This window comes from Canis lupus, chromosome 36 (genome assembly GCF_003254725.2).
Source record: "Canis lupus dingo isolate Sandy chromosome 36, ASM325472v2, whole genome shotgun sequence".
NCBI lineage: Eukaryota > Metazoa > Chordata > Mammalia > Carnivora > Canidae > Canis > Canis lupus.
Window position 1 is genome coordinate 24387032 of NC_064278.1, and position 144179 is coordinate 24531210.

At 40.3% G+C, this 144179-nt stretch overlaps 1 protein-coding gene and 1 long non-coding RNA gene across 3 annotated transcripts; one reads left to right on the plus strand and one right to left on the minus strand.

The window, feature by feature from the left end:
- Positions 1-10899: 10899 nt before the first annotated feature.
- On the minus strand, positions 10900-14506 carry LOC118350105 (uncharacterized). The gene is made up of 2 exons (XR_004803332.2): positions 14363-14506; positions 10900-12909 (listed from the first exon to the last, which is right to left on the minus strand). It is a non-coding gene; the product is annotated as an uncharacterized LOC118350105 (long non-coding RNA).
- UBE2E3 (ubiquitin conjugating enzyme E2 E3) lies at positions 14507-100744 on the plus strand. 2 transcript variants are annotated; one of them, XM_025460381.3, is made up of 6 exons: positions 14507-14697; positions 15825-16043; positions 17940-17990; positions 95055-95187; positions 98752-98899; positions 100107-100744. In XM_025460381.3, the coding sequence occupies exons 2-6, from the start codon at positions 15850-15852 to the stop codon at positions 100202-100204; spliced, it is 624 nt and encodes a 207-aa protein (XP_025316166.1). In that variant the 5' UTR covers positions 14507-14697; positions 15825-15849; the 3' UTR covers positions 100205-100744. The 2 variants fall into 2 exon arrangements, with proteins under 2 accessions (XP_025316166.1, XP_035552318.1); XM_035696425.2 differs by lacking the exon at positions 14507-14697 and adding an exon at positions 15221-15315.
- Positions 100745-144179: the final 43435 nt, after the last annotated feature.

The following is a 144179-nucleotide window of genomic DNA, read 5'->3' on the forward strand; positions in this document are numbered from 1 at the left end:
TTTAGCGCCTGCCTTTGGCCCAGGGTGCAATCCTGGAGTCCTGGGATCGAGTCCCACGTCGGGCTCCAGGCATGGAGCCTGCTTCTCCCTCCTCCTGTGTCTCTGCCTCTCTTTCTCTCTCTATGTCTATCATAAATAAATAAATAAATCTTAAGAAAAAAAAAAAGAATTTTCTTAAACTTACTTGGCCTTGGGTATTTATTCTGCATCATTGTCATGATGCACGAAGAGCTACAGCCAAGCTCGCGCAGTCACAGGAAGTGCCAACTATGTCAGAAGTGCTGCCTGACTGGGAAGGATTTAAGACACCATTGACTGAATGGTACATTTTAATTTCAGAGATGTTAAAACATGCATGTTGGAATCAGTGAAATGCAATATAGATCTATAGATAGATACCTATCTATAGATATTTATCTTATAATGTAAGGATTTAACATTCTTGATGCCCACTTTTTAGTAGTAACTGAGATAGCTCATGATGGGAGATGATTGCAGCTTTGCAGAGACGTGTATTGCACGTTTCCTGTTTGGTCACAGACACAGTACTTCAATCTGTGAATGAGTGTGGTGAGTTACGCGCACCCCACGCTCATAGCCGTAACCCATGCAGCAGCTCTCATTCTGCTTGCCGCTCTGCACCTAAATTTAAGAATATGCAAAGATTTCCTGTAACCTTCAGAATGTCAAGTATGTGGTGGGCAGTTAAGAAAAACAGCATTTATTACTCAGGGGGAAAATAGGCCTTCAAAAAAACCTGCTTCAATAATTAAAAAATAACTACTGTTTACTCAAGGCTTATGTTCAAGGTACTGTGCTTAGGGCTCTGTCAATATTTCTCCATTTAATCTCTCGCAACTAACAGCCTTGCACAGAAGATATAAATACGCCCCTTTTATAGCTGAAAAAAGTGAGTCCGGGACTAGGTAAATGGTATGTTCCAGGAAACATGGCCAGGAGGGCAGAGCTGGGTTTTGAAGCCTGGTTTATTTGAATCCAATCACTGTACTACACTGCCTTCGATATTCATTATATTGATTGTTTCTAGGCAAATAAATCACTGCTCCCAACTTACTGAAATTACATTAAAGTTGGGGAGATTTTTCTGTCTCTACTGTGATTCATCATTCTTATAGGATAATGCTTTTAAGATAACACAGGAAAACATAGTTTATGAAAATGAGCAAACTTCAAGGAGTAACATCTCAAAATACGGATTTATTGTTTTTTCCCTTCGCTGAACATGGCTAAAATCTACTTCCCAAGGACGTCCCTGCTACCTCCAAGTACCATTTGGAAAACATTCCTTCTACATCATGACACAACAGTAGGTATATTGTCAAGTTTTTTAATTGATAGAATATTTTTGCTAAGTATCTTTTCAAAACCACTTCTTTGAAAAAGAACTCCACGAATTAGGAATAATTATTATATATTGAAATGTAGGGGAAACTTATGTCAGTGGTGTATTTCAATCTTAATAAATAGGTGAACACTGCTAAACTCTAGAAATTTACCCTCTCATATAATAAACAGACCTGAAATTATGATTTTGGAAGAAATATGAAAAAAATGCCTAATAGTCTCTTTCTATGTATCATTGGGGTGCAGCAATTTGAACCATCACTGACATTTACTCTCTAATTTAGCAGGTAGGCTTTCTTGTTGTCTCTCCACCTCACCAGTTCTCAGCATCCTTAACACTAAGGAGTTCTCCACCTTGACCGTACATTGAAATCACATGGGGGAACTTTAAAAAACTGCTAATGTCTGGGTCTCACCCCTGGAGCTTGTGATTTAAGTAATCGGGAGTATGGCCTGTGCATCAGGATTTTTAACAGCTCCCCAACCATCACAAGATGATTCTAATGTGCAGCCTAAGTTGAGAACCACTAATAAAAGGGTTAGATAATAGAAAACACATCTTTGAGCGTGCGAAAGAAGGCTGATTCTAATGGCTTAATAGTGATACTTCTGAATTGGTTACAGATTTTGACATATATATTACATCTGTTCCCAACACCATAGATAATTGAGATTTAGTTATGTTGCTAAATACTGTAGGCAGGTCATGGACCAAGAAATATAACCAGATCATTATCTCATTGTAACTCTTCTCCTAAAATTATCTTATTCGTTTCTGGAATTCTGTAACAAATCGTGTTTGGATTATAGCCCCAGGAAATTCAATGGTACTACTTGTCTTAGGGGAGGGGAGTGGGAGTGTATAGTAATAAGATTTAAAATTTATAACTTATCATCTTGGGCAGAAATCATGGCCAATTTCCTTAAAGGACAATTTGACACACTAATAAAACTTCTGCCAAAATAATCTTTTGCAGGGCCAAAGTAACTTTAGGTACGATAAACTGGCCCCAATTCCTGAATTTTTGAAACAAACGATTGTAATAAGCTATCTGTCGCTTCTGATATTGTTGTTTTCCCTAAAAACACACATAGGGGAAAGCAAGATTTTGCATAGCAAGCAAGTGGTAGAGATGCGGCTAGGCCCCAAATAATAATAATTTCCATTGATACAGAATTTTATGATTTTTTTTTAAAGCTTCTTCACAATGAAGTTCTTTATTTGGTTTCTATGGTGATTTAAAGTCACCTCACTTCATAGCAATGTTCTTTCCTAAATAAATGTTTTTACAACTCAAGCAGTGTACTAATGAGGTAATTTAAAAAAAAATTCATGATTGGTTGATTAGAAGCTATCCTGATGCTGTCGAGAAGGATAAGGTAAGTCCCTATGATGTTTATATCTGGTGTTATCACTGTTTCTAATTAGCATATTTACCTTTGGTTCAGACTCTACATCATTATACATCAATACTCCACTTTACACAGCTCCTTAGTGTTATGTCTTCTAAATAGACAATTGGCAACCGCAATAGCAAACACTCCGTAAGAGGAAAATATGACCTCTTAAGAGGAAAGTGTCATCTACTGGGATTTGATGTCAGCGAATGAATATTCATTCAAATAAACATCTGTTACTTCCACAAGCCACTGCAGTAAATCAGTTTTAAGAAGCTATACAGAGATGAATATCACATCACCTTCCCTCACCCCAAATCAATCTCTTTAAAATGGGATCTCTTTTGTTTGGATTTTACATCACACACACCGCACTAAAACACCGTAGCTACTTAGCTTAGGCATACAGAACCCTTGCCTGTGCTCCTGCCCTTGGTCCCTGACACTGGTTTTTACTTATTCTGTATTTGCAGCACCTAAGTAATGTGGTTTATAGAGTTATGGAGTTGTGAAATTTGCAGTGTTGATCCTTATGTGTAGTCTTTAACAAGCAAGTGCTTGCTCTTGTGGCAAATTGACTGTGTGCACATGCTCTCTATATATGCATGTATATTTGCACTGTTTTGCCAATTAGACTAAGTACGTTCAGATTAAATCATTAATTTGTACCAGACTAGGCACAAATTGCCTGCTGATAGTGAGAATTTTCTCTAGACAACTCCCGTTAATGACTCACTATTATTTTTATACATGCATAGAGTTAAATGCACAAATATAATTTATTAATGTTTTAGTGTTTTTTTCAGAAACGGAGAAACTTCAGTGTTCTATAAACAATCCCTTTGCTGTTAGGCACAAGCGAACGGACACTCTCCTAAAGTGAAGAGTCTAATTAATGTTAAAATGTTCCTACATCTAAATTTGGAAATATATTTTTTTAATTTAATAGAAAATGTTCAATTTCAACATGAAATGCTTTGTATTTAAGATTTGGCAATCCCTTCTAATATTGAATTGATGGAGTGCCAGGATTTATTTTCGCAATCTCTTACTCTTTAAGAATTAGTCCACTTTGGGAGACTTTTCTTCTATTAAGAATCATTGACCTGCATTTACCACACTAATAAGGACCAATTTTGAAATAACCTCAGTTCTTTTCTTTCCATGGAAGTGCAGAGAGGGAGTGGGATGATATATACATTTGATTTAGTAAATACAATAATTTAAAATGTAGGTCAACATTATAGCAGGCTAAAAGGGATAGGAGGGGGAAAGAGGGGGACAAAGGAGGAGAATGACATGAAGGAAGGTGAACTAGGGGAAGACTGGCAGGAGAAAAAAATGCCCGGAAGGACCGCAAATAATTTCTGATTTTTGCAGGAGCTTCGTACATGTCTCTTTCTCATTGGGCAGTCTCTGTCAACCCCACAATGCAAAGACTGTCCAAAAGCCACCCCCACGGGTTGCCTAAAATCATAGCACTTCTCCATCTTTGCTGGCTATCAACATCTCCAGCCTGGCCCAGAGGTGCCAATTCTTACCCTTCTCACTGTGGGGCCAATGATGCTATTGGTTCCTCCTCTCCTCCCTCCCATCTCAGCACTTGGAATGCCACTTGGTTATTTAGAAATAGCATAGCACAGTAGTCAAGAGCATGGGTCTCCTGGCCAGGGTCCATCATTTATAGTCAGATGACCTTGGGCAAGTTACTTTCATCTCCCCATGCCTCAGTTTCCTCACCTGTAACATTAATATATAATCATAATACCTGCCTCGTTGAGGCTATTGAGACTATTAAATGAATCAGTGTATGTAAAATACAGGGTAAAAGACAGTAAATATTACAGAAGTGTTTATTGTTCAGTGAATTTTTATTGAGCTCCCCAAGAGTGCTAGGCACTGTGGATACAGTCGTGATGACAGGGAGTGAAAGAGACTGGTGTCTTAAGTACCTTAGCTGGATGGTTGAACTCTGAACTCTGTTCTCCTAAAAAAATAAATAAGCAAATAAGAATAACTTGCTACAGTGCAAAAAATAATTCAACTGCTGTTTTTTTAGCCGTGTAATTATCCTAAGATAGAACTTATTTTCCATCTACTCAAGCAGTGCCTACTTGTTCAGCAACTGCTTCATGCATGTGTACGTGTGCACGTTGAAGGACATCCTACCCACGTTCAAAAATACAGTTTTCTTATTCATCAAATAGGTACAGAATGTTTGTTGAGTGTGCATATAAATCCCTCTTTTACGTCCTCTGGCTTCTCCTCTAATGTATTTGAAGGCAGTGAAAGCACAATTCTAAGGCATTGTTTATTACCTGAAGAGTAGGTGAATGAACTTCTGCCATTGTTTTTTGGGCAGGAGACTCCTGTTTTTGGACTTTGAAACACACTCCCCCCCCTCACCCCCCCCACCCCCGCCCCTTAAACCATCCTGCTAGATTATAAACTTTACGGCAGAGACAGTATCATGTCTTGTTTGATACGTATCTTCTAGCATTGTGCTTTGTCCTTCAAAAGGCATTTGTTACATTTGTTAAATGAGTAAATAAAGTTTCAGCTATGCAAATAATTCTACTTCCCAACTTCAATTTTGTGAGGGCTTTTGCGTTGTGTGGCAAAAATGGCCCTAGGTAAGTTATGGACTTTTTTTTTTTTTTTTTTCTAGGGGCAAGAAAAAAATTAAGTTTAGAATTAATGTGACCAAGAAGTGGCCATCTCACCTGGTATAAACAGCCTTATTAAAAATAACATTGATTATTTTCTTTATAAAACTTCAAACAACTAGAATTTCTGGTATATATTTTCCCCCACTTAAATTAATAGCTGGTTTGGATGCATATACATTCATACAGCCAAAATAACTGGGGGTGTGGTGGGGGTGGACGTGGAGCAGGGTTGCTGGTTACGGTAGCCTTTATTTAAGAAAGACATTCACATTTTTAAAAGCCAAATTGCACTTTAGCAGTTAATCAACTCGTGTGGATACATATGGCTTTAAATCATTGCTGGCGTAAGTCTTGACATGAAGCACTGTTAGTGTTTTTAAAAGCACTACCAGGCATGTTAGTTAATTCAGTTTGTTCAACAGCACTTACTTATACGATAGCATAAATCATACAGATTCCAGAATTGGAAAGAATCTCTGGACTCTCTCGTTTTGCTGATGAGGAAACTGGCATCCAGAAGGGTTGAAGCAATGTAGTCAGAACTAAAACCCCAAGATGCCAGGTTTCTGGATCAATGACCGTGATGTTCTGCTTAAGAGCTAGAGAAAGTTGAACCAAATACTTAACAGTTTTATTTTTCCATCAGTCCTTTTAAATATCTCTGCCAATGGGTCTGAGATTGAGGTCAATTGATTTTAATCTTCGTTGCTAACATTTAGCTTTAGAGAGCACATAACTTGATCTCTTCCATGTAGACCATGTAGACGTTGTATAAACAGGGGAAAAAATTTGCTGCCCTACTGTATTTTCAGAAAGGAATATAAGCCAGTATTCATTCTCTGACTAAGGTTCTATTAGAAGTTTGGTGAGAAAAATGTGGTCATTGTTCCCCGACATGTATTTCAGAGATTGGGGTCACGTGCAAAACACCCTTGATTTATCTGCATGTATGATCCTACCGTCCTTTAATTTATCTAAATACTTTTGGACTCCTGTATCGTTGGCCTATACTACTTTTCATAAAAATTAGGTCCATAAGAATACCAGGCAGTGTAAAAAGATTGTTTCTTGTGGTGGTTGTTGTTGTTCTATAACATTTCCTTCAATTGACATTGAGTGTGAAGGGAACTTGGCCATCCATCCATTCGTTCGTTCAGGAGTTATTTACTATGTATTATATGCGAGGCTCTGTATTGAACATAAAAATCAGATATGGTTCCTGCCTCACTCTAGTAGGGAGAGAAAAATATTAAAGAAATAATCACACAAGTATTTATTTGGAAACTGCGATTCAGTATTTTACTATAGGGTATTAGGAGTGATTAAAATAGTATTACCAAATTTATATCAGTGTATCAGAGAAGATCATTCTCATGCTCCCAAGGGTGAGAAAAGACTGTTACACTGAAAAGAACTTTCTGATGACATCATTTTGGTATCTCTACAAGAGCTGGTGGTTTGGGGAATGGGACTATATGCCCTGGTGGATATGACGGTATAATAGTAGAACGGGGATAAAATTCTAACGTTCTGTTTCCAATTCTGTCAAGAGCTACCTTTAAGACTTTAGGGAGGGAAGTCATTTAGTGTCTCCGAGTCCACCACACAATGAGTGTATATATTCTTACTGAAAATTATTTACCACTTTTTTTACCCACTCATCTCACTTTGTGATGTCTATTTTATCTGAGCTATTTTTGGGACATTATACTCCAGAGAGGTTAAACTATGCACTCTAACATTTTACTAGGCTTACCTTCGAGATCTCTTACAAACTATCACAAACTTCCAGAATTCGAACCGGAAAAAAACTGAAGTATAACTCTCAACATAGTTAGCTAATATCCCCATTTGAAATATATTGTTTTATGTCTTTAGTATAAGGACATTCAACTAAAATGTAAACTTGCTCATTCTGTCAAATTAAACCACTTTCTCTGCAGCCCCACATCGAAGCACATCGTTTCTTAATAAATCTCTTCCAAGTTGATAACCACTTCTGTGATATAGAAAAGGCAGCCAGAATCACAAGTAAACAGGCCCTTATCCTAAATGACTGTTTTCCTGTTTCTTCCAAATCTCTTTTATACATTTTCCAATCATATCGTGCATTTTGTTTTCTGAAGCATAAAGCATACACTTAACCTGGTTTTACAGTTGAGGTACTGTAAAGCATATCAGAAAAATTTAAGTGACATAATGTTAAGTAAAAACATCAGTTAAAAAGTTGATGCACGACGTCTTTTGTTAGTCTTATTAACTAAGCAGGACATGAGCTGATCTCATAGAGAGGGATTACCGTGAGATGGCAATGAAGGCCAAAATGATAGTTATAATACTCGCTATTTTATATTCATGTATATTCCATTGAGTGAATGGACCATAATTTACTAAAGCATAGCCTTATGTTGGACAGTTTGAGTGGTTTCCATTTTTATATAGTATAAATTACACTGGGATAAACATTGTCAGGCATATGGCATTTTTTAATATTTTGGATTATTTCCTTAGGATAGATTCCCAGAAGTAGAATTACTAGGTTAAAGGGTATGAACGTTTTTATGACTCTTGAAATACATTGCCAAATTGCTTTCCAAAAAGAGGTTGTATCAATTTACAATGCCACCAGCAATATAGGAAAGTGCTCTTCTCATAATATTCTCACAGGTATTTGGCATCACAGAATCTCTAGTTTTGCAAATTTTGTGGACAAGAACGTAGTACCTCACTTTCATATACATTACTTAGTGGGTTTTTTGGGTTTGCTTTTGGTTCTCTTAAGGCAACATACCGTTGAATAACTTTGAATTTCTGACATGTTCTTTAACTGTCTATGCTGATTTGGTCATTTTTATAAGCCTGTACAGAATTATATGTGATTACATTAAACCTTCTCCATAGTACAAACTTTTGTCTATTTTGTTGCTACAAATCGCGGCATGTATGTGTATGTACGGCAGGAAGCATATTGAGGATGCAATTTTTGTACCTGCTCAAATTCTTGCTTTCTTCTGTGATTTTCTTTTTGCCTGTTGGTTTACAGCATATCGTAACTCCCCTCTCGCTACGTTAAGTATGTGAGTTATTCTAATTTTTCTAGGGAGTGACTTTTTATTTTTTTTTATTTTTTATTTTTATTATTATTATTTTTTTAAATTTATTTATGATAGTCACAGAGAGAGAGAGAGAGAGAGAGAGAGAGAGAGGCAGAGACACAGGCAGAGGGAGAAGCAGGCTCCATGCAGGGAGCCCGACGTGGGATTCGATCCCGGGTCTCCAGGATCGCGCCCTGGGCCAAAGGCAGGCGCCAAACCGCTGCGCCACCCAGGGATCCCTAGGGAGTGACTTTTTAAAAACAACTCTTGAATTCATCTGTAATTTATGTTGATGTATGAGACAAGGCATGGATTCCAAGTGATCCTTTTTCCATATGGGTAACTAGTTATCTCAATATCATTAGTTAAATAAGTCTTCATTTTTCTGTGTTTTAGGTGAAGTCTCACTTATTATATATTCATCGAATTCTTATTTCCTTCTTCAGTCTAGTGATCTATCTATCCTTGAGCCAGTGTTTATTTAATGTAGAGTTCCCTCAAATGGCTTTCTAAGGATTTAAAAAAATGGTCTTGCCTTAAAAAAAAAAAAACAAACCTGAAAATTTTGACAAATTCCAACAGTCTGCTTGAATTTTCATTTCTTTGAATTTATAAATAAAAATTTAAACAAAACAGCTTATAAACTTTTTTTTAAATAAAAAAACGGTTCAAACAGAATTTTTTACCAAATGCATGCCTCTGCAATTATTCACATCTTTTTTTTTTTATTATTATGAAAGGAGTACCTGCCTATTTAAAAATGCTTAGCAAAATACTGAATATAGATTGAAAAAGGTCATTCATAGTTGCTTTCTTTTATTTTAAAGGTTTTATCTATTTATTTGACAGAGAGAGAAACAGCACGAGCGGGGTGGGTGTGAGGGGCAGAAGGAGAAGGAGAAGGAGAAGGAGAAGCAGGCTCTCCGCGGAGCAAGGAGCCCAAAGCAGGGCTCAATCCCAGGACCCTAGGATCATGACCTGAGCCAAAGGCAGACAAGCAACAGAGCCACCCAGGTGCCCCTCATAGTTGCTTTGAAATATAAGCTTAGGGGATCCCTGGGTGGCTCAGCGGTTTGGTGCCTGCCTTTGTTTGGCCCAGGGCGTGATCCTGGAGCCCCGGGATCGAGTCCTGCGTGGGGCTCCCGGCATAGAGCCTGCTTCTCCCTCCTCCTGTGTCTCTGCCTCTCTCTCTCTATCATAAATAAATAAATAAATCTTAAAAAAAAAAGAAATATAAGCATAGTTAACCTCTAGAGTGTGCTCCTTTCAGATAGTTTTGCTAGTTGTGAGGATGTGGTGCATAGTTCCTTGACAGATATCTATTGAGCACTTACTTTGTCCCAGATCCCTTACTAGGCATCGAGTCAGGTTCCGACTTCACAAAATAGACAACTCCTGCCCTCGTTAGCATTTTATCTTAATCCGTTCTTGTATTTTGCATACTCTTCATAGATTTTAATACCTGCAGATTTCATTGTGTTGTATGAATCCATTTGAGTAATAATTTTCCTAGAATTGGACATTTCTGATTTTTCGATTTTTTTTCCCCCACATTTAGAATGTTTCCTTAAGATGCATTTCTTGAAATGGAGAAAGTTGGTTAAAGGATGTGAACTCATTTAAGGTTCTTGACCCAGACTTCCAAATTGCTTTGTAAAAGTTACTAACTTTGACTGCCACTGGACGTGGACAAAGGGAAACTTTTTTAATCAATTTGCCAGCAATGATTATCATCACTAAACATTGTTTTTGTTGTTGATGAGTTTTAATTTTCCTTTTTTGATAACTAGCAAGGTTTCAGGTTTTTGTTTTTTTTTTTAATACAGTCAAGCAAATGAAGTTCTTTGAAAATTTTTCTGATCATGCGCTTGCTCTATTCAAGATGCTTCCGTTTTATTTTCATGTGTATGAGCTCTTTATAGATAAAGACATGAGCCTTTTTGGCATTTACCCTCCTTCGGAGTTATCACAAAAGAGAAAAGCAGGAAATGATCACTGAGTTTTGGGTCCTGACGTACTTGAAGTCAAACTGAGGCTTAGGCACCTGTCCATTTCCAGGGCCTAACCTAGGGTGGGCACACAGCGGGCTCTCCATCCAGGACGTGGTGGACGAGCACACAGGTGTCAAGCCGTGCATTGGGTTCTGGGGGTCCAGGGACACGGAGACTGACAAGGGCAAAAACGTGGCTTCCTAAATTCAGCCTGGGCCAAGGAATGACTTTCTGGGAAACCCATCCATGTTTATGGGTAGGAAGAAAAAAATATCATAGCCAGAGGGCAAAAGGATACAAGCAACTGGGTAGCATCGGAGAGAACCTGAGAGAAGGAAAGGGGTAAAATGAAAAGCTAGTGAGAGGAGAGAAACCAAAGCATTCAGAGATCAATAAGCAAATTTATTCTGCATCCATCCATCCATCCATCCATAGGACATGCACAGGGTGTCCTATGTTGGGAGGTATGTTGCTATGGTGGGCGATTAGAAACGATCGGCGGCCTCACCAAAGCTTATCTAACTCCTCAATTCAGAAACGTCTTAGGCAACTGAAAAGATCTATTCCTGTAAAATTCTTGGTTATACACGCATATGCTTAAGTACATGTGTAACGCTAAGACTCGTTGGAAGGTTCAGGAGAGAGCGTCTCCCCAGCTACAGATTTCGGGGGCCTGCCTTCTCTGCCCTTACAACGATAGGTCCCTCTTGGTCACAAAATCTGGGGGGGAAAAAGAGGAGAGAAGGTAATAATTATGGCACCATCTGTTGCCATTGGATAGAGGATCTTCTCACCCCTGCCTCTCTTGGGGTTGTGAGTGAGAAGCTGGCAAGGCCCCAGGCCAACAAGAAAAAAACAGGGGACTGAGAGGGGACAACCTGCCGCGGTAGCCGGTGTCCGCTTTGTGGTACTCTTTTGAGGGTCATCTGGGAAAACTTTTATTATATGCTTTATGGAATAATTTGCATTAGGTCAAATTTATATTCCTTCCGGAGAGCCTATGAAACATGATCCCTAATCTCAAGGGTAGACGTGGCAAAAACAAGAAAGAGAGTAATTAGCAAAAAAGGGTGTCCTGTGGGAAAGAACTCTGAGTGAGGAACCGTTCAGAATTTACAAGTTGCCCCTGGTCGAGATGGTGATGTGATCTGACCTTGGAGATCTGTGCGCTGGAAAGGATCACCCGAAGGATACCTTTAGTCAGGTGAATGAAGGCAGCTGAGTACCCAAGATTTTGGGGGCAGGTCACCTCTCTCCCTAACCTTAAGGAGCCGTTCATTCTCTTTATGGTGGCTTTGGTCATCCCCTAAGTACTGGCTATTGAGCAACTATTATGTGCCAGCTACTGTGCCAAGAACATCATCTATATTATCACCTATTCATTCCTCCAGGCCTAGCTCACTGTTCTTTTTAACCCACCCATGACTTATGTCCCCAAGCCGAATTAATAATGCCACTACCGGTGGACTGGTCATTAAAACACTCTACTCATTCTGTTCACTCCTTGAATGCAGCTCTTCTCCCACAGCCCACGCTTCTACCTGTCCCCCTCAGTTCCTCAGTCCTCCTGAGCTGGACAGGACCAGCACCCACGCTTTATTCCAACTTCCCAGCATCTGGTAGTCCCCACGTGCCACATTCCGTTGAGTGGAACCACATGACTTCAAACTCTTGGAAGAATCCCGTAATTGTTGAGCAGGAGGGCGCCTGGAACCTCCGCTGGCTACAAGCTCCTTTCACACAGGAGGAAATTTAGGTTCGCACAAGTAACTTGCCTGAGGTCACGTAAACCTGATAGGACGAAATCAGAATCCAGTTCCCTTGCTTTTCAGCCCAGTGTAGATGCGACCGAGACACAACTAAGTATCTGTATTTCCCAATCTCCTGGCCCCACCCGAATCCTATCAGCAACTGGCCTTTGGACCTTCAGGCTATTTCTGTGATAATCTATTTTCTAGAAGAGCCCACTTCCATACACAGCTTTTCTTTCAAAGCTCCGCATTCCAAACAGGAAAGTCCAAACTCCAAATGGGCTGGCTTGAGCCCTTGAGCCGCAGCATCGGTGTAAAAGTTGGGGGTGGTGGGGTGGTGGTGGTGGTGGGGTGTGGTGGGGGGGCCCTTCTGTGTATATTTTTACCAAGTTCTGTCCACATGCAGCCTTTGATCCCCACAAATCAAAACGCTTGTCAACACACAGAGCAGGCTCCCTCTTCCCCATCTCTTGAGACCTGGCGGTTGTGCTGACTCGAGGATCCTTCCTCCTCACCAACCTGGCGAACCCCAAGGATCTGTTCCCCTCCTGGACAGCGAGCTGGCTTGGCCCTCGCACCGTCCCAAAGGTGGACTGTGTGTGCAGCACCGAGCAGCAGGGTGCACCGCGTGCCTCTGCATCTGGAAAATTACAGAAATGTGACTTACTCCTCGCAGCTGTACGCAACCCTTAGCCCAAACTTTCCTACTTGTTGGAGAAAGTAAGTAAAATATGTTGGTGCATTCGGTTCCCCCCCCCCCCGCCCCCCCCGCAGATTTCTTCTCTTTCTTGCTTTGAGTCCGGTTGCTCTGTTATGGCTGCTGGTCCCGCCGCCTCCGGGAGCTGCACAGGCTCCAGCACCCCTGGCCCTGGCCCTGCCCCTGGCCCCGGCGGGACAGGGATCCGCAGCTTCCCGCGGGGCTGCATCCCTGGAGCACGTTCCCAGGAGCTGGAGGACATCTGGGCGGCCCACAGGAAGTTCTGGTACTTCGGACCCCAGAGCAGAGAAGGTGCTGGAAGGGGACAAGACCGGCCCGGAGGACGCCCCTCCGAGGCTGCCCCTGCGCGCACGCTCCGACCCGGCGTGGCCCAGCGCTCCCCGCTCCGCTCCGCTCCAGGACGGTTGCCCGGCGTGCACATGGGGCCAGGCCGGCGGGGGAGGCGGCCTCGGAGAGCCCCGCGAGCTCAGGCTGGGGCAGGACGTTTAACACCCCCCCTCCCCGCCCCGATTGGGGTTATTTTTTAAGTTGTGAAAGCCTCCGAAGGGCTGGCTGCCCCCTGGGCGCGCGGAGGGCCAGAGCCAGGCAGAGCGCGGGGCCCTGGGCTGCCAACCCTTCCTTCCTCCTCCTTCGATGCCCTCGACCTCGTGTTGGCCTTGGGGCTCCGGGGCGGGCCAGGAGCAGCGCGTCCCCGCCTCCGCCCTCCCGGGCCCGCTCCACGACCCCCGCAGGCTCGCGGCCTCCCAGGGCGGGGGCTCCTCGGGGCGCGCCCTCCCCCCCGGGGCGTGCACGGAGGCGCGGCGGGCGGGGGTGCGGGGTGCGGGGTGCGCGGTGCGGGGTGCGCGGTGCGCGCGGGGGCGGGTAGCCCAATGGGCAGCCTCGCTCGGGAGGCGGGCTCAGGCCGGAAGCCGTCCCCGCGCCCCCGCCCTCCCCGGCCGAGGGCGGCAGGGTCCCCGCCCGCGCTCTTTGTCCGGGGCCCGCGTGCGCCCCCGCATCGCCGCGTCCCCCGCGCGTCCTCCGCGGAGCTCCCGGCCCGGGGGCGCGGGGCGCGGGGGGCGCGCGGGCGCGCGGGCGGGAGGCGCTCGTGCCCGGCGGCCCCGGGAGCGCGCGCCCCTCCGCCCTCCGCCCTCCGCCCTCCGCCGCCGCCGCCGCGCCCGCCCCTCCCCCTCCCCCTCCCCGCCCCTCCCCTCCCCCTCCCCGCGGCCGCCGCGGAACTTGCTGACTGCGCGGCCGGGAGGAGCCGAGCCGGGCGGCGGCGGCGGGAGGCCACAGCGCGCGGGGTGCCCGCGTCCCCGGGAGCGCGCCCTCCCCCGCAGCCCGCGCCCGCCGCCCTCGCCCGCACGCTCTATTTATTATTTATTTATTTATTTCTCACTATTTATTATTTATTTCCTATCGCCTCGGCATCCTCGTCCTCCTCCTCCTCCTGCGCCTGTCCGCCTCCGCGGCCCTCCCCGGCCTCCGCGGCCCTCCCCGGCCTTCCCCGCGCGGGCCGGGCGGCGCCACCCTCCGGCCGGAGCGCGGTACTGCACGGCCCCCGCCGACTCTCGATGTTCCACGCTCCCCGGCCGGAGCCTCCGCGGCTTCTTTTTTCCCTCCCCCCCCTCCCGCCCCCCCCGCGGCTGCCTCCATTTCCTCAAGGAAGGGTTTTTTTCGCTCTCCCTCCCCCACAGCGTAGCGGCGCGCGAGCGGGCCGGGCGGGCGGCCGAGGTGAGGCGGCGGGGCCGGGGGCGGCGGGGGGCGCGGGCGGGGGCGGGGCGGGGGCGGCAGCTTTGTTCGCGGGCGGCGGGCGGGGGCGCGGGCGCGGGCGGGGCGGGGCGGGGGCGCATCCTCGGCGGCCCCCGGGCGCCCTCCCCACAAAGGCCGCGGGGCTGCGGGGCGGCCGCGGCTCGCCGGCGCGGGGAGGTGCTGCACTTCTTGCGGCTTTTGTTTGTTTGTGTTTGCCTCCTCTTTCCCCCTTTTTTTTTTTTTTTTTTTTTTTTTTGGTTATTTCTGGACAAAATGTCGGTCCGCGATGCGAGCGCGGAGCGGGGGGCCGGGGCGGCGCGGGGAGCTCGGCGGGCGGTGCAGCCGGGCGCCCGCTGCGCCCGCGGGGCCGCTCGGGGGAGCTCGGGGAGCTCGGGGGGAGCCCGCCCGGGGCACCGGCCGCCGCCGCCCCCCCCGCCCCCCGCCCCCCGCCCCCCGTCCGCGCCGCGAGGGCCGGCGTGCACCGAGCGGGAACCGCCACCCCGAATGCGCGCGGGGGCCATCGGCGGGGTCCGCTCTCCTGCTGCAGCAGGGGGATTGCACGGTCTGCCTGGACCCTTGTCAGCGCCTAAATATTGAGACGTTAGTGACTCCTCTCTCCTCTCTCTCTTTTTTCTTTTTTTTTGCACATTTTTCAGCCCCAGCTCTGTTATGCACAAGGTGTCCTCAATGCTCGTCGCCTAAGTTCCCTGGCAAATCTGTCTCATGCCTTCTGAGAAACTACACAATTGATAGATTGTCCAAGGGATGGTGGGGGGGGGGGCGGGGGAAGGACAAAAAAAAAAAAAAAAAAAGAAAAAAATGTGAGTGGGGTGTTTTGTTTGTTTGTTTGTTTTTCTTTTTCTTTCTTTTCTTTTTTTTTTTTTTTCTCCGAACTTGAGTTCGGCCAAGGCTTGAACGTGGTGAGACACACCACCTCCCCGTGTAACCTTGCTGGGTGATGATGAGATCAGTGTGAGCACTGGCAAGTGTTTCTCATTAAAATGCGAATGTAGGGGAACCTTGGGAGGAGAACGTGCTGTTGTTGGTTGATCCCTCAGGCTTAATATTTCCTTTCTCTCTCTTTTTTTCTCCCCCCCTCTCTTTAAAAGTTTTCTAAGAAATAAGTTCACCAAGATGTCCAGTGATAGGCAAAGGTCCGATGATGAGAGCCCCAGCACCAGCAGTGGGAGTTCAGATGCAGACCAGCGGGACCCCGCCGCCCCAGAGCCCGAAGAGCAAGAGGAAAGAAAACCTTCTGCCACCCAGCAGAAGAAAAACACCAAACTCTCTAGCAAAACCACTGCTAAGTTATCCACTAGTGCTAAAAGGTAACGTGTCAAAAAAGGACGAAAGCACATGATTCCGGTTGTCTTCCAGACAACTCACTGTTGGTATTTTTTTTTTTTACATCACTAGCCAGGGTTCGGAGATATTTACTTGGTGATCACTTCTATTTGCACTTGAATAGCTTGTCATTCTTTAGGTGGGACGTAAGGCACCTCCCTAGAACTGTACTTCTAAGGGAACTTAACTCTGTACTTTGGTTAACTTCAGGGAGAGTGTCCTTGAGTAGAGAGAGCTTGGACTCCCGTTCTGACAGATTGTTTGAGGAGCTGGCAAGGGAAATTTGGTGCGCCCAAATTAGCTGGTACATTGAGGATGTTCCTTTTTATGAGTCATACTCTTCTTCTTCTTCTTCTTCATTGAAATTGACACTTCTGGAGGATCAGCAGCGCCTCTCCATGAAGCCTGATGATTAGAAAGGGGAGTGTGTTTGCTAGGAAATTTGTCAGTTCAAGGCCTGGACTATACTGGAGAGCAGATTTAAAATTTGGGCTCCCCGTTTGCTTTCAGTTTTGCAGATAAGGACTTTAAGTCACGCATCCCAGGTAACTGCTCTTCTGTAGTTAACGGTTGGTTATGCCTCTCTCTCTATTCTCGTGAGCGCGCATAAAACTGCAGAGGAGCCATTTACCATTTTGGATGGCACCTGGCTGTCGAAAACTTTCGTTGTGTTTGTGGCCCTTCCCTCTGAAACTTGTGGATCTGCTTGACGTGTTAATACCCCACAGGAGAAGAAACCTGTTTTGTTGGGTATATACGAAAGGCCGTTTGTTTCCTGTTGATTTATATTATCTTTGATGGCAAAAAAGAGAGAGAGAGAGAGAGAAAAAAAAAAAAAAAGGATTCTGTCGAGGGGACTCCATTGGTGGCACTAGGGGAATATCCATGAATTCTATTAATTCTACGTCAGATATGTCTATAGCGTTAGCTCATATTGACATTTTGTCGGTTTCTAGTGATCACAACTAAAGGGAGAAGAAAATATAAAAACTGTTCAAATACTGCGTTCTGTAGTGATTTCGAAGTACTCTTATTTTTCTGTGGACTTTCACCTCTATCAGTAATCCCGTATTAATAACTTGAGAATGTTTTATTAAATAACAGCAGTCTCTTAAATAATTTAGAGTCCCCCTCAATTTGCTGTGATCTTGTTGAGGAACGTGTTAAACACATCTTAAGTTTTGAAAGCATTTTAAATTTGAATAAAATGAGAGAACTGCTTCCCCTGCTCTCCCCCCCTCCCACCCCCCCGCCCCCATCTCAAGGCTATATATCCTGGTATTTCTTTCCTCCCCACTTTACTCAGTCTTAGTCCTGTACTGAAATTAAGGTCAAGGAAAACAGAATTGGTTAAGTAAGAATGTCAGAGTCCTTTAGAAGTTTTTCACTGGTAAAGATGTTTGTGAATTTTAAACTTTTTTTGGCCCCAGATATCGTCAAAACTGTTAACGTACTCGTGTGATAGCTTGCTGACGCTTACCTCTATAAAAGTGACTTGAAGTCATTGTCAAAAATTCTAGTGCTTTCCCTCCTCCCTTCTTGTCTCATTTGCATATAAGCTTGAAAAGAGAATTTCTTTGGTAAAAAGTGTTTTAAAATAGATCTTCTATCCTTTATTGAGTACTAGTGGAGGACTACTTCTCAAATCAGGTGTGCATGTCATACTTATTTACAGTAGCGAGTGAGAAAAAAAGCTGCAAAGTTTCTGTTAAGGGATTTGGGTTATGCCTCTGAGAACAAAGAGGAAGCAGCCATGTTAGCATTACTGAAGGCAAAGCCAGCCTTGCATTTAACTGCATGGTGGTAGAGGGCAGTGTAATTCCCCGGTTATTCTGTAGACTACCTCAAATCCTTTTTGTCTGTTCTCATTTCACTAACAGAATTCAGAAGGAGCTAGCCGAAATAACTCTTGATCCTCCTCCTAACTGCAGGTAAGACACACATTTTGTTGTTCTGATTTTTTTTTTTGAAATGTGGAAAAATATCAGGAGGTTAACGTATCGGCTCTGGGTACGTGTGCTGCAGAAAAGCAGCTACTGTTTGCTTCTCTTCAGTTCTTGCAAGTGGAGCAAATAAAAATTATCCGAGGTGAATTAAACCGGTTTGGGGGGGAAAATACTCTTCAGCGTGTATCGTACCTCTTAGATTTAGGAACAGACCGATTTCTGGGCTTCTTACTGACATGGGTGTGAGTGGTGCTGATTTTTGTTCCGTTGTAACATCTCTGTAGGGTGCTTATTCAGAAGTATATTGCAGAAACTTCTAAAATTTTGCTAAGCTTTAAAGTTACTGCTCGTGTGCAATCTGAACTGACCTTCCAAATTTAGAAATCGCTGAATGTGGTGTTACAGAATGTAAATGCAGTAAACAAGAGTATAGTTTCTGTTTGATTTATTCAGTAATGTGCCTTAAGGACAAATTTTATGTGCTAAGCTAATGCTTTTAGTTGTTTTCTAGAGAATGCATTGGTGGAATTACTTACTTGTTAATCAAATGTCTTAATTACTTGGGAAAATCCTTAGGAGTCTTGGTCCTTATAATATGTGTATGGAAAGCAGTAAATGAATTGGAATTTGTAGGAAGAATTCATTACAGTGACATCCTGTGGGATAATTTAAAACGGTTGGTTGCTATAAGGTGCTTTAAAAGTAAGTGGTTGACAGTTCTGTTTGTGAACTTTTTTTTTTTTTTTTTTTCAGTTTGTCTTAGTGCTCTGTTTTCAGCTGTGACTATGTGGCTTCCAAAATTCATCAGACTTAGGAAAAAAAAAAGTGTTGTAGAGAATTTGCATACAGATATGTGCTCAAGAGCAAGAGTGGCAGCTAGAAACAAGGCAGGGTTACAGTTGGATAGGAAAATGATTTTCTTGTCCTAACCTGTATTTTTGATGTAAGTTGTGTTCACATGAGATGATCAGACCTAGCCCTGAAGTCTTCTTGAGATGTAATTGGGTGTAACTCCATTGCTTCTTGCTTGTGTGTATTAATCAGATCCTTGGATAAGGTGATCTGATCCTGATTTATTCAGTGAATTAACAGTTTTGCTGATATTCGTAATCAGCTATTTCAGTTCAGAAGGCAAACGTGAATGTAAACTAATTTAAACAGGTAGTGGGTATGTTAGATCTCGAAGTTCTAAGAGCTGTGCTGTCCACTGATGCAGCCACTAGCCACTTGTGGCTCTTGACCACTTCAGTTGTTGTCCAAAATGAGATGTGCTCTAAATGTAAAATACACATCAGATTTTGAAAACTTAGTACGAAGAAAAGAATGTACAGTACCTTAGTGATTTTTAAAACTATCTGTGACGTGTTTAAATGAGAAGTCGGGTATGTTGAGTCACATAGAATGTTTTAAAATTTTACCTTTTTACCATCTTAATGCCGTTATTAGAAAATTTGAAGATACGTTATGTGGCTTGTATTACATTTCTAGTGAGCAGTGCTGCTGCTTTAGAGAATAAATACATCAAAGTATTCCTTCCAGCCTTCTGGATTGGTGCGTCTAATCTGTAGCCATTTAGTGAGGTCAAGTTAGATTTGCTCTTGGAAGAATCACTTAACTTGCAGAGTATATTCTGATATTTCCCTTTGTAAAAGATGTAAAGATCTATCAGTTCAAAACCTAAATTGCACGTGAGGTCAAACATTGGTTTCTGTTGATTTTCTGCAAGTGGCACAAACTAGCGTACGTGCATAAATCTAAAGAGTCTAGTAGGCGAAGTGTTGAATGCCCTTGGAGCAGTAGTGTAGTGTTGCAGTTACTGAAGAAGTGTGCTTTACGTGTTTAACCCAGGAATGGTTCCCCAAGGTCACTGAGGATATTTTAGAGGAAGTTGAATGTTTCTGGGAGGCAGAAAGTTTGTTTATTTTTCTGTTTATATGCCATGTTTCATTTTAGTCTGAAATTACGCTTCACATTTAGTGATCATTGAAGTAGCGAACCTGTGGGCTTGGGGACGGTGACATGGACTACATCATCTGTGCTTTCCCTGGTCACAATTTGTGATGATTGTAAACTATTGCAAATTATGTATTTCGGTTCTCTAGTTCTTTTAATATTTCAGGGTGGTGTTTTTTTTGTTTTTTTTTTTTTGTGGCTATGTGACTAAAGGAAAAACAGAAAAAGTGAGTCTTGACAGGGAACTGGGAGAAGTTGTGTCTTACTAGTTTGGGGACGGTCTTCTTTATATGCCTGACGTAAAATAGATACTTCTGTGTCTTTTATTTAAAGCGTCTGGAGATTGTTTTGGGGTGGAAGATGATCTAGTCCTGTCCTCGAGCAGGAATTTGGAATATTGAGTGTTTGGTGGAGACACTTTGGGATTTTGACAGTGAAGTCTGAATTTGTGTTGCATTTTTTTTTACCTGTCGGAAATGTGTGACAGATCATGGTGTTGTTGTAGTTCACAGGTGCATGGGTGAGGATTTTAGCTTTATGGTGATTGTATAGTTTAAGTTTATTGATTTATGTTATACTTTAAAATGGGATTCTATGTTAATCAGTTTTAAAATGTGTGAGTTCATATTGCCTGAAATCTATGAAACCTTATACTCTCTTGACTTTGATGTTTAACTTTCATGTGCAGTTAATTAATCAGAATTCCATTATGGTTTTGAAAATAATTTTTACAAGCTTGTCAAAGTAGGTGACAGATTTAATTCTTCCTCAGGGAAGAAATGTAAAGTATATCTGTGTACATTCAGGAAAAAGTTGGTTGAAATAAAACTCAGCAAAACCAGAATTAGACAAGACTAAGAATTCTCTTAGATCCCATCCTCCCTTCTTGTGCTTTATTAATAAAATATTCTTCTCTTATGTTACATATTCCCTTACTATTATATGTCTAATATGTGTATATCGAGAGTGATCTTAGGGTAGACTTACCTGTTGAAGTAAGTGTGTGGTTTTAAACAGGTTTGAATATATTTTTGATAGTAATGATATTTCTTTTCCTGAGAGTATAAAAGTTGGATAAAGGACTATTTCCAGTGATTTGATGGCATTTTAGTTTTTAGGTAGTGGAGTTCCTTAGACCAGAGCATTCTCAACATAGGGATTTAATATTTAATGTAGTGGCCTTGATTTATATGGTTTACATAGTGTATCCTGCGTTATGGTATAGTTGATTCATCAGTGAGAATGAAGGGAAGTTGTGTTATGGGCATTTCCCTATCTGTTTTTGGAGAAAGTGATTGACTAGAATTGTTGAGTACTGTGCTATTAGGACATTTATGTTCCCTCTTTCCCAGAGGGTGCCCTTGTCCTTTCACAGTAACCACTTACAGACCTTTAGGAGGTTGCTAGATCTTTAACTCAACCTCTGATTCTTTCCGTATATGATAAAAGCACAAATACGCACTCTTAAAAAGTTCTTTAATATGTTGAGGTTGAATCCGTGTCAAAGTTGGATATTCAGGGACGTTTGTAAATAGTTTTTGGATGTGGGAAAGGCCTTACTGGAGGGGGACGTAATAGTATCAAGTGTGTGCTTGCAGAACTTGAAAAGGTACTTTAATACTTGTAAATCTTGCTAGCAGCATCCTTCTTTTAAAAACAAAATTAATACAAGAGGCAATTAAGTTCTAAACCAGAAGTTGGCAACTCTTGATTTGCTCATAAGCCTCTCATTGTCTAACTGTGGGTGAACCGTACCTCGTGAGGGCTATTGCCGCTTGCCACCATTTTCTAGGATAGACTAGAATTTTGCTCCTCAGAGGGTGATCTTCACCCTTCACCGCATTTTATGCGGTCAGCAAGGTCCGCATCGCAGGTAAGATTATTAAAAATGCAGAATCTTGCCTACCCTCGCTGCAGAAGTACTGAATCAGAGACTGAATTTCAGCAAGAATCCCGGTGAATCAAATGTATATTAAGGTTTCAGAAACATTGGTCTGAGTTCAAATCCTTGATCTGCCTCTTATTAGCTGTGTTATTTTAGATCAGTTAGGATATATTTCTGTCTTTCAGTTTTCTTAAATGTAAAATGGAGATTAAAATAATTCCCCTTCTACAGGTTGAGGATTATAAATGAGTTGTTATGTTTTAAAGTTTTGTAATGGTGTAAATTGGGTCAGTAAAGTGACCACAGCATAATTAAGGGGAGAGAGGCAGGTTAGACACCTGTCCTCACTCTTGCTGGCATTTTTCCAATGGATCAACATCGTACTCTAGGAGTAATTTTATTTTAATCAATTTAGCATCTATTTATTTGAAAACACATCAAGCAAAAAAATTTTAAATATATATTTATTAGTTAAAGGAGTTCCTTAGAACTTGTGTAAAAAAGAAAATTAACCTAAGGACATTGGGCAAGGATGAAGGACTAGTATATCCCTTTTAAGAGGAATATACATAAAGTTAATGATACTTAATTCAATAGAGAATGATCTCTCTCTGCAGTAAATTACAATGAAAAAATTTTGAAAATAAGGGTGATAGTTACGTTTTCCCTTTTAAAAATATCCTGTTTTAAAAATGTGCAGGTTTATTGAGAATGAGATTATATCAATATTTGTAAAACTTGGATTCTGAATTGATGTAGTTTACCAGTAACCTAAATATAGCAACTTTTTTCCTTGCCTGTGATTTTGGAAGCTTTTTGTAATTGGTATATGAAGGCAGGTAATAATCAAAATAACATGTGATATCTACATTGCTTGGTTGGTTGCTTATACAGCATTTTATTTTATTTCATTTTATTTGGGGGAGGGAGGCAGGGAGGTTAGGCCTGGATCTCACAACCTTGAGATCATTACTTGAGCGAAAATCAAGAATCAGGTTGCTTAATAGATGAGCCACCCAAGTGCCCTTACAGTGCTTGATTTTTAAAGTCCTCCGCATTTATAGATAGATTGCTTTTTTTCTTTTTTACTTATACATGTGTTGTTGTGGTTGATATTAGGCAGCATGTGCTATGTGAAGGAAGATACCCTCTTTTGTGAAAGATCTCTTTCGTCATCTAGTCATTTTCAACTCTTCAAAAAAATTCTGGAACTCTCTCTCTCTCTTTTTTTTTTTTAATAAAAATGAAATCTTAACTGGAAGCACACTTTCTAAAACAGATAAAGAACTACTCTGGTTGAAGGTATTTTCCCTACCACCCCATTGTGGTCATCTACTGATAGATAGTTCTTAGTGTTTTATTAATTAAATTTTGACTTCTGCACAGATTTTCAAAAATCATGAGGATTTTTTTTGGAAATTTGGGCATTACTGATCCTTTTAAATGATATTTATGTTTCATTAGGCTAGTACTAGCTTCAACACAGATGAAACACATAATACAGTATGTTTATGTTGTATACTCTAATTATTTACTTGTTTCTACCTTCTGCAAGGGTAAGTGTTCCTCTGAAAGGAGGGTGTGGTCTTACACATTTTTGTAACTCTTGCTTTACACAGTATTTTGCATATGAAAATTTGTTAAATTAATAGATAAATCAAAATCTGTCGAATTGACCGGAATAGAAAGTCCAGGCAAAACAGTGACTTTGGGTTGGAGAAAACTCTCTTAAAAATACCATATGTTCTGTACTTTTCTTCATAGTAGTAATTTTTAGTATGATTATTCAAAGGCACTTAGCTACTGTTTTGTATTATAGAAGGAAACTGATAATACTATAGTAAGCCTAATTATTTGTCTCATATACAAGAGTGCTGCAGGAAGACCCAGTGCTGTTGTGGCTAAAAACTTTTCCCAAAAGAATGACATGATTGAAAACAGTATTTCTTCCCCTAAAAGGTCATGTTTTTATTAGGGACCTATTATGTTCAAAGCAGATAGTGTAGTTAGAAAGTAGGTGAAAACACTGTGTGCCTTTATTCCCAGTTGTTTTGTCACTTTCTATAGTTAACCAGTTGGTACCTTATTCCCTCCTTGAAAAGAGTTGCTGTTAACAACAGATGGATATGTTTAGTTACAAGAAAATCAACAAATCCTTCTTGCTTTGAGTGCAAGGGCATTCAGATTGAGAATGGAGAGCTTGATCTGCCATTCTCATCTTCCTCATAAAATTGAGATTAAAAACATACAATAAAACCACTTGTAGACTTAGAGAAATAGAAATGATTTTTTTTTTCTTCCTATGCGGCTTTTGTCAGGGAAGTATATTTGTCATTTTATTAGAATCTAGAAAAGAAACTCTTTAAACTTTTATTCTTTCCTTTGCCTCTATATCAGTGGTTCTTTTGCCTCTAGATCAATCAACTGGTGGTGATTTTTGCCTCCCTACTTCTCTCTATCAGCTCCTCCCCCCCCCCCCCAAAAAAAAAAAAAAAAAAGCCTAAGGAACAGAGGGAACAGTAGACAATGCTTGGAGACTTTTGTGCTTTCTTAACTGGGAGAAGGGGTGGTGGTGGCTGCTGATATTTAGTGAGTAGAGGTCAGGGATGCTGCTAAATGCCCTGCAGTGTGTAGGACAACCCCCTCCAACAAAGATTCATCTGGACTAAAGTGTCAGTAGTGCTCAGGTTGAGAAATCCTGCTGTAGATCCTTAACTCTGATACCTTGCTGCCTGAATTGTTGCATAGTTTTCTTTTTACCACTTTGCTGTCTTATTAGCGATGCCTGCTTAGTATACTCTCCTACACCTTCTTAGAGCTGATGGCTCTACCTCCCACTACTCCTGTGCTATGGTTTATATTTATTGTGTATTTTTTGACATATGAGTGTGTTGTTTTTTATGTGAAACCACAGGAATGGCTACCTTGAATACCTGCTAAATTACGGTCTATTGAGGCCAGAAATGCTTTCGGCAGTATTTTTATTTCTTTTCTGTCTTGCACCAGTTAATTATACCCCTGCATGATCTAGCTTTAGGCTGTTGTATCTGTGTTCTACCAGAAATATTGAAGTACGATGCATCAAGGAGAAATACCATTGGAAATTCATCCAAATTCAGTTTTACATTGAATTACAAACAGGTAAGAAAGCCATGCTCTTGATTTGGTTTTTAGTTTCATCATTAAGACAGTACAGAGATTATTCACTTCTATTATTGTTCTAAGTCCACAGTCTTTTATTTCCAACCCTTGGGGCTAGATGTGTTTCAGAGTACAGAAAATTTTTGATTTTAGAAAGGGAATATGATGTGCTTGCTGTATCTTATATAACAACCCCAGTGGGATCTTCAAACATAATATTTTTACACCAAAAATGTATGAATATTTATACTAAATGGGATAATAAATAGACATTACAAGTAATTTCAGGTTAGTTCATGTTTGGTGTTGGCTGCCAAATTATTTTTCTCCAAACTTACTTTAAAAACCTTTTGATTTTTAGAGCTTTTGGGATTCCAGAATTGTGGATAAGCAATTGTGAGTCCTCTACTCCCTGTGTTAGAATGACAATCGATTACAGCCATTTACAGTGAAAGTGTTTTGAAGTTGGTCGACTTTCCTTTCTTCTACCTGTTTTCTAATAGCAGTTTTCAGTTTCTCACTTTTTATTCTTGGAAAATTGCTTTTGTTGTTGTGGTGGTATGACTTGTATGTTTAATTAGAAAAATAATTTAGCCTCTTGATTTTAGAATTCTTTCTGCTTAAGTTGAAACTATAAGTATCAGTTTCTTTTTAACTCGCGTATGGTGTATTACTTTTCCACTTTGTTTAGTCATTTCATTTTTTTTCTTAATGCACGAAATTACACCAAAACCAGTGCGTCCTTCAATACTTAAACAGAGGACTTGCCATTTTTATGTATGTGTTTTGTCCTGTAGCATTTGAGTACAGTTGAGTACAATTGAGTACATTAAATTTTGCTGTGTTGGAAACCTATAAGGGTTTACTCTCTTGCTCATATGAAGTCCACTGTACATGCAGGAGCTCTCCTGGGTAGGTCTTCCATGTATGGACTCCGCTCTCTGCTTCTTGCATCCTGTAGTTGTGCCATTTGAAACCTGTGTCCAAGCAAGAGAGTTAGGGGGTCATGTGCCAGCTTTTAAGTGCTTCGGTCTGGAAGTAAGACATGAATTCATCACATGGCCTCCGCCAACTGCAAGGTGGCTGGAAAGTGTGGGGGAGCATATGGATATTCAGTGAGAAATCAGTTTTTCTGCCACAAAGGATGCATACTTCCATGAATAGATGACTTTCACTCTTACTTCAAGAGAGGAAATAATTGAGCATCCAGCCTGACACTGTACTGGAGTCCATAGTATAATACTTATTAATACTCTAACTTGTTTAATTCCCAAAGGAACCCTCTAAAGAATCATTCTTTTTAAGATCTCAAAACTGAATCTTAAGAGTAGTTGAGAAAATTGCCAAATGTCACATATGTAGCGCATATACATAACAGATGCGGGACAAAAATCTATGTTTACTTTTTGACATAAAAGTAAGCGCTTCTGCTTTTGGACAGTGCTGCTTGAGAGATCTGGTAAAAGCATTCAGAGTTGATTATGGGTCTGTAGGTGCATGCTTAGTTTAAGTATATCTCCCATTTGTTTGTTTATAGTTTTTCGAAGGATCCAAAAATACTGTTCCTTGTAGGGTTTTAGAACCTGGCAAGTAAGGTCCAGATGGTGAGTTGGAGAAAAAAAAGAGTTTCCTTCTTTGGCTTGGGAGTGCAAGGCTTTCTTACCTTTTTTTTTTTTTTTTTTAATTTATTATCATTTAAGCTTTTTTTTTTTTTTTTTTCAGGGAGCATTTCCCCAGTTGTCAGCTCTCTTGCCTTATTCTCTTCCCCTGTAAGAAAGAAGGTCAGGGACTGAGTATGATCATAACGGAAAAAGCAAATCTTTGTTCTCTGCCTTGTAGTTCTTTGTGTATGGCTTTCCTGTGGGCAAAGGAATATCTTTAAATCTACCTCTGCTTTTTTCTCTGGGGTATTGTGAAGCAGTCCATGTTTATGAATTGCTTTGAGGTTGGAAAAAAATCCATCTGTAGATAAGAATTCCTAGCTTTATGGAGAAAAGTCCCAATCATATAGGATTTTAGGAGAATTTGAATGCTGATTTCTCAGCACCATGTGCACTTACTATTTTTTGATACTGGCACTAGATCTCACGTTTTTAACAAATTTGGCTTCATGTTCAAGTTAAGTCCTCTTAATTTTGTCTTTTTTTTCTTATAGCTTCATAGTTCATTTAATCACTGTTTTCCTAAATTTGTGAATTTATACAGAAATTATTCCCAGATAGTAGTGTGGGGATTTGCTTTTTTTCTTACGAGTGAGTCTCTTTGGAAAAGGAGCTGGTCCACTTAGCAAGACAGACCTACTAACGTTCTCAGGGTGACCTGCTAGGTTTATGTAGTTCATTTTAGATTAATGAGATTAGTTTTATGAATCAATCTGTACCTTGCATTTTGTCTAAAGGCAGTCTTGAATTTTAAACTTGTGGCATTTTCCTCTTTGTTGACATTTCATTGGTTTTATAAGGGTGTGTAGATAAACAGCATAAGCTTATTTTATAGCGCTTGTTTTGTATGTGATGGTCAGTAGGAAGCGATTAACCTCAAAAATAACAGCAATGGGGCCAAGTTTTTAGATCATTACATTTAAAAACATTTCAGTCCTTTCTTGATCCTGAATGTATGATTATTTTAATTTAATGGTTATTTGCAGCGAATAGGAACTGAAAGGAATTGCAGTATTTCCATGTTCATTCATTGTTTGTGGTTTAGTCTGCCTGTTTTGGAGAGATTTGGACCAGTTATCCCCTTCCAAAGTTTCTTTGCTGCTTCACTGTCCCAGAGCAAATACACTTTGTCATTCTGTTTAACTTCTAGCTTGTCTGGGGAAAAATAAAGACATCTCTTGTCTGAAATTGCTTTTGGGAGTATAGCTCCACATGTTTTGGTCGGAATGAAAGGCCTAGGGAAACATGAATTTTGTTACCTTTTTATTTTATTTTCCTTTACTTATAAATCATCATGATGATCCTCCCTTTACATCCTTGCCTCTCACTTTTTATAAACAACATTCATTCCCTTTCTAAGGGTGGTTATTTGTAGTTTGTTTTGCCATTTACAATCTTATAAGTCCTTTACAAATGGATCATTTTTTCACATTAAATTTTAGTAGGTCAAGAATCCATTTATTCAGGGTCCCCAAGAGAATCGATCTCAGAAGATTGTGGCTACATATTTTTTATGGCTTCCTATTGCTTTCTGTAGTCTTCTCAATTTAAAGAGTAGCAACAACAGAATATAAAGGGCACCATAAGGCCTTGGCTTTATGGTTTTATTTTTGTTTCACACTTGTTTCTAAGAGTATTGGTAATATTTGTTGGATCTGTGAAGTATATATGCTTGTGGTAAATTCACCTGCTATCACAGTGAGGAAAAATCTGGCCTTTGATGGGTTTGAACATGAATTTAGATGCATGTGTTCCATGTGGAATTAAGTGGCAGTTTTTAACTAGTATTCCTTTAGATTTTATTTTATTTAAACGAGTGTCTGTTTAAAATTTTAAAAGACGTTTCTGTTATATCTTCCCAGATGCTTAATATCCCCATATCCATTAGAGGACTATGCCAAGCGTGCATTTTGTTCTTTTTTAAAACCCTAAAATAAACATGTTGCAAATGATTGCTTTCCCCTCCTGCTGAGGTTTCTTAGTTTTTTTAAATTAACTTTTTATTATGGACGATTTGAAACATATATGAAAGTAAACAGACTATTATGATGAATCCCCATGTAGCCTGCACCCAGTTTGAGTAGTTACCAATCCTTGACCAGTCTTGTTCCACCTCTAATCCCATCCATCTCACCCTCCCATATTACACTGAAGCAAATCTCAGACATCATTTCATCTATATTTTTAAAGAACAGATATTGTGCTGTGCATTTTCAAAAAATAGGGACTCCTTTCTAACTTAACTACAATGTCATTAACACACCTACATTTTAAAAAATCTAAATTCCTTAATTGTTCAAGTTTACAGATGTCTCGTGGATGTCCTAGACAACTGCTCCCTCCCAATTCCCACTCCCTAAACTTACCTGAATCAGTGTCCAAATGAAGTAGACGTATTGAGATTGGTTGGTATGTCTTTTATATCTTTTTTAATCTCTAAATTATATTTTTCCCCATTTTTTTGCAGTGTAGTGAAAGAACTGGGTGAAGTTTCTGAGAGTAGACTTTGCTTATTGCATTTGTATAGTATAGTTTAATATCTTTGCTTTCAATATTTCCTTTAAATTTGGGAGTTTTGTCAAGAGGCTTGATCAGAGTCAGGTTTGGCTGGTTTTCTTTCTTTTCCTTTCCGTTTTCCTTTTCCTTTTCCTTTTCCTTTTCCTTTTTCCTTCCCCTTCCCCCTTTCCCCTTCCCCCTTTCCCCTTCCCCCTTTCCCCTTCCCCTTCTCCTTTCCCTTCTCCTTTCCTTTCCTTTCCTTTCCTTTCCTTTCCTTTCCTTTCCTTTCCTTTCCTTTCCTTTCCTTTCCTTTCCTTTCCTTTCCTTTCCTTTCCTTTCCTTTCCTTTCTTTTCCTCTTTTTCTTCTTTCTTTCACAACTGCCTTATGGGTAGTATGGTTTCTATCAGGAGACTTGTAAGATCTGATTTTCTTCTTGTGATGTTAGCAACCATTGGAATAGATCTCTAAAGAGAAACTTACTGCATCTTCCATTTGTTTACCCAGTTGGGAAAGTTACTTAGTGAAGGCAGACTGTTTTATTCCTTCTCTTATTTATCAGTTTTATTTTTTAGTGCTTTTTCAAAATAATAGTTGGTTTCCTAGTATCCTTTTCAGAATCATTGTGAACTCATAACTGTTGTGTTTCAGTCCATTGCAGCACTTCTGTATGTTGCCATTATAATCCTATACACCCGCTTAATTTTAAATAAACTTTAGCTTCAGTTGCTTTGCCTTAGGGAACTTTGGATGCATAAAAATTGCATGGACCTATTTTGTGGTAAAAAAATAATGCAAATACATACATTCAGCCTAACCATTGCCCTAGATATTTTTCAAAAACTGAATACTTTTTTACGCTATTGTTTTAAACAAGTGATATTCTCCTAGCCACCTCTTCATCATTTGTCAAGGGATAATTATTAAGTCTTAGCATTAGGATGACTGAAATACCTTTATTGGAACTACAGGTCTGTTTTTAATTTCTGAATTAAAATAAATGAAGGTGAAATGCAGAGACCTTTATCAGAATGAAATTAATTTATCACAAGAAATGAATTTAAAAATCAACCCTGTTGTAATCTAATAAGATCTAACAAGATAAGCAACCTTCCTTGTCTGCTTACAGTGTTTCTCATCAGGGTTCCCCCTTGGCATTTGGGGCTGGATTGTGCTTTTCCTTGGAAGACATTGAGCATCCTTGGATTCTGCTGGTCAGGCCTGTCCCAGTATTATGGCCACCAGAAACCACCTTCTCCCATTTCCAAATGTCTTAAGGAGGGGAAAGGGGTTAATCACTTCACATTACAAATTACTGGTGGAGATTCCACATTGTAATGCTAGCAAATCATAACAGTGTAATTAAAAATTTTATAGTATTGCTTCAAATAATAATGTATAATAATTTTTAGTAGATTTCTAATGTAAAGTCTGTGATGACCCAGTGTGTGTGATTTTACTGCCTATGTAATTATCTTCCGTGCAAAAAATAGATGTTTTCTTCCTCTAGCATTTTACTTTTTACACCTCCCCCAAACTCTGAACTCTCATACTGAATATGAACTTTGTGCATGAGCTCAACATATATATATATACACACACATTTTTGCAAATATGTATGTATATACATATCTTTTGATCTTTTTGTTTAGCGAGTTTTATTTTACTTAGAGGAAAACCTGTGTACCTGAGGGATTTTTCTGCTGGCCCATTGCCTCCATTAACCTTTCCTGTTTTTCAGAAATTATTTAAAAGCCCGTTTAATTCTGTCATCTTTTCTCTCCTTATTATCTCCTCTCTGGCTTCTCATTTATCTTTATTGAGCCATGTATGTAGCTACTTCTCCACATTTGTCTTTTATCTCTTTCATCTTTTTGTAATCTGGCTTTTCGTCTTCTGTTTTATTTCATTTTTTTTTTTTTAATTTTTATTATTTATGATAGTCACACACACACAGAGAGAGAGAGGCGCAGAGACATAGGCAGAGGGAGAAGCAGGCTCCATGCACCAGGAGCCCGATATGGGATTCGATCCCGGGTCTCCAGGATCGCGCCCTGGGCCAAAGGCAGGCGCTAAACCACTGCGCCACCCAGGGATCCCTTCTGTTTTATTTCAAAAATGTCATTTGGTAATCTTGGTTGTCCATGTTTTCTTCATATGACTTATTTGTAATTTCTTTGTTTTAAGTGTTCACCTTGTTATGTCTCTTTACTTTTCAACTTGTATTCTGTTGTTGATGAAATATTTCTTCTTTCTCCTATTTACTCTTCTTTTGTATTTAGTATTTGTTTCTTCTTAAATGTGGTACCTATTCTTTCTTCACATGTGTATCCTTTTTTTTTTTTTAAGGTTTATTTATTTATTAGAGAACATGAGGGGAGAGAGGAGGGAGAGGGAGAGGCAGGCTTCTCATTGAGCAGGAACCCAGGATCATAACCTGAGCTGAAGGCAGATGCTTAACCGACTGAGCCCCCCAGGTGCCCCACGTGTGTCTGTTTTATCTTTTATCTTCCCCTGGGCACTCATGCCACATTGTGTCAGAGGGGCCTTTGATTACAGAATTTCCTCAGAAATCTCAGTAATTGTGGGCCACCTGGGTGACTCAGTTGGTTAAGCATTAGACATTTGGTTTCTGCTCAGGTCATGGTCCTCACAGCCCTTCAATTGAGCCCCGCATGGGGCTCCATGCTCCCGGGGGAATCTGCTTCAGATTCTCTCTTCTTCCTCTGCCCTTCTGCACCCTCTGCTTGCATGCATTCATGCTCATTCTCTCTCTCTAAAATAAATAAACAAATCTATATTTTCATCTCTTAGTGTATGTAACGTTCTTGCATTACATTTTAGAATAATTTTAATGAACTTGTTAATTGAAAGCAGCTCTGAAACTAGCCAAACTCTTTTAAGTATGGAGTGCGCTATAGGAACCCTGCATTGACCATACATCCTGGCTTATGATTATTAATAGCATTAATATTAATAGCATTTGTTTTTACTTTCAGAAATTCCCCAGTGTGCTAAATTATAGGGTCATCTTACTCTTGTGCTAATGTGGGCAATGTTCTGGTTTGGCTTGGTGCATTAAGATTCTTGTAATCAATTCTCCAGAGCCGAGATTCTGATTTAGTAGTTCCAAGGGTGGCCTGAGGAGGATGTGCATTTTAAGAAGCATGTCTTAGGATACAGATAGTAGTGGCCCTCTAACCATTTTCTGAGAACTAGCACTCAGACTAAAGATCTTAGTTGGGTTGGGGATAATGGGGAAGCGACAGAGGAGGTAATAAAATACCACTTATTCTCACTAGAGAAGAACAATTAAGCTCATATTTCTTACTTGATTTTAATGGCTGTTTTCTTAAGAATCACCTATACTTTGAATGCCGGTGTCATAATACAAGAGTATTGGTAAAAGTGTGTGTGGGAGGAGTCTGCTAAACATTAAGGCTCTGCATGTGTGTATGTAACTAGTGACTTAATGAGGACATGAAATTTTAGTGCAAACAGCTGAAAAATACAAGTAAATCAGAACTTAAGCTACAATTTTGGAGTAAGCTGGCTGAGCTAATAACTCCAGAGACAGTTCTGAATCTCACTCATGTGTTTCTATATTTTTTCTTTCATGTGTTTCTATATTAAAAAAAAACGAAGAAAATAAAAACACTTCAACAGCAGTCTCTTCAGGTATTTAACCAGAGGATGATTGATTTGAAAACCTGAAGTAGATTATTTGTAGACTAATTTTAAAAAATTTATCCTATATACTTTTGTTATATAGCTTTCTCTATGGATATGGATATTTCAAACTTCTAGGTGCTTTTTTTTTACCTTTTATTCGAGAACATAGGAAAACATGAAAAACTACCTTAAAAACTACCTTAAAAATGTTTTGAAGCAAGAATAGTCTAAAATCCCAAGCATGATCCCACACTGCCAAAATGACAGTTGTATAGTCTCACTGAAGACTAGCAGTATTAAAATTGTAGAAACAAGTAGAATTCATTTATTAGACTGTTACCCCGCACACAAAGGAAGTTTGGTACAAGACTGTGAAGAGTGGCAGTTTCCAGTCCTATGCCTATGCCAATATGCCTATGACATATTACTACCATAGGCTACAGAAGAAAAAATATAGAATATTTTGAGATAAAGAATACAAGATAAAAGCATTTTTTTTTTAAATTTTTATTTATTTATGATAGTCACACAGAGAAAGAGAGAGGCAGAGACACAGGCAGAGGGAGAAGCAGGCTCCATGCACCGGGAGCCCGACGTGGGATTCGATCCTGGGTCTCCAGGATCGTGCCTTGGGCCAAAGGCAGGCACTAAACTGCTGCGCCACCCAGGGATCCTGATAAAAGCATTTTATATATTTTATCCGTTCATCAATTATGGATATTTAGCTCATTTCCATCATTTGGCTGCTCTGAGTGGTGCTGCTGTGAACACTTGCCTACAAGCATTTGTTTGAATACCTGTTTTCAGTTCTTTGGGGTATATTTCTGGGAGTGGAATTGCCATATCATGTGGTAGTTCTGTTTAACTTCTTGAGAAACTGCCAAACTGCTTTGCACAATGCTGTAGCATTTTAGTTTCCCACCAATAATGTGTGAGGGTTCCAGTTTCTTTACATCCTTGTCACACGTATTTTCTGGTTTTTTGACTATAAGCATCTTAGTGGGTGTGAAGCGGCATCTCATTGTGGTTTGGATTTACATTTCCCTAATCACTTGTGATACTGTGCATCATTTGGTGTATTTTAACTGACTCCCAATTCTAAATATTGAAGTAGAAGAGAATTCTCCCTTAAAGTAATAAAATATGCTCCCCTTTGAAAAAGCCAATATTCTTATTGAAAATACTTGTGAACAGTTCTTTAAATTTTGAAGGGAGAAAAGCCAGGGATGCCCCAATTATAACTAATAACCGTGAGTGACTATAATATAAACGTTGAAGAAGAAAGGATAACAAAGAATATAAATATTAGAAAGGCAGAGACAACCTCCCGACTGCCCCCCAAATGCCCTTTTTAATATATTCAGGAATTCCAACTGACTTAGACAAATACAAGTTCAAGTCCCAACTCCACAAGGTAGCTGTGAGATTTTGAGCAAGTTAATTTAAATTTCTGTCTCATAAATGTGGATGATAATCCTATTTCATCTGTTTTTGGTGCATTAGATACTCCATATCTGGTGTATGTTACATGTAATGGTAAATAGCTGTTTTATGGAAAAATAAACCAGCGTGTTTATGAAATAAGACTGAAAAATGAGGTATTAGGGTCAGTTATATACAAAGATTTAAGAAATATTTCTAGTCCACAAAGAGTAGTGATGAGTGGAATAGCATGGCAAAAAAATCTGAGATACTATGGTCATTGACTTCTATGGTAAGACTAAGAATTTTGTGTTCTACAGCCATCTTTTATATTTTATATTGTCAGCATTTAGCAGTTTCTGGCACATAGAAGATACATTGTATATGTTTTAAAGTTTTGTTGAATACAAACTTCAGGTGGAGACTTATTAGTATATTAAACAAATACCTTTAAAAATACTCAAAGTGACTTTCCAAAACATGGAGTTAAGATTACTTAATATGTGAAATTGGAATAAACAAATAGTGCTTTAAAAAGTTGTCACAACTTTTATAATATAACCTCCAGATGGATGAAAATCTTAAGTATATTGTAAATAAAGTCAAACTGTTGGAAAACTTCAGGAAATGGGCCTATGTATTGTTTATTGTTTTAGAACATCCATAGTGTACAACTGCAGGGAGTGTCATTTACACTGTGCTCTGTTCAACACGCCGTAGCACAGACTCTACCGTAAGTGGCACCCTGGGGGTTGTGCAGTATGGTGGCCATGATCAGACCGTTGACGATTAACTTTTAATTCATAAGTGAAATCATAAAGGAGATGGTTGAAATTCTAATATATATGTAAAGTAAGAGTTCTTGTGCTATGAAAGGAACAAAATTTTAAACAAAGAAATATTCACATCTGCATTGCAAAGAATGTATATCATAAGGAGCTCATATCAATAATAAAAATATCGATTCATAATGATTAGCTGAAGGATATGAATTCACACAGGCTCCTAAAGACGCAAAAACTGGAAACAACACTGGAGGGGTTGCACTCCTTGGACTGCTTCAAAAACCTATCGAAAGCTTATGAACCAACTCTTCAGGAAAATATATGCAGGACATTTCGGGAAGTTTAGGACACCATGAAGGTCTTTCTTTCTAAGCTCTGGAATTTTATAAATGAATTGTTACATTTAATGTCAGTTAGTGCAAAGAAGCAAAATATGCCTGTCACTTTTCAAGAAAGATAGGTGGGAGAGAAATAACTCTGTAGCCTCCAGAAAATTGAGAGCTTGCATGTTGAAAGTAGAATTTAAAGAGTTTCTTAAATAGCTGGGGGAAAGAAAAATAAAATTATGTTTTGCCTGGAGTCCTGGAAGTCCACCTGCCAGCTATGAATGTGTAAGGGGAGAAGTGGAAATAGAGCAAAAGAGATGATTTGGAGAAGGGGTGGTTTGAGACAACATGTCCAGCTCAACGGAAGGATTAGGAAGAAAAGTAGAAAAAAGCAGAGATTAGGCTGGATGTGGTCTGATGAGACCTCTGACACCTGCAGGCAAGCATCCTGATGCAGGACCTGTAAGGGCATTAGGAAGTCTTTGCAGGCTGTTGAAAGGGGAGTTGGGATTTCAGGGTAACAGATTAGCCTGCAGCTTGAGTTGTGGTGGTTAGACAGCCTTGGGTAACTAATTGACAAATGGATGATTCTGGGGGGGAAATGGTCCGGAAGCAGTTCCTCTTGAAATCTGTTAATTACACGGTTTTCAGATAGGGATGAGGAGATTTTCTAATTTTATTGTTTTAACCTTCCAGTAAGACAGTGCTCCCCTCATTATGAAATATGTAGTAGCTAAAGAAAACATACGATGTTTGTCCGTGTCTGTTTTTTAATAGTGGGAGTTTACGAGGAAGTTGTGCTTTTCTGGTTGTTGCACGTGGAGATTCAAGGTCAAATATCTCAAGCAAAAGGCAATACAGGGGAAGCCCGGTTGGCACTAGCTGCAAGTATATGTGGCTTCCCACACCTCGCTGGCAGCTGGAAGTCTAGGAATGAGGTTGACTTTATCGTTGGTCTATGAAGTGCCCCTTGGAATGGATTTGTTTTAATGAAAACATCTACCGGTTATTGGCTGTGTGATAAAAACTCTAGTACGTTAGTAACGGCGTAATGTTTTCTGGTCTGTTTTCAACTGTAATATATATCAATATGTTTCTTTCGTATTGCTCACTGCTGTCAGCAAGGCCTGTTAAGAAGTTATATGAAAATGTGTGGAAGGGGGACAGGAAATGTAGATCATGCAAAGTGGCAGATACATGTCTCTTTTGTTGTTAAAAGCAAATTTAGGAAGCATTACAAACAAAGAAAATGTTCTAAATTCTTAAGTTTAGGTGCCAGGATTCAAAATAGTGCTATTTAATAAAAATATAGTGCAAGCCATCTATGTAATTTTTGTTTTCTAGTAGCCACATTAAAATTAAGAAATTTGTGAAAATATATATATATATATATATATTTTTAACCCGAACCATCTCTCAATTTATTTAAACCACTTGAAAGAAACCCAGGTGGTATGACAGACTGGGAGTAAACTGTGCGATCTTGGGGGCCTGACTTCACCTTTTTTGAGTCTTTAGCTATTAGAGTGAAAATTAATTATATTTTTATTAAGTCAAATATCCAGAATTATATTTCAACATGTAACCAACATGAAATAACTGATGAGCTATTTTAACTTTTTTTTGTACAATATCTTTGAAATCTGGTATGTATTTTATACTTAAAACATATTTCAGTTCATACTACGTAGTCTGTAAGTGCTTAATAGCCAAAGGTAACTAGTGGCTGCTGTATTGGACAGCATGGATTTAGAGTGTTTGGTCTGTGTCCTTCCACATATTATGGATTAACTTGGTTTTGCCCCCTTATACCTCATTTTTTTTGTGTGCATAGGTATCAAGAACTGGGGCACACCCCTACTTGTAAAAGGAAGATTAATAACCCCTTTGGGCTAGAAGTAATTAGATGTGAAGATCCAACAGTTCAACAGTACAGAAATGGCTGTTTTCCAAAGGAATTTTTTTGAAACACAGATCTCTCTGCCCATGTTTCTTCATTATTGGTATCTTATGGTAGGATATTCATAATTGAGAGGGAGTCTCTCTATTCTTCTTTTATTGTTTCATTGGTTTTAGAAGCTGAAATGCCATTTGTTGGGTTTGATTTTTTTTTTTTTATATCAACACCTAAGCAACGTATTTATAAATGTTTTATCTTGTTAGAGATAATCTTACCATCAGCCATACTCCTATTCAGACAGCCTTTAATGAGAAAATTTAGTGTTCTCATTCTGGACATTTAAAGAAATACTTTGTAAATAACTTTAATTCAAATTATTTATGTCTTTCTAAGAACTCCTAGGAAGGATAACATCGCAGGATTTAAAGTTCACTTAATCTAATTATAGTTTGTTGGACTTTATTTGCTATAAACTTTAAATAAGATAGAGTTAGTTCCATTTTTTTTTTTTTTTGGATCATGATTTTTCACTACTCTAATGCCATAAGGCAATTTGCTGTTTTTGAACACTAAATTTTAATATTAAAAAAACTTCCCAAAACAAAATTTATTTGTACATAGTACATGATAGAACCAGACTATATTTTCCAAGATGTCTAGCGTTGTACATTTTTATTGCCATTTACTCTTTTCGTCTGTGTTGAATTATGACAAGCGTCACTTAATTATGGCAGTACATGTCCATTTGAAACAATAGCTTTTACTTATTGACTATGCTACGTCCTTTGTTATATAATTTACATATATTTTAAAATTCTTCCCTGAATATCTCCCTAAAAGGGAGATACTCTAATCTTTTTAGAAATAAGAATAAATCTTTGAGAGGTTATGTAACTTGTCTAAAGACATACTAATTAATGATGGAAACAAGATTCAAACTTGATCTGATCCCAGAGGTCATGCTGTTCATCACACCACGTTAGATGTTCTCATGGCTGAATCAGGTGTGTGTGGGCAGGGTAGGGGTGAAGAGTAAGGACCATCAGTTTATACAGTACTCTATGACAAGGAATACTTGTCAGTTTATGTTTGTATTGTACACACACGCGTGGGGCTTGTTTCTTTTTAAAGAGGTGAAGGCATAGTCTACTGCGGAAAAAAGTAATACGTGTTATATAGTAAGGAAAACCAAGACCACTGTTGCTTCTTGCCAAATGCAGTTGTGAAGTCTGGCATTTGTATGTTAAATCTTTAGGTAGATTATATCTTACATAGAAAATGTTTTGAAAAAATTTCAAGTAAAACCCAAGGGCTTATATTTGCATATACTTACTTGCATATTGGCAGCCTACAAGCCGAACTCAGCACTGTTTGTGTGTGAGTTATTTTTAAAAATTGACTTTGAATGCCTGTATCAAGACTCATTTTGTTGCAGTAGTAGAAAACTTAGACTGAAGTGGCTTAAGGAAAACATGTTTGTTGGCATAACCGAATAATGGTACAGCGAAAGAAGTTGTTGCACATAACCGAAAAGTTCAGGGTGGAGTTGGCCTTTAGGCACGTCGTCAGCGTCTCACTGACTTGTCCATCTGTTAGCTCTGCTCCCATTTAGTTGACTCCACTACGAGATGGGTTTTCCTGTTGTGGTCACATGATAACTGCTGGTATCACCCAGCTACATCCTTCAGTGTCAGATGCAGTGTGAAATAGTGTGAGAGTTCTGGCTCCAGTATTTTCATCAGAATTCTAATTGCATGTCATTAACACTAATTGGATTCGTCATGGAATCAGACACAATGGGGTGAGTGGAGTGGGGTGAAATGTTCCGTACATATAGTTCATGCCTAGGTGACTGCTCTGTCTTCAGACTGGGTTAGAATTCACTCCACTGGAGGCATATATAGGTGCTGAGAAGGGCTGCAAATGTGAAATGAGTTACCACAAGTCAAGTGCATAGAGCTGAGTAGCAGATGCAGTGTGCATCTCTTTTGGGGGTGGCAGGCATGTTCTGTTTCACCATAGCCCTCACTCTTCCCAGCATGCTGGCTTACTTAACTAATTTGCGTTACTTACTTGGCAACTTTTGAGCATTTGAGTTTGATTCTCCTGGCTTATAGCTTCCTGTTATAAGGACTATTGAAGAACTTATGGTTATATAAATGTATACTTTTCTCAATTTAACAGATTTATTTTTATAGTTTTAATCTCTGGATATCTGTGTCTTAGATGTTCTTATAAGTGTATTTGTTTGAGTTGTTGAGCAGCAAAGATGTTTATAGACATACTTCTGAGATGTGGGGGTTCAGTTCCAGACTATTGCAGTAAAGTGAATATCGCAAAAAAGTGCGTTAAATGAGTTTTTTGGTTTCCCAGTGCATGTAAAAGTTATGTTTGCGCAATGCTGCAGTCTATTAAGTGTGCGATATCATTAAATTAAAAAATGTCATACCTTAATTTAAAAATGCTTTATTGCTTAAAAACCCTAATCATCATTTAATAAGCTTTCTACAAATCCTAATTGTTTTTTTTTTTTTTTTTGCTCTGGTGGAGTGTCTTGCCTTGATGTTGATGACTACTGACTGATTAGGGTGGTGGTTGATAACGGTAGGTGTAGCTGTGATTGCTTCTTAAAATAAGACAACAGTGAAGTTTGCCGCATTGATTGACCTTTCTTTTACAAGTGATTTCTGTGCAGCATGTGATGCTGTTTGATAGCATTGTACCGGAAGTAGGACTTCTTTCAAGGTTGGAGTTTGTTTTCTCAAACCTTCCCTCAGCTTTATCAACTAAGTTTATGTAGCACTCTAAACCTCTTGTTTTTTCAACAATCTTCACAGCATCTTCACCAGGAGTAGATTCCATCTCAAGAAACCACTTTCTTTGCTCATCCATAAGAAGCAACTCCTCATCCACTCAAGTTTTATCATGAGATTGCAGCAATTCAGGCCCATCTTCAGGCTCCATTTTCTAATTCTTGTGCTGTTTTTACCACATCTGCAATTACTTCCTCCATTGAAATCTTGAATCCTTCAGAGTCATCAGTGATGATTGGAATCAACATCCAAACTCCTGTTAATGTGGAGATTTTGACCTCTTCCCATGGCATCTAGAATGGTGAATCCTCTATAGGAGGTTTTCAATTTATTTTGCCCAGATTTAACAGAGGAATCATTGTCTATGGCAGCTATAGCCTTATGACATGTATTTCTTAAATAATAAGGCCTGAAAATTGAAATGACTCCTTGATCCATGGGCTGCAGAACAGATGTTGAGTTAGCAGGCATGAAAACAGCATTAATCTCATTGTACATCTCCATCAGAGCTCGTGGGTGACCAGGTGCATTGTCAACGAGCAGTAGTATTTTGAAAGGAATCTTCTTTTCTGAGCAGTAGGTCCCAACAGTGGGCTTAAAATATTTAGTAAACCACGATGTAGATGGATGTGCTGTTATTTGGCTTTGTTATTTCATTTATGGAGTATGGACACAGTATATTTAGCAGAATTCTTTTTTTTTTTTTTTTTTTTAAGATTTTATTTATTTATTCATGAGAGGCACAGAGAGAGGCGGAGAAACAGACACAGGGAGAAGCAGGCCTTGCAGGGAGCCTGATGCAGGACTTGATCCTGGGACTGGGATCATGCCCTGAGCCAAAGGCAGATGCTCGACCGCTGAGCCACCCAGGCGTCCCTTTAGCAGAATTCTTAAGAGCTCTAGGATTTTCAGAGTGATAAATGAGCATTAGCTTCAGCTTAAGGTCACCAGCTGCATTAGCCCCTACCAGGAGAGTCAGCCTTTGAAGCTTGGAGCCAAGCACTGACTTCTCCTCTCTAGCTATGAAAGTCCTAGAAGGCATCTTCTTCCAATAGAAGCTTGTTTCATCTACATTGAAAATCTGTTCTTCAGCCACTTTCATTAATTATTTTAGCTAGATCTTCTCATTTTCACTAATTATCTTAGCTGCATCTTCTGGATAACAGGCTGCAGGTTCTACATCAGCACTTGGTGACTCACTTCCTACTTTTACATTATGGAGATAGCTTTTTAAACCTCAAGAACCGACCTCTGCCAGCTTCATGCTTTTCTGCAGCCTCCTCACCTCTCTCAGCCTTCATGGAATTGAAGAGGGTCAGGGCCTTGCTCTGGATTAGACTTTGACTTTGTGGCTGGTTTGATCTTCTGTCCAGACCACTCAGACCTTCTCCACATCAGCAATAAGCCTGTTTGACTTTCTTCTCGTTCGTGTATTTACTGGTATAGCGAGAGACCTGCACTCTTCCCTTCACTTGAGCACATAGAGGCCATTGTAGGATTATTAATTGGCCTAATTTCAATACTGTTGTGTCTCAGGGACTAAGGAGGCCCGAGGAGAGGTAGAGACAGGGAATGGCTGGTCAGTAGTGAGAACACACAGCATTTATTAAGTACCTCTTATGGACGTTGTTCATGGTGTCCCCAAACAGTTATAGTAGTAACATTAAAGATCTCTGGTTACAGATCACTGTAATAGAATAGTAATGAAAAAGTTTGAAATACTCTGAGAATTATCAAACTGTAGCACAAAGACACAGAGTAAGCAGATGCTGTTAGAAAAATAGCCCTGATAGACCTCTTGGGGTAGGGTTGCCACAAACCTTCAATTTGTAAAAACACAGCATCTGTGAAGCACAATAAAGCAAATCGCAGTAAAGCGAAGTGCAATAAAATGAGGTATGCTTGTGCAGAGGATTTGAATTAGTTTTTTAGAATTAGTTATTTTTAATTTTTAATTTTTTAAAGATTTTATTTATTTATTCATGAGAGAGAGAGAGAGAGGCCAAGACACAGGCAGAGGGAGAAGCAGGCTCCATGGAGGGAGCCCGACGTGGGACTCGATCCCGGGACCCCAGGATCACGCCTGGGCTGAAGGGGGCGGGGCGCTAAACCGCTGAGCCCCCCGGGCTGCCCTAGAATCGGTTGTTTAGAATGACTTTTCCAAAACAAGTTTGTTTACTTGTTGGTTGAACGTCAGTTGGATGTCTTGAACTATTTCACTGCTTCGGGCAGGTTTTAGAAGAGCCTGTAGCTAGATTTTGGCTTGTTTGTATAGTTACAGCTAGACCAAAAGCTACTGATCTAACCCAGTGGACGGGCTGAGCGTCAGGTGGCTGCCATCGCTGGAGTGGAGGGGCTCCAAGCCTAGTTCTTCTGTAGGAACAAAGTGGAGACATTTCCAAAGTCCTTCCGAGTACAGGCCTGAACTCAAGCGCATAGAGAGGCGCAGGTCTGTAGCACTATTTGGGATTTGTGTCAACAAGATGAAGTTAACAGAGTGGGAGCTGGAGTTGAGCACAGCTAACGTAGGAAAAAATTTCCCCAACAGGATTCTCATGAACTGGCATTAGATTCAGCGTCTTAGGGTTTGCTCGGATGCATGTCTTTACCTGTTTTAAAAGCATACCTCTGTGTAATGTCTGTATTTATCCATATCGATTGTGATTTCAGATCTTGTCAACTTCCCCTTTTTGCCTTTCCAGATTCCATGAAGGCTAATACTTTTGGGCCTAGAGAGGCCAGATAAAATATAGGACACCTCATTTAAGCTGAATTTCAAGTAAATAACAAGTAACTTGTTAGTGTAAGTATGTCCCAAATATATACAGGGTATACTTCTACTAAATATTCTTTGTTTATCTTAAATTTGGAATTTATCTGGTTATTCTGTATTTTTCTTTTTTTTTTTATTTTGAGATAATTGCAGATTTGTGTGCAGATGCATCAAGTAATTCAGAGAGATCATCTTGTATTTTTGTTTGCTAAATCGAGCAACCTTTTCTGGGTCTTTTTTTTTTATCATAAGGCAACCCAACCTCAAAACAGTTGTGTTTTGCAAAAAAATAAACACTAGATAGAAACCCTTTGGGGGCCCTCTGACACTTCAGCAGAGACCGATACTCGAAAGAATAATCTTTGAGGAAAGATACTACTACTAAAAGTACTTAAACATTTCTAAATTTCAGAATAAAATTACTTTAAAAGCTATACAGGGTTTGGGATATTTTATAATTCCATCTCCTTTCTAGCAAGGTGTAGTGTATTGGAAATATTATGAAACAATGAACTAACTTGGCTTGTGACATCTCTGAGCATTATTTTGAGCCAGATAGTTTCACATCTCTTTCATCTCTCAGTCTTTCAAATTTGTTCCAACTCTCTTGACCCAGATTTGGCAAGAGGGTTATAATCCTGTCTTTTCCTGAAGTTCGTGGTGATTGCAGGCTGGAATCATAATTTGAATAAATCAGAACCTAAATGCCTACCACTCCTTTGAATGAGATCAGAAAAAGAAAAGAAGTGATCCTTCACGTTTTCAAAGTTCTTGAGTCAGGGTTACAGCTTGTTTCCTTTTTCTTTTCCCTCATCTGGATGGTGGGTGGTAGGGCACAGGGAGAAACATGGCCAGCTTGTTTCCCACACAACTACTTAGTTCCAGCTGTTACTCTCCATTGGTAAACAAACTTGATTAGTACTTTTTTTGTTTTATCAAGCAAGTAGATTGAACTGGGGAAAGAAGAGGAAGCGGAACTAAGTAAAACTAAACTAAAATTGATCATCTCTTTTTTTCCTTTATGCTTGGAAATACCTGGGTGAATGGCTATAGAATGTTGTTCTCTAAGGAGGAGATGGAAGTTGGAGCTTCAGTTATTTAGGCTTTTGGACCTTCCATTGGATCAGTTTTGGTCTCCAGCTTTACTTCCTCTGGAGGAGCTTGGAATCAGCAGGATTTTTCTGCCACGGCTCAGTGGGAGGCAAGACAGTGATTGGAGGCCAGTAGATCAGATGGTTAGTGTCACAGGGCTTTGTCTGCACCAGTGTTGTCCAAAAGAACTTTCTTCAGTGGTAGCAAAGTTTCTGTCATATGTGGGAACTGAGCACTTCAAAGGTGGCTAGTACCACTGAATGACTGAATTTGTAATTTAATTTTACTTATTTATACATGCAATCGCTGCATGTGGCAAGGGGCTAGCTACCGTATTAGGGATGGAGTCTTGAACCTTCATCGAAACTTGTACAGGAATGAAGTCATTTTGTCCTTATAATCCAAGCATACACTGAAAATAAAATCATACAAATACAGTATTTTGTATTCTGAATAGTCTGTAGTCTGGCTTTTTAAAGTAGGACTTCACAGGGACGCCTGGGTGGCTCAGCGGTTGAGTACCTGCCCTCGGCCCAGGGCGTGATCCCGGAGTCCAGGGATCAAGTCCCACTTCAGGCTCCCTGCATGGAGCCTGCTTCTCCCTCTGTGTCTCTGTCCCTCATGAATGAATAAATCTTAAAAAAAAAAAAAATAAATAAACACACGACTTTATAAACAAAGTAGGACTTGAGAAATATTAAGATAATGCATTTAAAGCTTTGGCCTTAATGATAAAATTACTAGTTGTGACATCGTGGGGTCTCTGCTATAAACAAATATGATTGCTCTGCCAGTCAGGCATTTATTTTGCGTAAGGGTTTTATTTTCCTACCTGAGGTTTGGCTGGACACTTTGCAAATAATTCTGCTAATGTTTACTGAAAATTACTATATGCCAGGCATTGTTCTGAGTCTGTAGCAGTCTTATGAATGTTATTTTCACATTGAGATGAGAAAACTGAGGGACAGGGAGTTAATTACCTAATATTGTATAGATGGTAAAAGGGGGAACTAGGATTTGAACTCAGGTTCCAGAGTTCATGCTCTTACCTGCTACACTGCTCTGGTCTAGCAAGTTGTTGAAGCAGCCGTGGATATTTTGTTTGTATGCACAGAAGTTGACTCCTGGTGGAAAAGCTTTCTTTGTTCCAGCTGTGGGATCTATATTATAGCCCTGCTTGTGGCAGGAAAGGTTTCCTAGTTTTCAGCTATTGAGGGCAGTTTTACAGGCAGCTCTGGGTTCTAGCAGCGGGAGAGCTGGCTCTGACACTGTGTGTAGTAGTAAAAGGAGGGTAATGGAGAGGGAACGGAATTCCTCCGTGGCTTTGGGCTGGAAAAGGGCAAACTGCAACTGGGTTGGAGAGCACTGGGCATGCTTACCGCAGGTCAGCTTCTAGGAGCAAACATTAAACAGTACTGGGAGGTGAGGGTTTAATTTCTTGAGAGCTAAGTTTGGAATAATAATTTGATAGATTATGACCATGATTGTCCCTGATAGTCTTTAACAGAGTCAGTCATTCTCACATTATTCTTTTTCTCATCACACTAGGCTGTAATTTGTTTTAACAGAATAACATTGGGTCTTGAGGCATTAAATACAATAGGAATGCTAACGATAATTATTCTAAAACAGCGTACTTTATACTATTTGCATAAAATGATAAAAAAGCATAAGATACAGTTATTTTTGTAAGCCAACTGTTTTAGTCACCTGCCTGCGCCTTTTGAAAGAATATCCTATCTAATCCCTGATTTTCTTCAGTAATTGTTAATTTAATACTAGCGTAATGTTTTTCCTGGGCATGTAGTATTTTTGATACTGAAAGATTGGGCACATTACAAAACAAAACTGAAGGGTCTTTTTTCACTATTTATCTATGAAGTTATCTATGAATTATTAAACTGCCACATTGTATTTGTTTGTTGTGGTGTATAGACCTGCTTGGAGTCAATGAACAAATATAATTTTCTTCCTTTCAGTGTTTATTTTCTTCTGAAGGGGTGATTGTGAAAATTTCTTATTTTACTCCTGCACTCTAAAGTACATGCTAATACGAATTCCTCTAAGAAGTGGACAAAGCACTGTTTTAAGAAGTTGTTGATATCTAGAATCCAAGGTGGTATTAAAGCACATTGGTGCTTAGCTACTTTATATTTTTATCCTAAAAGGTACAGTCTATTATTTTTCTTGATAAACTATTCCAGTTTAATGCATTTGTTTACTCTTAATTGTCCTCCGATGTATTTTTATTTTGATATTGTAAATGCTATTACTATTTTCTATTATATTCTGGCCGGATACATGGTTGTAATAAGATTCCAGGCACGTCCTTTTTTTTTTTTTCCTTAACCCTTTCTGGACCATTGTAATGTTTTTTATAAACTAGAAACAGAGTAAGATGAAAGTCATCTAAAGTATTATTTCTGCTATAGTACTGGTGTAATAATTAGAAGATACATAATTTGTGGTAGGTCGGCTGTATTCTTTTGTATTAACTGTGCTTTACTGTATAGTTCCTGTGTTCATTCAAAAAAGTCATTAAGTAGAAGATGCAATTTCAGGTGTGTTAGAACTGATTGCTGACTTGTTATTGAATCGTTTTCTTGTTTGTTCTATCCTTTATAATGACTGGTTAATTTTTGAAGTGGTCGCTTTTAGCTGATTGCTTTTTAAAGTAAGAGTAGTGGTTGCTTTTCCTAGCTGTAGAAGAAGTCAAAGGGATATTCATATTTCAGTTTTGCCTGTCTGCCTTCATCTTTTTATGTGCTCTTTGGTAATAGGGGGATCTTTAGCAGGTTTTTAATATTTCTATAAGATAGAAAATCTTCCTTGCCATGGTGTAAAAATTCGAGTAGGATTGGCACTATTTTAGTTAGATTTTGGCAATTGTTTTATAGCTGCCAAAAATGGGTTCAGAAGTTACATATGAAGTTGGTTTTACAGTTAGATATAAAAGGAAAACAGTAGCTAGTAGAATTTTTCTCCATATCATATACTTTCCCTTTTTTATGTTTGGATAAACAATGTTTTCTAGTGGGACTTCAGAATAACTAAAACAGCCTTTGATGTTAGGGGAAAAAAATCCTTTTTGATGAAGTATGATGTCTTAAGAGTATTGGAAATATATACTTCCTGCTGGCAGTTTGTGCTACATCCTCTTCTTTTTTTGTGTGTTTTATTCCTACATGGATGTGCTTATTGGCAATATTCAAATATGTCTCAGACTTAATGTTGTGTTTTGAGTACCTCTGCAGAAATGAACCTACTTGTGTCCTTATTAGTGAGTGATGGGAGTTAAAATTTCCTACTGAAGGCTTAGCTTTAGTTGCACATCATATGCCATGCAAGGCCATTGTGGACCTACCTCTCACTTTGTTAGTAAAATCAAGGAGTGACTTAGTGACTTGGCCACAAGATCTTGACTCCTTTTGATCAGAGCCAGAACAAAAATCCAGATCTCTAGGCTCGAGTCCAGTGTTATTTCTAGTGCTCCTCAAATAAAATTTTCTTTTAGAAAGATAACCCAGAGACTGCAAGGAAACCATGCTATAGAAGTGTCATTTCTAACTCTATTAGTTGCCAGGTAATATGCTTCCATTTTTCAACTTTTATCTTAATGTCAGCATTGTGTGAGCTATAACAGTTTAATCACTGAGATCCTCTGGCAAGTAGTGTTAGAAAAATTGGATCATACCATTATTTATTGTTCTTATTTTAGCTTTTCAAATGAACAAACCACATGTCCTCCTTTTAACTGCTTTTAGGAAGAACAAATGATAAAAGATTGATTAACATTTTTTCCCGATTATCTAATTTCAATTTATGGGCAGTACTTTTTTGTTTATTTGCTTTTAAATTCCCTGAGTAAGGTTTGTTAGGCAAAGTGGACTCCATAGAATACATCATGTTTTCATCACTTTAGTGATTTCAGAACTAGACTATCATTTTATGTGCAAGGGCAGTTCTGTTTTGCTTCACTGTAAGGTAGAAGACTCAGTTACTAGGTGGGAGGTGGAAAAATTAATTATTTTCTTTTGAGAGAAAGCCTTGTGATTGGTCACTAGCTATGGATTTGTTTTGCCCCCTGCCAAGTACGTTTTTGAATAGTATGCATACTCCTTTTTTATGCAGCAGTGCTACTAGCAATACCAATTAGATTAGTTTTAACAAATCTATTATATGTAATAGTGTTTGCTGTAAATTTGCAGCATAGCTCAGACACACTTTTTTTTATTCACTTGTTTAAGAGTCAAGATGGTTTGTCAGTTAGAGTTGTCATTTGAAATCAGTATTGTCTTATGATTTACATTATTTCCTAGATAGTTTGCTGTGTATTTTAGGTACCTTGCTATCCCTTAAAAACAAACACGGTCAGGGTGGGTGTGTCTGTTCGCGTGTATATGTTGTATACACACATGCATATGTATGTGTATTTTCATAGATTCATGTCTGTGTGTGTAATTTTAAGTTATTTATGCGGCAGCCAAACATTGTCAGATAAGCCCAAGGAGATTTAACACTTATTGCCACGGATGTAATCTCTTTGTTATGCCTGAAGCCAGTTTGGAAGATCTAACTAGTAAAATGAGTGCAGTATACTTTATTTACTAATCCTTTGGTACACACAGAGAAACACACAGTCCTATTTCTGTTTGTCATTTATTTATTTATTTTAAAGATTTTATTTATTTATTCATGAGAGAGAGAGAGAGGCAGAGACACAGGCAGAGGGAGAGGCAGGCTCCATGCAGGGAGATCCCAGGATCACAACCTGGACCTGAGCCAAAGGCAGATGCTCAACCACTGAGCCACCCAGGGGCCCCTTCTTGTCACATATTCATCTATATTTACTTACTTGTAAATTTGTGTTTTAAATTGAGGTATTAAGGCATTTGATGGCATCAACACATTAAAGTTTTATCATTATCTCATAACACATTTATAATTATGAATTTAGAGATATTGGTAAACATTGGCATTTTTCAATGAATATTTCTGGAGGACCTACTATGTATTAGACATTCCTTGGTGTCCAGCATGTAACAGTGAGCAAGGAAGGCTTTGTCTCTGCTTATTCTGTTTTTTTTTTTTTTTTTTTTTTGGAAGCTGCATACATTTTTTCTTTTCTTTTATTGCAAATATGTGGGGCACCTGGGTAACTCAGTAGGTGAAGTGGCTGCCTTGGGCTCAGGTCATGATCCCAGGGTCCTGGAATAGAGTCCCACATTGGGCCCCCAGCTCAGCCAGGAGCCTGCTTCTCCCTGTCCTGCTGCCCCACCCCTTGCTTGTGTGCGTGCTCTCTCTCTCTCACAAAATCTTTAAAAAAAAAAAAATTTTTTTTTCAAGCATGTTAAATATAACAAAAGTACTAAGTGTTATGATAAGGGTACCAGAGAGGTTGTGTTAGTTATCTATTGCTATTTAATAAATTGCCCCCAACTTAGTAGGCCAAAAGAGGAAACATTATCTTATACTTTCTATGAGTCAGGAATTTGGGAGAGGATTAGCTGAGTGGTTCTGGTTCAGTATCTTCCACCAAGCTGCTGTCATGGTATCAGCAGGCTATAGTTATCTGCAGACTTGATTAGATTAGAGGATCCGTTTTCTCGGTGGCTCACTCACATAGCTATTGGCAGGAGGTCTCAGTTCCTCACTGTCTGTTGGCAGGAAGACTTAGTTTTTTGCCATATAGGCCTCTTCATAGGGTGCTTAAATGTCCTCATAATATAGAACTGACTCTCTCCTGAGTAAGCATTTGGGCAAGCATTATGAGACAAAGACTGAATGAGAGGGAGACAACTACGTGGAAGAAGCCTCCTTGCTTTTTGTGATCTAGCCTGGGAAAGTCATACAGCATCACTTCTGTACTCCGTTCACCAAGTTATTTCCAGAGCCTCAACCAAATTCAAAAGAGGAGAGATAGACCATGCCTCTTAATGGGGAATGGCAAGGTTCCAGAAAAGCACTTGCACCACAAGTATTGATGTCATTTTTAGAAAATATAATCTGTGGAAGGGAGAACGAGAGGAGATCCTAGCAGATCCGTTAACATGCTTCTGGTAGTTCAGGAAAGAGGTGATGGTGGTGGAGATGGAAAGAAATGGATACCTGGAAGAAATATGCCAGAAGATGGAAAGAATCTTGTGATTGGAAAGATGTGGGTGGTGAAGGAGATGGGATATCAGGTATGACTCCCATGTTTCTGACACGAGCAATCAAATGAAGGTGGTGTGATATCTGGGATAGGGAAGTCTGGATAAAGGCCAGAGTGGCTACGGAGGTTTGTTTTGTTTTTTTGTTTTCTCAGTGCTTGTGGTTGTGGTGAGCTTAGCTGGTGGGAAGATGCTAAGTTCATTTCTGAATGAACTGAGTTTGAGTTACATGAGAGACATTCAGTGGAAATGGAATGTTGCTAGTCTACGTAAGAGATGTAGTCTGGGCTGGAAATAAATATTTGAGAATTGTAGGTATATAGGTAGCAATTTAAAGTGTGTAAGTATCAAAGTTCAAACTTGGGTGCATGTAGACTGAGAAGATAAATTTTAAAAAAGAGCTCTGAGGAATAACATCTTCTAATGGTTGATTAGAGAAAAGCTAATCAAGTAAGGCTGAGAAAGAGTGGCCTGAGGGGTAAGAGAAAAACCAGAAGGATAGACGTCAAGAAAACCTAAGGAAGATTGTGTTTCGGGCAAACCAAAGTCAAGTAGGTTGAGGATTGAATAATGTTTACTGGATTTGGCCTCTTAGAGGTGACTTTAGCAAAATTGTTTTTGAAGAATGTTGGTGGTGAAGGCAAATTGGAGTAGTGTGAAAAGTGAGTGGGAAAGGAGGCCATGGAGGTGCCCGGTGAGACCACTCTTAGGTTGAGTCAGTGTGGGGAGAAGAGGGACTGAGGCCACTAGCTGCAGAGGAAGGTGAAGTACAGAGATTTTTTTTTTAATGAAAATTTTTCCCCTTTTAAAATGAAGGGGCTTGATATCTTGAAATGTTTAAGGATCAAGAAAGAGAAAAACGAGGACAGAACTGTAGTTATGCTGTCAACTTAGTTTAAAGGGACATACAAAAGGATACTTAAATATTGAAATAAGGTATTCATGGCCCAATATAGAAAGCCACTCTTAACCTATAGCCACATTTAGCCTTTCCAAAATCAGAGTTTTGGTAAAAACAAGCTAATTGGCTTAGGAAGTCCCCAAGAAATAATAGATATTTAAAAAACAGATGCTACAAATTCCATCAACAGTGAATGGTAACCAAAATTTGGCAAGTACTTAAAAGAATGTAAAGTAGTCTGAAATGTATATATTCACTAAACAATCACTTAGTCCTTGCCCCATGTACTAGAGATATAGGAATTACAGCTAACCGTATTGTAGGAGCCCAAGTAGAAATTGGGTCCTATTCTCACCCTGTTGAGAATGTTGTATAATACCATGGAGCATGTCAGAGCTATGAAAATGGGATTGGAGTAATTGTCAGTGAAGATTAAAATTTGTCCAATTAGCCTAGTTTTATCAAGTTACAGGAATTATTAGGAAGGTAGAAAATATCTGCAGTGCTGCCTCTGGTGTTCGTTCATATGCAGGCTTTGAAATAAATGCTAGTGAATAGTGTAAGGGGTTCAGTGTTAGAAGAACTGAATTTTAATCTAAATTTGCTACCAATTTAGCTGCACAAACCTGGGTAAGAGCTATATAACCTTTTTGTTCCTCAATAAAATGGTGGAGCTGGAGTCAGGCTATGAAAAAACTCAAATTTGTTAAGCAGCAGCTATGTTGACAGGCATAGTGTCATTTTCTTAATACTTTCTCGTTTAATCCTTACAGCCATCCTATGAAGCTGCCCATGTCCATTTCAGAGATGAGGCTAGGTAACTTGGCAGTTGATAAAGGTGGAATACCCACCCAAGTCCATTGACCCCTAAACTGATGCTTTTTACACAGCATCATGTGTCACAGACTTCATTCATTTTTGTACCTTTTTTTTTTTTTGGAGAGGAAGAGAGAGTCTTAAACAGGATCCACACCCAGCGTGGAGCCTGATGGAGGGCTTGATTTCATGATCCTGAGGTCATGACTTAAGCTGAAATCAAGAGTTAGACACTTAACTGAGTGACCCAGGTGCCCCGTTTTCGTACCATTTAAAAAACTGTTGCCCTTTCGGTGTGTTACTACTACTGTTATTTACTTGATATTTTTCTTTAAGTCTAAACACATATTTTACTCAGATTTATTTCAGAAGGAAACTACTTGGCAAATAAAAACAAAATGAAACAAACTGATGTGGAAGACTGGAAAGACCAGGAGTTCTCCCTCCTTTCCTAGGGGGAGGGAGGGAGGGACGGAGGGAGGGAGGAAGGAAAGGAAGGTAGGTAGGAAAAAAAAAGAAGGTAGGTAGGAAGGTAGGTAGGAAGGTGGTGGGAAGGTGGTAGGAAGGTAGGTAGGAAGGTAGGTAGGAAGGTAGGAAGGTAGGTTAGAGGCCGGGGCCTGGAAATGCCAGAACATTACTGAGAAGTGGGTTTGGGACTGGCAATTTGAATCCCATTTGAGAACTCTATCACAGACAAGAAGATGGAAATAAGTCAGGAGCACCTGCATTTGATTTAAAAGAGCTGGGGGTTAGGAGAAAGAGTTGGGCCAGGAATGGAACCTGGATTATCAGAGGGTCTGGAACTGAGAGGTTGGAACACTTCCTGGGAGTGTTCCTGGGAGAGGGGAGAGGGTAGAGCCTCAAGAAGTAGCACAAAGATTGGGAATTCTGGATAAAAGAGGACAGGGAGCTCGGATTAAAGCAGGACAGTGGCTGGAGCTCTCCAGAGACTGAAGGAATGCTCAGGTGAAGGCTGAGGCCCTAGCTGGAGGCTCAGAAATGAAAGCTTAAAGGTGGGTACCTCTAAGATTGGGGCCCTAGAGGCCGAGTTGGGAGCACAGGGATGGGGAGGGAACCAAATGTGATTCTCTTCAGTATTAAGCCCATAGTTTTTCTCCTAAGACTAGATCATGAGTGCTACAGTTCTAGGAAATTCTCTCCATGAGACAGTTTATATATGGTCTGAAATAATCTTTTGTACATGCAGTAGTAGTATATACACCACCCTTTTGGTAAACGTGGTTACTCCTAGATTTAATTCATCTGTCCCTTCTAACCCTGGGTTCTCCCTTGACCTGTTTTGTCAAGTCCTTACTCTCTCGTGTTATAGGTTCATTTAAAACAGGGTTAAATAAGAGGTCTAAACATTTCTTAAATTTAAATAATATTTAGATCTAGAATATTCCTATAGCTTGCTTTGTCTTTCAGCTCCCAACTAAGAAGGGGACTGTCATAAGCAGGGCGTAGGAGGGGAATTAGACTGCCTTTCTAAAGAGAGGGATTGACCAGAGAGGCTGAGCATCCTGCTTCGGGATTTCTAGGTCACGGGAGTCCCACCTTTCCTGTTGTCAGCCATTGTTTTCCAGTTCCCTTTGAGTTTGTTTTACTTTTTTCTCCATTTTTTTTTCAGCAGTATCTTTACTTTCTGCTTTCTCTTTCTGCATATATGTTCACGTTAGTAGATTTTGTTGCTGTTCTTCTAGTTTTTACCTAGTTCTACATAATGACACTACCCTGATGCGTGTGCTTGGGGTTCATTCGTGCCTGTTGGACTTTGATTTTCTTTGCTCTTGGTATTTTGTTGGCTGTCTTTCCTACAATGGGTAGGTAACTCTTGAACAATTAACAAAATATTATAAAAAAGATTAAATTATAAATTAAAATTATAAATTATAAACTAAAAAAAGATATTATAGTAGTACCATATGCCACTAAAATCTAAAAAATACTGTTTCTATTTAAAGATTCTGCCTTAGAGGAATGTATGTTAGTGACGTACATGCATACATAAGTACACACATATAAGCGCCCGTATTTACACACATGGTTAATATTTCATCTACAGACATAGTATTTTTGACCTATAGGAAGACATAGTGTGTCCTATGTATTTATGAGGGCGTTGTGTGTATATATGTAATATATAAGCACATACTTCAGAGGATTCCTTGATTATTAGCTTTTGGGCTAAAGGACGTAGGGGAGTGTAGGTTAGTTAAAACCGTGGGCCTTATTGCTGACACCTCTGCATTTTGTTTCAATTTCTAATGTTTGTTCTTTTACTAGACCTTTTAATAAGCAGGTTCTAAAGAGGTTGAAGAGGGAAGTTAAGTTTAATTGCAGGAGTTAGTTTGGTCTTTCTCATTCTCGTTTTTCATTCCAACAGTAGTCTTCATCTTTGATTTCATACAACAGTAATATCTCAGTAAATGGCCATAGTGTAGTAGTATAATATATATACATTTTTCTTTTTATTAGTATCCGGAGGATCTAGAAAAGCTCATGCCTTTTGAATTAGAGAATTATTATTCCTGATAAACAGTTACCTATGCAAGGAGCAGAAGAGATCCAGGCTCCCTGGTATCAGAGTTTTCATTGTAAAATGAGGAAGTTGGAAACAAATTCTGAAGTTCCCTTGCTGCTCTAAAATTGATGAGAGTATGGGTCTGTGAAATTGATGGTTGACAGACGTTTAATCATGGAACATGTTCAGCCAGTGCTCAAAATTTTCTGCCCATAAATGTCACTCAGAAGCATATTAACTTTGCATTAATCTCTTTCTATCCTACCAGTGTAAACTTTCAAACTTTGAAGATAATGGTGCATAGTGGCATTTCCAACTTATTTTTGCAGGTTGTTACTTTGGAAAACAGCATGGATTTAGTTTTAATTTGCATTTTGAAGGCATAATAGCAACTGTAGGACTCTCATTTGGTGGGAGCTTTGTTTGTACTTAATAGCAACATTTATTTTCATTGCAGGGCATAATATACCAGAATTTTTTTAAGTCTATTTAATATCAGTTGTTTTGTTTTGCTTTGAAGGTTGATGTATTAGTTTTTTGGGGCTCCTGTAACAACATACCCTGAACTGGATGCCTTTATTTATTTATTTTCTAAAGATTTTATTTATTTATTCATGAGAAACAGAGGAAGAGATATAGGCCAAGGGAGAAGCAGGCTCCCTGGGGGAGCCCAAGCGGGACTCAGTCTCAGGACTCCAGGATCACGCCCTGAGCCAAAGGTAGATGCTCAACCACGGAGTCCCACAGGCGTCCGAACTGGATGGCTTTCAACATAAATTTATTGTCTCACAGATCTGGGAGCCAGAAGTTCTCAAAGGCAAGGTATGGGTAGGGTCATGTGCCCTCTGAAACCTTTCCTTGACTCTTCTAACGTCTGGTGTTTGCTGGCATTCCTTGGCATGTGTATATATGTCATTCCATTGTCCTTTGTCACATGGCCATCTTCTTGAGTGTTATAAAGACAAAGGCCATATTGGATTAAGGGCCAACCTTACTTAGGATCTCAACTTACTTGCAGTGATTCTGTTTCTAAATATGGTCACATTTTGAGATACTCTAAGTTAGGAGCAAAACATCTTTGGCAAAAGGGAGGGGGACAGGGCACGCTCACCCCAGGACAGCTGTTAAGGTTGTGATTGCAAATAATCATGTACTAAGCCCAGATTATTGTCCTTTTATTCCTCATTTCCTAATTCTTTCAACACTGCCACTACCACCTTTCCATCTGCTGAACAAATGTTCTTGAATTTTTTTTTTTTTTTTCTGGCATCTAACATCAAATAAAAAGCTGTAGTATAGATTTAGAGGAAATGTTCAAACTAGTTTTCATATTAAGCTGAGAGAAAGAAAGTGAACAGTTAAAAGTGAGTTTCACATGACATTAGGTAATCATAGGAACTAGACAATTTTAAATTTACTTTAACATACCCAGGAATTCCTTGATATGAGTGTAAAATCTAATGACATGTTTGTAGCATGCTGCGTAAAGTTTTTATTAAAATTTTAGATTTAGAGAATGATAAAAGGCAAGAAAGGGGGGGGGGGATTTTATCCTTCCTGTTTCATAGTATTTTATTTGGAAATGTTCCAGTATTTTAATGCATTTGAAATTAATGAAAGGGTTAGCACATACTTTGTCAACAATTTTATAGAGTATGGTGCATAAAAAAACAGTAATTATGTTGAGAAAGGTGGCTTGGGTATAGAAATATGGAGTAGATAATTGCTACAGCAATATACCACTCTTTGTGGACTTGAATATATAGTAACATAGTTAAAACTAAAAAACATGAGGTTAGTCAGGATTCTGTGCTTTTACTGGCAAATAAGATACTAATCTGAGTGTTATGTTTTCTCTTGATATTGTATATTCATTTAAGTTCTGCTCTTCTGTTCTTATCCAAGTTTTCAAAATTATTCAAATGTGAATGCTGCTTATAGCTTTTCATTTAAATGTGTAATATGTTAATATCTGTGGTCATGGGACCAAGTAAAGTGATTTAGTGGTATTTGAACTGATTTCTTAATATTCTTTTAGATTAATTATTTCTTTAGAGTTCTACTTCTGTCTTTTTCAAGAACCATATGTAGGTTGGAAAATGTTTTTGGATTTTGTTTTCTTAAATGATTTCCAAGTACATCTTCAGATTCAGAGTAATAGTCCTGAGAATCCATGACTTTAGTCTCACCTAGATGTGAAACCACCAGCTTTTCTCTTTTGATCAGTTAAGAGTAAAAGCTACCTTGCCTCACATACAATTTTTATGAAAATAACAATGGGTGCATCATTTTGGAAATTGTAAAATGCAGTACAGATGGAATAACATAGCATTAAAAATAATAGAATCTAAGTGGGAATCTGTATTGTTATCTTCCAGTTAATGTTTGTTACGGTAAATGTAGCTTATAAGTCTAGGAACCATGGACAACTTTTTAAAAACGAATGTTCAATAGTTATCTGATGATTAGGAACTATAACCTTTTTTGGTAAAACTCTTGAAAATAAGATTAGTTTTACTAGCTCCATTCATTTCAGGAAGATTTATGAGATGTTTAGAGAAGGAAATTCATTTGATTTTGATTATTTGCGGTGGTTATGTTGCCACAAACATTGGATTAGTGAACACTGAACTACTGCTCCTAGGAGACGTACCGGGTTAGGTTCCTGTGAGCCTCTGGTTACATTTCATCACAAGTCAGTGCCTGACTTATGTTTCTGTTTAAAGACATTTATTTAATATGTATTGTTAATTTATTAATCCTGGACCCAAGGCCAGTGACACTGTCTAACTCAAGCCTGAGTGAAGCTTATCTGACACATGTGTTTTCTCTAAGGCACACCAGAGCTTTTGTGCACTTTTGGGGACACTACACAGCACTTCAGCACTGAACTTGAGGCCGTTTCAGACAGTGAAAAGCACAAAAATGGAAGAAATGTGGTACTAAATAGACCATGAAAAGAGCACTTGTTTACAGTGTGAGAACTGAAACAAGAAGGCTGAGTATTTCTTTATTTTATTACCTAAGCTGGGACTCATATTTTCTACCACTCTGCATATGCCTCGAATGACTGCAAAAGTACCGCTAATATTCATTCAGGTTATGGAAATACATTTGGTGAGTAGGTGAATTCAGTGTCAAAATCCAGGAATGAATGAGGATGTTGTATATGCAACAGTGAAAGATTGAGTTATTAAGTTGTTATAGTTGGATTCAGATACTTTGTATCTTAATTTCCTAAATTTACATTTAAAGTAAATAGTACATCCTCTGTCTTTGTCTTCTGATTTCTCAATCAGTGTAACTACAAATTGTCCATTATCAATGATACCTGTAACAAATAATTTAATGCCTTGCCCTTTTATTTGATGATAAGAAATTTGTGACTTAAAAGAATCATGCGTTGCTCTATAATATCAGAAGGAAGACAGAGAACTTTGATCACTGTAGTGAGTGTACAACATCCCTTACACTATTTGAGTCAATAATAGCCGTGCTCTTTAAGTAATTCCACTCTCCCAACCTCCAGGTATTTCTGGGCATAAAAATCAGGGACATTCTGGAACATATTAAAAGTGTTAAGAGTGGGGGTCCTATCTTGGTCTCATCACTTACTTGATGTGTGAATTTAGGTCTATTAAGTTCTTTGTGCCACAGGTTCTTTTATACAGTGAGAATAATAATAATAGTATCTACCTCATTATTTTGGTGGGAGAATTCAGTGAACTGCTACACGGAACATACTTAGAATAATGCCCACCACTTAAGTTAGTGCTCAGTAAATGTTAGCTGTCATCATCATTACTATTGTTATTCTCCTAAATTTAAGTAGACCCTTTTTATTCCTTCTACCTCTTACTGTCAGGGGGGTAATAAAACAACTGAAAAACCTTTGTTTTACGGTATTTCTCATTTGCAGCCTCTCCCAGTGCTCATGTTTATCATTGATCTGATGAGTTATGCCCCTCCTCCCTATTTTTACTATCATTGCATGGGGTCATGTAGAAGAGATAAACATGTATGTTCAGTCCTCCATCACGAGCCAGAAGTTGATATGGGGTCTTAAGGTGATGAGTCACCAAAGGAATTTTAAAAATACTTGTTAATTCCTTCTTCTTCTATTTTCTTCAAAGATTTTGACTGACTTGTTCTCAGAAATGGTTGGCAGTGTATATGTAAGATTGATCCTTACAGTGAATTATGGATTATGTTAAGACTTCATTAGGAAAAAGTGAGACTATCCTTCCGTCCTGCCATCCTATCATCCATGTACCTCGTATGAAAAATAATCCAGAAAAGTGTTCAAAAAGGAAGGATGTTTTAATAATGTATTTTGGAAACTGAGTTTCAGTCATCATGAAATAAACAAGCAATAACCAGGTTAGAGTAAAGCTCCAATAAAGTAGAATTATAGAACTATAAATTATACTTTGAAATTTTTTCGATTTATTTTAAACTTTACATTTTATATATAATTTTGTAAAGATAGTAATTTCAGTGTGTTGTTATGTAGGAAGGAGTCAGTGTTATAGTCATCTTTTTTTCTCTCAGGATTTTTATTATGAAAATGTTTAAACATACAGCAAAGCTAAAAATTTTACAGTGATACCTGTATGCCTACCACTTAGATTCTTTCATTGAATAATTCATTTTTATAAAGGCAATTTGATGTAGCAGTATTATAAATGAAAAACCGTGCCCTCTATAAACAAATACGTGAGGGGCACCAAGGTGGTAGTTGGTTGAGGTTCCAGCTCTTAGTTTTGACTCTAGTTGTTATCTCAGGGTCTTAGATCAAGTCCCACATTAGGCTCTAACTCAGCTCAGAGTCTGTTTGGGTTTCTCTCTCCCTTTCCCTCCGCTCCCTCCCCCCGCACTTGCATGCACACTCAGATAATTGAGAAAGAGAAAGAGAGTGGAGGAGAGGACAGAAGGACGGAGAGAACCTGAAGCAGATTCCACACTGAGCGTGGAGCCCAAAGTAGGGCTCAGCTGCATGACCCTGACATCATGACCTGAGCCAAAGTCAGGACTCAGATGCTCAACCAACTGAGCCACCCAGTAAGAAAATCTTAAAAAAAAAAAAAAGGGATCACCAAAATCTTTAATAGAAATGAAATAAAAGTCATCTGATTTTTTCTTATGTAATTGACTTGAATGATAGTAATTCAAATGTAGTAACTTCAAAAATAGGTTTTTCTGATATATATTATGATATTGTTTCATTGTTAGCTCCATTAATAGAAGTCAAATAATAGAATAATTCTCTGTTCCCATTGGCAGGATAGCCAATTAAAAAAACAATTGTTGGGGCACCTGGGTGGCTCAGTTGGTTAAGCCTCTGAGTCTTGATCTCAGGATTGCGTGTTTAAGCCCTATGTTGGGCTCCATGCTGGGCATGAAGCCTACTTTAAAAAAAAATTGTTAATAAAGAGTTTTAGAATCCTGCATAAACATTTCTTATGGCTTTAGTCAGTCACACATGGGTGGGTTCTGGGACCAAAGTTGGAAGTATTCTTGGAGAATTAAAAATAAATGATTTTTAGAGACAACAGTGTTTAGAGGTGCAGTTTTGGATTTAGGATGGGTCTGAGCATTTGTTTAGGAAGCAGACCACTTTGCCCAATGTACTTGAATTCCTAATTGTTTTCGCTAGCCTAGACACTCTCCAAAATAGAGCAGAAATCCTACTCTTAATGACATAAAGACAATGAAATGAGTTTGTTTTCTGAACGTGTTTTCATTTTCATCACCAATATTTTACTTACAAATAAATACCCTTTCACAGTGTCATTTTGTTGATTTTCGCAGTGAAAATGTTATCTATTTTTTTCCACTGATATTTGATGTTAAAATGTGTTCAGCTCGTTAGGTGAGATAACTTAAGTATTTTTCTCCAGTATTTATTGTGAAAACAGGTCTAATTGCTTGGAATATATGCATTTAAAGGTATGCCTTTAGAATAGTTATCTAAGAGATTATTTATTTTTTAAAAGATTCTGTTTACTTATTTGACACAGAGAGAATGCACAAGCAGGTGGAACAGCAGGCAGAGGGAGAGGGAGAAGCAGGGTTCCTGCTGAGTGGAGAGCCAGGCATGGGGCTTGAACCCAGGACTCTGGGATCATGACCTGAGCTAAAGACAGCCGCTTAGTGAACTGAGCCACCCAGGAGCCCCTAAGAGATACTTCTAATCGTAGTTGTTAAATACTACATGTCATTTTCTGGATTTAAGCAGCTACCATGCTGTAGTACTGAACTTGTCTCAGAAATGATGGAAATACACTGTCATTAAATTAATTTCTAGATTTGAATCATATTATTGGCTATTAATAATCTTCCAGAATCACATCTACATATTTTAGCAGTAAAGAATCATTTTAGTGACAATCTGTTAGACTTAATAAAAAAGAAAAAAAAACCTGAGTTCACACCTTGTCTTCTGTGAGAGCAAGTCTGATGTCAATGTACAGCCCTTTCTTTTTTGTTTTTAAAACAGTCAAGATAGTTCAGTTTTATATGGAAACATTTTTCAAAAGAGCAGGAAGTGGATTTATGGAAATTTGCACATAAACTTGCACTCACATTTTACCTAACATGTATACAGATTGGGGCACCTGGGTGGCTCAGTTAAGTGTCTGCCTTCGTCTCAGGTCATGATCCCAGGGGCATCATTTCTCCCTCTCCCTCTGCCTACTGCTCCCCCTGCTTGTGTGCATGCGTGCTCTCTCTCTCCCTCTGTCAAATAAATAAGATCTTTAAAAAAAATGTGTACAGATTATTTTTAGTGTTCAAAAAATGTTAAAATTGAATAATATCAAAGAATTTTATTTCATTTAGGGGGGCCATAGGATAGTTAATAAAATGGTGATAGAACTGAAGAGACTTTCATCATAGGATCAAGCGTGTTGGGATCATGAATTCTTAAATAGGTCCAATTATGAAACAGCAGGAAAACCTGAAAAAACAAAAAACAAACTCCAACCCATTGATTTAGTAAAAAATTTGGAATATAATAATTTGAGGCTAATATTTTAGACAATCTCATGGAAACAAAAATATGTTTTTGAATATTGCAGAGATAGAGTACATATTCTATAGATTATTCTGGCATTTTCTTGTAATCTGATTTTTTTCTTTTTAAATTTAAGAATACATTGAATAAGCTTTAGGTAACTTCTTCAGTTAAAATTCCTGAAAAGACAACTGTAATCTCTCTTGGAGTATTTGGATTTCTGCTGGTTCCTGTATCTTTTTTGTCTGAAGATAGGGAAGAGGGTGTGTGTTTGTGTGTGTGTGTGTGTGTGTATGTGTGTGTATTTTCTGTCAGTTGGGTTAGTAAATCTTCAGCCATCTTTTGATAATTGTGGGGAAATGTCCTCTAAAAGTTGAGGATAAAAAGAGGAGGAAAAGCTGCATGTAATGAATATTAGATAGGATAAATAGTGTTCTTCAAGTTGCAGTAATGCCATTCATTTAAATTTTTGGCTCAGGCCTTTTGTTGGATGACATACGTAGATCTCGTACAAGCACTGTGGTTGTGCTTAATTAAACCTTTGGCAATGGCTATACTGGATGTATTGTACATATATTGTCAGTAAGCTTATAATAGTTTGATACTGATTAAAATTCTTGTCTAACTTGAGTCTGTTGACCATATGACATTTTGTGTAATTTCTATGGTTATTATAAAGTTGATAACCAGTTACCCAGGTAATTGATATTTTAAATGTTTTATTTTGAGTTTCACTAATCAAATATCTCTATCCATGAGGCTAATGAATGATTCGTTAGTAAGATTTGTGAATGAGAATTGTGCAGAACATTCAGACTTCTAATTTTATCTATTCTTCCTAATTTATACTACATTTAGGAATGTTCTTAATACTTTACAGTTTTATTTGGAATTGTTTTGGTCATCAATACTATTTTAAAATGGTATCTGCCACTTTTAAAACAAATGGTTATGCATTCTGTAACGTGAATTTCAAATTTATAACATATATGCATGTGTATATGAATTAAATTTTAGATGGAAAGATGGACTGTAACAACAAGAAGTGTGGGCATAAAGTCACAATATCCTTCTTTTATCTTTTCTGGGTAAAATGTTAGTAACTATATCATGACCAGCCAGACCTCTTGTTTGAAATCAGAGGCATGGTTAATTTTAAGTAAAGATGCCAAATAAATTTGAAAGAATTGTTTGAGCTACTGAGTGAAAAGATCTCACTAGGAATTCCTAGATTATCAAGTCATTTAATTCTGAGCTCTAACTTAAAAACATAAAAGAATTTGAAAAATAAGAATCCATTTGTGGGTAGACTTTTAAAAAGTTTTGTCACTTGCACATAGCTGAGGCAAGAGACTTTGTTTCTTTTATTTGAAGGTCTAGGGGCAGAAAACCTCACATATAATTAGGAGCAGGAGAACTAGAGCATATTGTATCTTTCAGAGGTCTTTTAGACTGACAGAAACACCCAGCTTCTCTCCTAGTATTGTTTTTAAATACATGTTTGAAGTTGAATATTATTCAGCTGTAAGATATTTTTAATTATTCGTGGTTATCAATGTTAACTACACTTGCTGCAGTGATTGTTTTGCAATATATACATATATTGAATCACTACCTTATAAACTTGAAACATGTTTTCTTGTAACTGTTGGGTATTTGGCTGTCTTTGAGAAACTCTGTTTCAGATCTTTTTATCTATTTATTTTTAAGGATTTATATACTTATTTTAGAAAGAGAATGCATACATAAGTAGGGGGAAGGAGCAAAGGCAGAGGGAGAGAAGCTGACTCCCTGCTGAGGGCAGAGCCCAATGTGGGGCTAGATCTCAGGACCCTGAAGACAATGACCTGAGCTGAAATCAGGAGTTGGATGCTTAGCTGACTGAATCATCCAGACTCCCCTACCCTTTTTTTTTCCTTAAAGATTTTATTTATTTATTAATGAGAGACACAGAGAGAAAGGCAGAGCATAGGCAGAGGGAGAAGCAGGCTCCCTGCTGAGGGCAGAGCCTGATGTGGGACTCAATCCCAGGACCCTGGGTATCCTGGCCTGAGCCAAAGGCAGACAAATCACTGAGCCACCCAAGTGTCCCTCCCCTGCCCATTTTTAATTAAAACAAACAAATCTTTTTTTTTTTGCTTATGAGGTTTTTTTAATATATATTTTGGATATTAACTCCTTAATTAAATGGATCTGCAAATATTTTCTCCCGTTCAGTAGTTAGGCTTTTTATTTTGCTGATGGTTTCCCTTTGCTGTCTACAAGCTTTTAAATTTGATTTAGCCCTGTTTATTTATTTTTCCTTTTGTTGACTTTGATATTGGTGACTGATGCCAAGCAGCTTGCTGGGTGTGATTTCTTTTAGGAGTTTTATGGTTTCTGGTCTTATATTCAAGTCTTTATTGCATTTTGAGTTGGTTTTTGTGTATACTACCTTCATTGGAAAGGGGAGCACCTGTACACTTTGTTTCTTAATGCTGAATCCAACCGTAAGCCGTCTTGCTGACCTTCAGCATATTATGGTCACTCAACTATTGGAAGATCATTATAAATCATAACAACCTGTGTCCTGGGAAATGCAGTACAGTGTCACAGAAACGTGGCCTCTATCTAACTTATGATTCTGAATAGATGAAGAGAGACATTTTATAAGAATACACTGCAGTTTTAATACTGTCAACTAATGTGATTAAAGCTAAAGTTTCTCTTTAATGACAAAAAAAAGTGTAAATTAATGGTTTCGGTTTTTTGCGTGTATTTGTCCAGTTTTCCCAGCACCATTTATTGAAGAGACTGTCCTCTTTCCCCAGTGCATATTCTTGGCTCCTTTGTTGTAAATTAATTGACTAATTGTGTGGGTTTATTTCTGGACTCTTTATATGTTCCAGTCATTTCACGTGCCTGTTTTTATGCCAATACTGTAGTGTTTTGATTACTGTAGCTTTGTAATAAAGTTCAAAATCAGGAAGTGTGATGCTTCCAGATTGCTTCGGCTATTTGGAATCTCTTGTAGTTACTTCATACAGATCAGGATTGTTTGTTCTACTTCTGTGAAGAATGTCATTGGAATTTTGATTGAGATTTCATTGAACTGTAGATTGCTTTGTCAGTATGGACATTTTAACAGTTTTGCATTTCCTAATCCATGAGCATGTGTTATCATTCTATTTATTTGTTCTGTTTCTTCCATCATGTCTTAAAGTTTTTAGTGTACATATCTTTCACCCTCTTGGTTAAAATTTATCCCTAGGTGTTTTATTCTTTTGGATGCAAATGTAAATGGAATTATTTTCTTAATTTCTCTTTCTATTACCTCATTATTAGTGTGTAGAAACTCAACTGATTTTTGTATATTGATTTTGTTTTCTGCAACTGAATTCACTTATTAGTTCAAACAGTTTTTTGGTGTATGTAGTCTTTAGGGTTGTCTGTATATATCATGCCATCTGCACATAGAGACAATTTAACGTCATCCTTTCTGGTTTGGATTCCCTTTATTTCTTTATCTTGTCTAACTGTTCTAGCTAGGATTTTCAACATTGTGTTGAATAAAAGTGGTGAGGGTAGTTATCATTGTCTTGTTTCTGATCATAGAGGAAACGCTTTTAGCTTTTCTTCGAGTATGATATTAGCTGTGGGCTTTTTACTATTGGCTTTCTGTGTCCACCATGTTGAGAGTTTTTATCATAATTGGAGGTTGAATTTTATAAAATTCTTTATCTGTTGAGATCATGATTTTTATCCTTTTGTTAATATAGTATATCACATTGATTGATTTGCACATATTGAGCCATCCTTGCATTCTTTCAATAAATCTAACCTGATCATGTTGTAAGATCCTTTTAATGTTTTGCTGAATTTGGTTTGTTCATATCTTGTTGAAGAATTTTATATCTATGATCATCAGGGTTATTGGCTTATAATTTTCTTGTAATGCCCTTATCTGGTTTTGATATCAGAGTAATGCTGATCTCATAAAATGAGTTTGGAAGTGTTACTTTCTCTTCTGTCTTTTGGAAGAATTTGAGAAGAATTGATACGAATTTTTCTTAAATGTTTGGTACAATTCACCAGTGAAGTCATCTGGTCCCGGACTTGTGTTTGTCGGGAAGTTTTTGATTACTGATTCAATCTCCTTGCTAGTAATTGGTCTGTTCAGGTTTTTTATTTCTTCACGATTAAATCTTTGGTAGGTTGTGTGTTTCTAGGAATTTACCTACTTCTTTTCTTTCTCCAGTGTGTTGGTGCATAATTGTTAACACAGGATCATAAGAGACTACTATCATCAGTTGTTGTATTTACCATTTCACTTCTAATTTTATTTACTTGAGTACTCTCTCTTTTTCTTGATGAGTCTGGCTAGAGGTTTGTCCTTTTTATCTTCTCAAAAAGCCAGCTCTTCTTCATTTCAGTGATCTTTTCTTTGTCTTTTTAGCCTCTATGTCATTTACTTTTGCTTTTTGTTAATTTTTCCTTCAACTTTCAGCTTAGTTTGCTCTGTTTCTAGTTTTTTTGAGGTATAAAGTTAGGTTGTTTAATTGAGCTCTTTCTTGTTTCTTAATGTAGGCATTTATTGCTGTGAACTCTATCTTACTATGGATTTTGCTGCATTATATAAGTTTTGTTATATTTTCATTTGTGTCAAGGTATTTTTAAATTTTTGAAAATTTATTCTTTGACCCATGGGTTGTTCAGTGGCATGTTGTTTAATCTTCACATATTTGTGTATTGTGCCATTTTCTTTTTGTAATTGACTTCTGGTTTTATACTTTTGTAGTTGGAAAAGATTCTTGATATGATTTCAGCCTTCTTAAGCTTATTAAGACTGGTTTTCTGCTCTAACATGACTTATCCTAGAAATGTTTTGTGTATGCTTGATAAGAATGCGTATTTTGTTGCTCTTGGGTGAAATGTTCTGTATATGTCTGTTAAGTCCATCTGGTCTAACTTGTTGTTTAAGACTATTTCCTTACTGATTTTTGGTCTGGATGAACTGTCTTTTAATGAAAGTAAAGTATGAAAGTCCTCTACTGTTATTTTATTTCTGAATATTTTCCCTCTGTGTCTGTTAATATTTGCTTTATATATTTAGATAATCCTATGTTTGGTGTATAAATATTTACAAATGTTGTATTGTCTTATTGGATTTTTCATTTATTATTATCTAATCACCTTCTTTGTCTCTTATTAAATTCTTTGTCTTAAATTCTTTATTTTCTTTGTTGCTTTCCATTTGCATGTATTTTTCCATCCTTTTACTTTCAGTGTATGTCTGTCCTTATATCTAAAGTGAATCTCTTATAGTGGATATATAGGTGGCTCTGGGTTTTTTAATGCATTCAGCCAGTCTTTGGTTTTTGGTTGGAGGATTTAGTACATTTACATTTAAGGTAATTATTGATAGGCATGGATTTACTGCCATTTTGTAAATTTTTTTCTGGCTGTTTTGTAATTCCTTTGTTCCTTCTTTCCTTGATCTATTTCTTTGTGATTTATTTCCTGTAGTGATGTGCTTATATTCTTTTTCTCTTTATCTTTTGTGTATATACTGTAAGATTTTGCTTTGTGGTTACCATGAGGTTTATGTTAAAACAGCTTCTAATTAATAGTCCATTTTAAGCTAATAGCAACTTAACTTTGAATGAATATTCTAACTTTCTACATTTTTACTTTACTTCCCCATATTTATGTTTATGTTACCATCACTTACATCTTTTTATTTTGTGTATCCATTAACAAGTATTGTAGTTAGAGTTATTTTTAATGCTTTTTGTGTTTTAACCTTCATATGAGATTCATAAGTGATTAACATACCATCTTTACATTAGAGTGTTCTGAATTTTACTATGTATTTATTTTACCAGAGAGATTTGTACTTTCATATGTGTTTCTGTTACTAATTAGCACTCTTTCATTCCAGTTAAAAAAGTCCCTTTAACATTCTTTGTAAGGCCAGTTTAGTGGTGGTGAACTCCTTTAGCTTTTGCTTGTCTGGAGAAAACTCATTGAATTCTGAACAACTTTGTTGGTCAGGTATTGTCATTTGGCTTTTTTTTTTTTTTCTTTTATCACTTTATTTGAATATCTCTTTCCTGTCCCTTCTGGCCTGCAATATCTGCTGAAGAATCTGTTTATAGTCTTGGGGGTCTACCTTATATATTACAAGTTGTTTTTCTTATACAGCTTTTAAGATTTTTTTCTTGTCTTTTACTTTTGATAATTTATAATGTGTCTTGATGTGGGTCTCTTTGGAGTCATCTTGTTTAGGTCTCTTTGGGCTTCCTGGGTGTGGATATTTGTTTCCTTCTCCAAATTAGTGAAGTTTTCAGCCATTATTTCTTAAAAAAAGTTTCCTGCTCTTTTATTTCTCTCTCTCTTTTTTTTTTTTTTTCTGGGACTCCTATAATGCAAATGTCAGTCCACTCGATGTTTTGCCAAGAAGTCTCTTAAGCTATCCCCACTTTTTTTTCTTTTAGTCTTTTTTTTAAATGTTTGTGGCTGCTCTGATTGGATAAGTCCCACTGCCTTGTCTTTAAGGTCACTGATTCTTTCTTTTACTTGATTTAGTCTTATTGAACCTCTCTATTGTATTTTTCAGTTCAGTTTTGTATTCTTCAGCTCTGTGATTTCTCTTTGGCATTTTCTTGTATTTTCTATCTCTGTTCAAAATCTCACTTTATTTTTCTCTTGACTTGAGTATATGACTGCTATTTTGAACTTTTTATCAAGTAAATCACTTCTGTTTCATTAAGTTGTCTTTCTGAGGTTGTATCTTCCTTCATTTGGAATATATTTCTCTTTTATTTTCCTTGACTCTGTGTCTTGGTTTTTATACATTAGATAAAATGCCACCTCTCAGTTTTAAAAGACTGTCCTAGTTTAGATGAACCTCGTTTTAAACCCTGTGCCAGCTCTTAGTTGTCTTTCAAACCTTGTGATTGTCCATTCAGCCCCTTTTGTTCTTTGTTGCTCACAGTAATTCAGGGTGTGTTAACATTTGTCAGTGTTCCAAAGGGGAGGATCTCCATCAGCACATAGATTCTGGCTGTTTAGAAGCTGAATTTTTGAGGTGGTATCTTTTAAAGTATGCATTTATACTTTCAGAGAACACCTGGGAAATGAATGTTCTCTCCGCTTTCTCTGAACTGAGCCCTGGGGTGTTTTCTGCCATCTGTTGAACCTGTCAACAGAAGCCCTTTGGCCATCAGAGCTGGGCTGTCAAGGGAGTGCCACACGTGTTCATAAGCTCTTTTCTAGGCGATACCAGTGACCTAGAGTGAAGTAAAAGGAGACAGTGATGATGGTGCCCACTGGCCTTTGTGGTTTTTTGGAGAGTATTTTAGTAGGCTCCTAGATATGTTGTTAAATTAGATCCCTGCCCTATAGGTAGAAGCTTTCAAGATAAACACTTAGGCCTCTATAATGGAAAGATTGGGTATTTCAATCAGCTGCTTCCACTCTAGGCCCTGGGTATAGCTTCCATGAATATGTGTGAACCCCTTAAGACCTGGTTCTCTGTTTGTGGTAGCTTTGTGAATATTGTGGTCATATGCACTGTTGCCTTTAAAGCTGATGTTTTGTAGGCCCATCTCTTAGGTACAGGTCTTAAATATTGTGCCAGATGTGGGGCACTTTAGGGAGAAACATCCGTTTGTTTCTCAAGGAGAATCTCAGAATTGTGAGTTTTCTCCTGATGTGGGTCCCCACACCAGTGTGTGGTGAGATCATGTCTCAACCTCTTCTGCCCATTTTATTGTAGAGTTTTTCTTGTTCACACAATGTGTAGGAGTAACTCTACTCCCATTTGTTTTTAGGTTTCTTTCAGAGAGAATTGTTCCATATGTAGCTGTAGATTCAGAGTGTCCAGGGGAGGAAGTGAGTTCAGGATCCTTCTACATTGCCACCTTGAGGCAAAACTCCTTTTTCTCTTACATCTTGTTTCAAGACTTGAGTCACGGCATGTAGCTGTAGTTCACTAAATTTTCTACTGTATACCACTTTCCTATGTGAATATACCTTGATATAGTTTACTGTAGTAGGAAATACTGGGCGTTCTAGGCTTATTTTGTCATGAGCAATTTTAATGTGAAGATCATTTAACATGTATTTTGGTATATGTGAGTAGATTCTTTAGTTATATATCTAGGAATGGAAGAGGTGGGGGGAGGAAGGTCACAGGGTAATGTACATGTTCATCCATGCAAGATAATGCTAAATTGGTGATGCATCATTGTGTAGTCCCACCAGTAGAGTATAATTCCTTTTGCTCTGTATGCTTTTCAACACTTGACAGTTTTCATATCTTTTTTTTTCTAATCCATGTGTGTAAAAGTGGTATCTTACCATGGTTTAATTTTGCATTTTCCTGAATGATAATGAGGTTGAACATCCTTTTATGATTAATTTCCAATCCAACTTTTTTCTGCAGTTAGTTGTATCAGTTTCTTGTATAGTTAGCCCTTTTTTAAAATGTCATGGTTAAGAATTGTTTACTTGTTATAAGGACTTCAAGGTAATATCAATATTTTATTTTATTTTATTTTTAATTTTTATTTATTTGTGATAGTCACACACAGAGAGAGAGAGAGAGGCAGAGACATAGGCAGAGGGAGAAGCAGGCTCCATGCACCGGGAGCCCGACGTGGGATTCGATCCTGGGTCTCCAGGATCGCACCCTGGGCCAAAGGCAGGCGCTAAACCTCTGCGCCACCGGGGATCCCAATATTTTATTTTTTAAAAGTTTGCTCTTCATATTTATATTATACCTATCAGGAATTAATTCTTTGGACCGTGTTAGTTAATGATGCTATTGCATGTTCCCCATATGAATGACTGTTCTGGTACCTTTTATTGACTAGTCTTTCCATTGCCTAGAGTGCCACCTCTGTCATTTCATGATTGTGTATTTGTGTGTTTCTATGTTGGGTTCTTCTGTTTTATCAATCAAGTTGGCTGTCGCTGCACAAATATTAAATTATACTGTTTTAATTACCATAATTCTAATGAGTCTTGATGCGTGTGTGGTAGGGCAAGAATCCACATTTCCATCAGGAGCTGCTTGCCTCAGTCATTTACATTGGGAATCAGCTTCTCAAATTCTTGAAAATTCTTTTTTGTTTTGATTGAAATTTTGTTAAATTTATTTATCAAATTGGAGAAAAGTAAAATTGTTAAAAATGTTGAGTGATTGTACATGAACATAATGCATCACTCTACTAATTTTGGATTTCTTTGATTACAATTATAATTTGTCTATATAAGCATCACCTGTGTTTTGTTAGATTTATTTCTAGGTGTTTAATATTTTTGTTGGTATTATAAATTACATCATCCGAAAATTTCAGTTACCATTCTGCTATGTAGAAATTGAGTTGATTTTTTTTTGTTGTCTTTGAAATAAACTCTTACCAGACCTAATAATTTGCTTATATATTTTTTGAACTTTCTATATAGACAATTCTGTTATCTGTGAATGACGGTTTTCTTAATTTTTTTTTTGAAGTCCTTTTCTTTCTGTTTTTTTTCTTACTGTAATGTTCAGATCTACAAGGTCATAAGTGTGCTTCCTGTCTTGTTCCAGGTCTTAAAGAAAAATGATACAGATTTTCATCTTTGAATATGATGTTCCTTGTGGGTCTTTATCGGTTAATAAAAGTCCCCCGCTCTTTTATTTTCTAATTTTCTTTTTTTTAATAATAAATTTATTTTTTATTGGTGTTCAATTCACCAACATACAGAATAACACCCAGTGCTCATCCTGTCAAGTTTTTTTTTTTTATTTTCTAATTTTCTAATTTTTTAGATTTCTTTTTCTAATTTTTCTAATTTTCTAATTTTCTAAGGAAGTATTTTGGCTGTTTTTGTTAGTGGTGTTCTTATGTAAAATATTTATTGGTTATTTAATTTTATCAAATATTTATCTGCTATCAAGAAATAATCATGGTTTTCCTTTAATCTGGAATTGTGTTTGTATATTTTTCTGTCTAACTTGCATCACAGTTTGGTTATGGTATACTATCTTTTTTAATAAGGACACTCTTGGGTATGGTTTATTACTAAGAGTTTGCATCTGTGTTCCTTAATGAGATTAGTTTTTAAGTTTTTTTGAATTGTACTTTTAAAGTCTTTTTTAAATATCAGTTATATTGGCCTCAGAAGAAAGAATGATGTATTGCTTAAAATTTGTTAGGGCTTCTCTGTAAAATAATATTTGGAAGTTTTACATTTGAGGTGGTGTGGGATAGGGAAAACATAAAGAATAACTACCAATCCATTACTTTTTTATTATAACAGTATTCTCATAGTCTTTTCCTTTTGATAACTTGCGTTTTTCTAAGTGTAGGATCATTTGTCTAAGATTTATTTATGGTGGTGTTTGTGCCTTCTCTCATTCAGTCTTTTTGGAGGTTTATATATTTTACAAAAAAAAAGAGAAAAAAGTCTTTCTTGATTCTGTATTTTGTGTTTGTGTTCTGTTTCACTGATTTTTATACTCTTACCTCTGTAACTTCTGTATTTATTGTAACTTCATACTTTTGTTCTTTTTGTAGTTTTTTAGGTTGGGGATTTAGCTTGGTGATCTTAAGCTTTTTTACATTAATGTAAGCCTCCAAACTGTAACTTTACCTCTAATTACTGCTTTGGTGGTGATTTTAAATATTTGATGAAATTTGCTTTTTGGCTTAATATACAGTTGAATTTTGTAAGTATTTTCAGTATGTTGAAAAAAAATGTCTTTTCAGGGTGTGCCTAAGTGGCTCAGTGGTTAAGCGTCTACCATTGGCTCTGGTCGTGATTCTGGGGTCCTGGGATCAAGCCCCACATCAAGCTCACCATAGGGAGCCTGCTTCTCCCTCTGCCTGTGTCTCTGTCTCAAATAAATAAATAAATAAATAAATAAATAAATAAATAAATAAATAAAAAAGAAAAATATGTCTTTTCTAATTGTTAGGTATCAGGTTCTGTATGCCTCCACTGTATAAAATCTATATGTCTCCAATATGTTAGCTGTGTGATTCAAATATTTTATATTTTCATTTTTTCCCCTGCTTGACTTATCAAAAACAAAATAGAAATGTGGGAATATATGGATTTGTCTAATTGTTTCCTGTATCTTGAGGATATTTTTTTAGGTGAAGTAAGTTAAAAATGATATGCCTCAGTAAATGAAACATTTATCTTCATTGCTTTTGCTTTTTTGTCTGTTAAAAGTACCATATTACTGTGTGTATATGTGTGTGTGTGTGTGTGTGTGTGTGTGTGTGTGAGTGAGTGAGTGAATTCAGTTTGGCAGTCTCTGAAAAGTGATCTATTTATATGGTGGTTGGGCTTGTTTCTGCCATGTACTTAGTACTTTATCTTTTCTGTCTCTGTCCTCCTACCTCCTCCCCCTTTTCTTGTAGTTTCTCTTTCTCCCTTTGTAAATTTGTTGAAGACTTTCTACTTGTTAGTTGCTTTTTTTTTTTAATTTCCTATTTATTTTATATCCATTTTGGAAGATAAACACTATTTCAATTTTCTTATAGTTCTTTTGAAATTTTACCATGCCCACTTAAATCCTAAGTTAGTGTCTTAATGCCTTCTCATACAACACAGGGCCTGTGGAACAGTTTAACTCTGGTCAGCTTCTTCCATGATTTAAATGGTTCCAGACTAATGATTTTTTAAATGCTGTTGTTTGAGTCTAACTCAAAGTTAGCCAGGCCCACAAATGCCAATTTGGAAGTGCCATGTACCTATTCTAACCATCCATTGCTACTTTGAGCAGATTCTATGTCCACCTTTTGTTGGGAGACATCTCTGACAAAAATGAAGCTTTATGTTGAAGTAATACGTTGTGAAAGCTAAAGTGAACATCATTATTTCAAAGGAAAAATAGAACTTGGCCTTACTTATTCATCCGGTAGCAATTGTATGAAATAATGCATACTCAATATTAATATTAAGTGATGATATTTATTTTTCTGAAGAGTCAGGTTCTGCTGATGAAAATGTGTATTATTCTTGCATATATAGAGACTACAGAAAAGCCATTTGGCTAATTTATTCTTATGGAGCCTATCAAAGGGAATCTCTGTGTTACAGATAATGTGGGTAAAATAATGAAATTTCAAAAAAATATTAGAGCAAATCATTCTGTGTTCTTGAATATGTTCTTTGTATCTTAACATTTTCTCATTTGTACACTTTGTTAACTCAAACTTTTAAGTTGGTATTTTTCTAAATATGAAAAATTTCTAAATAAAAATTCATAGTCTGAAAAATAAAAGAAACTTTTGAGTATATCATAATTTGGACATACAAAGAAAATGAGATTGGAAAAATATATTTTTTAAATCTGCTTCCTATTCCCAACTATGTTTAAGAACCACTGAAATTGGGCAGCCCCGGTGGCTCAGCAGTCTAGTGCTGCCTTCAGCCTGGGGTGTGATCCTGGAGACCCGGGATCGAGTCCCACATCGGGCTCCCTGCATGGAACCTGCTTCTCCTTCTGCCTGTGTCTCTGCCTCTCTCTCTCTCTCTCTCTCTCTCTCTCTCTGTCTCTCATGAATAAATAGATAAATAAAATCTTAAAAAAAAAATACACTGAAATTTATGAGTAAACATTTGAAGTAATTTTAGTAATTTTAGGTTTATCAAACACTATCTAAAATTTGCTAGAACTAGCATGTCACAATATTATTTTATGCCTCACTCAACTTATAGTGTGTATACTCAGTTGTACTTCATTTCTATTCATATTCATATTGATATTTGAGAAGTGGTATTGAACTGAAATGTGGTTTTCAACAGGTGAAATGGTTTGAATATTAGAAAAAGAAAGGTAAAGCTCTAGTATTTAGATTAGTAGATGAATTCTACTTAGCTAAAGGTGAAAACTCATTTGGAAAAGCTACATAATATCTATTATATAAAAATCACTCATAAACTAAGTTATTTAAATGAGAATTTGCTCTTAAACACAACTTTATCATTGTTATGGAGTTTTTTTTTCTGAAGTTAACATTTTTAAAGGATGATGACATGATGACATATTCAAGGAAGAAATTTTGACGTTTGTAATTTATGAAAGGTAGAGAAAAAAAGGACTTACTGAATTTTTAAAATGTTTTTTAAAGAATATGAATTAGTTTTTAAATAATAATTATTGCTAATACAAATCTTGCTCTGTAAGTTCCTAGGGTTCTTGCACTTGGGCAGGAGGGCAGGAGGAGGGTTATATAATAAGACAAGGTAAGCTTGTAATACATTCTTTTGCTCTCTTCAGCTGTCTTAGGGTTCAAGATTGATTTTATGTGAAATTGAACTCTTGGTGTATGCTAAAGTAAGCCTCTGGTGTGGTAGGTGATATAAATTCAGTACATTCTTTAAGCAACAGAGATACAATTCTCATTTTCTTCAGTGGCATTTTTGAAATACCAGGTTTTTTTTTCAGATTTATTTATTTATTTTAGAAAGAGAGAGTGCAAGCAGCTGGAGAGGCAGAAGGAAAGGGAGAGAAACCCCCATACAGACTCCCCACCAAGCCTGGAGCCTGACATAAGGTTCAATCCCAGGACCCTGAAATAATGACCTGAGATGAAATGAAGAGTCAGATGGTAAACAGACTAAGCCACCCAGGCAGGCGTCCCTGAAATATCCATTTTTTAACAGAAATGGACAGGATGGAGGGATTAGATCATGTCTGGCACCATTTCGGACATTCTCATTTTTGAAAATGAAAAAATAGAGGACTCACGTTACCTGCCATAACATATAAAGCTACAGATAGTGTGGTATTGGCAGGAGGATAGACCTATAAATCAGTGGAACAGAATAGAGAGCCCCAAAATAGATCTACACATTAATGATCAGTTTACTTTTGACAAAAGTGTGAAAGTTCAGTAGGGAAAGGATTTCAACAGATGGTACTAGAATAACTGAATATCTATTTGTAGAATAATGAACTTCGACCGTTGTCTCTCATCATACATAAAAATTAACTAAAATTGGGTCATAGAGCTACATGTTTAGAAGCTAATGTGATAAAACCTCAAGAATAAACTATAAGAGACCTTGGATTAAGAAAGATTTCTTAGGATACAAAATCATGAAATAAAAGAAAAAAATGGGTACATTGATTTCATCAAAATAGAAGACTCTGTTGAGAAAACGAAAAGTCCACTTATAGACAGGGAGAAAATATTTGCAAAACCTATGTCTGATAAAAGATTTGTATCCAGAATGTTCAGAGAATTCCTACATCTTAATTCTGAGAAAAATCCAAAATGGGCAAAAGATTGAATAGACATGTCACTTACAAAGCTTTATAAATTCTAATGATGCTTAACATCATTAGTCATGAAGGAAGTGCAAATCAAAACCACAGTGAGATAAAGTCCATACACATGGGCTTTAAAATTAAAAAAAAAAAAAAAGAAAACAAAAACAGATCATACCAAGTGTTGGGGTGGATGTGGAGTTGTCACCACACATTACTGTAAACAAAGGCAAAATGGTATAGTCACTTTAAGTGATAGATTGGCATTTTATTGTTACGAACATACACTTACCTTATGACCCTGTGCAGTGGGTTGAGTTACATCCCCCCCAAAAGGTTATATTTAAGGCCTCCCTATCACTACTTCAGGATGTGACCTTATGTGGAAATGGGGCCATTGCAGTTTAAGATAAGGTCATTTGGACTAGGGAATTCTTAAGGCAGCATGACCTGTGTTCTTAAAAAGAGAGAGAGGGCAGCCCCGGTGGCGCAGTGGTTTAGTGCAGCCATCAGCCTGGGGTGTGATCCTGGAGACCCCGGATCGAGTCCCACGTCAAGGCTCCTTGCATGGAGCCTGCTTCTCCCTCTGCCTGTGTCTCTGCCTCTCTCTCTCTGTGTGTGTCTCTCATGAAAAAATAAATAAAATCTTTAAAAAAAAAATAAAAAAAAAGAGAGCCACAGAAGACCTAGAAGGGAGAGAAAGCCACGTAAAGACAGAGACATAAAAGGAGTAAAAGAATATATCAATCGTATTTAACTGGGTATAAGACGAAGCTCTATGCATGTCTGAATATATGGCAATTCTCCATTTTCCCAGTAAAAACAAGAAAAAGAATATTCCATCCTTATAAGGATGGAAGCAGAGGTTGAAGTTAACCAGTTTTAAACCAACGGCTGCCAGTACCAGTACTCTACCAGTTGCTAAGAAAAAAGACATAGGACAGATCTGTTCCTAAAGGCTTCAGGAGAGCATGGCTCTACCCACACCTTGATCTCATGCTTCTAGCCTACACACTTGTAAGGGAATATATTTCTGTTGTTGTAAGCCACCTATGTTGTGATACTTTGTTACAGTAGCATTAGGAAGCTAATACACCCAGTAATATCACTTATAGGCATTTACTTAAGAAAAATGAAAGCATATTTTCAGAGATATACTTGAATATTCGTAGCAGTTGTATAGTTTTAATAGCCAGAAGCTGACAATAATATTGTCTACTAATTGGGTGAGTGAATAAACAGATGGTAATATATCTGTGTGATTGAATGAACTGATACACACCCACAACATGAATGAGTCTTAAGGGGGTTACGCTAACTGAATGAACTCAGCTACAAAATTCTACATAGTGTGTGCTGCTAGTGATAAGACATCCTAGAAAAGCCAAAACCATAGTGGCAGAAGTAGATCAGTAGTTAACCAGGAGCCAAGAGGTGGAGAGAGGGGATTAACTGCCAAGGGAACGCCAGGGAACTCTTCTGGGATAGTAGAAATGTTCTAGATCATGATTGTGGAGATGCTATAGGGTTGTGTACGTTTGTCAAAACTCATCAAAATGTTTGCTTCAGAATGGTGAATTTTATTATAAATTATACCTCAACAAAGCTGATTAAAACAGTTAAAAGAGTAGAATAAATGGTTATATTGAGAATATAATGAATATACTTTTAGGTTGAATGAAAAGAACATTGATCTTAACATTGTACAAATGATATTTCTGGCTGATAAAAATTTTTGATAACGGCATCAACTGCACAGGCAAAAAGGGCTGCATCTCAATAATTTAGAATTAAAGATAATGTACTCTGGAAAAGGATTCTAGTGATGGTAATGACACTAATGTCCAGGAATTTTAATGAAACAGTAGAGGAAAGCATTATTTGTAAGTTAATTTAGTATTATATTGGGTGATTTTAAATATCTGTAGATGAACTAGATATTTCAAGTGTTTCCTTGGCATTCCCAAAATCATACACTTAAATTGGGAGGGGAAAATTATTTTTTTCTTTGTTTTCCTGGGAAAATGGAGAATTGCCGTATATTCAGGCATGCATAGAGCTTCGTCTTATACCCAGTTAAATAGAATTGATATATTCTTTTTCATCCTTCCATGGGTCATTGAACTATCTCTAGTTCTGCACCTCTTAAACTGTATTGCATTTAACCATTTTCGTATCTGTAAATTCAGTAGGTGGCATCTTATTTGTCCCTACCACAGTCTACGCTACCTGATTTCTGGTGTACATAAAGTAAAAGATTGGTGGATGGGACAAAACAGTTTTTATAAACAATCAGTTGTGTGCCATCGTGCCTTTTATGATGTTTGACATTTATTCAGCAAGCACTTACTGTTTTTTTTTTTTTTTAAGATTTATTTATTTATTCATGATAGACATAGAGAGAGAGAAAGAGGCAGAGACACAGGAGGAGGGAGAAGCAGGCTCCATGCACTGGGAGCCTGACGTGGGATTCGATCCCGGGTCTCCAGGATCGCGCCCTGGGCCAAAGGCAGGCACCAAACCGCTGCGCCACCCAGGGATCCCAACAAGCACTTATTGTTATGTGGAAAGCATTATACTAGCTGCTTTGGGACATACAAAAATGCTGTAACATCTAAACTTTTAGGATTAAAATAAAATGTAATCTATTTAGTGAAAGGTGTGACAAAAAGGATGAGGGTAGGTAATCACTAGAGCTTTCAGGTAGATCATAGGTTAAAAATACTGGAGAAACTATTTAGTCCGATGACAGAGGGAAATCACTTCAGCCTCCACAATATGCAAAATAATCATAGTTTAGATGTCATTTAACAACATTTCCTGGGATTTTTATAAAACCATTCTCCTTACTGTCATATTGTTAAGTTGATCAAAAGAGTTGGACTGTGCAGTAAATGAAATGCTCTTCACCTTATAAGAACAGAAGACTTGAATTTTCCTAAGTAGGCTCCTAGCGATTCCTTCTGATGCTTCAGCATATTTTTCTTTTCTCTAAAGAAGTAGAAGAAAGAATAATGCCTCAAAGATTGACCATTATTTGTTTGTTTTTTTACCCTTTTAAGTAGATTTTGGTCCTCACATGGGGTTAAATAGCTGTGAGACAACACCTTTACCTCTCGAGGGGCATTGAACAGGACATAGAAGCTTAGTATGAGCTATTTTTTTAATCAGTATAGCTTCATACTAATTGTTAAAATGGATGTCAGAGTTTTCCGTGAATAGTGTGGAACATAAGGATTCTTAATATACTGCAAATTGTGATAAGGTTTTGTCAAATAGAATTATTCATGGCTGATGCTTTCACTCGGTGAATTGAGTGAAAACCAAGCCTTGGACATGAGCTGTGCATGTGGTCCAGAAGAGCACTGGAGCAGGAGGCAGACGACCCCCCCCCCTCTACCATCAGAGTGGAGATGGTCTCCGTATTCCTTAGAACGCCTGGTTCAGTGCTGTAGTGATGCCTGTCCTCCAGGCACCGGCAAGCAATCATACATGAGAAGGCCTTTTTTGAAGCCTCTGCTACATTTATCAAAACTAATTAATATTAGATAATTAGAAATTAATATTGGTAGGTTACAATTAATTCCAGGCTTTATTCATATTTAACATTTTTTCATTAATGCTCTCTTTTGATTCCAGGGTCTTTTCAGGGATACCACACTGAATGCAGTTGTCCTGTTTCTTTGGCCCTAACACATTAATTTTCAAGCACTTTCTAAAATACCTTTTACAGATGTTGGAAAATTAATGTTTTCCCATCTTAGGAAACAGAGTATGTGCTGAACCTCACTCAGTCTTTTCTTTTAACTCAGGGCTGTTATTTTGAAACATGTTACTATTCTGTGCCTTTCAGGGGTTGTTTACATGTTTCATGTTTTTTTTGCCCTGACCTCAAGCCACCGCGCTCTTCTTCTAGCTGGCCTTCCGACAGTGTGCCCTAACCGAAAGCCAAGCAGCATAGTGTGCTCAGTGAGTTCAAAAAGAGGGAGGAGTCTTGTAGAGTCATGGAAGGCCTTCTGTTTATCAATGAATTCAGATAAAGAGTATTGAGAGAAGCAGGAGTGTTCAGGGAGGTAGAAGAAATGGCATAAACAAAAAGACTTAAAACAAACAAACAAAAAAGGACTTGAATTTTTCAAGGATTCTAAAGGACTTTTTGCTATTTCCATTCTTGCGATAGAAGAAAGATCGCATGAAAGGAATTCCTGAAACATTGGTCCTGGTGAGGAAGGAGGCTTAAAATTAAAGTTTCATGTCTGTACAACTGGAATGCTAAATGAAAGTGCCATTTAAAAACCCCTTTTTTTTCTGATTATAAAAGTATAATTATCATAAACATCTGGTTAAGACACAAAGGCAGAAAAATACATAATAAAATTGAGTAGCTCACTGTAGATACAACCACTGTTTATGTTTTTATCCATATACATATTTTACACAGATTACTACTGGTATACAGTGTTGTGACTTTTCTTGCTTTAATCCATCATCTTTTTCCACACCATTAAATAGCCTCCAAAACTTGATATTTAGTGGCTACATCGTAGTTCACTGAAAACCAGACATGATTTAACTATTACTTTTTTGTTGGACAATGAAATTATTTTGAGTCTCATTACTGGTGTATTTCTTTTAGCTTCCTTACAGAAAAATCTGTAATCACATTTGTATTTATTCTCTTAGGACATTTTCTTAGGGATGGGATTACTTATCAAATGGGTTTTGACACATGTGGCTAAGGAACCTTTAAAAAGTTGTATTTCTTCTGTCCCCAGCAGTGTATAAGCATGACTGTCTGTCCCACCCTTTTGCCATCAGATACTACAATTTGTGGACTTTAGAAGAGCCAGAAGGGCCATGTTTGCATTGAAGATTATTTTGACTTCGTGGAGTTTCAAGTGACAATTAGACAAGTAAAGTAGTACTAGAAGAAGCAGAGTGATAAATGTGTATATAATGGTACAACTGAAGATTTGGAAACTTGTTTATATGAAATAGGATATTTCTAAGCTATAAGTACATATAGTATGGGTAATGATATCTGTGGCATTGACAGAGCAAAAAAGTGGGGAGCTCAGGACTTAACTTCAGGGAAAGCCCAGGTAATATGAGACAGAAGTGGAGAAAAGGATCTTTCAAGGTGGTAGAGAAGGCTGGAGATGATATACAGTGTGGGTTTATATTAGGCCTTACAGAAATTGTGACCTTCTATTTTCTGTAAGGCTGTAAGGCCTCTCCTAAGGAATATTTGGTTTTAGCTTATTACTATATAGCGATTCCTTTTGTAATTTCAAATTTCTGACCCAATCTCAATATTCCACTGTTATACCAATAAAACTGTTTTGTGTCATGTATAAATCAATATGTTGTTGATCTTCTTCGTGAATCTTGGCTTTTTAAATAATATTCCTTTAAATAGTAAGGTATTACTAAAGTCCTTGAATGGCTGTTAGAGGCCTCAGACAGTTTAGTTCTGTTTAAAAGTATTTTATAGGGGATCCCTGGGTGGCTCAGCAGTTTGGCGCCTGCCTTTGACCCCGGGTGTGATCCTGGAGTCCTGGGATCGAGTCCCACGTCGGGCTCCCGGCATGGAGCCTGCTTCTCCCTCTGCCTGTGTCTCTGCCTCTCTCTCTCTTTCTCTCTCTGTGTCTATCATAAATCAATCAATCAATCTTTAAAAAAATAAAACAAGTATTTTATAGCACAATGGTCATATAGTACTAGTAATGTTAAGTGGTGAGTGTTCTAGACTTAATAATTATATATTACATATAATTAATATATTTTCCCATTATGTAGAATTTTCTAAATGTTGAACATAAAGTGATAGAATTTAATAAATGTTTAAGTAAAATTTTAAAATAAGATTTTACCTCTTTCTGAAAGCTCTATTTGTGTTTATGCTTTTAAGTCTGTTTCTGCTTTATAAGCAGAAAGGAAGGGAATTGACAAACTTAGAGTAGAAAGAGCAAGGATTGTAAACTGTGATAACAGCATTTTACTTTTTAATGACAACATTATGGGCAAAAGTAATTGTGCATTATGTGAGTAGAATCTTTTTGAGACCTTTCCTCATTTGACCAATGTTTTGAAAAGTTGTTGTATTCTGAGGGTTATCGTTGCAACTCTTTTGAGATGGTGATACGGAGGTTGTCCAGGGAGGCTGGCATGAACCAGGCTGAGCCTAACAGAGCAGCAGTACCTTAGTAAATTCAGTGTACTCCGAAGATGATGATGAGTTTTGGCAAAAAAGTTATTATAGTCTCTTACATCTGTCTACCCAGTAGGAGTAACATTTATGGAGCCCAGGTAGTTATGTCATATATGAGAATTGGAATATTTTCTCATGTTTCCATTCTGTCATTTCCCAGTCTTCCTGTATGTGAGATCTCTTTTTTTTTCCCCCCAGTTGCTTTGAATCTTGACTGCACCTGAGAGTTTTTAAGCCTCTGCAATCTTGGATCACACTTGTGCTGATTAAACGAGTCTCTTAGTTAGGGCCTAGAAATCAGTAATTTTTAAAGTAATTTTTAAATCAGTAATTTTTAAATTTTTAAACCCTGGGCAGCCAGGGTTATGATCTCTGGTTTTAGATGTAGTAATACCACCAGTGAACTTAATAGTTCTTAAGGGGGTTGCTTATTAAAATCACCTGGAAGATTTCTCCACATTATTCCTTCCCCTCCCTTTCCCCTTATTACTTGAGTGATCCAGTGCTCCCTGCTGGGAGTATAGCCCAAGCCTTCGATGTGTCAGGACAAAAACAAAACAAAACAAAACAAAACAAAAAAAACAAAGGATCAGGATGTTAAATACTGTTTTCCTGGTAGATACTCTGTTTAAGTGACTTTGCATATATCCAGTGTTATTCCATATTAATAATTTTGTGTTGTTTGTTCACTTATTTGCATATTCTCTTTGAAGGCAGACATCCTATCTGTTCTGTTCATCACTGTTTTCAGTACCTCACAGTGCCCAGCGCATAGTGGGTACTCAGGAAATGTTACAAGAATGAATCATTGACTCTGAGTTTTGGGAGTTACCTCACTGTTGTACGTCTATATGCACTACCTATATTATTAACCTTTATAATTACATTATCCACCGAGGAGAAAGAACTTCTGTAAAGCAAAACATAAGTAGGAAATAGATTTATTGAATTTTGAAAGTCTTTTTTCAGGTCAGGGATTCCGTGTGGACATTATTAAGGTTTGAACAAAAATTGCAGCTCATAAGACAAACATTTCCTGGTAGAAGTGTTTGCATACTTAGCCCTCATATCAAGTGTCAGACCAAAACGCATAGAAAAACTAGTGAACAAACAGGTACTTTTAAGAGTCTGCTTAATTCAAACTTTATGATAAACTAGACTAGAGCTTGGCATATATATCAGCTTGTTAGTTGTATTTTACTCAAAGTCTGTCTTAAAGTATAAGGTGGAAACTAAAAAGGAGATGATCCTGTAAAATGTGGTTGATTTGTAATACAGATTTACAGTATATTGACAGAATGGCTTAAATTTTAATGAGCCTTTAGTTTTACAGTTTGTAAAGAATGGGGAAAGGGAAGGACCTGAGAAAGTCTGAGTAGTTCTAGCTAACATATCTCAAAGCTCTTATTAAATCTCTCTTATTTCAGAGTTAGGGAATCTCTGACACCAGAATTCTCCAGTTTTAGGATTGAAGATAACAAAATATATCATATAAACTCTGCATAATTAAAATCCTCTATGGTTTAGATTTTCTTCGGTAATCATAGTGTTTCAGTGATAGAAAACTCACTGGGATTTTCCCCCTTATTTTTTTAAATTAAAAAAAGTTAGAAAAAAACATTTTTGGACAAGTAATTAATTCAGAATAGAAAAGAATAAACAGGGAGAATTAGGTTCCTTTCTATCCCAAAGCATCAGATCCTTCTTGGAGCGAACCACTATTAGCATTTTCTTGTGTATCTTCCCGGAAAGCGTTGGTTCCTTTTGCCAGTTTACACATGCACATAGCTTTTGTAGTTTACACTGCAATAGAATCATTGACATCCACTGCTCTGTGCCGCCTTCTTCTTCTTCTTCTTCTTTTTTTTTTTTTTTCAAACATATATCTTGGAGATCTTTGTAGATTACATTTTTTATTTTCCTCGTTGTGAGTTGTTTATGATCCCCATCTCTTTACCAGGTGAACTCTTCCTCAATTTTTCTAACGTCCTTTTCAAACCCAGCTTCTCCTTATATCTCTTCACGTACTTCATTTCTCCTCTGCTTTGCTTCCATTTACTTTCTCGGTCCTTCTCTTGTACGCTGCTGCAGGTCCGCCTTTTCATGACTTCTGTATGATTCTCTCATCCCAGGTGTCACTTATCCCAGTTTGGCCCATCCCACCTGCAGGACCGTAATTACCACCTAAATACTAAGGTTTCACAAATACACACACACACACACACACACACAGAGCCCAGGCCCAAATTTGAGGTGTCCATATATATCTCCTTGACATATCAGTTCTTGTCTATCTCTAAGACATCTTAATCCTACTACATCCAAAATCAGCTCCTTTTTCAGTGTCCCTATCTTAAGTAAAATGGCATCTATATCCATTTCAGTTGTATACTCCAGAAAACTATGAGCTATTCTTGATAGCCCTTCTCATGGTGCTAAAAACATAACTTTGGTTGAGTTTTATTTCCTAAGTCCCTCTCAAATCTATCCTGTTCTCTTTCTCTCTAATATTGGCTTGAGTCCAGCCTACCGTTTTCACCTGGATTACCACAATAGTCCACTCACAGCCCCCTCTGGTAGTCTTCCAGACCATTCTCCACACATCAATCTGGGGAAGCTTTCCAAAATATAAATATTAGTATGACACCCTCGCCTCCCACTTAATTATTTATTGACTTTCTGTTGCTTTTAGGATGAAGCCAAATATCTTTAATAGCCCCACAAGATCCTACAAGGGCATTCATTACTATTTCCCTCTTTAGTTATCTCTCACTCCACTCTCCCTTGTTCTTTTTGTTCCTGCCACATTGACCTTATTTCCAGTTCCTGCTACTCAGCTTTGCTCCTTACTGCCTCGGGGTATTTGCATATGCTATTCAGTCTTCCAGGGCTTGGCCCTTCCCTTTTACCTTTTCCTAGTTAACTCCCATTGGGTGTTTCAAATATCATCTCAAGCATTGCTTCCTTTGGGAAACTTCCCTGGTCTTCATAACTAGGTCACATTCCCCTAGAACTGAGCATGGTATAACTCTCCTATGTAGCAAATTTTCTATTTTACTTTTATTGTGTGTGCATTTATTTAATATTTATATCCTCCCCCCGGCGCCCCCCCCCCCACTAGATGGTGATCTGTCTGAAGGCAATGTCCATTATATCTTCAGTTTGCAGCATAGATGCCCAGCTCAAAATAGTAGACACTTAAGTCTTTAGTGAATGATTGAATTTATTTCTATTTTCTCCATTGAATCTACTATGGAAAGTATGCAAAGTACTATACCTTGCGTATTATAAAAGCTCAAATACATTTTTCAGATACAGAGTGAAATCATATGCTCAACACAGTGTAGGGTATGGATTAATAAGCAATAAATGCCATCATTTTCCAGAAGACTTAGAAAGAGGTCATTCTGGGAGAGGGGAATAGGAAGATAATTTTGTGATCTGCTAGGAGATAGCTAGGTCTGTCTTTTTAGTTAGTAGGATTATTTCCTTATATTGTTTCTTAAGCTATCTCCCCTCTCCCATTGTCTTATATCTCTCTCTAGTAAGTCGTGAACTTCTAATTATATTTAAACTAGAGAAATATAACTATTTCCAAAACACTCAGGAGTAGCACCTGTTTACTTAAAACAAATTGCCTAGGACACTTGGGTGGCTCAGTCAGTTAAGCATCTGGCTCTTCAGCTCAGGTCATGACCCAGGGTCCTAGAATCAAATCCTGCATCTGGCTCCTTGCTCAAGCGGGGAGTTTGCTGCTTCCTCTGTCCCTCCCCACTTCTCGTGATCTCTCTGTCATGGTTCCTCTCTCTCGCTAATAAGTAAATAAAATTTTTAAAAAATTGCCTAAATTTTGGAAAGAAATCTAGAGATGTGGTTAAGCTTATATATAACTCTCTTTAGATAGACTCCTTGTGTCTGCCTTCCTACTGCTATGCTAGCCAGAAGATTTTAGGGGAAGCAGCTGAACTGCTGTGAAGCTGGGGTAGTTAAAGTATCTATCCCATAGTATCACTGTGAGGATTAAATGAGATAGATAACATTTAACATCTTGACTCTTGGCAACATACAAGTACTCAGTCAATGATAAATATTTTATTTTGTTGCTGCAGCTGCTTTTATAAGTTAGGACACATTTTCCCAACACAAGGTTGCTTAGGTTTCCAGTTGGTTCATACATAACCATTTAGCACTTGAGGTACTTAGTATAGTTTTTTTTCTACATGCCGAGGATGTTCTAAAGCCCTCAATACCACTGATGACCCTGTTTATATGAACAACTCATTGATAACTACTATTACCTTTATCCCTCTTCCCGTGTTCCATGGAAGAAGATAGAACATGGGAGAGAAAGCAGTTTGTAGTTGAGGATGGGTATTCGTGATGCCTCCATTAGTAAGAGAAAAATCAGGAATCTGCAGATACATAGCACTTCATTTATTTATTTACTTTTAAAGATTTTATTTATTTATTCATGAGAGAGAGAAAAAGAGAGAGAAAGAGGCAGAGACAGAAGCAGGCTCCGTGCAGGGAGCCTGACGTGGGACTCGATCCTGGGTCTCCAGGATCAGGCCCTGGACTGAAAGCGACGCTTAAGTCACTGAGCCACCCAGGCTGCCCATAGCACTTCATTTAAAGCTAGGGAGGAAAGGGTTTAAATAGACTTTGTGAGCCAGCATTGAAATCACCATTTATCTTACTGTAGTTCAAATGTGTTTCAAGTCCCTAAGGACCTGATTTTAAGACAAATTTTTGGAAAGCATCCCTTTGTAAACTTTATTTGTATGTTCTAAATTAATAAACGTTAATAGCAGTTTTAGTTTCACAGCAAAATTGACCAGAAAGTACAGAGTTCGCATATACCTGCTGTCTCCACACTGCACAGCCTACGCACTGCAAACATCCTGTGCCACAGTGGCACATTAGTTACAGTTGATGAACCTACATTTGGTACATTATTGATCAAAGTTCATAGTTTACCTTAGGGTTCACTCCTAGTGTTCTGCAGTCTGGGTTTTGACAACGTATAATGACGCGTCAGCATTGTAGTCTCCTTACAGAATAGTTAATACTGTCCTGAAGGTGCTCTGTACTTTGTTCATCTTCTCTTCCCACTAAACCCTGGCAACCACGGATCTTTTTACTATCTTCATGGCTTTGCCTCTTCCAGAGGGTCATATGGTTGGAATCCTACAATATGTAGCCTTTTCACATTGGCTGCTTCCATTTAGTAATACGTATTTACATTTTTTCCGTGTTTTTTCATGGCTCGATAGCTCATTTCTTTTGAGCATCAAATAATGTTCCATCCATTGTCGGATGTACCACAGTTTACCCTTTCACCCACTGAAGGACATTTTGGTTACTTCAGGTTTGGATCGTTACGAATAAAGCTACGATAAACATCTGTGTGCAGGTTTTGTGTGGACATAAGCTTTCAGTTCATTAAATACCAAGGAACACAATTGCTGGATTGTATGTTAAGAGTATGTTTAGTTAAGATGCTGTCAAACTGTCTGCCAAAGTGGCTGCACCATCTTGCATTCCTCCCAGCAAATGAATGGAGGTTCCCGCACATCCTTGCCAGAATTTATTGTGGTCAGAGTTTTAGATGTTGGCCATTCTAATAGGTGTGTAGCGGTATCTCGTTGTTGGTTTAATTTGCAGTTCTCTAATAACATGTCCCTAATACCGTAGACTTGGTGGCTTACAAGCAACAGAAATTTATTTCTCACCGTTGTGAAGGCTTGGAAGTCTAAGATTTGGCGTCTGGTCTTCTTGCTGTGTCCTTCCATAGCAGAAGGGACAGAGAGTTCCGGGGCTCTTTTTCACAAGGGCACTAATTCCATTCAAGAAGCCCACATGCTCCTAACCTCAATAGCTTCCCTCCTAATACTGGGGGTTAGGGTTTCAACATGCATTTGAGGGGGACACAAGCATTCAGTCCATAACACCATATGATGTTGAACCTCTTTTCATATATTTATTTGCCATGTATATATATACTTTGGTGAGGTTTCTGTAGAGATCTTTTGCCTATTTTTTAATTGGGTTCATATTTTTTTATTGTTGCATTTTAAGAGTTCTTTGTATATCTGGGATAACAGTCTTTTATCAGATAGGTCTTTAGCATATATTTTTCTCCCAGGTTTGACTTCTCCTTCATTCTCTTGACATTGTCTTTTGCAGAGAAGAGTTTAATTTTAATAAGTCCAGCTTACCATTTTTTTTTCCCCATGGACTGTGCCTTTGCTGTTTTATCTAAAAAGTTACTGCCATACCCAAGGTCACCTAGGTTTTTCCCTATGTTCTCTTCTAGAAGTTTTATAGTTTCACGTTTTATAGTAGTTCTGTGGTCTATTTTGAGTTAATGTTTGTGAAAGGTAAAAGGTCTTTGTCTAAATTTTATTTTATTTTTTTTTACATGTGGATGTCCAGGTGTTCTCCAGTGCCATTTCTTGAGAAGACTGTCTTTATCTTTGCTCTATTCTATTTTGTTTGCTCCTTTGTCAAAGGTCACTTGACTTTATTTATGTGGGTCTATTTCTGGGCTCTCTATTCTCTTCCATTGATCTGTTTTTCACTTCTTTTGTCCATGCCACACTAACTTGATTACTGCTGCTTTTATACTAAGCCTTGAAGTTGGGTAGTGTCTGACTTGGTTCTCCTTCAGTATTGTGTCAGCTATTCTTTTGCCTCTCCGTATAAACTGTATCATCAGTTTGTTGATACCCACAAAACAACCTGGTGGGATTTTGATTAGGATTGTATTGAACCTATAGATGAAGTTGTGAAGAACTGACATCTTGACACTTGAGTCATCTTACCCATGAACATAGAGTATCTCTCCCTGTATTTAGTTCTATTTTGATTTTATTTGTATTTTTAATAGATTTCATATTACTATATAGTGCTTTAAAATTCACTGAGGGGTGGAGAAGTCCTATTGAAGTTAAACCAATATGGCATCTTAATTCAAGCTCTTCCATTATGTAACCCATGCTTCAATAGGAACTTTGTGTTAGTAAAGGTTTTTTTTTTCCATTTCAAAAGCATCCTACACTATGTGTACACAGTATACATAGGAATAGTTATTTTAATATTTTAATCATTTAAAATGGGACACTTGCTTGTATACCAGTTTTCAGTTATGTTTTGTGTTAAGTCATTGTTATATCATTTTCTCTTTGAACTTAGTTCATCTCATTTTTAAGATAAGACTTTTTGCCATAGGGATAAAAAGCACATAGAATTTTAGTATAAATATTTGCATTTAGTTTGGTACAGGATTAAAAAGTTGTGTGCCTAAAATCATTGTGTAAAAATAATGCTTATTTGTAAAATGAGTCACTATTAAATTGAGCATTTGAAATTTTGTGCAAGGAATCTTTCCAGTGCTGGGAAAGTATAGTGTTTATGACCCTTGCAGTAATAGTACTTGTTGAATTAATATTCAAGCAATGAGAAAATGGGTTTTGCTAATATATCAATCCTCATGTTGCAGTGTTTAAAGTTATGTCACTTGGGGACGCCTGGGCGGCTCAGTAGTTAAGCGTCTGCCTTCTGGCTCAGGGCCTGATCCTGGAGTCCTGGGATCGAGTTCTGTATCGGGCTCCCTGCATGGGGCCTGCTTCTCTCCCTGCCTCTCTGCTTCTCTTTCTCTCTCTCTCTCTCTCTCTCTGAGTCTCTCATGAATAAAAAAAAAAAAAAAATTTTTTTAAAAAGAAAATAAAGTTCTGTCACTTGTTAATAAGAGCAGCTAGTAACAAAATTTTTAGGGTAAGTTTGTCACTACCTAAACTTTCTACCTGCTTTTTACTTCTGTTGTTTTGTAGAACATATAGCTTATGGGAAACATGGTATTAGAAGGAGGGATGAATGTTTGTAGGGTGAAAAACAATAGAATAGAGGTACTTCTCATTCTCTTAGTAACCTTTAAGCCACAAATTGCGTACTCCATTATGGAATGTAATAATTGATTTTTTTTTTTTTTGGTATTTGTGCATATTGAGGATTCATTCAGTAACAAAGGTCCTGTTAATTTTGTCTCTGCTTTCTCATAATTTGACTCAGAACTAGAATAAATTTTACTTTTGCTGTATCGGTGAAGTAAATTAAGTAAATGAACCTTTTATGAAGGTAATACAAGATGTTTTCTTTCCCTCCCATCCCCTCCCCTCCCCTCCCTTTCCCCTGCTGTTACACTTGCTCTGTGAGATCTCCCTTTCCTCTCACCTTGGGCAGGTGCCACAGCTCCTTAGCCATTTTGAGTTACTAAAATATTTCTAATTTTCAGGGCATAAGAAGCACAATCCCCACTGTAAGTTATAGAGCCCAGTCTATATTTTATAGCCTTGTGGAGCCTACATTCTAGTGAGGCAGACAAACGGTAATATAAATAGGTAAACTATATAATATGTTAGAGAGTTTTAAATGCTATGGAGAAAAAAATAGAAAGGAATACATAAATTGTGTGGAGATGATGATGTGTGACATTTTTTGATAGAGTGGCCAGGAAAGGCCTCAGTGAAAAGGTGACTTTTCAGTCAAGACCTATAGAAGGTGATGAACCTGAACCATGTTGCCATTGTGAAGAGCAACATTCCAGGCAGAGCTCCATCTGTGCAGAAGCCCTGAGGTGGAAGTGTACATTGTGTGTTGGAGAAACCGGTTGCTACAGCCAGTTGAACAAGGAAGACAGGAACAGATAAGAAGGATGAAGGTAGTGGTGGCGGCAGTAAATTATACAGTGCCTTGTAGGTCATAAGACTTTAACACAGAATAGGAGGGTATGCCTTTGGAAAGTTTTGGCCAGACTTCGTTGATCTGATTTACTTTCTATCTTTGCCTAATTGTCACTTGCAAATAGACTCTCATGGTAGGAGTAGGCTCAAAGGTGGAAGGAGAGAGGCTGTTGTAACTAACCAGGAGAGAATTCTAGTGTTTTGAATCAAAGTCAAGATGGTAGGAGTTGGGAGAAATAATAGAATTTTCAGTTTGTTTCGAAGATAAAATCAACAGAATTTGTCAGCATACCTGGATGTGCGGTAGTGTTGTCAAAGATGAGGTCTCTGCTTTTGCAAGAATGAAGAATGGCATTAACTGAAATAGGGAAGATTGTAGGAGGAGTTCAGGAACTTAGGTTGGGACCTGTTAAAATATGAGGCACTTTTCAAAATTATTAGATTTAAGACATTAGATTTCAAAACAAAGACTGTTCAGTAAGCATTTAGTTGTATGCCTCTGAAATTCAGGATAAAAAATCTAGGCTGGAGATAGAGATTTCAGAATTAAGAGCCTACTGGTGCTGTCGGAAGCCCTAAAAATGCATGAGATCAGCAAATGAGTGGATGTGAGTAGAAAAGAGAAGAGGTCCGAGGTCTGAGTTCTGGAGGACTGGCTATATTGATAGGTTAGGGAGATAAGGAGCAGCACTAGTGGTTGAGAAGGCAGGACCAGAAAAGTTAGGAAGAAAACCAGGAAGTTTGTTACTCTGGCAACAAAACAGTGTTCTATCAAGGAGGAAGAAGTGATTCTGTGTCCAGTGTCTCTGGGTCAGTCACATAAGAAGAAGATTGAGAAATAAGCTTTGGGTCTAGTGATGAGGTCACTGGTGACCTTTGATGAATGCTGTTTCAGAGTAGTGATGAGGAGTAAAAGCCTGTTAAGAAATCATTGACATGGGGCCTGGAAGGGGTAGAGTAATAGAGACCTGTCTTTTAATAAAGATTGGGGAAATGGTATTTGTGATACTCTTATGAATATGATTCAACAGAGAGGGGAAAAACAAATGATCTAGGATGGCATGTGCAACTGCTTGTGTCAGAGAGAGAGAGAATGCAAACTAGTGAAAAGCTATGAATAGCACCTGTCTGGAGATTGTTAGCATTTATCACTCATTTTCTACTCAGCTGTGAAGCCTCAGTGGCAGGTCAGATGCTAGCCTGTAAAATGCTTTGCTTGAATTTGGGTGGAGTCAGCTCTTGCATCCAACATCTCATCCCCCACACCCGCCACCAAGAATGTCTTGATGTGCAGTTGACACCTTTGTGAGAAGGAAAGGGGCTCCTTATTCCAAACGAGGCCGCCAACACAAGGGCTGGATTGTAGCCCTCACCCGCCTTAGTCTCAGTATTCTTGGAACAGTAAAGGAATCCTACTACCATAAGCTGGGGCCTTCTTCTTCAGTGTTCCCTGAGACAACAAGGAAAGTCACATTTATTATTCTGCTGTAATAAACATATCATTTGTCCTGTAGCAAAACAGCATAAATGAGAAGAAAGCAAACTTAAGAACCAGTACAAATTTCGTGTAGGAATGAATCCCAGTCCTTCTGCCAACTGGCAAAGGGGATTTAAGACGCATCATATACTTTCTGTGCCTTGTTTTTTTCAACTGTAAAGGGTGGGGGTGGGGGGGTCGGCTTCAACCAGTTTCTTTTCAGTCTGAAATAATGCGACTCATTAGAATATAGTAATCCCCAACTTTTGTGTATCCCTTGAAGCATAGCATATTCCTGTAAGAACTGAGAAATAGCACTGAGGAAGTTTGGTTTTGGGTTTTTGTTTCTGTTGTTTTGTTTGAGTAACAGCACCCCTTGAATTTTTACACAAACAAACATTAGCAAAATTTGAAGATTAAATTAGATGTAGCAGCACTGAAATTAGTAAGAGGAAATATATAGCAAACCATTGAGGACAGTACAGACTAGTTCACAGACTGTCCAAGTTCTGTCTGAGTCATTTTTGGCTATGGGACATATGGAAAGTTATTTAACTCTCTGAACCTTTGTTTCCTCATCTAAAAATAGGAATGTACTAATAGTACCTACTTCATGGATTTGTAGAGAGGATTAAATGAGTTATGCACTATGCTTTGAACAATGCCTGGCTTGTGGTAAAGATGGAATAATCCTTAAGTAATATTGTTTTTAGTATTTTTTATTACTATTACCACTACCACAGTGTGACATGTATAGTTTAGCAACATTTTAGTGAAGTGGCCATATCATAAAAGTCTTTGACACTATAATTTAATTGTATAATGATTATCTTAAGTCACCAAGGGAAAAATTTGCTTGGAAAAAGAAATGCTCTTGAAACTGGTTAAAACCCTTTTTCGTTTGTTTACAAAATTAGGACTCAATTTTATGTTTTTAGTTACAATAAAAATTCACTTAGGGAATATAGCTGATTCTCAAGTGATGACAGAACAGTGAGCCATTATTGTGATTAGTTTCAATGCTGTGTATACTTGAATCATATAAAACAGTATTTATTTAAAAAATATTTTTCCCTACATAGGCCAAAATAGTAAGATTTTATTGTTGATGTACCTACCTTAAAGATAGGTATTTAAAGCATGCTGCCAACATTTTGATTATACCATCAAGTTTTCTACACCCTTTCTGTATGAACTATTTTTCAGAGCATACATTTGATTATTGATAACATCATTTACCTGACTTTACAATTCAGTTTGTTTTACAGAATTAATAAGATACAGTTAAATTATTTTAACTATACTTAAGTCCTATTGTGATTAATGTGGACTATTTATCAATGCAGGTTTATCCTTATTTCAAATCAAACACGCAGATCATTTCTAGACTCTAGTGGTCCCTTTAAAAGAAGAAATGCTGTATATGCATTATATATATATATATATATAGTTCAGAAAGTCAAGATAATTTATGATGTTAAAGGTCAGGGGAAAATGGAAGTCTGTAGGTAAATTGGAAGAGAATTTAAGGATTGTTCAATGTTCCTTACCAGCCAATAATTGTGAGGCTAAATTTTATTTGAATTATCTCTCTTTTTCAAATTTTATAAATGAAATGATAATATTGTTGAGCACAATGCAGTGTACCTGGAACTCTAGCACCTAGCATTGACCATTCCCTAAATGTGAGACTAAAAGGAACCAGACAGAGCTCCTTAAGGAAACGACTGATTCCAAAGCTGGAATCCTGAACATCTAGTTATGCCAGAAAATCAAAGAAGTACTTATAAATTACAGCAGCCTGTCACAAGACTACAGGGGCCATTTTGAAGGATCTCCCACTGGCCAAATTTAGGATAATTTGAGCATCAAAACAATTAAAGGTGGTGATGAATTCTATATAAATCATTAGAAAAAGTAAGAATCCAGGAAACCACACCAATAATACACAGATTCATACCATTGGAACAAGAGAGGGATCAAGGGCTAGCTGGTAAATGTGGAGGAAATGCTGAATTTGGAAAATCATGATTTTATCACCATCACAGTGCAGTTTAGTTCAGCCAAGAATCACCGTTGGGTGTTGAATCTAGGGAAGAAATTTTGATGAAGAGCAGAATATTGGTATGGTCGAAAAGTATCTGTCCAAAGGTTATTTATTGATTGCAGGGGAAAGATAATAAGCAGTAGGAAAATCGGACAGCCCTTGATCTAGATGATGAAAATTAACATCACCAATTAGAGATAAGTGAATGAATACCTTGGTACCGTGAGAACACATCACTTACGTACTGCCGTGGCTGGGAATGCACTGTCTGCATCTAATTATGAGGAAACATCAGATAACTCCAAAAAAGATGAGGATTCTATTAAAAGAAGGAGGTGATAGGGAGGGAGATGAATGTATTCTTAAAAAATGTTAATGTATAAAAAGTCCAAGGTAGAAAGATTCCATGTTAAAGGAAACTAAAGACATGGAACGTAGATGATCACAAGACTGGATTCTGTATCTGGATGGAAATTAAATTTTTTAAAAGGCGTTATTGAGTGTGGACATTATTTTGCAGATTATAGGTTAAAGTGTGTTTTACTGATATATTTACTAAAATTGTAGCTGCATTGTGATTATATTGGAAGTTAATTTAGGAAATGTGCACACTAAAGTATTTATGGGGAAAGGCTTACTCTCAAATGGCTTAAAAAAAGCACTGGGTGTCGGTGTGTGCGTGTATACACAGACACAGACATAGAAAGCATGGGAGGGAGGGAAAGATGAAACAGCTAATGGGGCAAAATGCTAACAAGGAGATTCTGGGTAAGGTTATACTGGTATTCTTTGTTCTTGAAGTTTTTCTGTAAATTTGAAATATTTGCACATAAGTTTATACATTTGTATGTACACATTGGGGCTTATTTCTTTTATATTTATCTCATTGCTCTAGGTTGCTAATTTACCTTTAATACCTAATTGGTTTAAGATGTTAACATCCATTGCTTACAGATACACACATTGATCTTTAATTTCTTTTAAATAGTGCTGGGCCTAAAGGAGATAACATTTATGAATGGAGATCGACTATACTTGGTCCACCAGGTTCTGTATATGAAGGTGGTGTGTTTTTTCTGGATATCACTTTTTCATCTGATTATCCATTTAAGCCACCAAAGGTAAGAACCTAGATGTCCATTCTTTAATATTTATCCTTCTCTGAAATGCTAGAGATTAAATGTGTATTTATGTAGTCATTTTCATTTCATTGCTTTTCATGAAGTGATACGGAAACTCTCATGTAACCAAGTATTTTAAAACTGAAAGAAATTGATTTCTGCCTTATACAAATAGCTTTATAATCAGCGGAAAGAGGGTTTGTTAATTGCGAATAAAAATATGCTACTTTGCATACCAATAAAGCAGATGCATTTTAGATTTATGTTTTAAGGGAAAATATCCTATGAACCTTCTTTGAGAAACATATGCGGGTAAAAAGTAAACAGAATTAAATAAGAATTAAATAGCTTGAGTTTTGTGCTCAATACCTTACCCTTACAGATCAGCAAAAACTAACAAACCATAGCAAAGAAGAGGGAAACTACTATTATTTAATCAGCTTACTTTGTGCCCTCTGTAGATACAATGTAGAAATGAGAATGAGGGTAGTTGGGTAGCTTAGGCCTCAGTTGGCTCTCAGTATGAACTGGATGGATAACAGAAGGGTTGAGTTGTGCCTTGTGAGGATTGGCAATTATTTTTCACGTCTTAAACATGACAATTACCTGAGTAGTTTCCTCCTCTCACTTCTCATTATAAAGTGGTCAAGCAAACAGGTAAAAACCGCCAGTATTAAGCCTGAACATAATTATGGTTTAGTTACAGGGACTTCTGACCTGTCAGGGGAAAAGTATGTTGTTATCAAGCCTCTAACTAGGATGAAATGTCTTTCCTTTCAACATAGTTCCTTATGTTCCCTACGCTATTTAAAATACATGTAGAGTTTAATGCCTGCACTCACCTGGATGCATAGGTGGGGTTGGGGTTGGGGGTGGGGTTGAGATTGAGAGAGAGTAAAAATTGAAGGTATTTTTTTTGAAACCCAAGATTATTTCTCCATTATCTAATAAGGTAACAACAGTTCCACCTAGTGGTATCTACCTCAAAATACAGACCCAGAGCTCCCTATCACCTAGAGGTATTTACTGTCAACTGGAGTTATCAGTGATCCCATCAGAATTTAAGATCTTTAAACGACTGTCTTATTGAATGTTTTCAAGTATGTAGAGTGTATCTTGCTAGATCAAATAAAGGAACAAAAAGCCCTTTGTTATTGATACTACAAATTGTATTCACATTCAAAATGACACGTTAAGTGCTGATACATCCGTAACTGCTCAATTTTGCATTCTTTGGTTAAGTTTCCCATATTACAGAAAACAAAACCACAGCAAAATAGCCATGGCTGTATTTGCAAATAGTGATACTTCTTTCCAGATGCCTCATTTTTCTTGAAATTGGTTTTAATGTGGCAGCAAAATTAGATAAAGTTTGCAAGATGTATTTTTTTACAAAATTATTTTTGTGAGGGAAGATCTGTTAAAGAAAGACTCCTATTTTTCTTAGCATCTTTTAATGTAAAATAGAAATTGACTAACAAGAGTTTCAAACTATAGTTCTGTGTATGATTTATCAGTTGTTTTGGTTACTATAGTGGTTATGTTTTAATTTAGCATTAATTTTTTTTTCTGAAGTCTTAGTATTTTAATTTTCTAACCCTTGCATGTTGAATCATTCCTTTTGCCCAAGATCTCTCACACAGTGTTATGAACCACTATCCAGATCTGTGGTTGGACACGTGAAAAAGAAAGAATAATACTTCTGCTCTTATCTTGGTGTTAGGTATAATTATTTCTATACAGTTCTGCTTATTTTTGAGGTTCAGATAAGGTGTTGAACTTCTTGAGGGATAATACAAATTTAATTCTCTTCCATTCACCAATTATTAGTAGCTGAAAGGATTCAAAGTATTTTTAAAAATATTTTTTGAAAATATATTTATTTGAGAGAGAGAGCATGTGCACGAAAGAGCAAGCAGAGGGAGAGAGAGAAGCAGACTCCCTGCTGAACAGGGAGCTAGATGTGGAGCTCGATCCCAGGACTCTGGGATCATGACCTGAGCTGAAGGCGGGGCTTAATGGACTGAGCCACCTAAGCGTCCCCAAAGGATTCAAAGTATTAATTGCATTGTGTTTATAAACCACAGTCTGTTTAGTAGTCAGCTGTCGGTGATCTAAACATATATTATTCCCATATTCTAGAGCAGAAGTGTCTGACAAAAATAAGGCAAGCTACACATGTTATTTTAAATTTTCTATGAGCTACATTAAAAAGGGTAGAAAAAGTGAAATTAATTTTAATAACATCTAGTACATCCAAATTCTCATCATTTGAATATGAAACCAGTGTAAGTATTATTAATGTGATATTTTACACTCTCTTTCTGATACTGTGTCTTTGAAATCTGGTATATATTGTACATTTTTAGCCCATCTCACTTCAACTAGCCACATCTTAAGAGCTATAAAGCTAGTATGTGTACCCTATTACACAGAGGTTTTGGAGCTACAGTCTCTTCCTTTTTCTTATTGAATGTTTTCAGTTGAATGCTAGACCACTGGTTTCTTTTTGTTTTTTTTTTCTTTTTTTGAAATTTTCTTATTTTTAATTATGCATCCTTATCAGAAATATACTTTTGAGAACTTTTAATATTTTCTTTCTAGACTCCATCTGGGAGATCATGTAGTATCCTGCTAGTTCTAAAACATCAGGAACTTTTTCTTTTTTTCTCTGCTACTCCATATTAAGAATTAGCCACCCCATTAGTGTTGGTGACTGTTTAAAACTTGCCGGTACTTGTTCCTATGATTTATTCTTTTTTTTCCACATATCTCAGATGTATTAGTTTCCTTTATTCATTACCTCAGGACCTTGTTTCGTTTTACTGTCTTAGTCTAACAAGACGCTGAACCAACAGCAGAAATGAAAGGCTGAAAAATAGACAAGTGATTTCATCAACCTTCCTCTAAGTCCTTGGCCAATATTTTCTGATACATGACAGGACATTAACTGAGTTGATACTGATCTTTTCTACTAAGAAACTAATGTGACTTTTGTTTTATGGTAAAAAAAAAAAAAAAAAACTTCACAAGTTCCTTCTTACCTCTGGCACTAAAGCATTTCTGTTTTCTCTCACTTGCTTTACACAGAGAGCTGTATGTGCACACGTGTGCACGGTATATATGGTCATACATACATAGAATTATTGTATCATTCATTTAGCATAAACCAAGCAACCAAATCAGCTACTCACTTTGGTGTAAATTGATGAAGTTCCTTATCTGCTGGGTAAAAAAGGTTTAGTTAAATAAAACCGTTTACTTTTTTTTTTCTTTAATTAGGCTCCATGCCCATCGTGGAGCCCGGTGTGGGGCTTGACCACACTATCCTGAGATCAAGACCTGAGCTGAGACCAAGAAAGATGGTTAATCAACTGAGCCACCCAGGCGCCCCAAATAAAATCATTTACTTTGATGTTATTTAAACGTAGTATTTAATTAACTCTTCAGTTAAATTATTTTCTATTTAGTATCTATGATGTGTTACTCGTCACTTTTGCTGGTGAGAGTTTTAGTTGGTAATGGAGCATTCATTTTCTTTGTTTTTAATGGAACTGCCTTTAGGTTACTTTCCGCACCAGAATCTATCATTGCAACATCAACAGTCAGGGAGTCATCTGTCTGGACATCCTTAAAGACAACTGGAGTCCTGCTTTGACTATTTCAAAGGTTTTGCTGTCGATTTGTTCTCTTTTGACAGATTGCAACCCTGGTAAGCAAATCTTTATTAACACATACCGTGGGGCTACAGAAACCAGTGTGTTTTTGTGGTTGCTAAACTGTGGATTTGAGAAAGTAAATGCTATTAGTGGAAAGATCAGCATAAATCATTTTGCAAGGAAATTATCAATGCCATTTCATTTAGAATAGACCAGAAGTTTCACAATAACTTTTAGTTTATTAATGGCATGCTACCTATAATTATTTTCTTTCTGTCACTGATGGTTTTTTTTTTTCTTAATAATGTAGCTGTACAAAGCATGTTTGACAAGAATAAAGCAATGACTGGCACCAGTGTTTCCTTTTCTTGCACCTTCCATGCTACCATGTGCTTTAAAGCAGCCACTTACTAATGAAGGGCTTCTTAGTCTCCCTTCTCTCTTGGATTACAGTTAGTTGTCTTAGAGATAGTAATAACAGATATTAAAATGATAGCTGATGAGTTGGACCAGATTATGACATATAACCTCAGAGATAAACTCATTAATACATAATTCCTAACATTTTCAAGAGGTGCATACTTGCCACATAGTAACCTGTATAGTTGACTTGAAAAGTGATGTTTAGGTCTGAGATTTTGCATATGTTACCTTACTAAGTGGTCATTTTTTAAAGAAGCTGAATTACTTTTTCTATATATTGGACTAATCACCAAAGGCTTTTTCTAATATCTTAAGCCCAAGAGAGAAAACAGAATTATAAGGAGACCACTCTAAATGGACTTATAGGGAAAGTTCTTCAAGATATATTAAGTGAGAGAGCAAGGCACTGGAAAAATGTACATATGCATAACAATATTTTAAATGCTTGTGAATGTGCATAATATCTAGATAGAAATGCTGTAAACTCTATTGCAAGATTTGGGTTTTTATTTAAAAATTACATTTTTAAACATCCATAAGCAGGGAGACCTATAATCACCATACATGCTTTCATAGCTGAATAAAATGCCAAGAATATTAGTATTAAAGGCACACATTTTTTTAAAAAACTCAAATTTATTAAGTCAACATGCATTTTTTAGTTAAAAGGGCTTTTCTAATTTGAATATTAGAATATTTATGTTGAGCATTTTAATCTTGAAAATTCAGCCATTACATATCAAGGTGCTCCTAAAAAATTAGTGTTTCAATTTAATAGACTAGTTAAGCTGTAACTTGAAGACACCATCTAATCTCTTACTGTTTCTGCTTTTCCAGCGGATCCTCTGGTTGGAAGCATAGCCACTCAGTATTTGACCAACAGAGCAGAACATGACAGGATAGCCAGACAGTGGACCAAGAGATACGCCACATAATTCACAGAATTTGTATGCGGTGTGAAGGAGCAGAAGGCCCCTTCCCACTGTGCTGCAAATCTTTATAGCCTTTACAATACGGACTTCTGTGTATATGTTATACTGATTCTACTCTCTGCTTTTATCCTTTGGAGACTGGGAGACTCCCCAAAAAAGGTAAATGCTATCAAGAGTAGAACTTTGTAGCTGTAGATTAGTTATGTTTAAAACGCCTACTTGCAAGTCTTGCTTCTTTGGGATATCAAAATGTATTTTGTGATGTACTAAGGATACTGGTCCTGAAGTCTACCAAATATTATAGTGCATTTTAGCCTAATTCATTATCTGTATGAAGTTATAAAAGTAGCTGTAGATGACTAGGAATTATGTCATTTGTATTAAACCCAGATCTATTTCTGAGTATGTGGTTCATGCTGTTGTGAAAAATGTTTTACCTTTTACCTTTGTCAGTTTGTAATGAGAGGATTTCCTTTTACCCTTTGTAGCTCAGAGAGCACCTGATGTATCATCTCAAACACAATAAACATGCTCCTGAAGGCATAGTTTCCTGTCGTAATATTTTAAGTCAACCTTGTTAGAGGGTGTGTCTGAGATGATTGTTGATGAAATAAAAATGCGGATATGAAGATTGACTATTAAGGACCAGTACAAATAAATGAATTGTTAAATTGAAAACATTTGAATTCGTGTTAAATGTGTAGAGTTTTCTTTTCCTTAAAGTACTAATGAGAGAATATAATGAGCTTAAGTATGTAAAACTGGATGTTAAGTCATTGATCTCAAAACACATAATGCTTTACGTCGATAAGATGGTATTTGAGCAAAAGATAATATGAAATTGTGACTCATTTGGGCATCTGGTAATAACTTATGGAACATTTTGCTTCCTAATTGGTGATGTCCATCCACCATTGGACCGTGTTGTCAAATAACTTTAATCTGATAGTGCTTCTGGTGTCGTTGGTATATTTTTTACTTCTAATCGTGGTCTTGAATTTTCGTGGTGTGTGGTGTGCATTACCATTCTTATTATGGCACTGGGCCAGCAGATACCTAGAGGCAGAGTTGAACACAAAAACCCATTGTCTGCCCTGAAGGTAGAATAGAATTCTGGATTATTGTGCAGATGCAACATTTATTTCTCATTTGAAAAAATAATGGAATTTTAAGGGTCTTACAGCTTCTTTTGGTGTTAAGGGTTTTACAGCTTCTTTTTTGGTTACAATGATCAAATATGAGACTAGGAGTTAAAATTACTTTGCTGTATTCAGGTTTGGCAAACAGTATAAATGTGCTTAATTTTTTTCCATGACTACGATAATTATTGAGGTAATTCTCTGGTCAAGCAGCCAAGATTGTGGAATGCGGTGCAGATGTCTTCAGTAGTCCTAAACATGGAACCTAGAGTACCATCTTAAAACTGGAGTTACTAGTATAAAAATACATTGCTTCAAGCTAAAGTAAAACATTTATAGTTGCATCTACTCTCACTGAGAATAGTGGGCCTCCTACTTGAGTACTTGTCAACAGAAGTCTTAAATCAGGGTAAAAATAAAGTTATATTTATGTGTATTTTTCACTCTCTCCTTCCTCCCACTCCAACCCCCAATCTCCATATTACAAAAGGAGCAACACTAAACAAATGGGTAGTATTTTGAAGACTTGAGGCTTAGGTCTATGAAAACCTCCGAGCCTTGACTATTTTAGGTGGTAATCATCTATACTGGAGTTCAAGTCAGTGTGATGACAGTAGGGACCTTTTATGTAATCTGTGTGCATTTCTGTGCAGGTGAGCTGCAGACTTGTTTTTTTCCCCACTTCCAATATGTAGGTTCTGCATCCTAGAGTAATGAGCATCTCTCTTGATGCTAGAAAAGCTTTCATCATAACGAATATTAGGGTGTTGGAGATGCTATCGTTAGACTTCCTCTATCTCCCTAATTAGTACCACCATCCTTTTTTGCTACATGTAGGCTATACCCCAAACTCACTTGGGACAGAGAAGAGGGAACTGGTTACTTAAAAGTGTTTGTGGCTCTTTCACAAACTACCTTTGTAGTAGCCTTGAATAAGACACTGTAACTTCTTTCAATTTTAGTTTACTCATATATGAAACAAAAATTGAATTTGATTATTTCCTTATTCTCTATACTGAGCCCTCAGACTCAGTAGTTCTAATCCTATTACATGTGTTACCCCTTTTTCTCTTCTCTTTTAGGACCTGGCACAATTTCAAATAGACTGAAAACTAAAAGTTGTCATTTGGTTTCTTACCGTTAGGTTCCCTTAAAATCCTGAAATTCTTTTTACCTTGTTTCCTATTTCTGAAAAAACATAGATCCACTTTTCAGTTACATAGGTATTCATCTATGAATACTACAAATAGGGTGTGTTTTTCCCCCCATGAAACTTTGCCCTGGATGTAATTTGTGATATTTCAGAACCTCAATTTTTTTCTTCCCCATTCAGAACAAATTTTGCAAGTGAAAGTCCGAATGTAACTTCATAAGTATTCAAGAGTCATCATGGCACTGTGCATCGCATTGAGCCTGCAGTGTTCTAATTATGGTCATGTGGCCTCAGGAGCCATATAGTGCGCCACTACATGCCAGGCCCTGCTGAGTTACTGATGCGCCGTGTCTCTTACTGACTATCCCCTGCAGAGCTTTAGGAGAGGAGACCCTGACGATCTTTGGTTGACAGAGTGAAACTGATGCATAGACAGGTTAAATAACTTGCCCAGGTAGGTTACACAAGCCAGTATGATGGGGACGGTATAATCTCCAATCTTCACCAAGTTGGGGTTTGTAGCATCACAGTTAGTACTGATTATATATGTGTGTATATGTGACAGCAGACCTAGGTAGATTGATAACTCCTGAAAATGACTCTATCGGATAAAGTGCAGTTCGCATTTTAGTAGCATTTTAAATTCTGTTTTAAAGTCTCAAATGTAACTTACAAAATAAGGCTTTATTAATCCCAGTGAATATGAGATACATTTTCTGCCTTAGATATTTGTCATGGGAATACTTTAAACATCCCTAATTTCCCTTTGTTCATTGGAAAAAATGAGTTTAAATGATGTTATCTTAAATTTTTTTTAACTATACGTACATAACCACAACAGGAAATTTATATTGATAAATATGTGTCCAGCATTTAATGACTATATTTTTCAAGCTAACGAGATGTATTACTTATCTAGACATTGCTTTTTTTCTTTCTTTAAAGCAAGAAATCTTAAGGAATCACAGGGATAAAAAAATCATGTAGGCATTTGTGGTTTAGATTGACCCTGAAAGTTCCTGTAAGAACTTTGCAGTGTCGGACGTCAGCCCACTGATTTGTCCGGGTGTATTGTGACAATACAAGAATGAATTGTAAAATTTAAAAGTCCGTTTCAGTCCTATGACTTCATGTATTAACATGTGTTATAGTTAATGCAGTGCATTAACACGTTTTCAGTTGAATTTATATGGCGGTCTTTGGACAGAATTATGGCATGATGTGAAAACATTATTTTTATAAAACCACTGCAGATTGTTTTAAGAGGCTGAGATAATGGGTCTACAGTAATCACATTACAGTTAGTGTTCTTTATTTTAGATGAGTAGAATATATAAATAGATTTGTTGCACGTCTAAATAAATTACTAAGTTTTTTCAGGTAATTCCCAAATAAAAAATAATTCATAATTGCATTTTGATAGATAGGCATTATTTGCAACATCAATTTCATGTAAGTAATTTCTCAACTTTTTTTTTTTGGATAAAGTTCTTCAGTGATATTTACATAGGCCTTTCAAAATGGTTATAAAATGAATTTCTTAAGAAAAAGAATTTCTGAGACTGGTCTGTAAACCAGATTGCCAGCAGCGATGGGTAGTGTTAAAGCCTCCTCAGACAGAGCCAACCTTGTTAACTAGAAATGAAGAGTGATCCTCTAAGGTGGAGGCGTATTACCACACCTATCCTCACTTTTCTCTTTTTCTCCGTGATGCACTCCATAAACTCATAAGCACTTCTCTGAGGGGAATATCCTGGATTTTGAGTGGTGTCTCTTGTTTAGTTTGCCATCTGCTGTGCTCTCAGCTTCTTGTGGTTCCAGTAGTTCATATGACTGGAAGCCCTCGGTGATTTTTAAGTGATAAGTATCCTGTGAGTAAGACCAAACCTTCAGAAGCTAAGTTTGAAAATTACAAAAAAAAAAAAAAAAAAAAAAAAGGCAAGAGATGACCCAGATTCAGGCACATGGACAGTGTAGACAACCTGTGACGGTATTTATTGTTAATTAGTTGTCTGTGAGAAGGGAGTGAGTTGACCCTGATGAGGAGCAGAGCTCTGGGTCCTAGACCTGGGTATATTCAGAAATAAACAGAACTATGGCGTAGCAAAGGGAATTGGTCAACAAGCCTAGACATTACCAGTGAGTGTATCTGGAGGTACTTAAATTCATGTTAAATCTCCATAGCCAGGTTGCCTTGTTGAAATCCATCCAGTAAGGCTAAAGCCGATTATGCCAGTCTACCCAACACAAAGCATTAAAAGCAGTTTTTTCCCCTAAATCCTCCAATCTCTAAAGTTTATCTCAAGTCCGGATCTTTCCATGAAACCTTTCTATTTCACTGTCGTGTACTTTTTAGTCTGTTTCTCTTGAGACACCATGTGCACAAACATCAGATATAATAAAAAGGATTCAAGCCTGTGGTATATTTCCAAGCTGCCAGCAGCAAGCCAGGTGCCTTCCTCGGCAAGGATCCTTTTCTCCTTTTCTTTTTTTTCTACGGGAGTGGGCAGGTAGTGGTTGGTTATGCCGTAGAACCCCTTAGCTGACCTCCAGGTCATTCATTCTACGCGTTTTAAGCGCTTGCTAATGGAAGATCCTTTCAAACACCGTGATGCGTAGAGATGAGGACATTGTCACATCCTTAAATAGTTTATCATTTTCTTGTCTGGATAAGATTTTCCCCGCCTCTTAGCAGAGGAGAAAACATCTTTGCTAATGTGTATCCATTTTCTGTTGAATGAGAAATTGAACAGATGTCCCTGCTGATTTAGTTATGAAAATATTAGTATAATAATTTGGTAAGTTTTACTCAACCTATAGGATATTAAACATCCTTCATACTATTTGATGCTTTTAAAATAATTACCGTCTTTCAAACTACTCTTAGTACCCAGCGTCTGTGGTATGCATTTTGGCATCTTACTACATTCAGCTTTATACGTAACACATATTTCTGGAGGATAATGTCTGTGCTCCTTGTCTCTGTATCTCAGCCTAATACCTAACATGAAATATGTTTGCTGAATGAATTAATATTATAGGTATAAGTCTTTTCCAGAAGGTTATCCAGAGACCATATGAAGCAAATCATTCATGTCGTCTTTAATTCCCTATCGTCCTATTCAGTGCTTAATATCTAGTAGGTGTTGGATTAGGTCGTGTTCACTTGAAATAATCTGAAGTAGCAATGGGTTTTTCCCATAACCTACTTGATGTCTAGTTGTTTGAAATGGAGAATGAAATTAATCTGGTAATTTTCAAAGTCCTTAAAGATCCCCAAATGCATTTCGTCTTACAGAGTTTACATAATTTTCCATTGTCATTACTTTCTTCTTGAATGGATGTATTTCTCCTATCCCATTTAATTGGCAAAAAGAAAAAAAAAAACCCCACGAAGGAATACGTGTATTTGCTTACAGTATTCTTCTAGAAAAATCTAAGAGGAAAATGAAAAGGTACAGACTTTGAAAAAATCTATGTTAACAGAACTATTTCAGGGAAAAGGAACTAGTGTGCTCTCGAGTAGTATGGGGGGCGGGAGGCGGTCCTTGAGGACTGTTGAAGTTGGCTACTTGAAATACTGTCTCTGCCTCATTTACTTTTCTTCCCCACTTGTAGCTTCTGTGAGAAAGGGGATAGGATAAAGAATCCGAGAAGCTGGTTTGTGTTTTTCTGTGTTGCTCCCTATTAGTCCTGCATCAAGAGAGAGAATTGAAAGGTGAGTGAGAGGAAGCTCCCTAATTCCAGAAACGTCATTCCAGCAACTTCTCATTCATTGTAACATGAGTAGTTCATAGATGAGCTGAGTAGGCTCGGGTAGGCTGGCTGCTTGTCACTCCAGGCCCACCTCAGACCCAGAGGGGAGAAAGGCAAACCTGTGGAGAAGTGGGTTCCTGAGACGTATTGGCACCGTGAGAAATGCCGACAATTGTGGGGCCGAGGGCTTGAGGAAAATTAGATTCCCCAGTAGCTGAAATTGTTTTGACAGGTCTTTATATAAACATTTCACATTTTCATCTACAGCGTGATGGAGAAAAGTAATTAGGAACACGAGGCAGGGAGGGAATAAAGCTGTATGTCGAGGTGTCCCTGGCACCCCTTCCCTGATTCCCTCATCATGTTTCCAGAGCACTTTCCCCCTCTGCTGAACTCGGACCACTCCGCTCCCAATGGGAAAAGTCATTTTAAATATACATGTGAGATGTTTTTCTTTTTCTTTTTCTTTTTCTTTTTCTTTTTCTTTTTCTTTTTCTTTCTTTTCCTTTTTCTTTTCCTTTTCCTTTTTTTCTTTTTTCTTTTTCTTTTTCTTTTTTTTCTTTTTTCTTTTTTTTCCTTCTTTTTCCTTTTCTTTTCTTTTTTTTTCTTTCCTCTCTTTCTCTTTTTCTCTTTTCTTTCCTTTTTTCTTTTCCTTCCTTTTTTTTTTTTTTTTTTTAAGGATTTTATTTGCTGCGGAGAGAGGGGGGAGAGAAAGTGGGAGGTGGAGCACAAGGGAAGAGAGACCCGGGGTCTTCAGCAGACTTCGCACTGAGCATGGAGCCTGACGTGGGGCTCGATTCCAGGACCCTGAGGTCACGACCTGAGCCCAGACCAAGAGTCAGATGCTCGACCGACCGACTGAGCCACCCAGATGCCCTAAGATGATGTTCTTTTTAATGACACACTTTATTCGTGTTTGTGTGTCATCCTTCTTGATCCTGAGCCCCTAGAAATCAAGGATCCAGTTCACTTAGTAGGTTACTAGTTATGTACTCTCCTCAATGTTTTTGAGGGTGTTTAGGGTTAGCAGCGAACAAAGCGTGTGAAAGCCCCTGTCCTTATGGTGTTACTTGCCAGTGTCGACCCTGCCGTGAGAGCCTGGCCACGACACGCAAAATGCCAGCGAGGGCCAGGGGAGGTGGAGAAGGGTGGGCGACTAGGAAGGGGGCGGCAGATGAGGTCAGGACTGTGACAGCGGGCCCGACCACATAGGGTCCTGCAGACCCCTGAAGGGGAGGAGTAGGACTACTGTGAGGAGTAGTCTAGGACACGAAGCCTTTGGAAGGTGTTCTGTTGGGATCCCTGAGTACTGGGACGGTGGAGAATTGGTGGTGAGGCGGGGGTCAGGGTAAAGGACAGCGATGGCTTCTCGCTGGGTGGCGTCGGGGCGCCAGTGATAGCAGGTGGTGACGTGATCCGAGGCTGGCTGACGGCAGGGCTAACGAGACTGATGATGCCTTTAACCCCATGGTGTGCAAAAGGAATCCGCGCTGGCACCGATGCAGATTGGGAGGCTGGAGTCGCTGGAGTCGCCTAGGATGAGGGACCCGAGGTGGAGCAGCCTGGGGAGAGTTGTGAGCTCAGTTTTGACCGGTGACGTTTGCAGTGCCTGTGCATCGGGCCAATGGGGGTGTCAGCATTCAGGACTGGTCATGGGCCTGACGTGGGCCTTGGGGCGCTGTGAGGCCCCAGGGGACCCTCCAGGACACATGCTAGAGGAGGAGGGGGCTGGGGCGCAGCGACGCCCCGGAGCCGAGGTGGTGAGGCATCAGCGGGGCGCCCAGGAAGGAGCCATCCAGGAAAGGAAAACCCCCCAGCACGTGGATGTCTGGAAAGGAAGTGAGTCCCTCGGAGGGGCGGGGGTGACCGGGGTCCGCCACGGTCGGGAGGTCGGATGAGCACCGAAGGGTCCACCTCCCTCAGTGGCTGCTGCGGCGCTGGAGTGGGGAGGACAGAAGCTGGACAGGGGAGCGGGGCCTCTGGGGACACCCGACGGTTCTGCAGCCCCGGGTAGGGGCACACCCGCAGGTGGCACGGTTGTCCTTTGCGGGGGACTCCGGCGTCGCCAGCCTCGGTCCCAGGAGGGCGCAGGAGAGGCGGCCGAGCCGGAGGGTGGCACGGCCGGAGCCTCCCTTGCTTTTAGCCTCGTGAACCAGGGGGGTTAGTGCCTGAGGCCCGGGCCCGGCCCCCGGGGCGTGTGTTTGCGGGACGCCTCGTGCCCTGCACGATCGTGCGCGACCAAGTGGTCACTATTGTCCGGACGGGCCTCTAGCTTCATGGCTGCGTGTTGGGGACGATGCAGTGAAGATCCCAGCGGCGCTCGGAAAGGCTCGTCCCTCGGTCAAGCGGGGCCAGCAGCCGTCGGCCGGTGTCCGCCTCGAGCACCTTCTCTCTTCCCTCCGAGCGGCCCTCCTCGTGTCACTGGAGCATCGGCCGCGGCGCCGGGTGCAACCCCACGAAGTTCGGGCCTTCCTGAGAGCGAGCAGGTCTGTAAGTGCAGGAAGCCGACCTGGGTGTCGGGAGAGCTCCCCACGGTCCGTGGGGACGGGGCCGTCCTGGCGAGCACCGCGCGTGGACGCCCCGGTGACGCGCACACGGGACCAGCGAAATGGTTCGTCGGGGTCCTTGCCCGCCCCTCGCGGATTCTGGGACCCCGGGCGGCTTTGTGGATGTGAAGCGCAGAGAAGGACTAGTGGCGCCCGCTCCGGTGAGCCGGACTCCCACCCCGGGCCCGTGGGAAGGCGCCCCCAGTTCAGCCTTCGGGCCCACCTCGCCCGGGGAGTCGGGAGGACCCTCGCGCAGGCCTCACTTCGGGAGCCGCGGGCCGGTGACCTTGGGGCCAGCCCCCCCCCCCCCCCCCCCCCCCCCCCCCCCCCCCCCCCCCCCCCCCCCCCCCCCCCCCCCCCCCCCCCCCCCCCCCCCCCCCCCCCCCCCCCCCGTCTACTGCGCTTTGCCCTCCCTGCTACGGTCCTGACCTCCAGCTCCCCGAGGCTCCCAGGTAGGAAGGGGGGCCTGGCTGGCTTACTTGCCCTGGAAACCCAGTCTCAGGCGTGCAGGCGCGCCTCCTCTCTGGTTCAACCACTTACCTGTACTTGCTCAAGAGTTAACAGATGCAAGTGAACCCCCCCCCCATTGAGTCGTGCGGGGGTGGGGGGGGCCCTACCCAGAGGCACCGTGACCGTCGCACGGTTAAACCCAGCCGCGCTTAGGATCTGACGCTAGATGGGACGTGGCTCTTCTTTCCCAAGTGAATAGTGTCCTTGAGGATATTTCGCATCTACCCGCGGGCTACTAGTTGCTGTTTCCCCTTGTTTCTGAAGGCGTCTTCGTGTTCTGTCCTTCCCAGTTCTGCTCACTCTTCATGTGCGTCATTAACTGATTTCTTTCAAGGAGGCTCCGCACCCCCTGCCTAGTCCCTTGTGGGGCTTGAACTCACAACCCTGAGAGCCAAGACCTGAGCTGAGATCAGGAGTCGGATGCTTACCCTGACTGCGCCCCCCACCCAGGCGCCCCCCCCCCCCCCCCCCGTTCTCTTAATCTATCCGTGTTTAACAACTGAGCTGGCCGCACGCCCCGGTCCTTGTCCTGCTCTCGGCCCCGCGGTTATCGGGGTCTCGAGGAGCCTTCTGAGGTGTCGGGCAAGGGGCCCCGGTGTGTCCCTCAGCCCCACCCCGGGTCCTCCCCGAGGATGCCCCTTACGGGGACACCCCCGGGCCCCTGGACTGGTGAGAGTGGTCGCCTGGAGCGCACGGAGGGGGTGCTGAGTCCCTTGCAGGCCCCCCACCTTCAGGGCAGCAGCGTGCTCCGGCTCAGCACCACCGTGGGTGCACCTGCTGGGCCCCTGGAGCCCTGCGGCGCCCCCCCCACCCCCCCATCAGGGCAGCAGCGTGCTCCGGCTCAGCACCACCGTGTATGCACCTGCCGGGCCCCCAGAGCCCTGCTGCCCCCCCGCCCCCCGCCCGGCAGCGGGTCGAGCATCCCTCACACGGTCGCCCGGAGGAACAGCCATCCCGGCCCCCTGACAGCCCTTCCTGAGTCCTCTTGCTCCTCAAGGCTCTGCTCGCAGGACCACAACTCTGATGCTCTGACATTTTTATAATTTCTTTTACAACTAGCGGCTCGGAGTGTTGCTGCACGTAACCTTGTCGCAGGCCGCGTTACGTTTCGAGCTTCAGAAAATGGATTGCTTAGGATACATGGCTGGGCACCCCGGGATTTTAGATCCGAACTGATATCCTTGGCGCTTCAAGACAGATGGTGCACTGCTTCTGTGCCTAAGAGCATTTGGCAGTACTGAGCCTGCGCCTTCTGTTCAGTCCAGAATAATTCAGCGATGAGTGGGCAACTTTGGACTTTTTTTTTAAGAATTTTTTTATTTTTTATTTTTTTTAATTTTTTTTTTGCCAAATTTGAATATTTGGAAGTGTTTCAGCTCACAGATTAAGCAGGAGCGCCTTCCCAAGATGACATTGCAGGTGTAGGGAGGTACAGGACCGGGGTAGGCGCTGCGTATGGGTTTGGCATATGGCACCCCTTGTTTTTATTTTCATTACCGTGATATGTTTCCAGGAAGATTAACGAGTATTTGGCCACAATTAAACACGGGCGTCTCAAACTTTTGCAGATTCAGGTAACTGCTAGCTGGACTGATGTTGGTCAAGATCAGAAGGGGAGCTTCCCAAATGGGAAGGAGGTTTAAAGGAGCAGAGGTGCCCACGTCCGGTGTTGGCCGCTGTCCCCGGATGCGCTGTATCGCCTGGTTACCACCTCTTCGGGCACCTGCGAAGACGGCAAGGTTTCCTCCTTGAAGGCCTGGCTGGGGGACCCAGGGAGAAGCACCCCTGACGCCCTGTATTTTAATACTTGGAATTAGAAATCGTGTATTCCTCTTGGTGCGCAGCTTGTGAGAGAGCCTTCTCGGTGATTAGCTAGGGAGGTACTTTTTCTCTTCGTGTGTTTTCAAAGTAGCATTTATGTGACCATGTGGTTATCCTCTGGGGACCCTGGGCGTTAACTCTAGGAGGCCCGAAGCCCACAGGTGACACTCCGGAGGGGATCCCTGAAGAAGAGTAGCGAAGGCGCCCCTATCCTGCGCTTGGCTGTGGCTCCTGGGTTGATGCAGAACCACGTGGTTGGCCTAGGAGAGGGGACTGCACTGTGCAGAAGACGTCCAGGACCCTTTGAGCCTTGGGAACTTGGGTCGAAAAGACTGGATCGCCTGCGCTCACAACACTGGCGAGGACGAAGACATCGATAGGAAGTCTAGATTCTGTGAATCAGACTGGCCTCTGTTCTGTCTACGTTTCATGGGAAGCCAGGCCCACGAAGGCTGGTGGAACCTTGGGGGTGGGTATTAGGGATATATTGGCCACTCCTCTAGGTTCCTGGCATGTTCCACGGCTGTGCACTGACCTCCTCGGGGGCCACCTCGCCTTCAGCAGCTGCAGCTTGGTGCGCGACCGGACGACCCGGCCTCTGTTATGGAGTGGCATATGCATGCTTGGGAGCGTGGAACTAGAAGATTGATTTAGGGGGTCCCCACCCCTGCTGACACACACACACACATGACTGATGATCTCTCTGAAAATCACTGGACTCTGCGTATTCAACACTAGAGTTAGTAACCTCAGCTCCTGGGGTCCTGCCCAGGAATCTTTAAAATCATTTCCACAATACAGCTGTATCATCAAATGAAATCTATATTTTATATATATACACACACACATAGACATATATATAACATATATAGTTAGATAGTTATATGAATTAATATAGAGAGAATATATATATATATTAGTTATATTAGTTCTCATATATATGAGAACTAATTACCAAGGGTTGCAGCCTGATGTATTTTGACACTTTCTCTAGAAAGAAATGAATCCTGGAGATCGTAGCCTTTACATCTTAGAGAAATTCCAAGTCAATTGATGTATCACAATAGTTTGCTCGGGAGTAAAAAACTCAGTAATCATTATTTCAGTTCGGACTTGTGGGTCTTTAGGATACCGAACTCTAGAGCCGTAAGTTTAATTAATCTAACCTGTAGTAGAGTGAGTAAGCTTTCAATTTTGTTTTTTCTTTTTTCTTTTTTTTTTAGCTTTCAAATTTCTTACTACTGTCTTGTTCTCTAAGGAGGATTTTTTTTTTTTTAAAAACTTCTCTGGGCCTGAATTTTCTCAATTCTGTAATTGAACAAAAACTGAGGAACAACATTGCAGAAATATTGTAGTGATGGGGGGAAAAAAAACCTGGTAAGACCCTGGGCGTTTTAAAGAACGTGGAAAGACTTTTTAAAGCAGTAAACCAAGACAATTGCAAACTGTATAGATAATTACATGTTTAGTGCAGCGTGAAGCTTCACTATTAGAACTCCGTTTCTGCTTGTGCTAATAGGTGGCGTCGCATCTTTTTTTGTTGTTTTTTTGTTTGTTTTTGTCTCTGGGCTCTGAAGATTGAAGTGGACTATTAATTGCCAAGAAGGACATAAGTGAGTATATTTCTGCTTTTAAATTTAACTACACCAATAACAGACGCGTACTTACTTAGTAGAGGGTGTTTGGTTATAATTGAGCACATGTAGCTGCCGTAAGCTTCTTCTAGGGTTTTACATTTGGGAGCTGGTCTAGTCAATCATTTTTAGATGATTCTCCCGATTGCCAGGCACAAATGAAAGAGCGAAGGAGTTAAACAATTGAGCATTCTGGGTGGGCTGGGAACAAATTCATGCACATTCTTCTCAAGAGAAAAGTCACACATTTCCTAATCCTTGAGGTTTCTTTGACTCCCATGCTATTTCCTCTAGTCCAAAAGTAAGATGTTTTCATTTTTTCCCCATTCTTTTCTTTCTCCCCCCTCTCCACTCCCCCCCCCCAACCCCATAAGAGGTGTGGTGGGTCTGCTAGGACCAGAGGCTAAGCACACAGCAGTTTAAAACCATGAAACAAGCAAAAATCTTTATTTCAGCTTCCAGAATCCTTCTCCAACCTTTCTGTTAATGGAATAAGGAAGCCATTAAAAGAGTGATGTAAGGAGTCCCATCGAGTTGTTTCCGTGGGAAATGAGGAAGCAGAAGCAGGCAGGTGTAGAGCGAGCGCTCAGCCCTTCCCACGCTCACCAAAGTGGGGGAGTCTCTCCCAAGGCCACTCAACATTGATTCCCCGGAGCCTTTGGAAAGGACAGAGACGAAACACAGCCACACTTCACGGACAGTGCTAGGCATTTGTGAAAACTCAGGGCAAATAGCAACATTTTATTTTTATTTTTAAAATTTTTATTTATTTATGATAGTCACAGAGAGAGAGAGAGAGAGAGAGGCAGAGACACAGGCAGAGGGAGAAGCAGGCTCCATGCACCGGGAGCCCGACGTGGGATTCGATCCCGGGTCTCCAGGATCGCGCCCTGGGCCAAAGGCAGGCGCCAAACCGTTGCGCCACCCAGGGATCCCAAATAGCAACATTTTAGTTGATGTTTTTGGTTTTTGTTGCAAAGGAAATGCAGTCTATTTGGATGAGCCTGGTTAAATGCGGAGCGATCTGCCCAAAAGCTCACACACATGTATTTGCTTAAAGGAACTTTACTGCTGGATGTAATAGGATTCACCCCACAGGGAGGGACAGATGAACTCAAGGGATGTAGTGGAAAACCTGGAAGACTTACCTCCCCTATGTTTCCCTTCCCTGGCTGCCTTCACCGTAGGAAGAAAAAAGCAGGTGAACACACACACGTACTCGCTCCTTTGAACAGAGTCGCAGGGTTTTGGGGATACCTGTCTCACAACTGCAAAGCTAACCAGCTCTTTGCCACCCCCTCGTATCATCATCCCGCGTCATTTCAGCATCTTGCGACTTTGGCCAGTGTTTTCAGGTGGGTAACAAGCAAAAATCCAAACATACGAGAAGTGGACTTTTCTTTTAAAGTCCATTTGTATCTATTCTTGCTGCTGTGGATAAAGACCAACAAGGAGCCTCTGCTCCTCTCGGGCGGCCGAACTCTGCAGCTGTTCTGGGGTGTGCAGTCCCACAGCGCGCCATAAATCTCCACTAGATGTCAGTGTGTCACTAAGTGAAACGGGTTCCGCATGCTTTCCCGATGGGTTCTTGGAGCATTACTGGAAGGGTGAACCCATTTATAACTGTTCATCGGAACGAGACAGAGACCTTTTAGTGTGCAGGTTAGTAATGAGTTGTGTGCCCTAATCACTGTGAGTTGATTAAGGCGAGTTCTCTTATTTAAGAAATCTAGTACCTGGTTTTTACCTGAGGATTTTCTTCCGTTGTATTTTGGTTTTGCCATCATATCCTCAAAGAGACAGAAGGCAAATATCCATTTCACGTTTTCCAGTGGTGTTAACCGGCAGAGGGCAAAAGGGTTGGCCCAGCATCACACGCTGGTCATCTCATGGGCCCAGGCTGGTTTTCTGCGATCGCAGAACCTACCCACCTAAACCGTGCTGCGGAGGGGTGAAGTGTACGTAGCTGCAGATTCCCCTTGCCTGCTGCTTGTATGAGCTACCTTGCCTCTCAGACAAGTTCAAGGAGAGTGCAATGATAAAGAGCCACTGTGGCTGCTGCTTAGGTTAGTATGGGGCTGTCAGACGTGTGATTTGAAGGTTTTAGCGAGACCGTACACAGACGACGCGCCAAACAGCCAAGGCCCCAGCAGCCTAGATGCCTCGCATCCCCGTTTTAGAGCAGATGAACCCAGGCTAAGGTGAGCCTCATCTTTAGTTCATGTACTCAGGTGGAGAAGGCAAGAGAGGCAGTTGCGGTTTCGTCATCAAGTTCTAAGCTCTTGGGTATTTGGGGATTGCGAGGCATAGTGTAGGTGTTACACTGGGTGATTTCCTAAAAGAGGAGTCTGCCTATAGTCCTGGACATGAGTATTTAAATAGTGGTTTTCCCCCAAATTGTGTAAATACGCCAGTTATAACCACGTAAAAGTTATATTTGTGGATAAAGATCTGAAGCATCCGCAGAGAAGATGGGAGGGTGGCGGATTTGTGGGTCAATTTAACCTTTTCACTTCGTGCAGTAATATTGTTTTTATGATAAATAAAAATAGAGAAAAAATGAAATCGAGAAAATAGAGAAAAATGACAGAGAAAATGGAGAAAAATAGAGAAAAATGATCCATCTTGTAAAGATGTCCATCTTGTAAAGACTTACTACAATCTCAGGCTTATTTCGTATCTAGGAGGTACATTGTAAACAATGAAAATTCCAGTTTTGCTTTGGTTTGTTTCCTTCAAATGTGCCACTTATGTCAGAAATCATGCTTAAATTGGTGGAAGTACAGGATCATATTTTCAAACTTTACTGTGAATTTTAATTGAAAATAAATGATCGTCCAAATCCCAGCAGGCTACTTGCTGTAATATTTAGCGCATTGTAAATGTTAACTAAATATTGATGAAAAAGTGTTTAATAAATGGAGCTCTCCTCAGTCTGTGGTTTCATTTTAAAGGATGCAAGATTAAAAGAGTTTTACCGTAAAGTCAGAAAAATGTTCAAGATTAAAAATCATTAAAGCTGTTGATTTTGCATGTCTGGACCTATGTTTTGATTCAGAATGTGTGTATCAAATCACGCATGGATTTCAGATCGAGATATGAAATGACTTGACATACGTGAAAGAAAACCTGTACTTTTGGGATAAGTCTCATTGCAAGTAATGACGGTAGCCATCCTGGAATTATGTATAAATACTTCATGGACAATAATAAAACTCACACAGCCGATCAGTGATTATCCGTTGGAGGAGTTGAGCATGTGTATCAGAATCACCTAGAAAACTTTTAAAACCCTACAAACTTCCCTGCCACCAGCCCCCTCCTGTACCCGTGATATTTGTGAAACCTGGATTTCCGGACTTGGCCATGGGATGGGTGGAAGGAGCAAGCAAGAACGTGCAATTCCAGGACTTCTCAGAGGGCTGCAAAGTACTGGTGCATTTCCAGGTGCAAAATCACACCCCACCCCACCCCCACCACCACCCCAGGTGTACGCTCAGGTTAAGTGAATTCTTGGACCCCGGGAGCCACTTCCTAAAACACAGTGAATCCTGGGCTCACGGTGGTCTGGAGTTAGAAGTTGAAATAAATCGAGGCGACAGGTTAGTAGAGGTTATTGGATTCCCACTTAGGAGGGAATTCTCTGTTTAACCTAAAGGAAAGGAATCCAAGGAAGAGCAAGACCAGCTCGGCTCGCCCCCAGCCCCGTCTGTGGCACCTCAAGACGACAACTTCCACAAAACCTTTACTGTCTCTCCCAGTCTCAGTCTCTCTGTGCCTAGAATCCACCATTAGAGATTCATTCTTTGGCTTAAACCATGACCCTCTCCAGCAATCTCTTCCTTTCAGTGCTGATATTACAGGCAATCGGTAGCACATGGAGTGTATCAGTGACGCTGCGTAAGCGCATCAGCCCCAGGAGCCACTTGCCCTCCCGTCCACACCGGCCGAGCAAAGTTGTGGGGCAAGTGGGGGGCTTGACGGAGGAGGGGACGCGGCAAGGCTCGGGCGCTGCAGCTGCTGCCCGGGGGCCACCGGCCCACCGAGACCTCCAGGCTCCCAGGTGCCCAGGAGGCACCCAAGCTCCTTGCTCTGCGGGTGTCCCGAGCAGGTGCTAGAGCCCAGCCCGCGGCCGGGCCCTCCCCCGAGACTGCGAGCGTGAGGACCTGAGCTGGCCCCTGGCCTCCGGCGCCCCGAGGGTCTACTGCAAGGTGCGCGCTGCAAGGTGAGCTCCGCTGCTTACTGTGCCCCAGACTAGCGGCCGGGGTGCCCCCCTGCGAGCCGAGCCAGGCTCGGGGAGTTCAAGGGTTGGTACGATGCCGTGCACCCCAAGTTATAGGAGGGTACAGAAGGGGAGTGTGCAGGGGGGGGCCTCAGGATCCCCTGTGTCCCCGTTTCCCGGCCCCCGGTGGGTCAACTGGCTCAAAATCCGCAACCCGGGGAAGGACATTCAGCGGGAGTTAGGGACGATGCCGTTTTTAAACATTTCGGGCTTTTCTTGGCAAATTCTGTTCACAGCCTCCCCGGAGATATTTTGAAGGACTTGGGGCTTCTTGAGTTTGGAGAAAATTTTGTTTTCACATTTAAGAATTCAACATTTTGAAAGTATTGAGAAAAACGTCCGTAGGCAATTGGGAGAAACTTCTGAAAGTGTGTATCTCCCTAGAACAATGCTGCTCCTGTTTTTTTTAAGTTAAAGGGTAAAGATGGGGCGTTTTAAATATCAAAGTTTTATAGCTCAAAACAAGTTGCCTTGAAAGGAATTGCAGTCTTAATCATTATCGCAACAACTTAAAATGCAAGACGGTTACTCAAATCCTTCTTTTCCACCAAGCAGTTCCCTTTCCACTTTAATCAGCTCTCTTTTCCTTGGTATCTTTGAATGGGGGGGGGGTCCCCATCATCATGAGACACGTGGCTACAGGGCCTTAAACCTTTCGTAGCAGTGTTTGATAATCATTGCTTCACTTTAAGGGTCCTCAAAATTTAATCTTCAAAGATTAAATATGGTAAATGTAACGTTCAAAAACACATTGTAAAACACGTTAAGGGAAATTTACCCCTTGCGTTAATACATAGCCATTCTGTTTGAGCTACAGTGTGCGGCGATTTGTGAAATTTCTCTCAGTGGGCATGAATTTAAGATCATTAGCTTTCCTCATTGGGAATTTGTGAGACGACTGATAAATAATAGAGTATACCGTGCCCCAGCTGGGTATGTCAATTGGAAATAGCTAGGAAACCCTGGTTTCCTAACAACTGTAGGAAACGACGATAATAAGATTCATCGAATATGGCTTGTTACAGGCTGGTCTACTTAGTGCCGATTGGCGCCAATCCAAATCATATTTCCCTCCCTCCCTCCCTCCCTCCTTCCTCCCTCCCACCTTCCCTCCATCCTTTCCTCCCTCCCTCCATCCTTTCCTCCATTCCTTCCTCCCTCCCTTCCTCCCTCCCTTCCTCCCTTCCTTCCTTCCACCTATAGGTCATCTACTGAAGCAGGTGAATTTCTTAAATAACTTCCAGTGTTAAGAGTGCAGTCACCTTACGGGCTGGTCTGTTCCTATAAGAGGTTTCACGTGGGAAACCTCCTCCACCACACGAGCCCGCTCAGGCCAATGCCCTTTGTGCTGTTCTCTCCTACAACCAGGCTCTTTCCTTAGTGGGAATCGCTTCAGTCTGTAATTAGGGTATTTTCTCACTCGTGGATCTAGTTGGCTGCATGTGTTCCCCACCTGAGCATCCGGAGCCCCTGAGCACGAGGACCGTGCCTCCGCGCCCTTCACGACGCCCGGGGCCCAGCAGGTGGTAGCAGCTCAAGGAAGAAGGCTCACTGCCAGCTATTTGCTGTTCATGATGCCTCTGTACTCGGGCCTCTGGGGGGCTGGGTGCTGGAGCCTCTGCCTTGGGCTCCGGACGTGGCCCCGGGGTCCCGGGATCGAGTCCCCATCGGGCTCCCTGCGTGGAGCCTGCTTCTCCCCCTGCCTGTGTCTCTGCCTCTCTCTCTCCCTGGGTCTCCCATGCATAAATAAATAATTTTTTTTAAAAAAAAGATGCCTCTATACTCCTATGTGACAGATATTAATTCCCTGGGTCATCGGCATCGAGGGCCAATCAAGATGTGTGTTAACAGCTATTGTGTTCTTTGGCCCCCCAATTTCTCTGGCGTCGGTAACTGCCCCGCACCTGCCACCCTGTGCCCAGGGTGGGAGGACCCCCCCACGGCTGCGTCCCCTGGGAGCTGGGGGCCCCCTCGCAGAGCCGGGCTTCTCCCCAGGGCCCGGAGCCCCACTCCTCCGATTCCCTTCCCGGGCACCCCCGACCCCCGAGGCTGGGGACTGGTGAGCCCCTCGCTCGTCTCCTGCTGGCCTGGGGCTGGCCCGTGGGCCGCGGCGCCGTCCCCTTGGGTCTGCAGCGTCGGGGATGAGGTCGCGCTGTGTGCCGTCGGGGGGCTCCCGCGGGCAAGGCCTGGCTGCTGCCCAGCTGGGAACCGGGGCGCCGCCTCTGTCCCTCTCCCGGGAGCTGAACCCTGCGCGGGGGCCGCCGGGGGAGGCCCGCTCTTCCCGAGGCTTCGCCAGCTCTTCTGCGGAGCTGCTACCGTCCCGGCTGCGGCAGGTGCGCCTCCCAGGGTGCTGCCCGGGCCCGGCCCCCCACATCCTCCAGCGTGGCCCTCGGGACCTGCAGAGGCGAACGTTTGGCATCAGACTTACTCCACGCTGAGCACCTGCTATTCGGGAAGGGCCTGTAGCTATAGAATGTTCTGGGAGTCCCAGGGTTTGCACCGGGGTGCTAACCAGGCCTTCCACTCCTACGGGCCGGGCCCACTCGCCCCGGTTGCATCTCTTCTCGTTCCTAATGGGACAACTTGGTTCTAGACCCTGGGGTCGTGGCTGGCTCTTCACACCCTCATTTGCCTCAAGGCAGCACCTTCCCTTCCCGTTCCTCGGGCAGCTTTCCCACGCCAGGACCCACTTACCTGGACTAATTCACGTCTTTAGTGTTATGCTCAGTAGAGAGAGAGAGAGAGGATGAGGTGATAGTTACCGCGGGGCTCTTAGCAAGATTCCTGTCCCGTTTTCCCACTTTAGGAGACGTAGACAAAATGGGACCAGTTTAAAATGACTTTCGGGATCACACAGGGAAAGAGCACGGGCTCCCTACGTCACGCTCCCCGCGTAACCTTCAGTGACTTGCTTAGCCTCTCTGTGGTTTAAATCCTTCATGTGTAGCGTGTCCGTGACCGTCGGACCGATCTCCCGGGGTGCTGGAAGCATCGGCTGGGGGGGGGGGGGCACTGTGAGGAGCGTGACCCAGCCCCATGCGCGCCCGGCGCATCTGGGCGCTGCAGCAGGGTCCGCTCTGGTCCTTACACGTGCACAACATCGAACGGGGCTCCCCAAGGTCTTTATTTCCAGAAAAGGAGCCCTATTTCCCTGCATCTGACTAGCCTTGCTCTTTCTCTAGCTCTCATCTCATGATTAACTGTGCCTGCTTCACCCTGCTACAGGGGCTCACTTTCCTTCGTGGGCATAAGCATTTCCAACCATAACTGAACTTAAAAAAAAAAATTGTTACCGGAGAATAATAGAGCCGTAGGTAGCTTGTGTGTCCTAGAAAAGCCTCCTTATGGTGATACTGCGGAAGCCTCCGTGCTTCCACCCAAGTCCCAGAACATATTGTAGTCACCTTTTCCTTGGCAAATGTTTCAGTAAACCTCTTAATCATTATTAAGTCCTAAACGTGTTGAACCCGGGTGAGAACAGCTCCTCTGGACCCCACATGCTCGGTGGGTCACTGGGGCTCACACATGTTGCTCTTCTTTTCCTGCCAGTTGTTCAGGTGGCCACTGCTGGGCTCGTGACCGTGCTCCCGATCGTGGACACGCAGGCCTTCAAATCCCGCTTCCCGGAACAGGCCGCAGCAACACCAAGGCAGCAAAATTCCTCCTGTTTGTGAGCTTGGGTTTTTTTTTTTTTTCTTTTCGATCATCGCTTCATATTTTGTGTAACTGTACTCTTTAATACCTGGATCTATCCTCTCTCTATATCCTGATTTCTGACCATCCCTTACTTAACGCGTGTTTATTGATTTACTGGTGTCCTGACATTAGTTCTTGGCATTTAGCTTTCAGAAAGTATTTGGAGGAACCAAGGTAGGGCGGTACAGTAGCTGTGCTTCACGATTAATCATTTGAAATGTTTTTTGTCCTTGAATATGTAATTCAGTTTTTCCTTCTTGGGAAGAAATCCCTTTTCTCGGAACTGTCTCTTGATTCCTTGTTGTCTAGGCCTCTCCATTTCTAATTAGCAGAGATGATCTTTGTATCTTAACTCCTTTTGTTAGCACACACGCAAGGGAAACTCCCTTTGCTCAGATTGAAACAGTGGCATCATTTTATCTAAGAGATCTGGGCCAGGGGTGGGGGGGGATTGGGGTGTCTGTCCCAGGAGGTAAGCCTGGGGTAAGCTGGCTGTAGGTGTCGTTTTGCACACGCAGCCCTAGGAGCCTCAAGAGGGCAGAGGCAGGTACAGTGGCCGACATTAAGGATGACTCCACCAGAGCTTGTGTTGAAAGGTTACTCTTGAACCCCTACAGAAGCGGTCCAGGTGCAGAAGGAGCTCCCGGGAGGGAGTAACCCACGTGTGGGGCCTCACAGCTTGGACCGAAGCGCTGGCTGCTGCTCAGCACCCTTGTTACCCTCAGGACTCCCGGGCAGCACTGAATGATCACAGGCTTTGTGCCATTCTGAGAGCCTAATAGAGCACATGGCCGTCGGCGAGGTTTGCAGGAGCAGAGCCCAGAGACTTGGTGGATTAATTGGATGAGGCACATGAGGGTGGATTTTTACAAACGACCCTGAACCTTCTGCTTTGGAAGACTTACTGACAGTCCAGAAAGGAAATGCTGCTAAGAAAGGGAGTGAGAGAAGGTGAAAACTCACTACTTCTGTGCCTTGTCATCCCCATGTGAGGTTTCCCTGATTCCCTAAAAAAAAAAAAAAAAAAAAAAAAAAAAAAAAGAAAGAAAGAAAAAAAAGAAACAACACACAGTGTAAGAGATTCTATTGAGATGGATTTGCTCAGGGTGGCAAAGCTAACGTGAAAGAATCAGGATTCGAACTCAGGCCACTATACCTGCTGAGCAAGTGCCCTTTCGTTGCACCACGACGAAGAGGAACACAGGCTGCCCTCTCCTAGGATGGACGCTGCTTATGCAGCTAGCCCCGTGCCCCGATTCTAAAAATGATCCTATGTCCGGAAAGGCAAGGGAATCCATCGTCCTTTCTCTTTTTTTTTTTTTTTTATTTTATTTTATTATTATCCATTGTCCTTTCTCAAGTTGCATCAGGGGCCAACGATTTAATTGAAGAGAAACTTCAACCCAATCGAATCACTGAAACAGCAGCACTGAAGTCCTGCGTTGCTCAGGGCCCATTTGGGCGCGATGAGCCGCCTCTGAGCAGAGCCCAGGAAAATCCTGGGTGGAGTGTACACCCAGCAGCGTTCCCCTCATTTCTGGTCACAGAGAGGACAGGACCTCTGTCGCCCAAGAGCCTAAGCAGCGCTTCTAAAGTATGGTCCCGCCGCTCATGTGGCCTGGGAGTTCATCTAGGGGTGCTGGGCCCCACCCCAGGCCTACTCTAACAGAAATTATTGCCAAGTGTTCTGAGAATCTGCATTTTAATAATGTCTAATATGATTTCCCTGTACACTAATGTTTAAAAAAACGGGTCAAGAAGTTTGTAGATTGGCCTTGTTGGAATACAGCGTAAAAGGCAAGAACACACGCTTAGAAATGTTTTTCTACAACCATCTCTTGTTCATTTTCTTTTTAAAAAAAAAAATATTTATGTGAGAGAGCGTGAGGGTGGGGAAGAGGGAGAGGGAGAAGCAAACTCCCAGAGGGGCTCGATCCCAGGACTCCTCATTCATTTTCTTATAGACATTCTGAGATAGTTAAGAACACAAAAAGCTCTCTCTCTCTCTCTCTCTTTTTTTTAAGATTTTATTTATTCATGAGTGAGACAGAGGCTCAGAGACACAGGCTGAGGGAGAAGTAGGCTCCATGCAGGGAGTCCAATGCAGGACTCGACCCCAGGACCCCAAGGTCACGCCCTGAGCAGAATGGTAGATGCTCAACTGATGAGCCGCCCAAGCGTTCCCTCATTTTTATTTTTGTTTTTTAAGATTTTATTTATTTGAGAGAGCGAGCGAGCCCGAGCTGGGGAGAGGCAGAAGCAGGCTCCCCGCTGAACAAAGAGCCTGACATGGGGCTCAATCCCAGGACCCTGAGATCATGACCCAAGCGGGAAGCAGATGCTCAACCAACAGAGCCACCCAGGCTCCCCCAAAAGTCCTCATTTTTATTTGTGTTTGATTATTGCTGCAGTCAGGATACCTATCATATAGCAGTAGTTTCTAGAACGATGTTGCAAGGTGCCTGGGTTAAGTGCCTTCAGATCCCAGGGTCCCTGGGATCGAGCCCCAAGTTGGGCTCCCTGCTCACCGGGGAGCCTGCTTCTCTCTCTCTCTCCCCCCTGTACCTTGACCCCACTTGTGCTCTCTCCCCCTCTCTGTCAAATAAATAAAATCCTAAAAAAAAAAAAAAGTAATAAAAAGATGTCTCTTGCCAGTTAAAAGGTTACGTAGTGCAGTGGAGGGGCCTGTCCTATTGTGTGGAGTCTTCACTACTCTTTAGTTTCCGTAGTTGTAACCTGCAGTGGTTTTTGTTGGGGGGCCCGAGAATGTTTCCCCCCCAGTTAAGGCACCATCACAGCGCAGTGCTCGCCACTACGATGCTCCGTCAATGACACTGGAAGCAAACATAGGTCTCCGGGGAGCACAGCACGCCCCCCCCCCCCCCCCCCCCGCCTCGCTCTGACTTCTTGAACAGAAGAAGTATCATGTGGCCCCAAGAGGGACCAGGAAAAAGCAAAGCAAAGTGTTTCTGTGAACAGCTCTGTAGACCCAAAATTCCATTATTTCCGTATTGATAGAGTGATCGAGAAAACAATCTGATGCCCCTCCCCGCGCTCCCGAAGGCGTGAGATGTTGATTGAAGACCCTCAGCCAACAAGCTGCTGTGCCCCCAAAACCATACTCAGTAGCCGCAGGGGCTCCTCTTCGAGACCCTCGTCCCTGAGCATCTGCTCAGTACGCAGTAGACCTGCTCGGGGAGCCGGGCCCACCTTCCCCAGGTAGCACCTTCTGTCCTTGAGACCGAGGTGGGCAGCTTGGGAGCATCAGCCAAAGCATTGGGACATGGAATTGGTATAAGATCCCAAAGAAATGAGAACCAGCCTGATTTCATGTTTTTACGAATGATTTCTGCTCCAAACACGTGGCTGAAAATTTGAAAAACCTGGACAAGTTGGCGCTTGTCTCTACAATATTAAACGGTTATTGGCTGCTGCGTTACAGGTTATTTTCTGCTGAAGTTACTGCACCACCTCTGAGGTGGCCTCGAGACCAAGGTACACGCATGTGAAAAGATAAGGATTAATCATCAAATCTATGTCTTGAAACCAGTCCTGAAAACTAGTAGGTTCCCTGAGACTTAGGGGGCGCGTCCAACACCTTCTACCCCAGGGTCTTCAAGACACGTGCTCGGAGGGTGCAAGTGCCCGGTAGGGATGACCGCCCCTGTGAACACGCACCCACCGGCGAGGTTGAGTGGGGACACAGGGACTCGCCTCACCGTGTCTCCTGCGCTGGGAGGGCGCCCACGGCGGTGGTGTCCCTTCACTGTGTCCACTTTGTTTGGTCACCAAGCAAAGGTTAACACAATGGTAAAGCAGGTTCAGGATCCCAAACCTAAGGACCTTTCCCCTCCCTCCCTGCATCCTGTCCATCCCATCCCATCCCTCCCTCCCATCCCTCCCATCCTTACCATCCTTCCCATCCATCCATCCATCCCTCCCTCCCTCCGTCCCATCATCCCATCCATCTATCCATCCATCCATCCCTCCCATCCATTCATCCCATCCCCTTCCTCCCATCTGTCCCATCCCTATCATCCATCATCCCATCCATCTATCCATCCATCCCTCCCTCCCATCCATCCATTCATCCCATCCCCTCCCTCCCATCCGTCCCATCCCTATCATCCATCATCCCTCCCATCCAGCGAGCTCGCTCTATACCCAACGTGGAGTCAACCCTGATACCAAGGGTCCTGCGCTCTTCCCACTGAGCCCACCAGGCGCCCCCCCCCCCATACATTTGAATCGCCCCCCATCAATGCAACGTCGCCCACACAACGGACCGGACGGGGCGAGGCCGAGGGAGCCCCAGCCTGAGGGGCCACGAGGGCGCGGGGGCGGAGGCCCGGCCTCAGTGGGTCCCCCGGGCTCATCCCGCCCCTTCCAGCCCAGGAGGGTCGCGCGGCGGGATCCCTGCAGCGGCCGGGGGCAGGGGTGTCCCCGCGGAGGGGAGGGGGCGGGGCGGGGCGGGGGCGGAGGGGCCTCTGCGGGGCACAGCCTGGCCAGGGAGGCCCCGACGCCGCCTCTGGGGTTGCGCCCGCCCCGGGGTCTCTCCGCCGTCCCGAGACCCCGACCCCGACCCCGACGGTGTCTGTGGCCCCTGCTCCGCGCCAGGTGCGCCCCGAGCCGCCCGCCCCAGGAGCCGCCCCAGGAGCCGCCCCAGGAGCCGCCGGGCGCCCTCCCGCCTCGGGCAGCCGCGACTCGGGACTCCCCTCGCTCCCGCCCACCTGCTGCGCCTCCCTCCGGGTCTGCGCCCCCACCCACCTGCGCGCTCCTCCTGCGTCTCTTTCCAGAAGGAAGCCCCATTACTTTGGGTGATCAGGGTCCTCCCTGTCCACCTCTGTGCCCCTCCTCCTTCCTCCTCCCCTCCTCCCACCTCCTCTTCCCCTCCTCCCCCTCTCTCCTCCCCCCTCCTCCTCCCCCCTCCTCCTCCCCTCCTCCTCCCCTCCTCCTCCTTCCTCCTCCCCTCCTTCCCTCCTTCCTCCTCCCCACCACCTCCCTCTTTCTTCCTCCAACCCCCTACTCCCTCCCTCTCCTCCCCCCTTCCTCCATCCCCTCCTCCTCCCCTCCTTCCCCCTCCCCTCTTCTTCCTCCCTCCTCCTCCCCTCCTCCTTCCCCCTCCCTCTCCCCCCTCCTCCATTCCCCCCTCTCCCCCTTCCTCCTCCCTCTCGTCCTCCCCTCCCTCCTCCTCCCCTCCACCTCCCTCCTCCTTCCTCCCCTCTTCTTCCTCCTCCCTCCTCTCCTCCCTCCCTCTCCTCCCTCCTCTTCCCCCTTCCCCCTTCCTCCATCCCCTCCTCCTCCCCTCCTTCCCCCTCCCCTCTTCTTTCTCCCTCCTCCTCCCCTCCTCCTTCCTCCTCCCCCCTACTCCCTCCATCTCCCCCCTCCTCCCCCCTCTCTCCCCCTTCCTCGTCCTCCCCTCCTTCCTCCTCCCCTCCTTCCTCCCCTCTTCCTCCTTCCTCCCCTTCTCCCTCCTCCTCCCCTTCTCCGTCCTCCTCTTTCCTCCTCCCCCCTCCCCGCTCCCCCCTGGCCCTGGGAAGAGGCCTAGGAGGCTGCGGCTGCCAGGAGGGCCCCGCGGCCCGGCCTCCTCTGGCGGCTCCTGGCCCAGCACTGGCTGGGCTTCCCGTCCACGCTTCCCCTCCTAATCGCCCCTGTAATCACGCGGGGGTGCAATGAGCCCCACTTGTATGTGTGTGGAACGCAAGATGGGACGCAAACGGAGGAGCTGTCCTAGGACCCTACAGCAAATCAAGACAAAATAAGGATTTGAAACCCGCTCGGCCTCCAGGGCCTCAGAGGAGGCCCTCTGCATTCCCAGCTCCTTTCCACCATCTCCGCCTCTTCCAGTTCTTTCCCTCGGCCTTTGGCTCCAGTGAAAGAAGAACTGCCCCGGGTTCGTGTGAGCCTAACCACCAGCTCCCCGTCTCTGAAATTACTATTAAAATCTAAAGCCTTGAACCAACATGCCTCACATTACCGGTCCTCTGCGTGCATTCCTCTGTCCCGAAATCGCCCAGAACTAACCAGGCTGCCTCTGCTTTTCGGTTTCCCATAAGGCTTTCTTAGGAGCAGATCTTCTATTCCTCAGCCCAGAGTCCTTCTCGGCTTTCACGTCCATTCTCAATAGGTCCTTAAGGTGCTAGAGGACCCGCCAGGTCCCCCAGAGAAGGCAGACCCAACAGGATGCAGGGAAATACCCAGATGGAAAGGGAGAGCGCTTTGCTTAAGGAACCGGCTCACATGGCTTGATGGAGGCTGGCAGGCTGGAGACCCAGGGAGGAATTGCCTTTTTGGGGGATTCCAGTCTGTTTTCTCTTAAGATCTTCAACTGATTGAATGAGGCCAACCCACATTATGGAGGGTTATTTGTTTCACTCAAAGTCTACTGATTTAAATATCAGGCCCATCCAACAAATTCCTTCAGAGAAGCATCTAGAATAGCGTTTAACAAAATATCTGGGTTCTGTAACCTAATCAAGTTGACGCATAAGATTAACCACAACAACCACTTAGCCCCGGGTAGCTTCTTTTACAAGGTGTACATTTGTGTGTGCAGGAAAAAACATCCTAACGTCCACACGCCAGATTCTTTGCAGCTGGAGAGGATTTGTTACTCTGGGCCGTGGGGAAGGAGGAGAAACTTTCTTTTTTGGTTGTCCTATTCTGTATTGCTCAATTTTTTTTTTCCCAGAATGTATTGTGATTACTGTTACTTGTATTTTCAAAGCTTTTAGTCAAAATAAGGCACACATATCCTTAAAGTAATATAATACTACAGAGCTAATTGGGAATTGCACAGGCTTCTGTTCCAACACTCCGTGCCCCCTGACTCCCAGTTCCCACATTCACTTTTAACTTTTTCTTTCTGGATTTGTTTGTTTGTTTACTTATTGTAAGATTTTATTTATTTATTCATGATAGACACAGAGACACAGGCAGAGGGAGAAGCAGGATCCCTGCAGGGAGCCCGATGCTGGACTCGATCCTGGGACCCTGGGATTATGCCCTGAGCCAAAGGCAGATGCTCAACTGCTGAGCCACCCAGGTGTCCCTCGTTCTGGTTTTAAACTGTTTCCATAGCGCATGTGTACTGCTCTCTCTTGGCTTCCTACTTTGAGGCATTATCTACTGATAGGATGTTCTATCATGGAACATGGAGCTTAACGCCCTGTCCCAGGTCCTCTCCCCATTTCCCTCGTTCCACTTCCCCCAGACCATGTCACATTTGGCTTAAGTATCTATTCAGTGTTATATTAGTATGACTGACCGCATAAAAGACATACTGTTCTTGCTTATTTGCTTTGGTTTCCTTCACATCAGAAGATTCCCTTAAATGCCAGGTGATTCTTCACCGTTCATATCGAGGAGCCAGCCACTAAAAAGCTGATTGGAAGTTTTATGTGCGTGGCTGTGCTTCTTGACTATATGGGTTTCACCAGAGGATGATAAGGATTTTCAATGATAAGAACTGGCTAACGGACCAATATATGTAGGGTTTTTCTTTTGGGTTTAGTTTACTAACCAAAGGAATTTCCCAGTTATCAGTGTAGGAGTGTGGTGATGTTGCAGGTGGGGGTGAGGAATGGACTATCCCTGCTGTTGTTATACAGACGCTTTAATATTTCTGTTTTCTATAGATGTCTCACCCTTTCTTTAGCTGTTTGTTGTCTTGGGAGCACTTGTAGTATAAGAATAGTGAGAAGTTGTACAGGGCGGTGGTGAGAGTCTCGATGTCCGATTGTCAATTGGACAAATTTATCTTTCAATGCTCCATGCCCATGATCCCGCCTTGGATGGTTCCAGTTCTGAGGCCTTTCCAAAGGGGGCAAAAATAGGTAAATAGAATTTACTTTTCCTCTTAAGTTTTTCTAATTTATGTTTGATGGTTATTGCAGAAATTATAACACCATTTGGCGTAGTTTTAAATGTACGCAGAGAAAATAGTTAAGGCAATTATAAACAGAGAAAAAGAAAGTGAGGTTATAGAGAGGTAAGTTTTCCATTCTTCACTTGAATTGGTAAAAGATCGACGCTGGTAAATTGTGATGTTATGGAAAGGTAATGTGTACCTAAAACAATCACTGAAATGATATACGAGATATTTCCAAAACCACAATAGATGAATCAAAATGAAATTCTAAAAAAAATGTTCTAGTAACTCATAAGAAGGCAAGAAGGGAAAAACTAAAATTAAAAACAGAACAAACAATAAAATGACAGACTTATGCCTTATCATATCAATAAATACACTAAATAAAAGCTCTAAACCAATTGAAAGACAGTGGATTTAAAAACATGACCCAAGGGGTGCCCAAGTGGCTCAGTTGGTTAAGCAACCGACTCTTGATTTCGGCTCAGGTCATGATCTCAGAGTGGTAAGTCAAACCCAATGTTGGGCTCCAGGCTTAAGATTCTCTTTCTCCCTCTCTCCTTCTTCCTCTCCCCATTCACTCACACGCTCACTCGCTTGCTATTTCTCAAAACAAACCCTACAAAAAAACACATGGCCCAACTATTTTGCTTAAAAAAAGACTTATTTAAAATGTAATCATATAGGCAGGTTGAAAGTGAAAGGATGGAAAAATATACATTGTGCTAACTTTAATCAAAGGAAAGTAGGAGTGGCTGTATTAACATGGATAGACTTCAGAGCAAAGAACATTACAAGATATAGAGAGGGACATTCTATAATGGTCTGAGTGTCAGACTACCCAGAAGACCTAGTAATCCTAAATATGCATGCCCTAAACAATGGAGATGCAAAATATGTGGAGCAAAAGCTGATAGAATTGAAAGGAAAAAATAGAAGAATCCACAATGATAGTTGGAGACTTCAATCCCTCTTTATTACCGATTGTTAGAGCTAGAAAGATCAGCAAGGGTATGAGAAAAACTCAACAACACTGTCAACCAATAATGTCTAATGACATTTATAGAACACTCTATTTAACAGTAACAATACATATTTTTTAGGTACCCATAGAGCACACACCAAGATGAACCAAATCCGGAGCTGTAAAACAAAATCAACTTTTAAAGAATTGAATTCATAGAGCATGTGTTCTCTGACCACAATAGTATCAAAATAGAAGTGAACAAAAGAGAGGTAGAAACATTTCCAAATACTCAGAAACTAAACACTACACCTCTAAATAATCCATGCATCAAAGAGGAAGTCTTAGGCGAAATTTAAAAATATACATTAAACTGAGTGAAAATAAGCCTGTCCTATATCAGAACTTCTGGGATACAGCTGAAGCAATGCTGAAAGGAAAGTTGATAGCACTAAATATTTATATTAGAAAAGAGGAAAAGTATTAAATTAGTGATATAAGCACCCCCTCAAGAAACAAAAGCAAAATAAACCCAAAGAAGAAAGGAAATAATAAAGAATAGAAATCAATAGTATTGAAAAGAGAAAATCAATGCAAATAAAAAGGCGATTCCTAGAACGTTCAGTAACATTTACAAACCTCTAGCAAGACTGACTAAAAAAAAAAAAAAAAAAATGGAGAAAAGACATAAATGATCAATATTGGGTGGAATGGAATGAGAGATATCACTACACATCCTATAGATCTCAGAAATATAAAAGGAGAACACTATCAATAACACTACAGACGTAAATTTGCCAAGTCAGATGCAGTGAACAAATTAAAAAAAAAAAAACTCCTACAACTCACCCAGTGAGAAATAGATAACTTGAATAGCCCTATGACTATTAAGAAAATTTAATTCATAATTAAAATACTCCCAAAAAAGAAATCTCCAGGCCAGATACCTTCACAAGAAAATTCTACCAAATGTTTAATAAAAGAATTCATGCCAATTCTACACAATGTCTCCCAATAAAGAGGAGATGAGGGAATAATTCCAATTTATTTATATAAAGCTAGTAAAAACCTGATGCTAAAAGCAGTGATAGAACAATGCAAAGTACAAATGACTATCCCTCACGAATATAGACACATAAATGCTTAACAGTAAATAGTAAATGAAATTGAGCGATATCTAGAAAGGATTCCCAGTTTTCATCCCAGGTATGCAAGCCGGCTTCAATATATGAAAATCAATCAATGTAGTCTACTTTGATAAAAAAAATCATCAGTTGATGCAGAAAAAGCACTGGACAAAATGTAACAATGATTCATGATTAAAAATATAAAAAAATAGAAATAGAGGAGAACTTATTAGCTTGACAAAGATATTCTATAGAATACTTACACTTGGGACACCTGGATGGCTCGGCGGTTGTGTGTCTGCCTTTGGCTCAGGGCGTGATCTCGGGTCCTGGGGTCGAGTCCCATGTCGGGCTCCCTGTGAGGAACCTGCTTCTCTTTCTGCCTCTCTCTCTCTGTATTTCTCATGAATAAAAAAATTTAATAAATATACTAAACATCAGTCTTAATGGTGAAAGACTGAGTGCTTTCCCTCTCAGAGCAACGCATGGATGTCCACACTCATCATCCTCCTTCAACATGACACTGGAACTTCCAGCCTACGCATTAAGGCAAGAAAAGGAAATTGAAAAAGGAAAACAAATTGGAAAGGAATAAAGCTGTCCATATTTGCAGATGGCATGGTGGTTCGTGTAGAAAATCCCAATGGAACTATAGAAGACTTCTAGAACTAATAATAAGTGAGTTCAGTATGGTTATAAGACATAAGACAAACATACAAAAGTAAATAGGATTTCTAGGTGCTAACAAATGAGACCATGGATTTTGAAATGAAAGAAACAGCGTTATTTAAAATCACAAGAGGAGAGAAACCACTTAAATCTAACAAACATGTAGAATGCTGTATGAATGACAACCACACAGCACTGACACAAGAGATCAAAGATATATATAAAGGCAGAGGCACACCATAGTAATGGGTTGGTCGACTTAACAAGCCAAGGCCCATTTTCCCCAAGTTAATATATGTGTTTTAATTCAATTATCAAAATCCCAGCAAAGTTATTTGTAGATAAAGGAAAGGTTATTTTAGAATATGTATGGAGAGGCAAAGGAGCTAAAATAGCTAAAACTGTTTTGAAAAAAGAAGAATAAAGTGAGAGGAATTTGTGTACCTTATTTAAAGACCTTGTATCGCTATAGTAATCAAGACTGTGTGGTAGTGGCAGAGGAAGAACCTAAAACTAGATTCACATAAATATGCCCAACTAATTTTGTACAAATGTGCAAAAATTGTTTAAAGGAGGAAAGACAATATTGTTTTTTTTAAATTTTTTTTGAAAGACAATATTGTTAAAAAAAATAAATGGTGCTGGAACAACAGAACATCTGTAGGCCAAAAATTGAAATTTAACTAAGTATTTATATAAAACATTTTATAAACTTTATACAAAAATTAAATGGAGCACGTACTTAAATCATCAATCTCGAAAACTTTTAGATTAAAAAAAAAAAACAATACAAGCAAATCTTTGGGATCTAGAGGTAGGCAAAATGTTCTTAAACTCTACAGCAAAATCCCAATCCCTAAAAAGCATTAGATTTGATCAACCTTCAAAACTAAAACTTTCAATCTAGGAAAGACCGTGGGAAGAAGATAAAAAGAAAAGTACAGACTGGGAGAAAGTATGTACAAACGTATCTGACAAACAACTAATATGTAGAACATATAAAGAACCCTGAAAAGTCAACCTTTAAAAAAAATCCAATAAAAAAAACAGAAGATGTGAGGAAGCATGTCACTGGTGGCAAATAAGCCCAGGGATAGATGATCAACTCTCTAGTTATTTGAGGTGCAAATTAAGACCATCATGAGATTACATGAGATTATTCACCTCACAGCCCAGCTAAAATAAACAATGACCATATCACATGATGGCAAGGAATCAGGGAAACTGAACCAGTCATACAATTGCTGGGGGGAATGTAAGATGGTGTAGCCACTCCGGAAAGCAGGTTGCATTTTGTTACACACACACACAGAAACTAAACATGCAACCACGATATGACCGAGTGATTGAACTCCTGGATATTTATTCCAGAAAATGGAAGGAATTATATTTGTGCAAGAAACCTGTGCACAAATAATTATAGCAACTTTACTGGTAATGGCTCCAAACTAGAGGCAACCTAGATGTCCTGCAGCGAGTGTTTAAACAAGTGATGGCATTTCCGCATGATGGGATCTTACTTAGCAGTTACAAGGAACGAACTATTAGTATAGACGACACCTTGGATGAATCTCCAGAGAATTGTGCCAAGTAAAAAGCACCAGTCCCCCAAAGTTACATAGCGCGTGATACCACTGATATAACATTCTTGAAATGATAAAATGATAGAAATGGAGAACACGTTGGTGGTGGCCAGGGGTTAAGAAGGCAGTGGGGGTTAGAGAGTCCTGGGCATGGCTATGAAAGGATAGCGCGAGTGATGCTTTTGGCGACAAAAATGTTTTTTTTAATTTTTAAAAATTTTTTTAGATTTATTTTTTATTTTTTATTTTTTTACGAAAATGTTTTATATCTTGACTGTATGTCAGTGTCTTGGTTGTGATTTTGCAAGATGATGCTATTGGGGGAGACTGGGTAAATAGTCACAGAATCTCCTATATTAGTTCTTACAACTGTGCTTTAACCTACAGTAATCTCAAAATAGAAACATGATTTTAAAAAATTAAACCTGTTGAAAATAGTATGCAAATTCAATGTAGAAGTATATTGGTTATGCTGTTTTTAAGGGTCAGTGCCCGTAGTCGTGAGTGATGATGCCTTTATTTTCATTATTATTTTTTTTTAATTTTTATTTATTTGTGATAGTCACAGAGAGAGAGAGAGAATGAGGCAGAGACACAGGCAGAGGGAGAAGCAGGCTCCATGCACCGGGAGCCCGACGTGGGATTCGATCCCGGGTCTCCAGGATCGCGCCCTGGGCCAAAGGCAGGCTCCAAACCGCTGCGCCACCCAGGGATCCCTCATTATTTTTTTAATGCATTTCTGTCCAAAAGCTATGAGGCTGGACTGGACTCATGAGAACATCTCACTTTGGTGTCTTGCTTCTTGGACAAGTCTACTTTCTCATCCTTTGCCCAAACAGGACCTGTCGCTTCTGACCATTGAATATCCTAAAATATTTGATAATATTTTTCAATATCTCAAATGTTAGATTTATAGCATGCATTAATTCAAGATGCCTTTTACCCTCAACAGGGTATAGTACCAATCTCATGCCAAGTCCCAGAAACTATCTATTTGTTGTCGAAAGACTAAGCATTCTATATTTACTTACGAACTTTTAATAGAATTTAACACCTGGAAAAGTAGCTGTAGAAGAGTTCTCCAGAGAAAGAGAAATAGGACAGTGTGTGTGTGTGTGTGTGTGTGTGTGTGTGTGTGTGTGTGTGCATGTTTGTAGGTAGGTGTGCAGGTGTTTATTATAAGGAATTAATTCACTTGATTATGGAAGCCGAGAAGCCCAGAGCCCGGGGTAGTTCCCGGCTGACTCTGCGGGTCTGGGAACCAGGAGAGCCGGTGGCAAAACTGTAACTGAAGCCAGACTCGCTGTGCTCACCGACAGGCCACCGAGCCGAGAGGCAAGAACCAAACAACGGTATCCAGGGAGCGGATGGCTGGCTCTTGTCCCAAAGAGCCACCTGCCCTCCGCAGGAAATCCCAGCTGCTTTCATGTCGGCAAAAGGGGACACAGGGAGGGGGTTGGAATCCAAAGGTGGCTGACGTCTGTAGACCTCCGAGGAAGGTCGCACAACTGTCCTTGGTGGGTTGACCTTTGGATACGGCCATCTGGTCACGTCGGTCCTGTAGAAGCAATGTGGAGTCAGATGCGCTAAGTTTCTCCAGTACCTTCCAGTCTGAATTTGGGTCTCAAGACAGAAGGCTGGTGTCCCAGCTCAAAGCCGGGCAGAGGAAATAACTTCTTTCTTAAAGTAAGCCTTGCATTCCATCAGGCCTTCAAGGGATTGGGTTAGGGGACCACTCGCACTCGGGAGCGTAGTTTGCTTTACTCATTGGACCGAATCAGATGTTAATCTCACCTACAAACCCCCTCACACACCTATCTAGAATAACACTGAACCAAATATCCGGGTACCCTATGGCCCAGTCCAGTTGACACCTAAAATTAAGCTTTGAAATCTAGCGAATAACATGAGTATCAACAGGAGAGGCCTCTGAGCAGCAGAGAGGTCAGGCGCTCCGCCCGGGCGCTTCTCTTTCATGAGGGCAGCAGGGCCTCCTGGCCCGCGTTCTCCTACTCCCCTCTCCAGGCCCACGACCTCAGTTTCTCTCCGTCTCATCCAAAACCTGTGATTGTTTTTTTTTTCCCCCTTTTCAACCTGCCAGCAGAGTCCCCAGGATCTTCTCCAGGACTCCTTAGAGGTGGTTCATTTTGTGAGGCTCCCAGAATGGCAACAACTGAAGGACTGCTAGGTGTGGAGAACAGAGATGCTAGGACACGTCACTGTGCACGTTGAACAGCTGAACCTGGTAACGCGACAGCTCACAGTGGACCTCGTCCCCTGCCAGGTTTAGCTGGCTCCCCCCAGGGCCCCCTGGGGACCATAATGGCTGACCTCAAAGAGCACAGTTCTTGGTGAAGGCTGGGCTGAGTCCCAAAGGGCAGGTCTCCTTTCTCCTCTCTTAAAGGAGGTCATACACCTTCCCTCCTCCTTGTCACTTCCTAATCCTTCTCAACCCTTCTACCTTGAGCAACCAGGGCTCCTCCCGTGTGCTCTCCTAACCACCCATGCGGCTCAGCCCAGGGGACGGAGGGCCCCAAGCATCCTGCCGCCTCGGGCAGGCAAGCACCTGCCTCCACTCAGGTTTGTGGAGCTTGTCAAACCCCGAGTGAAATGGTTTTAGCATCTCACGACTTTAATTTGATGCCTTTTGCAAACAATTTCTCCCCTCTGACCTGTAATCACATTTTCCTTTTATGGAGGAAAACAGCAACCAGTTTTTGTCACAGGTACGTTAAATTTTGATTCACATTCAGTGTGATAAATATTTCTCCAAATGCAAAGTTTTCACAGGTGGTTTTATTGATTTTTTTTTTTTTTTTTTTTTTTTTTTTTTTTTTTTTTTTTTAGAAAACCACCTGTAATAGTCTATTTGAATCACGTTACTATTTTTTAGGTTTAAAAATTTATTTAGCTTTGAATGGGGATGTGTCCACATGGTGTGAACTACAAAACGTCTCCTTCCCACCTTGGCTTCCAATTGGTCCAGTTTCCCCTCTGTGGATGTAATTTTTCTGGCTTCTTACCTGTTCTTCCGGAGGCACTGTATACACCTAAAAGGGGACCTATATTTTTATCCAAGCAGTAGTATTTGAAACACATTGTTCTACATCTTGCTTTTCCCCCCACTTACCCAGTTTCTTAAGAGACTGTCCCATGACAAGATAGAGATCTATCTTACGCTTTGTGTGTGTGCCATAATTTACGTAAGCAACTCTACTGATCAACGGTAAAGCTACCACAGATAATTCTATAATCTTTGGCACGTATATCTGTAGGTTCTAGAGTGTGGGATAATTCTCTAGAAATTCACCCACTTTTTTTTTTTTTTTAATGGGCAGCGGTTAAATCAGAATTTTCAGGTACTTGATAAATGCAGAAAGCAAACATGACTTTAAGTAATGTTTTAATTTTAATTGATAACATCCTGTGAATTTTATGAGGAACTAGATCATAAGACCTGGGAATTTTATGTGTACTTGTTTTTGTCTTATTTTTACTTCTTTTTTTTTCTTTCCTTTTTTTTAATATTCTCATTTTTCTTTTCTCCTTCCTTCCTTCTTTGCTCCTTCCTTCCCTTCTTTCTTTATTTCTCATTTTGCTTTTAAAATACCACAACAGCTACTATTTGGTTTTTATTAATGGGCGGATTGAGAGCTATGTAACCACTAGGTGGTGGTACAAGAACATAGGGAGAAGTATTTTCGTAAACAGACGTGGAATTAGTTTTGATTTCCTGCTCAGTTTTTAAATTGCTATACACTTGGGCCCTTAAATGCCTCCTAAGGGATGTCATTGTGATTGCTGTTTAGCAGTTGAGCTGACATAAAATTGATGTTGAGCTTTACAACAGCTGTTCTGGACCACTTTATGTTGATGTTGAGACTTTTTAAAAATGCTCGGTGCTGGAAAATGTTAACTCTTCAGTAGGAACCTAAAGTTTTTTGAGTGATTTGAAGGGCTTGCTTATATTTCTGACTGATTTACACATCTTATAATGTTACAGTTGAGACTACTTAGAATTTATAATCCCGCTTTATTTAGCTGACTGAATTTTCAGTAAAGAAATGACAGGTTCCTAGCTACTTCCTATGGAAACGACAAAAGGCATCTGCTTACCATGGTTTTACCCTATCGACTGCAATCTGGTGTTTTATACAACCTCGCAACATTGATCTCCATCTAAATGTGTAAAACGTGTACTTGAAGTGATTTTGGAATCTGATGCAAGAGTATTTTCTGTGTGGGGGTTAGCTTCATTAATTTTTAGACGCCTAATATTTGTCCTTTTTAATATTCTGAGTCCGTGCGTAGAAATTTTGGGTTGGCTAATTCTCCTTAAATCACATACACAAAAGGGAATCCAGCATAAATATTGAAGGATCTCTGCGTATGTTGGAATCGCCTGATCATTTGCATTTACCTTCTGCTGAGATTCTGTTTGACTTATTCAGCACAGGAGTGTGGTTACCCGGGAATGGGGGCCCCCAGTTACCTGGGAACATCCTGCTGGACACCAGCCCATGCACGCTCTCCTCCTCTCTGGGCCCCTGGTGGCTTCATAGAAGTGGACAGACAATGGCTCTCCTGCTTTGTCACCGCATGTCACGTCAAGTGGCAGGTCCACCTCTTCCTGAGAAGGAACCTTCTAACAAAGTTCCTGCTGACTTGCTTCGGTGGGTTGGTTATTTTGGACGAGTGTCAGAGTCTATCACCTCGTTTCCATAGCTGTTGATAGTTCTACATGTCATTTTTACTAGTGCTTGCTGGGTTAGAAAATAGAAAATGAAGAACCAACATTTTAGCTAACTTGTCTCCCAGGTTTTGAGGATAATAGCACCATCTTACCATTTAACACGCCGTCTTCCTAATGAAGTTCCATCAGGCGGTGTCCAATAGTGTTTGTCAGAAGAGCACACCTGAAGCCTTCGTGCAGGGCTTTAGGTGTTTAACTAAAAGGAAAAGTGGCTTCTTGGAACCTGTTAACACATTAGGGAAAAAATAATCGCTGGGTTCGGGTCCACGGAAGAGCACTAATTTGAAAGAAGCCTCCCTTAGATGATGAAACCATTACAACATTGTTCTAGGAAATAAAATCAACCACCGCCGATTCCTTGGTTTTATTAGGAAAGATAGCCCATTTTGTGATCCGTAATGTTTAAATCAATTGAACGATACTGAAATCTCTCCCCTGAAATGGCTATTACACAGCTTGCAACCTTTTGTTCAAGAGATTAAGTTTGCATCTCCTCACATTATCTCCTTGTAATTGGAAAACTTTCATTTTGACAGAGAAAATGTGCCAGTATCCCTGTGAGCTTTGCCACAAGCCAATGCAGAATGCCATCTGGAGGATGCGTGCCCAAGCCCTGCAACAGCCTCCTGTCGGGTTGTATCTGGAACTTTGCAACCGAACAACTAATAGCATCTTAAGCTCCATTTGTCTAGCTCGCTAGTGCTCTTGGCAGAGGTCATAACCAGCAGTGGTTTTGTTGATTTGCTGCATCAAATGTAATTAGGTTAAAGCACTCACTGACAGAGGCTCCGATAATGGCATAAAAGCCCGAGGCTTAAATTTACCCATTGTGTCAAATTTAAGTTTCGATCAACAAAGACATACTAATTTCATCACTGGAACAATAGAACTTAATAAATTTTAAAGATGCTTCTTTGAGACAATGAGATTTTTTTTTTTTTTTCTTGTGGACTTTGTAATTTCTTTTTCTTTTTGTTTTTAGCCATTGGCTTCCAGTGAAGTCGTTTATCTTTCTTGCGAGGAAAGACCATGCCCTGTGTACACAAGCCATACGTCCCTTCCGAACCCAACCTTTGAGTACCTTATGGAAAATGATAAGAACGTTTTTCATGTTTTAGCAAGCGACTGTGAACTCGATGAAACACAACAGTTTCATACTCTTAAGGTAGAAGTAACATTATTACTGGGCCTTTACCTCTTGCTTACTGGAAAACTCTAATAGCGCCAAGAGCCTCTTTATAAATGAGTCAGTTGCAGGCTCTGAGTAAGAAAGAGAAACCATTACTTGGGGTTAAATTTAGGGCAAGGCTGGGCCCAGAGCATGAGACAGGTTTTGGCTGTTACTGAGAGCCAGCCATAAGGAAACTACAAAAAATTTCTGCTTACTGCAGAGAAGGAAAAATTCAGCTGAAGCAAGCAAGGTTGACCAGTTTTGTGCATAATGTTGTCAAACAAGTCAGCAGGGGTCTATGTTAGAGAGGGAGAGGGTGGGCCTCGGCTCAGCATGGCGGTAGCGCTTCCCTGGATCTGGATGAGGCCCCTCGAAGGACTAGCCGAGGACTTAAGCATGATGTCATATACAAATTAATGATGATACGTGACATGCCTTTTTTTTTTTTTTATTGACTTCTCCATTTCCTCTCACTTTTGCTGGCTCTCGGTTGCACCTGTGACACTAGATCTTACAAAGAAATCCCTCTGAAATTTCCAGGGGGATGGGGGTGATTTCTGGTGGACTTTGTACCTCATTGTGGAAGCTGTCTTAGTTGGAGCTTTCCAGGTATGCTGCTTTTGATAAAAGCAGTAGGCATATGTGAGAATGAGGTTAAGTAAGTGTTTATTTGAGGATTTAATATCGTATACACTCTAGGAGTAAAGCAATTATCATGCTGTTAATTTCATATTCATGTATGGCTTATTTATTTGTTGTTTACCTCTCTGCATAATGAAAATGCCGCGGAAATCTGCTTCTTCTGGCGCTCTAATTTTAAATGAAGCTAAATGTCATGTATAATTTTAAGTTACAGATTGCTAATTCCGTTCTATTTTAACTACTCTAGGAGAAGCCCCTTTGTTCTTCCAGAATCCTTTTTAAGAAGAATTAAAACATAATTGTCTAAGTAATTATAGAATAGTAGACTAGGTAATTAATAGATTAGAACACGAATCCTGAGCATTATAGATAAATTTTGAACCACAAAGTTATCTGAGCTTTTATGTGTGTGCCTGTATGTATGTATATTTCTAAGGTTCAACACCTTAGAGACTTTTCTGACAACTATAATGTTGTCAGAAAATAATGACACATTGCCCCTACTGGTAAGTTATTTGTATCCGGCCTTCTTGTAATCTGGTGGCAATGTTTGGTGAAATGCTTTGGAGAGCTCCAGGGCAACACAGTCATCTATTTACATGACAGGGTTTTTTTAAAAAAGATTTTTATTCATTTATTTGAGAGAGAGAGTGTGGGCATGAGCATGAGCAGCGGGGAGGGGTGGAAGGAGAGGGAGAAGCAGACTCCCCACTGAGCAGGGAATTCCCTGCAGGACTCGATCCCAGGACCTTGGGATCATGACCTGAGCCTAAGGCAGACACTTAACTGACTGGGCCACCCGGGCGCCTATGACATGACAGTTTTAAGAACCAGCCACTGGCAGATTTCAAAGTTAGTTCATCTTCTGAGAATGTAATTACAAAAGGAGGGAAGGAAGGAAAGAAATCTGTATCCAGTGCATGCGAAGTCCCTCCAGTGTGGGAATCCACTCAAGTGCCATGCCTCAGATTCCACTTCCTGACCCTTCCTGCTCTTCCCTGCTTAATACTAGATCCGTGTCTGGAACCAGAGAGGCGTGCCACCCAAGTTCTCCTAAGCATTTTTTATTAACCTGACAAGCACCACTGTGGGCCACCATACGCCCAGATAAGGTCCCTACCCCTGGGTGGCTGTAGCCTGATTGAGAAGATAACCCACAGATGTGAAATATTGAATAAATAATTCTGCAAGTCAGCATACATTTAAATACTCCAAAGGGCAGAAATTGTTGAGGAAATTCATTTCCGAGAATCCCTAACACAGTCTGCAAAGCTTGGTATGTGCCAGTTGTTCAATTTCCATTGTTATTTACAAAAGTGACGCTTTGAATTAAGAAAAAAAAATGCACCATCTGCCTACCCGTGTAATAATGCTTGGTTTTATTCCCAAGCATATCAACCACTGGCTTGGCATTTTAACTAACTGAAGCACTTTTCTCATTAGAGTGTGTCTGTGTCTACAAAAGGCCTTTTCTCCTGGTTGCTCATTTTAATATTTTTTTTTTTTTTTGCCCCCTTACTCTGCCTTTCGCTGGACTCGAAGCTTTCTCTGTTTTCCTATGGCAAGCTTGTCGATGGCCTTTGCGTTCCAGGTGCCTCGCTTGCAGGCCCCACCTGATGCCTCCCTCTCGTCGGTCCCTCATTCAGTCAACCCTTTTTATCACCTAACAGTCTACCACATAGTCTACGGAGCGCCTGTCTTCTGGACACAGGGTGCATGAGGCCCTTTATGGGTGCAAAGCTGGACAATATGGTACCCGCCCTCCACTAAATTTCAGTCAATGGAAAAATACATGTAAAAATACTCCGTCTTAAGCAGAGTCTTCTAAGCGCCAGAGTGAATGTTGCACATTTACTCATTCAGTCAATCATCTACTCAACAAATATTTATTGAGTGTTGTGATGTGTCAAGTACAGTGTGATTCACTGGAGATATAAACATGAATAAATCATACATGGCGCCTGCTCTGCTCTTCATGGAGGAAGTAGTTGCCTCCGTAGGAGAGACTGTGCTACTCAGAGCATAGCCGAGGATCAGCGGCCTAGGCTTCCCCTAGGAGCTGGTTAGAAATGCCAAATCTCAGGCCACGTCCAGATCTTTTGACTCCAAATCTGCATTTTAACCAGATGCCCAAGGGACTCTTAAAAGCACTGGCCACAGGGGGTACAGAGTGCTTGGGAAGGGGGGCCCAAATAAGGAGTCACCAGGTCTTATTTAAGAGGGAGGAAAGCAAATTGAGGCAGATTAAAGTCCTTTCTCACTCTGTTGGGCTGTTAGAATATGATAGACTGGGGATGGGGGGAGCTTAGAAACAAGATAAATTTATTTCACACAGTTCTGGAAGCTGGGAATCCAAGATCAAGGTGCCAGGCCATGTGGTGTCTGATGTGGGCTTGCTTTCTGCTTCATAGACTTCTGTGATCTTAGGCCTTATAGATAGGCCTACAGATAGGCCTTACAGATAGGCCTCTGTAAGGGCACTAATCCCGTTCGTGAGGGCTCTGCTCACGTGACCTAATCACCTCTCAAAGGCCCTGCCTTCTGATACATCACACTGAGGAATAGAGTTAGGGGCACCTGGGTGGCTCAGTGGTTGGCGCCTGCTTTCGGCTCAGGTTGTGATCCTGGGGTCCCGGGATTGAGTCCCGCGTTGGGCTCCCGGCATGGAGCCTGCTTCTCCCTCTGCCTGTGTCTCTGCCTTTCTCTCTCTTTGTCTCATGAATAAATAAATAAAATCTTAAAAAAAAAAAAGCAGTAGGGTTCAATCTGAGTTTTGAGGGGACACAAACGTCCTGCCATAGCAGAGGGGATTAGCTGTGGTCTAAATACGATTCAAGGAGTGAAATTTTGGGGGCTAGCTCTTTAACGATCCTGTAATTTGTGGTGGTCCACAGAGAGTAGTGGATTGATGATGTGTGATTATATGAAATTCAAAGCTGGGAGGAAGGAGAAGGGTTTAGATTCTAGACTCTAGAAGTAGGGATGGGTTGCCATTGGTGATGCAGCCCCCGGAGTAGGACTTTCTTATCCAAAGCCTGGGGAGGTAACCATTAATACTCTCTACGGCGATTTTTTTTTAAAGATTTATTTATTTATCTATTCATGAGATACACAGAGAGAGGGAGAGAGAGGAGAGGCAGAGACATAGGCAGAGGGAGAAGCAGGCTCCATGCAGGAGCCCGATGGGACTCGATCCCGGGTCTCTAGGACCACACCCTGGGCCGAAGGCAGACGCTTAACCGACTGAGCCACCCAAGCACCCCATACACCAATTTTTCTTTTTTCTTTTTTTTTTTTACACCAACTTTTCTAAAACGCATGTAATTTAGCAGACCTTAGATGTGAGGGAGTAAAGGATGTATTAGGGTCAGTAGTCTTGCTTCAAAATTAATGGAGGATGTTATTCAGAGGGAAAAGTCTGTTTACATCTTTACACAAGGTTATATTGTCTTTATAATCAAGCAAAATCCTCCACATGACTATGAGAAAATGAATTTTATCTGTCGTGCCTTTATCTACTTCAGTCATCCTTGCTGTTACCTGCACCCCCTGTCCCCCCCCCCCCCCCCCCCCCGCCCCTGCTTTGTGGTCTCTGACACATGAGAAAATGCAGATTGCATTATGGCCAAAGCCAGTAGGGGTAGTAGCAGGAGGGGCTGATGACCTAATCAAGGCAGGCTTTGAGTCACACCAAGCCCAGCCCTTTCTGTCCTGGTGTAAGCCCTGTTCTGTCCTCTTTGCGGGGACACTTCGATTCTCAGGTCTGTAAGAATTTGAGGGGTCACTTCGGGCCAACCTTAGGGCGATCAGGAAAGTTTACATTTGCTCACCAGGCTCTTACGACCGCCTCAGCAGATGATTTGGTTTCTGAGATGGTTCAAATGACATCCGTGTCTCATGTTGTACGGGCATCTGTTAGCGTGGCATTCCATGTGCTTTACACACATGACTTATCTGCGCGCAAACCCGAGCTGACAGGGGAAGCCTGCAGCTCTCCAGTAAATGCCAGACTTAATCAGGGAGACACAGAGCCTAGAGCGGCGTGCTGGACGAGGCCGACCCTACAGGGCTCACCCAGCACCACTTGGGAGCGCTCAGTGCTGATGTTGCAGGTGCATCACCGAGCGGTGAGAAGGATTCTTTACCCCGAGTAGAATGTCTCAAAACATCTTGATAAACCCAGGATTTTAGTTTTTTTCAAAGATTTTATTTATTTATTCATGAGACACACACACAGGCAGAGACACAGGCAGAGGGAGAAGCAGGCTCCCCGCGTGGAGCCCCAGGCAGGGCTTGATCCCAGGACCCCGGGGTCATGACCGACCACTGAGCCACCCAGGTGCCTCCAGGATTTTAATTTTTTAACCCGTAAATATACAAAGCTGAGAAGGAAATGTGGCGAGGTAGGGGCTTTGGAAGAAGAGTTTTCTAGCTCAAGGTAAGGTCCATTGGTGACATTTTTGTAGCAAGTTGAAAGATTAGTGGATCTAATGATCTGGAATAGTATTTTCGAAGTGAGATTATTTTACTGTAATTTAGAGACACTGTTTGGGGGTGAGCGCTCTCTACCCAGCCACAGAAATGAATTTGTAGCTATTTTGAGCATTAGTAAACATGTAGTGTGTAAAGGCTGATAAATACGTGTCATGATTTGGAGTTCCA

Excerpts from the sequence above, each read along its gene's own strand:
- UBE2E3 (XM_025460381.3), top strand. The coding sequence starts at position 15,850 with ATGTCCAGTGATAGGCAAAGGTCCGATGATGAGAGCCCCAGCACCAGC. Across the intron at positions 17,991-95,054 it reads GATCCTCCTCCTAACTGCAG|TGCTGGGCCTAAAGGAGATA; the intron begins GTAAGACACACA and ends TCTTTTAAATAG. Across the intron at positions 98,900-100,106 it reads TTTGACAGATTGCAACCCTG|CGGATCCTCTGGTTGGAAGC; the intron begins GTAAGCAAATCT and ends CTGCTTTTCCAG.